We start from the raw sequence: 144179 nt of genomic DNA, 5'->3' as shown, positions 1-144179 counted from the left end.
CAAGACCTCATTGCACATGGTTTTGAGCCATTATGTGGTTGCCTGGAATTCAGTTCAGGAGGTTGGAAGAGCAGGCAATGTTCTTAAGCACTGAGCCATCTCTCCAACCCGTTTTTCAACTTCTTTAACTAAACCAGGTTTACTCAATGTGGTGTGTGGATCATATCTGCATTCTACTGACATGTGGAGTACAGGGGACTCCATGGACATATTGGCCGTTCGCGTACCTCATAAATGAAGTCTGGATACATTGTTTGTCTGGCTTTAAATTGGGAAACCTTTTGCTGGTGTTTGTAGTCCTTTGTATGTCTTGGATGTGAGTTCTTCTTAAGGAACATGAACATGCCTGTATTTTCTTCTTAAACCATCTTTTTTCATTCTGCTTGGTGGTGTCCCTGAAGCATGCAGGCTCATGGTGATAGAGCTGTGAGTCTTAATTATCCTAACAAAATGTTTTGCCTGATTCTGAGACAACAACGTGGGCCCTGGCTGTATGTGTCCACTTGGCCTCATCAACCTCAGCAGGCAATGCTCTTAACCACTAGGCCATCTCTCCTGCCTCTTCCTTCTGTTGCCAGTAGAGGGCACCAAACCTCATTTTGAGAGCAATTATGTGATTTCCAGGAATCGAACTTCTGAACTTTGGAAGAGCAGGCAATGCTCTTAACCACTGAGCCATCTCTCCTGCCTCTCCCCTCTGTTGCCAGTAGAGGGCACCAAACCTCATTTTCAGAGCAACTATGTGATTTCCAGGAATCGAACTTCTGAACTTTGAAAGAGCAGGCAAGCTCTTAACTACTAAGCCATCTCTCCAAAACGTTTTTCAACTTCTTTACCTAAACCAGGTTTCCTCAATGTGTTTTGTGGATCATATCTGCATTCCACTAACATGTGGAGTACAGGGGTCTCTGTACACATATTGGCCGTTCGTGTACCTCATAGAGGAGGTCTAGATAAATTGTTTCTCTGGCTTAAAATTGGTAAACCTTTTGCTGGAGTTTGTCGTTCTTTGGATGTCTTGGATGTGAGTTCTTCGGGAACATAAACATGCCTGTATTTTCTTCTTCTAGTCATCTTGCCTTACTCTCTTTGGTGCTGTCTCTGAAGCACACTGGCTCATGGTGATAGAAATGTGAGCCTTTAACATCCTAACAAAAGCTTTTGCCTCATTCAGTCACAACAACGCGGGCCCTGGCCCTTGGCCCTGACTCTATGTCTGTATGTGGTCTCATCAAACTCAGCAGGCAATGCTCTTTACCACAGAGCCATCTCTCTTGCCTCTTCCTTGTGGTGCCACTAGAGGTCGCCAAACCTCCTTTTCAGAGCAATTATTTGGTAGCCAGGAATCGAACATCTGACCTTTGGAAGGGCAGCCAATGTTCTTAACCACTGAACTATCTCTCCAGTTTTTCTTACTGTAGCCAAAAGAGGGCACAAGACCTCATTGCAGATGGTTGTGAATCATTATGTGGTTGCCTGGAATTGAATTCAGGAGGTTGGAAGAGCAGGCAATGATCTTAACCACGGAGCCATCTCTCATGCCTCTTCCTTATGTTGCCAGTAGAGGGCACCAAACCTCATTTTGAGAGCAATTATGTGATTTCCAGGAATCGAACTTCAGACCTTTGGAAGAGCAGGCAATGCTCTTAAACACTGAGCCATCTCTCCAACCCGTTTTTCAACTTCTTTTACTAAACCAGGTTTACTCAATGTGGTGTGGATCACATCTCCATTTCCCTAACATGTGGAGTACAGGGCCTCCATGAACCTCATAGAGGAGGTCTAGATAAATTGTTTCTCTGGCTTAAAATTGGTAAACCTTTTGCTGGTGTTTGTCGTCCTTTGGATGTCTTGGATGTGAGGTCTTCTTCAGGAACATGAACATGCCTGTATTTTCTTCTTCTAGTCATCTTGCCTTACTCCTCTTGGTGTTGTCTCTGAAGCACGCTGGCTCGTGGTGATAGAACTGTGAGCCTTTAACATCCTAACTAAAGCTTTTGTCTCATTCAGTCACAACAACGCGGGCCCTTGCCCTTGGCCCTGACTCTATGTCTCTTTGTGGTCTCATCAAACTCAGCAGGCAATGCTCTTTACCACAGAGCCATCTCTCTTGCCTCTTCCTTGTGGTGCCACTAGAGGGCGCCAAACCTCCTTTTGAGAGCAATTATTTGGTAGCCAGGAATCGAACTTCTGACCTTCGGAAGGGCAGCCAATGTTCTTAACCACTGACCTATCTCTCCAGCTTTTCTTACTGTAGCCAAAAGAGGGCACAAGACCTCATGGCAGATGGTTGTGAATCATTATGTGGTTGCCTGCAATTGATTTCAGGAGGTTCTAAGAGCAGGCAATGCTCTTAAGCACTGAACCATCTCTCATGCCTCTTCTTTTTTGCCAGTAAAGGGCACCAAATCTACCTTTTGAGAGCAATTATGGGATTGCCAGGAATGGAACTTCTGACCTTTGGAAGGGCAGCCAAAGCTCTTATCCACTAGGCTAACACCCCAGCTCTTATTTTTGTATCCAAAAGAGGGCACAAGACCTCATTGCAGATGGTTGTGAGCCGTTATGTGGTTGCCTGGAATAGAATTCGGGAGGTTGGAAGAGGAGGCAATGATCTTAACCACGGAGCCATCTCTCATGCCTCTTCCTTATGTTGCCAGTAGAGGGCACCAAACCTCCTTTTGAGAGCAATTATGTGATTTCCAGGAATCGAACTTCTGACCGTTGGAAGAGCAGGCAATGCTCTTAACCACTGAGCCATCTCTCCAACCCGTTTTTCAACTTCTTTTACTAAACCAGCTTTAGTCAATGTGGTGTGTGGATCACATCTCCATTTCCCTGACGTGTGGAGTACAGGGGTCTCCATGGACCTATTGGCCATTCATGTACCTCATAGAGGAGGTCTAGATAAATTGTTTCTCTGGCATTAGATAGGTTAACATTTTGCTGGTGTTTGTAGTCCTTTGATTGTCTTGGATATGAGTTCTTCTTTTGGCATATGAACATGCCAATATATTCTTCTTCTAGCCATCTTGCCTTACTCTCCTTGGTGTTGTCTCTGAAGCACGCTGGCTCATGGTGATAGAGCTGTGAGTCTTTAACATCCTAACAAGAGCTTTTGCCTCATTCAGTCACAACAACGCGGGCCCTGGCCCTGTGCCCCGACTCTATGTCTGTTCTTGGCCTCATCAAACTCAGCAGGCAAAGCTCTTTACCACAGCGCCATCTTTCCTGCCTCTTCCTTGTGGTGCCACTAGAGGGCGCCAAACCTCCTTTTGAGAGCAATTACGTGGTTCCCAGGAATCGAACTTCTGACCTTTGGAAGGGCAACCAATGCTCTTAACCACTGAGCTGTCTCTCCAGCTCTTCTTACTGTAGCCAAAAGAGGGCACAAGACCTCATGGCAGATGGTTGTGACCCATTATGTGGTCGCCTGGAATTGAATTCAGGAGGTTGGAAGAGCAGGCAATTCTCTTAACCATTGAGCCATCTCTCTTGCATCTTCCTTCTGTTGCCAGTAGAGGGCACCAAACCTCCTTTTGAGAGCAATTATGTGGTTGCCAGGAATCGAACTTCTGACCTTTGGAAGGGCAGGCAAAGCTCTTAACCACTGAGCTATCTCCCCAGCTCTTCTTTCTGTATCCAAAAGAGGGCACAAGACCTCATTGCAGATGGTTGTGAGCCATTATGTGGTTGCCTGGAATTCAGTTCAGGAGGTTGGAAGAGCAGGCAATGTTCTTAACCACTGAGCCATCTCTCCAACCCGTTTTTCAACTTCTTGAACTAAACCAGGTTTACTCAATGTGGTGTGTGGATCATATCTGCATTCCACTAACATGTGGAGTACAGGGGTCTCCATGGACATATTGGCCGTTCGCGTACCTCATAGATGAAGTCTAGATAAATTGTTTGTCTGGCTTTAAATTGGTAAACCTTTTGCTGGTGTTTGTCGTCCTTTGGATGTCTTGGATGTGAGTTCTTCTTAAGGAACATGAACATGCCTGTATTTTCTTCTTCTAACCATCTTTCCTCATTCTTCTTGGTGGTGTCCCTGAAGCATGCAGGCTCATGCTGATAGAGCTGTGAGTCTTTATTATCCTAACAAAATGTTTTGCCTGATTCTGAGACAACAACGTGGGCCCTGGCTGTATGTGTCCACTTGGCCTCATCAACCTCAGCAGGCAATGCTCTTAACCACTGAGCCATCTCTCCTGCCTCTTCCTTCTGTTGCCAGTAGAGGGCAACAAACCTCATTTTGAGAGCAATTATGTGATTTCCAGGAATCGAACTTCTGAACTTTGGAAGAGCAGGCAATGCTCTTAACCACTGAGCCATCTCTCCTGCCTCTCCCCTCTGTTGCCAGTAGAGGGCACCAAACCTCATTTTGAGAGCAACTATGTGATTCCCAGGAATCAAACTTCTGAACTTTGGAAGAGCACCCAATGCTCTTAACCACTGAGCCATCTCTCCGACCCGTTTTTCAACTTCTTTTACTAAACCAGGTTTACTCAATGTGGTGTGTGGATCACATCTCCATTTCCCTAACATGTGGAGTACAGGGGTCTCCGTGGACCTATTGGCCGTTCGTGTACCTCATAGAGGAGGTCTAGATAAATTGTTTCTCTGGCTTAAAATTGGTACACCTTTTGCTGGTGTTTGTCGTCCTTTGGATGTCTTGGATGTGAGTTCTTATTCAGGAACATGAACATGCCTGTATTTTCTTCTTCTAGTCATCTTGCCTTACTCTCCTTGGTGTTGTCTCTGAAGCACGCTGGCTCGTGGTGATAGAGCTGTAAGCCTTTAACATCCTAACAAAACCTTTTGCCTCATTCAGTCACAACAACGCGGGCCCTGGCCCTTGGCCCTGACTCTATGTCTGTATGTGGTCTCATCAAACTCAGCAGGCAATGCTCTTTACCACAGAGCCATCTCTCTTGCCTCTTCCTTGTGGTGCCACTAGAGGGCGCCAAACCTCCTTTTGAGAGCAATTATATGGTAGCCAGGAATCAAACTTCTGACCTTCGGAAGGGCAGCCAATGTTCTTAACCACTGACCTATCTCTCCAGCTTTTCTTACTGTAGCCAAAAGAGGGCACAAGACCTCATGGCAGATGGTTGTGAATCATTATGTGGTTGCCTGCAATTGATTTCAGGAGGTTCTAAGAGCAGGCAATGCTCTTAAGCACTGAACCATCTCTCATGCCTCTTCTTTTTTGCCAGTAAAGGGCACCAAATCTACCTTTTGAGAGCAATTATGGGATTGCCAGGAATGGAACTTCTGACCTTTGGAAGGGCAGCCAAAGCTCTTATCCACTGAGCTAACACCCCAGCTCTTATTTTTGTATCCAAAAGAGGGCATAAAACCTCATTGCAGATGGTTGTGAGCCATTATGTGGTTGCCTGGAATTGAATTCAGGAGGTTGGAAGAGGAGGCAATGATCTTAACCACGGAGCCATCTCTCATGCCTCTTCCTTATGTTGCCAGTAGAGGGCACCAAACCTCCTTTTGAGAGCAATTATGTGATTTCCAGGAATCGAACTTCTGACCGTTGGAAGAGCAGGCAATGCTCTTAACCACTGAGCCTACTCTCCAACCCGTTTTTCAACTTCTTTTACTAAACCAGCTTTAGTCAATGTGGTGTGTGGATCACATCTCCATTTCCCTGACGTGTGGAGTACAGGGGTCTGCATGGACCTATTGGCCATTCATGTACCTCATAGAGGAGGTCTAGATAAATTGTTTCTCTGGCTTTAAATAGGTTAACATTTTGCTGGTGTTTGTAGTCCTTTGATTGTCTTGGATATGAGTTCTTCTTCAGGCACATGAACATGCCAATATTTTCTTCTTCTAGCCATCTTGCCTTACTCTCCTTGGTGTTGTCTCTGAAGCACGCTGGCTCATGGTGATAGAGCTGTGAGTCTTTAACATCCTAACAAGAGCTTTTGCCTCATTCAGTCACAACAACGTGGGCCCTGGCCCTGTGCCCCGACTCTATGTCTGTTCTTGGCCTCATCAAACTCAGCAGGCAAAGCTCTTTACCACAGAGCCATCTCTATTGCCTCTTCCTTGTGGTGCCACTAGAGGGCGCCAAACCTCCTTTTGAGAGCAATTACGTGGTTCCCAGGAATCGAACTTCTGACCTTTGGAAGGGCAACCAATGCTCTTAACCACTGAGCTGTCTCTCCAGCTCTTCTTACTGTAGCCAAAAGAGGGCACAAGACCTCATGGCAGGTGGTTGTGACCCATTATGTGGTTGCCTGGAATTCAGTTCAGGAGGTTGGAAGAGCAGGCAATGTTCTTAACCACTGAGCCATCTCTCCAACCCGTTTTTCAACTTCTTGATCTAAACCAGGTTTACTCAATGTGGTGTGTGGATCATATCTGCATTCCACTAACATGTGGAGTACAGGGGTCTCCATGGACATATTGGCCGTTCGCGTACCTCATAGATGAAGTCTAGATAAATTGTTTGTCTGGCTTTAAATTGGTAAACCTTTTGCTGGTGTTTGTCGTCCTTTGGATGTCTTGGATGTGCGTTCTTCTTAAGGAACATGAACATGCCTGTATTTTCTTCTTCTAACCATCTTTCCTCATTCTGCTTGGTGGTGTCCCTGAAGCATGCAGGCTCATGCTGATAGAGCTGTGAGTCTTTATTATCCTAACAAAATGTGTTGCCTGATTCTGAGACAACAACGTGGGCCCTGGCTGTATGTGTCCACTTGGCCTCATCAACCTCAGCAGGCAATGCTCTTAACCACTGAGCCATCTCTCCTGCCTCTTCCTTCTGTTGCCAGTAGAGGGCACCAAACCTCATTTTGAGAGCAATTATGTGATTTCCAGGAATCGAACTTCTGAACTTTGGAAGAGCAGGCAATGCTCTTAACCACTGAGCCATCTCTCCTGCCTCTCCCCTCTGTTGCCAGTAGAGGGCACCAAACCTCATTTTGAGAGCAACTATGTGATTCCCAGGAATCAAACTTCTGAACTTTGGAAGAGCACCCAATGCTCTTAACCACTGAGCCATCTCTCCAACCCGTTTTTCAACTTCTTTTACTAAACCAGGTTTACTCAATGTGGTGTGTGGATCACATCTCCATTTCCCTAACATGTGGAGTACAGGGGTCTCCGTGGACCTATTGGCCGTTCGTGTACCTCATAGAGGAGGTCTAGATAAATTGTTTCTCTGGCTAAAAATTGGTACACCTTTTGCTGGTGTTTCTCGTCCTTTGGATGTCTTGGATGTGAGTTCTTTTTCAGGAACATGAACATGCCTGTATGTTCTTCTTCTAGTCATCTTGCCTTACTCTCCTTGGTGTTGTCTCTGAAGCACGCTGGCTCGTGGTGATAGAGCAGTGGGCCTTTAACATCCTAACAAAAGCTTTTGCCTCATTCAGTCACAACAACGCGGGCCCTGGCCCTTGGCCCTGACTCTATGTCTGTATGTGGTCTCATCAAACTCAGCAGGCAATGCTCTTTACCACAGAGCCATCTCTCTTGCCTCTTCCTTGTGGTGCCACTAGAGTGCGCCAAACCTCCTTTTGAGAGCAATTATTTGGTAGCCAGGAATCGAACTTCTGACCTTCGGAAGGGCAGCCAATGTTCTTAACCACTGACCTATCTCTCCAGCTTTTCTTACTGTAGCCAAAAGAGGGCACAAGACCTCATGGCAGATGGTTGTGAATCATTATGTGGTTGCCTGCAATTGATTTCAGGAGGTTCTAAGAGCAGGCAATGCTCTTAAGCACTGAACCATCTCTCATGCCTCTTCTTTTTTGCCAGTAAAGGGCACCAAATCTACCTTTTGAGAGCAATTATGGGATTGCCAGGAATGGAACTTCTGACCTTTGGAAGGGCAGCCAAAGCTCTTATCCACTGAGCTAACACCCCAGCTCTTATTTTTGTATCCAAAAGAGGGCATAAAACCTCATTGCAGATGGTTGTGAGCCATTATGTGGTTGCCTGGAATTGAATTCAGGAGGTTGGAAGAGGAGGCAATGATCTTAACCACGGAGCCATCTCTCATGCCTCTTCCTTATGTTGCCAGTAGAGGGCACCAAACCTCCTTTTGAGAGCAATTATGTGATTTCCAGGAATCGAACTTCTGACCGTTGGAAGAGCAGGCAATGCTCTTAACCACTGAGCCATCTCTCCAACCCGTTTTTCAACTTCTTTTACTAAACCAGCTTTAGTCAATGTGGTGTGTGGATCACATCTCCATTTCCCTGACGTGTGGAGTACAGGGGTCTGCATGGACCTATTGGCCATTCATGTACCTCATAGAGGAGGTCTAGATAAATTGTTTCTCTGGCTTAAAATTGGTACACCTTTTGCTGGTGTTTGTCGTACTTTGGATGTCTTGGATGTGAGTTCTTCTTCAGGAACATGAACATGCCTGTATTTTCTTCTTCTAGCCATCTTGCCTTACTCTCCTTGGTGTTGTCTCTGAAGCACGCTGGCTCGTGGTGATAGAGCTGTGGGCCTTTAACATCCTAAAAAAAGCTTTTGCCTCATTCAGTCACAACAACGTGGGCCCTGGCCCTGTGCCCCGACTCTATGTCTGTTCTTGGCCTCATCAAACTCAGCAGGCATAGCTCTTTACCACAGAGCCATCTTTCCTGCCTCTTCCTTGTGGTGCCACTAGAGGGCGCCAAACCTCCTTTTGAGAGCAATTACGTGGTTCCCAGGAATCGAACTTCTGACCTTTGGAAGGGCAACCAATGCTCTTAACCACTGAGCTGTCTCTCCAGCTCTTCTTACTGTAGCCAAAAGAGGGCACAAGACCTCATGGCAGATGGTTGTGAGCCATTATGTCGTCGCCTGGAATTGAATTCAGGAGGTTGGAAGAGCAGGCAATTCTCTTAACCATTGAGCCATCTCTCTTGCATCTTCCTTCTGTTGCCAGTAGAGGGCACCAAACCTCCTTTTGAGAGCAATTATGTGATTTCCAGGAATCGAACTTCTGACCTTTGGAAGAGCAGGCAATGTTCTTAACCACTGAGCCATCTCTCCAACCCGTTTTTCAACTTCTTTTACTAAACCAGCTTTAGTCAATGTGGTGTGTGGATCACATCTCCATTTCCCTGACGTGTGGAGTACAGGGGTCTGCATGGACCTATTGGCCATTCATGTACCTCATAGAGGAGGTCTAGATAAATTGTTTCTCTGGCTTTAAATAGGTTAACATTTTGCTGGTGTTTGTAGTCCTTTGATTGTCTTGGATATGAAGTTCTTCCTCAGGCACATGAACATGCCAATATTTTCTTCTTCTAGCCATCTTGCCTTACTCTCCTTGGTGTTGTCTCTGAAGCACGCTGGCTCATGGTGATAGAGCTGTGAGTCTGTAACATCCTAACAAGAGCTTTTGCCTCATTCAGTCACAACAACGTGGGCCCTGGCCCTGTGCCCCGACTCTATGTCTGTTCTTGGCCTCATCAAACTCAGCAGGCAAAGCTCTTTACCACAGAGCCATCTCTATTGCCTCTTCCTTGTGGTGCCACTTAGGGCGCCAAACCTCCTTTTGAGAGCAATTACGTGGTTCCCAGGAATCGAACTTCTGACCTTTGGAAGGGCAACCAATGCTCTTAACCACTGAGCTGTCTCTCCAGCTCTTCTTACTGTAGCCAAAAGAGGGCACAAGACCTCATGGCAGATGGTTGTGACCCATTATGTGGTCGCCTGGAATTGAATTCAGGAGGTGGGAAGAGCAGGCAATTCTCTTATCCATTGAGCCATCTCTCTTGCATCTTCCTTCTGTTGCCAGTAGAGGGCACCAAACCTCCTTTTGAGAGCAATTATGTGGTTGCCAGGAATCGAACTTCTGACCTTTGGAAGGGCAGGCAAAGCTCTTAACCACTGAGCTATCTCCCAGCTCTTCTTTCTGTATCCAAAAGAGGGCACAAGACCTCATTGCAGATGGTTGTGAGCCATTATGTGGTTGCCTGGAATTCAGTTCAGGAGGTTGGAAGAGCAGGCAATGTTCTTAACCACTGAGCCATCTCTCCAACCCGTTTTTCAACTTCTTGAACTAAACCAGGCTTTCTCAATGTGGTGTGTGGATCATATCTGCATTCCACTAACATGTGGAGTACAGGGGTCTCCATGGACATATTGGCCGTTCGCGTACCTCATAGATGAAGTCTAGATAAATTGTTTGTCTGGCTTTAAATTGGTAAACCTTTTGCTGGTGTTTGTCGTCCTTTGGATGTCTTGGATGTGAGTTCTCCTTAAGGAACATGAACATGCCTGTATTTTCTTCTTCTAACCCTCTTTCCTCATTCTGCTTGGTGGTGTCCCTGAAGCATGCAGGCTCATGCTGATAGAGCTGTGAGTCTTTATTATCCTAACAAAATGTGTTGCCTGATTCTGAGACAACAACGTGGGCCCTGGCTGTATGTGTCCACTTGGCCTCATCAACCTCAGCAGGCAATGCTCTTAACCACTGAGCCATCTCTCCTGCCTCTTCCTTCTGTTGCCAGTAGAGGGCACCAAACCTCATTTTGAGAGCAATTATGTGATTTCCAGGAATCGAACTTCTGAACTTTGGAAGAGCAGGCATTGCTCTTAACCACTGAGCCATCTCTCCTTCCTCTCCCCTCTGTTGCCAGTAGAGGGCACCAAACCTCATTTTGAGAGCAACTATGTGATTCCCAGGAATCGAACTTCTGAACTTTGGAAGAGCAGGCAATGCTCTTAACCACTGAGCCATCTCTCCAACCCGTTTTTCAACTTCTTTTACTAAACCAGGTTTGCTCAATGTGGTGTGTGGATCACATCTCCATTTCCCTAACATGTGGAGTACAGGGGTCTCCGTGGACCTATTGGCCGTTCGTGTACCTCATAGAGGAGGTCTAGATAAATTGTTTCTCTGGCTTAAAATTGGTACACCTTTTGCTGGTGTTTGTCGTCCTTTTGATGTCTTGGATGTGAGTTCTTCTTCAGGAACATGAACATGCCTGTATTTTCTTCTTCTAGTCATCTTGCCTTACTCTCCTTGGTGTTGTCTCTGAAGCACGCTGGCTCGTGGTGATAGAGCTGTGAGCCTTTAACATCCTAACAAAAGCTTTTGCCTCATTCAGTCACAACAACGCGGGCCCTGGCCCTTGGCCTTGACTCTATGTCTGTATGTGGTCTCATCAAACTCAGCAGGCAATGCTCTTTACCACAGAGCCATCTCTCTTGCCTCTTCCTTGTGGTGCCACTAGAGGGCGCCAAACCTCCTTTTGAGAGCAATTATGTGGTCGCCAGGAATCGAACTTCTGACCTTCGGAAGGGCAGCCAATGTTCTTAACCACTGACCTATCTCTCCAGCTTTTCTTACTGTAGCCAAAAGAGGGCACAAGACCTCATGGCAGATGGTTGTGAATCATTATGTGGTTGCCTGCAATTGATTTCAGGAGGTTCTAAGAGCAGGCAATGCCCTTAAGCACTGAACCATCTCTCATGCCTCTTCTTTTTTGCCAGTAAAGGGCAACAAATCTACCTTTTGAGAGCAATTATGGGATTGCCAGGAATGGAACTTCTGACCTTTGGAAGGGCAGCCAAAGCTCTTATCCACTGAGCTAACACCCCAGCTCTTATTTTTGTATCCAAAAGAGGGCACAAGACCTCATTGCAGATGGTTGTGAGCCATTATGTGGTTGCCTGGAATTGAATTCAGGAGGTGGAAGAGGAGGCAATGATCTTAACCACGGAGCCATCTCTCATGCCTCTTCCTTATGTTGCCAGTAGAGGGCACCAAACCTCCTTTTGAGAGCAATTATGTGATTTCCAGGAATCGAACTTCTGACCTTTGGAAGAGCAGGCAATGCTCTTAACCACTGAGCCATCTCTCCAACCCGTTTTTCAACTTCTTTTACTAAACCAGCTTTAGTCAATGTGGTGTGTGGATCACATCTCCATTTCCCTGACGTGTGGAGTACAGGGGTCTGCATGGACCTATTGGCCATTCATGTACCTCATAGAGGAGGTCTAGATAAATTGATTCTCTGGCTTAAAATTGGTACACCTTTTGCTGGTGTTTGTCGTACTTTGGATGTCTTGGATGTGAGTTCTTCTTCAGGAACATGAACATGCCTGTATTTTCTTCTTCTAGCCATCTTGCCTTACTCTCCTTGGTGTTGTCTCTGAAGCACGCTGGCTCGTGGTGATAGAGCTGTGGGCCTTTAACATCCTAAAAAAAGCTTTTGCCTCATTCAGTCACAACAACGTGGGCCCTGGCCCTGTGCCCCGACTCTATGTCTGTTCTTGGCCTCATCAAACTCAGCAGGCAAAGCTCTTTACCACAGAGCCATCTTTCCTGCCTCTTCCTTGTGGTGCCACTAGAGGGCGCAAAACCTCCTTTTGAGAGCAATTACGTGGTTCCCAGGAATCGAACTTCTGACCTTTGGAAGGGCAACCAATGCTCTTAACCACTGAGCCCTCTCTCCAACCCGTTTTTCAACTTCTTTTACTAAACCAGCTTTAGTCAATGTGGTGTGTGGATCACATCTCCATTTCCCTGACGTGTGGAGTACAGGGGTCTGCATGGACCTATTGGCCATTCATGTACCTCATAGAGGAGGTCTAGATAAATTGTTTCTCTGGCTTTAAATAGGTTAACATTTTGCTGGTGTTTGTAGTCCTTTGATTGTCTTGGATATGAGTTCTTCTTCAGGCACATGAACATGCCAATATTTTCTTCTTCTAGCCATCTTGCCTTACTCTCCTTGGTGTTGTCTCTGAAGCACGCTGGCTCATGGTGATAGAGCTGTGAGTCTTTAACATCCTAACAAGAGCTTTTGCCTCATTCAGTCACAACAACGTGGGCCCTGGCCCTGTGCCCCGACTCTATGTCTGTTCTTGGCCTCATCAAACTCAGCAGGCAAAGCTCTTTACCACAGAGCCATCTTTCCTGCCTCTTCCTTGTGGTGCCACTAGAGGGCGCCAAACCTCCTTTTGAGAGCAATTACGTGGTTCCCAGGAATCGAACTTCTGACCTTTGGAAGGGCAACCAATGCTCTTAACCACTGAGCTGTCTCTCCAGCTCTTCTTACTGTAGCCAAAAGAGGGCACAAGACCTCATGGCAGATGGTTGTGACCCATTATGTGGTCGCCTGGAATTGAATTCAGGAGGTTGGAAGAGCAGGCAATTCTCTTAACCATTGAGCCATCTCTCTTGCATCTTCCTTCTGTTGCCAGTAGAGGGCACCAAACCTCCTTTTGAGAGCAATTATGTGGTTGCCAGGAATCGAACTTCTGACCTTTGGAAGGGCAGGCAAAGCTCTTAACCACTGAGCTATCTCCCCAGCTCTTCTTTCTGTATCCAAAAGAGGGCACAAGACCTCATTGCAGATGGTTGTGAGCCATTATGTGGTTGCCTGGAATTCAGTTCAGGAGGTTGGAAGAGCAGGCAATGTTCTTAACCACTGAGCCATCTCTCCAACCCGTTTTTCAACTTCTTGAACTAAACCAGGCTTACTCAATGTGGTATGTGGATCATATGTGCATTCCACTAACATGTGGAGTACAGGGGTCTCCATGGACATATTGGCCGTTCGCGTACCTCATAGATGAAGTCTAGATAAATTGTTTGTCTGGCTTTAAATTGGTAAACCTTTTGCTGGTGTTTGTCGTCCTTTGGATGTCTTGGATGTGAGTTCTTCTTAAGGAACATGAACATGCCTGTATTTTCTTCTTCTAACCCTCTTTCCTCATTCTGCTTGGTGGTGTCCCTGAAGCATGCAGGCTCATGCTGATAGAGCTGTGAGTCTTTATTATCCTAACAAAATGTGTTGCCTGATTCTGAGACAACAACGTGGGCCCTGGCTGTATGTGTCCACTTGGCCTCATCAACCTCAGCAGGCAATGCTCTTAACCACTGAGCCATCTCTCCTGCCTCTTCCTTCTGTTGCCAGTAGAGGGAACCAAACCTCATTTTGAGAGCAATTATGTGATTTCCAGGAATCGATCTTCTGTACTTTGGAAGAGCAGGCAATGCTCTTAACCACTGAGCCATCTCTCCTGCCTCTCCCCTCTGTTGCCAGTAGAGGGCACCAAACCTCATTTTGAGAGCAACTATGTGATTCCCAGGAATCGAACTTCTGAACTTTGGAAGAGCAGGCAATGCTCTTAACCACTGAGCCATCTCTCCAACCCGTTTTTCAACTTCTTTTACTAAACCAGGTTTACTCAATGTGGTGTGTGGATCACATCTCCATTTCCCTAACATGTGGAGTACAGGGGTCTCCGTGGACCTATTGGCCGTTCGTGTACCTCATAGAGGAGGTCTAGATAAATTGTTTCTCTGGGTTAAAATTGGTACACCTTTTGCTGGTGTTTGTCGTCCTTTGGATGTCTTGGATGTGAGTTCTTCTTCAGGAACATGAACATGCCTGTATTTTCTTCTTCTAGTCATCTTGCCTTACTCTCCTTGGTGTTGTCTCTGAAGCACGCTGGCTCGTGGTGATAGAGCTGTGAGCCTTTAACATCCTAACAAAAGCTTTTGCCTCATTCAGTCACAACAACGTGGGCCCTGGCCCTTGGCCCTGACTCTATGTCTGTATGTGGTCTCATCAAACTCAGCAGGCAATGCTCTTTACCACAGAGCCATCTCTCTTGCCTCTTCCTTGTGGTGCCACTAGAGGGCGCCAAACCTCCTTTTGAGAGCAATTATTTGGTAGCCAGGAATCGAACTTCTGACCTTCGGAAGGGCAGCCAATGTTCTTAACCACTGACCTATCTCTCCAGCTTTTCTTACTGTAGCCAAAAGAGGGCACAAGACCTCAGGTCAGATGGTTGTGAATCATTATGTGGTTGCCTGCAATTGATTTCAGGAGGTTCTAAGAGCAGGCAATGCTCTTAAGCACTGAACCATCTCTCATGCCTCTTCTTTTTTGCCAGTAAAGGACACCAAATCTACCTTTTGAGAGCAATTATGGGATTGCCAGGAATGGAACTTCTGACCTTTGGAAGGGCAGCCAAAGCTCTTATCCACGGAGCTAACACCCCAGCTCTTATTTTTGTATCCAAAAGAGGGCACAAGACCTCATTGCAGATGGTTGTGAGCCATTATGTGGTTGCCTGGAATTGAATTCAGGAGGTTGGAAGAGGAGGCAATGATCTTAACCACGGAGCCATCTCTCATGCCTCTTCCTTATGTTGCCAGTAGAGGGCACCAAACCTCCTTTTGAGAGCAATTATGTGATTTCCAGGAATCGAACTTCTGACCTTTGGAAGAGCAGGCAATGCTCTTAACCACTGAGCCATCTCTCCAACCCGTTTTTCAACTTCTTTTACTAAACCAGCTTTAGTCAATGTGGTGTGTGGATCACATCTCCATTTCCCTGACGTGTGGAGTACAGGGGTCTGCATGGACCTATTGGCCATTCATGTACCTCATAGAGGAGGTCTAGATAAATTGTTTCTCTGGCTTTAGATAGGTTAACATTTTGCTGGTGTTTGTAGTCCTTTGATTGTCTTGGATATGAGTTCTTCTTCAGGCACATGAACATGCCAATATTTTCTTCTTCTAGCCATCTTCCTTACTCTCCTTGGTGTTGTCTCTGAAGCACGCTGGCTCATGGTGATAGAGCTGTGAGTCTTTAACATCCTAACAAGAGCTTTTGCCTCATTCAGTCACAACAACGTGGGCCCTGGCCCTGTGCCCCGACTCTATGTCTGTTCTTGGCCTCATCAAACTCAGCAGGCAAAGCTCTTTACCACAGAGCCATCTTTCCTGCCTCTTCCTTGTGGTGCCACTAGAGGGCGCCAAACCTCCTTTTGAGAGCAATTACGTGGTTCCCAGGAATCGAACTTCTGACCTTTGGAAGGGCAACCAATGCTCTTAACCACTGAGCTGTCTCTCCAGCTCTTCTTACTGTAGCCAAAAGAGGGCACAAGACCTCATGGCAGATGGTTGTGACCCATTATGTGGTCGCCTGGAATTGAATTCAGGAGGTTGGAAGAGCAGGCAATTCTCTTAACCATTGAGCCATCTCTCTTGCATCTTCCTTCTGTTGCCAGTAGAGGGCACCAAACCTCCTTTTGAGAGCAATTATGTGGTTGCCAGGAATCGAACTTCTGACCTTTGGAAGGGCAGGCAAAGCTCTTAACCACTGAGCTATCTCCCCAGCTCTTCTTTCTGTATCCAAAAGAGGGCACAAGACCTCATTGCAGATGGTTGTGAGCCATTATGTGGTTGCCTGGAATTCAGTTCAGGAGGTTGGAAGAGCAGGCAATGTTCTTAACCACTGAGCCATCTCTCCAACCCGTTTTTCAACTTCTTGAACTAAACCAGGCTTACTCAAGGTGGTGTGTGGATCATATCTGCATTCCACTAACATGTGGAGTACAGGGGTCTCCATGGACATATTGGCCGTTCGCGTACCTCATAGATGAAGTCTAGATAAATTGTTTGTCTGGCTTTAAATTGGTAAACCTTTTGCTGGTGTTTGTCGTCCTTTGGATGTCTTGGATGTGAGTTCTTCTTAAGGAACATGAACATGCCTGTATTTTCTTCTTCTAACCATCTTTCCTCATTCTGCTTGGTGGTGTCCCTGAAGCATGCAGGCTCATGCTGATAGAGCTGTGAGTCTTTATTATCCTAACAAAATGTTTTGCCTGATTCTGAGACAACAACGGGGGCCCTGGCTGTATGTGTCCACTTGGCTTCATCAACCCCAGCAGGCAATGCTCTTAACCACTGAGCCATCTCTCCTGCCTCTTCCTTCTGTTGCCAGTAGAGGGCACCAAACCTCCTTTTGAGAGCAATTATGTGATTTCCAGGAATCGAACTTCTGAACTTTGGAAGAGCAGGCAATGCTCTTAACCACTGAGCCATCTCTCCTGCCTCTCCCCTCTGTTGCCAGTAGAGGGCACCAAACCTCATTTTGAGAGCAACTATGTGATTCCCAGGAATCGAACTTCTGAACTTTGGAAGAGCAGGCGATGCTCTTAACCACTGAGCCATCTCTCCAACCCGTTTTTCAACTTCTTTTACTAAACCAGGTTTGCTCAATGTGGTGTGTGGATCACATCTCCATTTCCCTAACATGTGGAGTACAGGGGTCTCCGTGGACCTATTGGCCGTTCGTGTACCTCATAGAGGAGGTCTAGATAAATTGTTTCTCTGGCTTAAAATTGGTACACCTTTTGCTGGTGTTTGTCGTCCTTTGGATGTCTTGGATGTGAGTTCTTCTTCAGGAACATGAACATGCCTGTATTTTCTTCTTCTAGTCATCTTGCCTTACTCTCCTTGGTGTTGTCTCTGAAGCACGCTGGCTCGTGGTGATAGAGCTGTGAGCCTTTAACATCCTAACAAAAGCTTTTGCCTCATTCAGTCACAACAACGCGGGCCCTGGCCCTTGGCCCTGACTCTATGTCTGTATGTGGTCTCATCAAACTCAGCAGGCAATGCTCTTTACCACAGAGCCATCTCTCTTGCCTCTTCCTTGTGCTTCTTCAGGAACATGAACATGCCTGTATTTTCTTCTTCTAGTCATCTTGCCTTACTCTCCTTGGTGTTGTCTCTGAAGAACGCTGGCTCATGGTGATAGAGCTGTGAGCCTTTAACATACTAACAAAAGCTTTTGCCTCATTCAGTCACAACAACGCGGGCCCTGGCCCTTGGCCCTGACTCTATGTCTGTATGTGGTCTCATCAAACTCAGCAGGCAATGCTCTTTACCACAGAGCCATCTCTCTTGCCTCTTCCTTGTGGTGCCAATAGAGGGCACCAAACCTCCTTTTGAGAGCAATTATTTGGTAACCAGGAATCGAACTTCTGACCTTTGGAAGGGCAGCCAATGTTCTTAACCACTGACCTATCTCTCCAGCTTTTCTTACTGTAGCCAAAAGAGGGCACAAGACCTCATGGCAGATGGTTGTGAATCATTATGTGGTTGGCTGGAATTGAATTCAGGAGGTTGGAAGAGCAGGCAATGATCTTAACCACGGAGCCATCTCTCATGCCTCTTCCTTATGTTGCCAGTAGAGGGCACCAAACCTCATTTTGAGAGCAATTATGTGATTTCCAGGAATCGAACTTCTGACCTTTGGAAGAGCAGGCAATGCTCTTAACCACTGAGCCATCTCTCGAACCCATTTTTCAACCTCTTTTACTAAACCAGGTTTACTCAATGTGGTGTGTGGATCACATCTCCATTTCCCTGACGTGTGGAGTACAGGGGTCTCCATGGACCTATTGGCCATTCATGTACCTCATAGAGGAGGTCTAGATAAATTGTTTCTCTGGCATTAGATAGGTTAACATTTTGCTGGTGTTTGTAGTCCTTTGATTGTCTTGGATATGAGTTCTTCTTTTGGCATATGAACATGCCAATATATTCTTCTTCTAGCCATCTTGCCTTACTCTCCTTGGTGTTGTCTCTGAAGCACGCTGGCTCATGGTGATAGAGCTGTGAGTCTTTAACATCCTAACAAGAGCTTTTGCCTCATTCAGTCACAACAACGCGGGCCCTGGCCCTGTGCCCCGACTCTATGTCTGTTCTTGGCCTCATCAAACTCAGCAGGCAAAGCTCTTTACCACAGCGCCATCTTTCCTGCCTCTTCCTTGTGGTGCCACTAGAGGGCGCCAAACCTCCTTTTGAGAGCAATTACGTGGTTCCCAGGAATCGAACTTCTGACCTTTGGAAGGGCAACCAATGCTCTTAACCACTGAGCTGTCTCTCCAGCTCTTCTTACTGTAGCCAAAAGAGGGCACAAGACCTCATGGCAGATGGTTGTGAGCCATTATGTGGTCGCCTGGAATTGAATTCAGGAGGTTGGAAGAGCAGGCAATTCTCTTAACCATTGAGCCATCTCTCTTGCATCTTCCTTCTGTTGCCAGTAGAGGGCACCAAACCTCCTTTTGAGAGCAATTATGTGGTTGCCAGGAATCGAACTTCTGACCTTTGGAAGGGCAGGCAAAGCTCTTAACCACTGAGCTATCTCCCCAGCTCTTCTTTCTGTATCCAAAAGAGGGCACAAGACCTCATTGCAGATGGTTGTGAGCCATTATGTGGTTGCCTGGAATTCAGTTCAGGAGGTTGGAAGAGCAGGCAATGTTCTTAACCACTGAGCCATCTCTCCAACCCGTTTTTCAACTTCTTGAACTAAACCAGGTTTACTCAATGTGGTGTGTGGATCATATCTGCATTCCACTAACATGTGGAGTACAGGGGTCTCCATGGACATATTGGCCGTTCGCGTACCTCATAGATGAAGTCTAGATAAATTGTTTGTCTGGCTTTAAATTGGTAAACCTTTTGCTGGTGTTTGTCGTCCTTTGGATGTCTTGGATGTGAGTTCTTCTTAAGGAACATGAACATGCCTGTATTTTCTTCTTCTAACCATCTTTCCTCATTCTGCTTGGTGGTGTCCCTGAAGCATGCAGGCTCATGCTGATAGAGCTGTGAGTCTTTATTATCCTAACAAAATGTTTTGCCTGATTCTGAGACAACAACGTGGGCCCTGGCTGTATGTGTCCACTTGGCCTCATCAACCTCAGCAGGCAATGCTCTTAACCACTGAGCCATCTCTCCTGCCTCTTCCTTCTGTTGCCAGTAGAGGGCAACAAACCTCATTTTGAGAGCAATTATGTGATTTCCAGGAATCGAACTTCTGAACTTTGGAAGAGCAGGCAATGCTCTTAACCACTGAGCCATCTCTCCTGCCTCTCCCCTCTGTTGCCAGTAGAGGGCACCAAACCTCATTTTGAGAGCAACTATGTGATTCCCAGGAATCAAACTTCTGAACTTTGGAAGAGCACCCAATGCTCTTAACCACTGAGCCATCTCTCCAACCCGTTTTTCAACTTCTTTTACTAAACCAGGTTTACTCAATGTGGTGTGTGGATCACATCTCCATTTCCCTAACATGTGGAGTACAGGGGTCTCCGTGGACCTATTGGCCGTTCGTGTACCTCATAGAGGAGGTCTAGATAAATTGTTTCTCTGGCTTAAAATTGGTACACCTTTTGCTGGTGTTTGTCGTCCTTTGGATGTCTTGGATGTGAGTTCTTATTCAGGAACATGAACATGCCTGTATTTTCTTCTTCTAGTCATCTTGCCTTACTCTCCTTGGTGTTGTCTCTGAAGCACGCTGGCTCGTGGTGATAGAGCTGTGAGCCTTTAACATCCTAACAAAAGCTTTTGCCTCATTCAGTCACAACAACGCGGGCCCTGGCCCTTGGCCCTGACTCTATGTCTGTATGTGGTCTCATCAAACTCAGCAGGCAATGCTCTTTACCACAGAGCCATCTCTCTTGCCTCTTCCTTGTGGTGCCACTAGAGGGCGCCAAACCTCCTTTTGAGAGCAATTATATGGTAGCCAGGAATCAAACTTCTGACCTTCGGAAGGGCAGCCAATGTTCTTAACCACTGACCTATCTCTCCAGCTTTTCTTACTGTAGCCAAAAGAGGGCACAAGACCTCATGGCAGATGGTTGTGAATCATTATGTGGTTGCCTGCAATTGATTTCAGGAGGTTCTAAGAGCAGGCAATGCTCTTAAGCACTGAACCATCTCTCATGCCTCTTCTTTTTTGCCAGTAAAGGGCACCAAATCTACCTTTTGAGAGCAATTATGGGATTGCCAGGAATGGAACTTCTGACGTTTGGAAGGGCAGCCAAAGCTCTTATCCACTGAGCTAACACCCCAGCTCATATTTTTGTATCCAAAAGAGGGCACAAGACCTCATTGCAGATGGTTGTGAGCCATTATGTGGTTGCCTGGAATTGAATTCAGGAGGTTGGAAGAGGAGGCAATGATCTTAACCACGGAGCCATCTCTCATGCCTCTTCCTTATGTTGCCAGTAGAGGGCACCAAACCTCCTTTTGAGAGCAATTATGTGATTTCCAGGAATCGAACTTCTGACCTTTGGAAGAGCAGGCAATGCTCTTAACCACTGAGCCATCTCTCCAACCCGTTTTTCAACTTCTTTTACTAAACCAGCTTTAGTCAATGTGGTGTGTGGATCACATCTCCCTTTCTCTGACGTGTGGAGTACAGGGGTCTGCATGGACCTATTGGCCATTCATGTACCTCATAGAGGAGGTCTAGATAAATTGTTTCTCTGGCTTTAAATAGGTTAACATTTTGCTGGTGTTTGTAGTCCTTTGATTGTCTTGGATATGAGTTCTTCTTCAGGCACATGAACATGCCAATATTTTCTTCTTCTAGCCATCTTGCCTTACTCTCCTTGGTGTTGTCTCTGAAGCACGCTGGCTCATGGTGATAGAGCTGTGAGTCTTTAACATCCTAACAAGAGCTTTTGCCTCATTCAGTCACAACAACGTGGGCCCTGGCCCTGTGCCCCGACTCTATGTCTGTTCTTGGCCTCATCAAACTCAGCAGGCAAAGCTCTTTACCACAGAGCCATCTCTATTGCCTCTTCCTTGTGGTGCCACTAGAGGGCGCCAAACCTCCTTTTGAGAGCAATTACGTGGTTCCCAGGAATCGAACTTCTGACCTTTGGAAGGGCAACCAATGCTCTTAACCACTGAGCTGTCTCTCCAGCTCTTCTTACTGTAGCCAAAAGAGGGCACAAGACCTCATGGCAGGTGGTTGTGACCCATTATGTGGTTGCCTGGAATTCAGTTCAGGAGGTTGGAAGAGCAGGCAATGTTCTTAACCACTGAGCCATCTCTCCAACCCGTTTTTCAACTTCTTGATCTAAACCAGGTTTACTCAATGTGGTGTGTGGATCATATCTGCATTCCACTAACATGTGGAGTACAGGGGTCTCCATGGACATATTGGCCATTCGCGTACCTCATAGATGAAGTCTAGATAAATTGTTTGTCTGGCTTTAAATTGGTAAACCTTTTGCTGGTGTTTGTCGTCCTTTGGATGTCTTGGATGTGCGTTCTTCTTAAGGAACATGAACATGCCTGTATTTTCTTCTTCTAACCATCTTTCCTCATTCTGCTTTCTGGTGTCCCTGAAGCATGCAGGCTCATGCTGATAGAGCTGTGAGTCTTTATTATCCTAACAAAATGTGTTGCCTGATTCTGAGACAACAACGTGGGCCCTGGCTGTATGTGTCCACTTGGCCTCATCAACCTCAGCAGGCAATGCTCTTAACCACTGAGCCATCTCTCCTGCCTCTTCCTTCTGTTGCCAGTAGAGGGCACCAAACCTCATTTTGAGAGCAATTATGTGATTTCCAGGAATCGAACTTCTGAACTTTGGAAGAGCAGGCAATGCTCTTAACCACTGAGCCATCTCTCCTGCCTCTCCCCTCTGTTGCCAGTAGAGGGCACCAAACCTCATTTTGAGAGCAACTATGTGATTCCCAGGAATCAAACTTCTGAACTTTGGAAGAGCAGGCAATGCTCTTAACCACTGAGCCATCTCTCCAACCCGTTTTTCAACTTCTTTTACTAAACCAGGTTTACTCAATGTGGTGTGTGGATCACATCTCCATTTCCCTAACATGTGGAGTACAGGGGTCTCCGTGGACCTATTGGCCGTTCGTGTACCTCATAGAGGAGGTCTAGATAAATTGTTTCTCTGGCTAAAAATTGGTACACCTTTTGCTGGTGTTTCTCGTCCTTTGGATGTCTTGGATGTGAGTTCTTCTTCAGGAACATGAACATGCCTGTATTTTCTTCTTCTAGTCATCTTGCCTTACTCTCCTTGGTGTTGTCTCTGAAGCACGCTGGCTCGTGGTGATAGAGCAGTGGGCCTTTAACATCCTAACAAAAGCTTTTGCCTCATTCAGTCACAACAACGCGGGCCCTGGCCCTTGGCCCTGACTCTATGTCTGTATGTGGTCTCATCAAACTCAGCAGGCAATGCTCTTTACCACAGAGCCATCTCTCTTGCCTCTTCCTTGTGGTGCCACTAGAGTGCGCCAAACCTCCTTTTGAGAGCAATTATTTGGTAGCCAGGAATCGAACTTCTGACCTTCGGAAGGGCAGCCAATGTTCTTAACCACTGACCTATCTCTCCAGCTTTTCTTACTGTAGCCAAAAGAGGGCACAAGACCTCATGGCAGATGGTTGTGAATCATTATGTGGTTGCCTGCAATTGATTTCAGGAGGTTCTAAGAGCAGGCAATGCTCTTAAGCACTGAACCATCTCTCATGCCTCTTCTTTTTTGCCAGTAAAGGGCACCAAATCTACCTTTTGAGAGCAATTATGGGATTGCCAGGAATGGAACTTCTGACCTTTGGAAGGGCAGCCAAAGCTCTTATCCACTGAGCTAACACCCCAGCTCTTATTTTTGTATCCAAAAGAGGGAATAAAACCTCATTGCAGATGGTTGTGAGCCATTATGTGGTTGCCTGGAATTGAATTCAGGAGGTTGGAAGAGGAGGCAATGATCTTAACCACGGAGCCATCTCTCATGCCTCTTCCTTATGTTGCCAGTAGAGGGCACCAAACCTCCTTTTGAGAGCAATTATGTGATTTCCAGGAATCGAACTTCTGACCGTTGGAAGAGCAGGCAATGCTCTTAACCACTGAGCCATCTCTCCAACCCGTTTTTCAACTTCTTTTACTAAACCAGCTTTAGTCAATGTGGTGTGTGGATCACATCTCCATTTCCCTGACGTGTGGAGTACAGGGGTCTGCATGGACCTATTGGCCATTCATGTACCTCATAGAGGAGGTCTAGATAAATTGTTTCTCTGGCTTTAAATAGGTTAACATTTTGCTGGTGTTTGTAGTCCTTTGATTGTCTTGGATATGAATTATTCTTCAGGCACATGAACATGCCAATATTTTCTTCTTCTAGCCATCTTGCCTTACTCTCCTTGGTGTTGTCTCTGAAGCACGCTGGCTCATGGTGATAGAGCTGTGAGACTTTAACATCCTAACAAGAGCTTTTGCCTCATTCAGTCACAACAACGTGGGCCCTGGCCCTGTGCCCCGACTCTATGTCTGTTCTTGGCCTCATCAAACTCAGCAGGCAAAGCTCTTTACCACAGAGCCATCTTTCCTGCCTCTTCCTTGTGGTGCCACTAGAGGGCGCCAAACCTCCTTTTGAGAGCAATTACGTGGTTCCCAGGAATCGAACTTCTGACCTTTGGAAGGGCAACCAATGCTCTTAACCACTGAGCTGTCTCTCCAGCTCTTCTTACTGTAGCCAAAAGAGGGCACAAGACCTCATAGCAGATGGTTGTGAGCCATTATGTCGTCGCCTGGAATTGAATTCAGGAGGTTGGAAGAGCAGGCAATTCTCTTAACCATTGAGCCATCTCTCTTGCATCTTCCTTCTGTTGCCAGTAGAGGGCACCAAACCTCCTTTTGAGAGCAATTATGTGATTTCCAGGAATCGAACTTCTGACCTTTGGAAGAGCAGGCAATGTTCTTAACCACTGAGCCATCTCTCCAACCCGTTTTTCAACTTCTTTTACTAAACCAGCTTTAGTCAATGTGGTGTGTGGATCACATCTCCATTTCCCTGACGTGTGGAGTACAGGGGTCTGCATGGACCTATTGGCCATTCATGTACCTCATAGAGGAGGTCTAGATAAATTGTTTCTCTGGCTTTAAATAGGTTAACATTTTGCTGGTGTTTGTAGTCCTTTGATTGTCTTGGATATGAAGTTCTTCCTCAGGCACATGAACATGCCAATATTTTCTTCTTCTAGCCATCTTGCCTTACTCTCCTTGGTGTTGTCTCTGAAGCACGCTGGCTCATGGTGATAGAGCTGTGAGTCTGTAACATCCTAACAAGAGCTTTTGCCTCATTCAGTCACAACAACGTGGGCCCTGGCCCTGTGCCCCGACTCTATGTCTGTTCTTGGCCTCATCAAACTCAGCAGGCAAAGCTCTTTACCACAGAGCCATCTTTCCTGCCTCTTCCTTGTGGTGCCACTAGAGGGCGCCAAACCTCCTTTTGAGAGTAATTACGTTTTTCCCAGGAATCGAACTTCTGACCTTTGGAAGGGCAACCAATGCTCTTAACCACTGAGCTGTCTCTCCAGCTCTTCTTACTGTAGCCAAAAGAGGGCACAAGACCTCATGGCAGATGGTTGTGACCCATTATGTGGTCGCCTGGAATTGAATTCAGGAGGTGGGAAGAGCAGGCAATTCTCTTAACCATTGAGCCATCTCTCTTGCATCTTCCTTCTGTTGCCAGTAGAGGGCACCAAACCTCCTTTTGAGAGCAATTATGTGGTTGCCAGGAATCGAACTTCTGACCTTTGGAAGGGCAGGCAAAGCTCTTAACCACTGAGCTATCTCCCCAGCTCTTCTTTCTGTATCCAAAAGAGGGCACAAGACCTCATTGCAGATGGTTGTGAGCCATTATGTGGTTGCCTGGAATTCAGTTCAGGAGGTTGGAAGAGCAGGCAATGTTCTTAACCACTGAGCCATCTCTCCAACCCGTTTTTCAACTTCTTGAACTAAACCAGGCTTTCTCAATGTGGTGTGTGGATCATATCTGCATTCCACTAACATGTGGAGTACAGGGGTCTCCATGGACATATTGGCCGTTCGCGTACCTCATAGATGAAGTCTAGATAAATTGTTTGTCTGGCTTTAAATTGGTAAACCTTTTGCTGGTGTTTGTCGTCCTTTGGATGTCTTGGATGTGAGTTCTTCTTAAGGAACATGAACATGCCTGTATTTTCTTCTTCTAACCCTCTTTCCTCATTCTGCTTGGTGGTGTCCCTGAAGCATGCAGGCTCATGCTGATAGAGCTGTGAGTCTTTATTATCCTAACAAAATGTGTTGCCTGATTCTGAGACAACAACGTGGGCCCTGGCTGTATGTGTCCACTTGGCCTCATCAACCTCAGCAGGCAATGCTCTTAACCACTGAGCCATCTCTCCTGCCTCTTCCTTCTGTTGCCAGTAGAGGGCACCAAACCTCATTTTGAGAGCAATTATGTGATTTCCAGGAATCGAACTTCTGAACTTTGGAAGAGCAGGCATTGCTCTTAACCACTGAGCCATCTCTCCTGCCTCTCCCCTCTGTTGCCAGTAGAGGGCACCAAACCTCATTTTGAGAGCAACTATGTGATTCCCAGGAATCGAACTTCTGAACTTTGGAAGAGCAGGCAATGCTCTTAACCACTGAGCCATCTCTCCAACCCGTTTTTCAACTTCTTTTACTAAACCAGGTTTGCTCAATGTGGTGTGTGGATCACATCTCCATTTCCCTAACATGTGGAGTACAGGGGTCTGCGTGGACCTATTGGCCGTTCGTGTACCTCATAGAGGAGGTCTAGATAAATTGTTTCTCTGGCTTAAAATTGGTACACCTTTTGCTGGTGTTTGTCGTCCTTTTGATGTCTTGGATGTGAGTTCTTCTTCAGGAACATGAACATGCCTGTATTTTCTTCTTCTAGTCATCTTGCCTTACTCTCCTTGGTGTTGTCTCTGAAGCACGCTGGCTCGTGGTGATAGAGCTGTGAGCCTTTAACATCCTAACAAAAGCTTTTGCCTCATTCAGTCACAACAACGCGGGCCCTGGCCCTTGGCCTTGACTCTATGTCTGTATGTGGTCTCATCAAACTCAGCAGGCAATGCTCTTTACCACAGAGCCATCTCTCTTGCCTCTTCCTTGTGGTGCCACTAGAGGGCGCCAAACCTCCTTTTGAGAGCAATTATGTGGTCGCCAGGAATCGAACTTCTGACCTTCGGAAGGGCAGCCAATGTTCTTAACCACTGACCTATCTCTCCAGCTTTTCTTACTGTAGCCAAAAGAGGGCACAAGACCTCATGGCAGATGGTTGTGAATCATTATGTGGTTGCCTGCAATTGATTTCAGGAGGTTCTAAGTGCAGGCAATGCCCTTAAGCACTGAACCATCTCTCATGCCTCTTCTTTTTTGCCAGTAAAGGGCACCAAATCTACCTTTTGAGAGCAATTATGGGATTGCCAGGAATGGAACTTCTGACCTTTGGAAGGGCAGCCAAAGCTCTTATCCACTGAGCTAACACCCCAGCTCTTATTTTTGTATCCAAAAGAGGGCACAAGACCTCATTGCAGATGGTTGTGAGCCATTATGTGGTTGCCTGGAATTGAATTCAGGAGGTGGAAGAGGAGGCAATGATCTTAACCACGGAGCCATCTCTCATGCCTCTTCCTTATGTTGCCAGTAGAGGGCACCAAACCTCCTTTTGAGAGCAATTATGTGATTTCCAGGAATCGAACTTCTGACCTTTGGAAGAGCAGGCAATGCTCTTAACCACTGAGCCATCTCTCCAACCCGTTTTTCAACTTCTTTTACTAAACCAGCTTTAGTCAATGTGGTGTGTGGATCACATCTCCATTTCCCTGACGTGTGGAGTACAGGGGTCTGCATGGACCTATTGGCCATTCATGTACCTCATAGAGGAGGTCTAGATAAATTGTTTCTCTGGCTTAAAATTGGTACACCTTTTGCTGGTGTTTGTCGTACATTGGATGTCTTGGATGTGAGTTCTTCTTCAGGAACATGAACATGCCTGTATTTTCTTCTTCTAGCCATCTTGCCTTACTCTCCTTGGTGTTGTCTCTGAAGCACGCTGGCTCGTGGTGATAGACCTGTGGGCCTTTAACATCCTAAAAAAAGCTTTTGCCTCATTCAGTCACAACAACGTGGGCCCTGGCCCTGTGCCCCGACTCTATGTCTGTTCTTGGCCTCATCAAACTCAGCAGGCAAAGCTCTTTACCACAGAGCCATCTTTCCTGCCTCTTCCTTGTGGTGCCACTAGAGGGCGCCAAACCTCCTTTTGAGAGCAATTACGTGGTTCCCAGGAATCGAACTTCTGACCTTTGGAAGGGCAACCAATGCTCTTAACCACTGAGCCCTCTCTCCAACCCGTTTTTCAACTTCTTTTACTAAACCAGCTTTAGTCAATGTGGTGTGTGGATCACATCTCCATATCCCTGACGTGTGGAGTACAGGGGTCTGCATGGACCTATTGGCCATTCATGTACCTCATAGAGGAGGTCTAGATAAATTGTTTCTCTGGCTTTAAATAGGTTAACATTTTGCTGGTGTTTGTAGTCCTTTGATTGTCTTGGATATGAGTTCTTCTTCAGGCACATGAACATGCCAATATTTTCTTCTTCTAGCCATCTTGCCTTACTCTCCTTGGTGTTGTCTCTGAAGCACGCTGGCTCATGGTGATAGAGCTGTGAGTCTTTAACATCCTAACAAGAGCTTTTGCCTCATTCAGTCACAACAACGTGGGCCCTGGCCCTGTGCCCCGACTCTATGTCTGTTCTTGGCCTCATCAAACTCAGCAGGCAAAGCTCTTTACCACAGAGCCATCTTTCCTGCCTCTTCCTTGTGGTGCCACTAGAGGGCGCCAAACCTCCTTTTGAGAGCAATTACGTGGTTCCCAGGAATCGAACTTCTGACCTTTGGAAGGGCAACCAATGCTCTTAACCACTGAGCTGTCTCTCCAGCTCTTCTTACTGTAGCCAAAAGAGGGCACAAGACCTCATGGCAGATGGTTGTGACCCATTATGTGGTCGCCTGGAATTGAATTCAGGAGGTTGCAAGAGCAGGCAATTCTCTTAACCATTGAGCCATCTCTCTTGCATCTTCCTTCTGTTGCCAGTAGAGGGCACCAAACCTCCTTTTGAGAGCAATTATGTGGTTGCCAGGAATCGAACTTCTGACCTTTGGAAGGGCAGGCAAAGCTCTTAACCACTGAGCTATCTCCCCAGCTCTTCTTTCTGTATCCAAAAGAGGGCACAAGACCTCATTGCAGATGGTTGTGAGCCATTATGTGGTTGCCTGGAATTCAGTTCAGGAGGTTGGAAGAGCAGGCAATGTTCTTAACCACTGAGCCATCTCTCCAACCCGTTTTTCAACTTCTTGAACTAAACCAGGCTTTCTCAATGTGGTGTGTGGATCATATCTGCATTCCACTAACATGTGGAGTACAGGGGTCTCCATGGACATATTGGCCGTTCGCGTACCTCATAGATGAAGTCTAGATAAATTGTTTGTCTGGCTTTAAATTGGTAAACCTTTTGCTGGTGTTTGTCGTCCTTTGGATGTCTTGGATGTGAGTTCTTCTTAAGAAACATGAACATGCCTGTATTTTCTTCTTCTAACCCTCTTTCCTCATTCTGCTTGGTGGTGTCCCTGAAGCATGCAGGCTCATGCTGATAGAGCTGTGAGTCTTTATTATCCTAACAAAATGTGTTGCCTGATTCTGAGACAACAACGTGGGCCCTGGCTGTATGTGTCCACTTGGCCTCATCAACCTCAGCAGGCAATGCTCTTAACCACTGAGCCATCTCTCCTGCCTCTTCCTTCTGTTGCCAGTAGAGGGAACCAAACCTCATTTTGAGAGCAATTATGTGATTTCCAGGAATCGATCTTCTGTACTTTGGAAGAGCAGGCAATGCTCTTAACCACTGAGCCATCTCTCCTGCCTCTCCCCTCTGTTGCCAGTAGAGGGCACCAAACCTCATTTTGAGAGCAACTATGTGATTCCCAGGAATCGAACTTCTGAACTTTGGAAGAGCAGGCAATGCTCTTAACCACTGAGCCATCTCTCCAACCCGTTTTTCAACTTCTTTTACTAAACCAGGTTTGCTCAATGTGGTGTGTGGATCACATCTCCATTTCCCTAACATGTGGAGTACAGGGGTCTCCGTGGACCTATTGGCCGTTCGTGTACCTCATAGAGGAGGTCTAGATAAATTGTTTCTCTGGCTTAAAATTGGTACACCTTTTGCTGGTGTTTGTCGTCCTTTGGATGTCTTGGATGTGAGTTCTTCTTCAGGAACATGAACATGCCTGTATTTTCTTCTTCTAGTCATCTTGCCTTACTCTCCTTGGTGTTGTCTCTGAAGCACGCTGGCTCGTGGTGATAGAGCTGTGAGCCTTTAACATCCTAACAAAAGCTTTTGCCTCATTCAGTCACAACAACGCGGGCCCTGGCCCTTGGCCCTGACTCTATGTCTGTATGTGGTCTCATCAAACTCAGCAGGCAATGCTCTTTACCACAGAGCCATCTCTCTTGCCTCTTCCTTGTGGTGCCACTAGAGGGCGCCAAACCTCCTTTTGAGAGCAATTATTTGGTAGCCAGGAATCGAACTTCTGACCTTCGGAAGGGCAGCCAATGTTCTTAACCACTGACCTATCTCTCCAGCTTTTCTTACTGTAGCCAAAAGAGGGCACAAGACCTCAGGTCAGATGGTTGTGAATCATTATGTGGTTGCCTGCAATTGATTTCAGGAGGTTCTAAGAGCAGGCAATGCTCTTAAGCACTGAACCATCTCTCATGCCTCTTCTTTTTTGCCAGTAAAGGACACCAAATCTACCTTTTGAGAGCAATTATGGGATTGCCAGGAATGGAACTTCTGACCTTTGGAAGGGCAGCCAAAGCTCTTATCCACGGAGCTAACACCCCAGCTCTTATTTTTGTATCCAAAAGAGGGCACAAGACCTCATTGCAGATGGTTGTGAGCCATTATGTGGTTGCCTGGAATTGAATTCAGGAGGTTGGAAGAGGAGGCAATGATCTTAACCACGGAGCCATCTCTCATGCCTCTTCCTTATGTTGCCAGTAGAGGGCACCAAACCTCCTTTTGAGAGCAATTATGTGATTTCCAGGAATCGAACTTCTGACCTTTGGAAGAGCAGGCAATGCTCTTAACCACTGAGCCATCTCTCCAACCCGTTTTTCAACTTCTTTTACTAAACCAGCTTTAGTCAATGTGGTGTGTGGATCACATCTCCATTTCCCTGACGTGTGGAGTACAGGGGTCTGCATGGACCTATTGGCCATTCATGTACCTCATAGAGGAGGTCTAGATAAATTGTTTCTCTGGCTTTAGATAGGTTAACATTTTGCTGGTGTTTGTAGTCCTTTGATTGTCTTGGATATGAGTTCTTCTTCAGGCACATGAACATGCCAATATTTTCTTCTTCTAGCCATCTTCCTTACTCTCCTTGGTGTTGTCTCTGAAGCACGCTGGCTCATGGTGATAGAGCTGTGAGTCTTTAACATCCTAACAAGAGCTTTTGCCTCATTCAGTCACAACAACGTGGGCCCTGGCCCTGTGCCCCGACTCTATGTCTGTTCTTGGCCTCATCAAACTCAGCAGGCAAAGCTCTTTACCACAGAGCCATCTTTCCTGCCTCTTCCTTGTGGTGCCACTAGAGGGCGCCAAACCTCCTTTTGAGAGCAATTACGTGGTTCCCAGGAATCGAACTTCTGACCTTTGGAAGGGCAACCAATGCTCTTAACCACTGAGCTGTCTCTCCAGCTCTTCTTACTGTAGCCAAAAGAGGGCACAAGACCTCATGGCAGATGGTTGTGACCCATTATGTGGTCGCCTGGAATTGAATTCAGGAGGTTGGAAGAGCAGGCAATTCTCTTAACCATTGAGCCATCTCTCTTGCATCTTCCTTCTGTTGCCAGTAGAGGGCACCAAACCTCCTTTTGAGAGCAATTATGTGGTTGCCAGGAATCAAACTTCTGACCTTTGGAAGGGCAGGCAAAGCTCTTAACCACTGAGCTATCTCCCCAGCTCTTCTTTCTGTATCCAAAAGAGGGCACAAGACCTCATTGCAGATGGTTGTGAGCCATTATGTGGTTGCCTGGAATTCAGTTCAGGAGGTTGGAAGAGCAGGCAATGTTCTTAACCACTGAGCCATCTCTCCAACCCGTTTTTCAACTTCTTGAACTAAACCAGGCTTTCTCAATGTGGTGTGTGGATCATATCTGCATTCCACTAACATGTGGAGTACAGGGGTCTCCATGGACATATTGGCCGTTCGCGTACCTCATAGATGAAGTCTAGATAAATTGTTTGTCTGGCTTTAAATTGGTAAACCTTTTGCTGGTGTTTGTCGTCCTTTGGATGTCTTGGATGTGAGTTCTTCTTAAGGAACATGAACATGCCTGTATTTTCTTCTTCTAACCCTCTTTCCTCATTCTGCTTGGTGGTGTCCCTGAAGCATGCAGGCTCATGCTGATAGAGCTGTGAGTCTTTATTATCCTAACAAAATGTGTTGCCTGATTCTGAGACAACAACGTGGGCCCTGGCTGTATGTGTCCACTTGGCCTCATCAACCTCAGCAGGCAATGCTCTTAACCACTGAGCCATCTCTCCTGCCTCTTCCTTCTGTTGCCAGTAGAGGGCACCAAACCTCATTTTGAGAGCAATTATGTGATTTCCAGGAATCGAACTTCTGAACTTTGGAAGAGCAGGCATTGCTCTTAACCACTGAGCCATCTCTCCTGCCTCTCCCCTCTGTTGCCAGTAGAGGGCACCAAACCTCATTTTGAGAGCAACTATGTGATTCCCAGGAATCGAACTTCTGAACTTTGGAAGAGCAGGCAATGCTCTTAACCACTGAGCCATCTCTCCAACCCGTTTTTCAACTTCTTTTACTAAACCAGGTTTGCTCAATGTGGTGTGTGGATCACATCTCCATTTCCCTAACATGTGGAGTACAGGGGTCTGCGTGGACCTATTGGCCGTTCGTGTACCTCATAGAGGAGGTCTAGATAAATTGTTTCTCTGGCTTAAAATTGGTACACCTTTTGCTGGTGTTTGTCGTCCTTTTGATGTCTTGGATGTGAGTTCTTCTTCAGGAACATGAACATGCCTGTATTTTCTTCTTCTAGTCATCTTGCCTTACTCTCCTTGGTGTTGTCTCTGAAGCACGCTGGCTCGTGGTGATAGAGCTGTGAGCCTTTAACATCCTAACAAAAGCTTTTGCCTCATTCAGTCACAACAACGCGGGCCCTGGCCCTTGGCCTTGACTCTATGTCTGTATGTGGTCTCATCAAACTCAGCAGGCAATGCTCTTTACCACAGAGCCATCTCTCTTGCCTCTTCCTTGTGGTGCCACTAGAGGGCGCCAAACCTCCTTTTGAGAGCAATTATGTGGTCGCCAGGAATCGAACTTCTGACCTTCGGAAGGGCAGCCAATGTTCTTAACCACTGACCTATCTCTCCAGCTTTTCTTACTGTAGCCAAAAGAGGGCACAAGACCTCATGGCAGATGGTTGTGAATCATTATGTGGTTGCCTGCAATTGATTTCAGGAGGTTCTAAGTGCAGGCAATGCCCTTAAGCACTGAACCATCTCTCATGCCTCTTCTTTTTTGCCAGTAAAGGGCACCAAATCTACCTTTTGAGAGCAATTATGGGATTGCCAGGAATGGAACTTCTGACCTTTGGAAGGGCAGCCAAAGCTCTTATCCACTGAGCTAACACCCCAGCTCTTATTTTTGTATCCAAAAGAGGGCACAAGACCTCATTGCAGATGGTTGTGAGCCATTATGTGGTTGCCTGGAATTGAATTCAGGAGGTGGAAGAGGAGGCAATGATCTTAACCACGGAGCCATCTCTCATGCCTCTTCCTTATGTTGCCAGTAGAGGGCACCAAACCTCCTTTTGAGAGCAATTATGTGATTTCCAGGAATCGAACTTCTGACCTTTGGAAGAGCAGGCAATGCTCTTAACCACTGAGCCATCTCTCCAACCCGTTTTTCAACTTCTTTTACTAAACCAGCTTTAGTCAATGTGGTGTGTGGATCACATCTCCATTTCCCTGACGTGTGGAGTACAGGGGTCTGCATGGACCTATTGGCCATTCATGTACCTCATAGAGGAGGTCTAGATAAATTGTTTCTCTGGCTTAAAATTGGTACACCTTTTGCTGGTGTTTGTCGTACATTGGATGTCTTGGATGTGAGTTCTTCTTCAGGAACATGAACATGCCTGTATTTTCTTCTTCTAGCCATCTTGCCTTACTCTCCTTGGTGTTGTCTCTGAAGCACGCTGGCTCGTGGTGATAGACCTGTGGGCCTTTAACATCCTAAAAAAAGCTTTTGCCTCATTCAGTCACAACAACGTGGGCCCTGGCCCTGTGCCCCGACTCTATGTCTGTTCTTGGCCTCATCAAACTCAGCAGGCAAAGCTCTTTACCACAGAGCCATCTTTCCTGCCTCTTCCTTGTGGTGCCACTAGAGGGCGCCAAACCTCCTTTTGAGAGCAATTACGTGGTTCCCAGGAATCGAACTTCTGACCTTTGGAAGGGCAACCAATGCTCTTAACCACTGAGCCCTCTCTCCAACCCGTTTTTCAACTTCTTTTACTAAACCAGCTTTAGTCAATGTGGTGTGTGGATCACATCTCCATATCCCTGACGTGTGGAGTACAGGGGTCTGCATGGACCTATTGGCCATTCATGTACCTCATAGAGGAGGTCTAGATAAATTGTTTCTCTGGCTTTAAATAGGTTAACATTTTGCTGGTGTTTGTAGTCCTTTGATTGTCTTGGATATGAGTTCTTCTTCAGGCACATGAACATGCCAATATTTTCTTCTTCTAGCCATCTTGCCTTACTCTCCTTGGTGTTGTCTCTGAAGCACGCTGGCTCATGGTGATAGAGCTGTGAGTCTTTAACATCCTAACAAGAGCTTTTGCCTCATTCAGTCACAACAACGTGGGCCCTGGCCCTGTGCCCCGACTCTATGTCTGTTCTTGGCCTCATCAAACTCAGCAGGCAAAGCTCTTTACCACAGAGCCATCTTTCCTGCCTCTTCCTTGTGGTGCCACTAGAGGGCGCCAAACCTCCTTTTGAGAGCAATTACGTGGTTCCCAGGAATCGAACTTCTGACCTTTGGAAGGGCAACCAATGCTCTTAACCACTGAGCTGTCTCTCCAGCTCTTCTTACTGTAGCCAAAAGAGGGCACAAGACCTCATGGCAGATGGTTGTGACCCATTATGTGGTCGCCTGGAATTGAATTCAGGAGGTTGGAAGAGCAGGCAATTCTCTTAACCATTGAGCCATCTCTCTTGCATCTTCCTTCTGTTGCCAGTAGAGGGCACCAAACCTCCTTTTGAGAGCAATTATGTGGTTGCCAGGAATCGAACTTCTGACCTTTGGAAGGGCAGGCAAAGCTCTTAACCACTGAGCTATCTCCCCAGCTCTTCTTTCTGTATCCAAAAGAGGGCACAAGACCTCATTGCAGATGGTTGTGAGCCATTATGTGGTTGCCTGGAATTCAGTTCAGGAGGTTGGAAGAGCAGGCAATGTTCTTAACCACTGAGCCATCTCTCCAACCCGTTTTTCAACTTCTTGAACTAAACCAGGCTTTCTCAATGTGGTGTGTGGATCATATCTGCATTCCACTAACATGTGGAGTACAGGGGTCTCCATGGACATATTGGCCGTTCGCGTACCTCATAGATGAAGTCTAGATAAATTGTTTGTCTGGCTTTAAATTGGTAAACCTTTTGCTGGTGTTTGTCGTCCTTTGGATGTCTTGGATGTGAGTTCTTCTTAAGAAACATGAACATGCCTGTATTTTCTTCTTCTAACCCTCTTTCCTCATTCTGCTTGGTGGTGTCCCTGAAGCATGCAGGCTCATGCTGATAGAGCTGTGAGTCTTTATTATCCTAACAAAATGTGTTGCCTGATTCTGAGACAACAACGTGGGCCCTGGCTGTATGTGTCCACTTGGCCTCATCAACCTCAGCAGGCAATGCTCTTAACCACTGAGCCATCTCTCCTGCCTCTTCCTTCTGTTGCCAGTAGAGGGAACCAAACCTCATTTTGAGAGCAATTATGTGATTTCCAGGAATCGATCTTCTGTACTTTGGAAGAGCAGGCAATGCTCTTAACCACTGAGCCATCTCTCCTGCCTCTCCCCTCTGTTGCCAGTAGAGGGCACCAAACCTCATTTTGAGAGCAACTATGTGATTCCCAGGAATCGAACTTCTGAACTTTGGAAGAGCAGGCAATGCTCTTAACCACTGAGCCATCTCTCCAAACCGTTTTTCAACTTCTTTTACTAAACCAGGTTTGCTCAATGTGGTGTGTGGATCACATCTCCATTTCCCTAACATGTGGAGTACAGGGGTCTCCGTGGACCTATTGGCCGTTCGTGTACCTCATAGAGGAGGTCTAGATAAATTGTTTCTCTGGCTTAAAATTGGTACACCTTTTGCTGGTGTTTGTCGTCCTTTGGATGTCTTGGATGTGAGTTCTTCTTCAGGAACATGAACATGCCTGTATTTTCTTCTTCTAGTCATCTTGCCTTACTCTCCTTGGTGTTGTCTCTGAAGCACGCTGGCTCGTGGTGATAGAGCTGTGAGCCTTTAACATCCTAACAAAAGCTTTTGCCTCATTCAGTCACAACAACGCGGGCCCTGGCCCTTGGCCCTGACTCTATGTCTGTATGTGGTCTCATCAAACTCAGCAGGCAATGCTCTTTACCACAGAGCCATCTCTCTTGCCTCTTCCTTGTGGTGCCACTAGAGGGCGCCAAACCTCCTTTTGAGAGCAATTATTTGGTAGCCAGGAATCGAACTTCTGACCTTCGGAAGGGCAGCCAATGTTCTTAACCACTGACCTATCTCTCCAGCTTTTCTTACTGTAGCCAAAAGAGGGCACAAGACCTCAGGTCAGATGGTTGTGAATCATTATGTGGTTGCCTGCAATTGATTTCAGGAGGTTCTAAGAGCAGGCAATGCTCTTAAGCACTGAACCATCTCTCATGCCTCTTCTTTTTTGCCAGTAAAGGACACCAAATCTACCTTTTGAGAGCAATTATGGGATTGCCAGGAATGGAACTTCTGACCTTTGGAAGGGCAGCCAAAGCTCTTATCCACGGAGCTAACACCCCAGCTCTTATTTTTGTATCCAAAAGAGGGCACAAGACCTCATTGCAGATGGTTGTGAGCCATTATGTGGTTGCCTGGAATTGAATTCAGGAGGTTGGAAGAGGAGGCAATGATCTTAACCACGGAGCCATCTCTCATGCCTCTTCCTTATGTTGCCAGTAGAGGGCACCAAACCTCCTTTTGAGAGCAATTATGTGATTTCCAGGAATCGAACTTCTGACCTTTGGAAGAGCAGGCAATGCTCTTAACCACTGAGCCATCTCTCCAACCCGTTTTTCAACTTCTTTTACTAAACCAGCTTTAGTCAATGTGGTGTGTGGATCACATCTCCATTTCCCTGACGTGTGGAGTACAGGGGTCTGCATGGACCTATTGGCCATTCATGTACCTCATAGAGGAGGTCTAGATAAATTGTTTCTCTGGCTTTAGATAGGTTAACATTTTGCTGGTGTTTGTAGTCCTTTGATTGTCTTGGATATGAGTTCTTCTTCAGGCACATGAACATGCCAATATTTTCTTCTTCTAGCCATCTTCCTTACTCTCCTTGGTGTTGTCTCTGAAGCACGCTGGCTCATGGTGATAGAGCTGTGAGTCTTTAACATCCTAACAAGAGCTTTTGCCTCATTCAGTCACAACAACGTGGGCCCTGGCCCTGTGCCCCGACTCTATGTCTGTTCTTGGCCTCATCAAACTCAGCAGGCAAAGCTCTTTACCACAGAGCCATCTTTCCTGCCTCTTCCTTGTGGTGCCACTAGAGGGCGCCAAACCTCCTTTTGAGAGCAATTACGTGGTTCCCAGGAATCGAACTTCTGACCTTTGGAAGGGCAACCAATGCTCTTAACCACTGAGCTGTCTCTCCAGCTCTTCTTACTGTAGCCAAAAGAGGGCACAAGACCTCATGGCAGATGGTTGTGACCCATTATGTGGTCGCCTGGAATTGAATTCAGGAGGTTGGAAGAGCAGGCAATTCTCTTAACCATTGAGCCATCTCTCTTGCATCTTCCTTCTGTTGCCAGTAGAGGGCACCAAACCTCCTTTTGAGAGCAATTATGTGGTTGCCAGGAATCAAACTTCTGACCTTTGGAAGGGCAGGCAAAGCTCTTAACCACTGAGCTATCTCCCCAGCTCTTCTTTCTGTATCCAAAAGAGGGCACAAGACCTCATTGCAGATGGTTGTGAGCCATTATGTGGTTGCCTGGAATTCAGTTCAGGAGGTTGGAAGAGCAGGCAATGTTCTTAACCACTGAGCCATCTCTCCAACCCGTTTTTCAACTTCTTGAACTAAACCAGGTTTACTCAATGTGGTGTGTGGATCATATCTGCATTCCACTAACATGTGGAGTACAGGGGTCTCCATGGACATATTGGCCGTTCGCGTACCTCATAGATGAAGTCTAGATAAATTGTTTGTCTGGCTTTAAATTGGTAAACCTTTTGCTGGTGTTTGTCGTCCTTTGGATGTCTTGGATGTGAGTTCTTCTTAAGGAACATGAACATGCCTGTATTTTCTTCTTCTAACCATCTTTCCTCATTCTGCTTGGTGGTGTCCCTGAAGCATGCAGGCTCATGCTGATAGAGCTGTGAGTCTTTATTATCCTAACAAAATGTTTTGCCTGATTCTGAGACAACAACGGGGGCCCTGGCTGTATGTGTCCACTTGGCTTCATCAACCCCAGCAGGCAATGCTCTTAACCACTGAGCCATCTCTCCTGCCTCTTCCTTCTGTTGCCAGTAGAGGGCACCAAACCTCCTTTTGAGAGCAATTATGTGATTTCCAGGAATCGAACTTCTGAACTTTGGAAGAGCAGGCAATGCTCTTAACCACTGAGCCATCTCTCCTGCCTCTCCCCTCTGTTGCCAGTAGAGGGCACCAAACCTCATTTTGAGAGCAACTATGTGATTCCCAGGAATCGAACTTCTGAACTTTGGAAGAGCAGGCGATGCTCTTAACCACTGAGCCATCTCTCCAACCCGTTTTTCAACTTCTTTTACTAAACCAGGTTTGCTCAATGTGGTGTGTGGATCACATCTCCATTTCCCTAACATGTGGAGTACAGGGGTCTCCGTGGACCTATTGGCCGTTCGTGTACCTCATAGAGGAGGTCTAGATAAATTGTTTCTCTGGCTTAAAATTGGTACACCTTTTGCTGGTGTTTGTCGTCCTTTGGATGTCTTGGATGTGAGTTCTTCTTCAGGAACATGAACATGCCTGTATTTTCTTCTTCTAGTCATCTTGCCTTACTCTCCTTGGTGTTGTCTCTGAAGCACGCTGGCTCGTGGTGATAGAGCTGTGAGCCTTTAACATCCTAACAAAAGCTTTTGCCTCATTCAGTCACAACAACGCGGGCCCTGGCCCTTGGCCCTGACTCTATGTCTGTATGTGGTCTCATCAAACTCAGCAGGCAATGCTCTTTACCACAGAGCCATCTCTCTTGCCTCTTCCTTGTGGTGCCACTTAGGGCGCCAAACCTCCTTTTGAGAGCAATTATTTGGTAGCCAGGAATCGAAATTCTGACCTTCGGAAGGGCAGCCAATGTTCTTAACCACTGACCTATCTCTCCAGCTTTTCTTACTGGAGCCAAAAGAGGGCACAAGACCTCATGGCAGATGGTTGTGAATCATTATGTGGTTGCCTGCAATTGATTTCAGGAGGTTCTAAGAGCAGGCAATGCTCTTAAGCACTGAATCATCTCTCATGCCTCTTCTTTTTTGCCAGTAAAGGGCACCAAATCTACCTTTTGAGAGCAATTATGGGATTGCCAGGAATGGAACTTCTGACCTTTGGAAGGGCAGCCAAAGCTCTTATCCACGGAGCTAACACCCCAGCTCTTATTTTTGTATCCAAAAGAGGGCACAAGACCTCATTGCAGATGGTTGTGAGCCATTATGTGGTTGCCTGGAATTGAATTCAGGAGGTTGGAAGAGGAGGCAATGATCTTAACCACGGAGCCATCTCTCATGCCTCTTCCTTATGTTGCCAGTAGAGGGCACCAAACCTCCTTTTGAGAGCAATTATGTGATTTCCAGGAATCGAACTTCTGACCTTTGGAAGAGCAGGCAATGCTCTTAACCACTGAGCCATCTCTCCAACCCGTTTTTCAACTTCTTTTACTAAACCAGCTTTAGTCAATGTGGTGTGTGGATCACATCTCCATTTCCCTGACGTGTGGAGTACAGGGGTCTGCATGGACCTATGGGCCATTCATGTACCTCATAGAGGAGGTCTAGATAAATTGTTTCTCTGGCTTTAGATAGGTTAACATTTTGCTGGTGTTTGTAGTCCTTTGATTGTCTTGGATATGAGTTCTTCTTCAGGCACATGAACATGCCAATATTTTCTTCTTCTAGCCATCTTGCCTTACTCTCCTTGGTGTTGTCTCTGAAGCACGCTGGCTCATGGTGATAGAGCTGTGAGTCTTTAACATCCTAACAAGAGCTTTTGCCTCATTCAGTCACAACAACGTGGGCCCTGGCCCTGTGCCCCGACTCTATGTCTGTTCTTGGCCTCATCAAACTCAGCAGGCAAAGCTCTTTATCACAGAGCCATCTTTCCTGCCTCTTCCTTGTGGTGCCACTAGAGGGCGCCAAACCTCCTTTTGAGAGCAATTACGTGGTTCCCAGGAATCGAACTTCTGACCTTTGGAAGGGCAACCAATGCTCTTAACCACTGAGCTGTCTCTCCAGCTCTTCTTACTGTAGCCAAAAGAGGGCACAAGACCTCATGGCAGATGGTTGTGACCCATTATGTGGTCGCCTGGAATTGAATTCAGGAGGTTGGAAGAGCAGGCAATTCTCTTAACCATTGAGCCATCTCTCTTGCATCTTCCTTCTGTTGCCAGTAGAGGGCACCAAACCTCCTTTTGAGAGCAATTATGTGGTTGCCAGGAATCGAACTTCTGACCTTTGGAAGGGCAGGCAAAGCTCTTAACCACTGAGCTATCTCCCCAGCTCTTCTTTCTGTATCCAAAAGAGGGCACAAGACCTCATTGCAGATGGTTGTGAGCCATTATGTGGTTGCCTGGAATTCAGTTCAGGAGGTTGGAAGAGCAGGCAATGTTCTTAACCACTGAGCCATCTCTCCAACCCGTTTTTCAACTTCTTGAACTAAACCAGGTTTACTCAATGTGGTGTGTGGATCATATCTGCATTCCACTAACATGTGGAGTACAGGGGTCTCCATGGACATATTGGCCGTTCGCGTACCTCATAGATGAAGTCTAGATAAATTGTTTGTCTGGCTTTAAATTGGTAAACCTTTTGCTGGTGTTTGTCGTCCTTTGGATGTCTTGGATGTGAGTTCTTCTTAAGGAACATGAACATGCCTGTATTTTCTTCTTCTAACCATCTTTCCTCATTCTGCTTGGTGGTGTCCCTGAAGCATGCAGGCTCATGCTGATAGAGCTGTGAGTCTTTATTATCCTAACAAAATGTTTTGCCTGATTCTGAGACAACAACGGGGGCCCTGGCTGTATGTGTCCACTTGGCTTCATCAACCCCAGCAGGCAATGCTCTTAACCACTGAGCCATCTCTCCTGCCTCTTCCTTCTGTTGCCAGTAGAGGGCACCAAACCTCCTTTTGAGAGCAATTATGTGATTTCCAGGAATCGAACTTCTGAACTTTGGAAGAGCAGGCAATGCTCTTAACCACTGAGCCATCTCTCCTGCCTCTCCCCTCTGTTGCCAGTAGAGGGCACCAAACCTCATTTTGAGAGCAACTATGTGATTCCCAGGAATCGAACTTCTGAACTTTGGAAGAGCAGGCGATGCTCTTAACCACTGAGCCATCTCTCCAACCCGTTTTTCAACTTCTTTTACTAAACCAGGTTTGCTCAATGTGGTGTGTGGATCACATCTCCATTTCCCTAACATGTGGAGTACAGGGGTCTCCGTGGACCTATTGGCCGTTCGTGTACCTCATAGAGGAGGTCTAGATAAATTGTTTCTCTGGCTTAAAATTGGTACACCTTTTGCTGGTGTTTGTCGTCCTTTGGATGTCTTGGATGTGAGTTCTTCTTCAGGAACATGAACATGCCTGTATTTTCTTCTTCTAGTCATCTTGCCTTACTCTCCTTGGTGTTGTCTCTGAAGCACGCTGGCTCGTGGTGATAGAGCTGTGAGCCTTTAACATCCTAACAAAAGCTTTTGCCTCATTCAGTCACAACAACGCGGGCCCTGGCCCTTGGCCCTGACTCTATGTCTGTATGTGGTCTCATCAAACTCAGCAGGCAATGCTCTTTACCACAGAGCCATCTCTCTTGCCTCTTCCTTGTGGTGCCACTTAGGGCGCCAAACCTCCTTTTGAGAGCAATTATTTGGTAGCCAGGAATCGAACTTCTGACCTTCGGAAGGGCAGCCAATGTTCTTAACCACTGACCTATCTCTCCAGCTTTTCTTACTGTAGCCAAAAGAGGGCACAAGACCTCATGGCAGATGGTTGTGAATCATTATGTGGTTGCCTGCAATTGATTTCAGGAGGTTCTAAGAGCAGGCAATGCTCTTAAGCACTGAACCATCTCTCATGCCTCTTCTTTTTTGCCAGTAAAGGGCACCAAATCTACCTTTTGAGAGCAATTATGGGATTGCCAGGAATGGAACTTCTGACCTTTGGAAGGGCAGCCAAAGCTCTTATCCACGGAGCTAACACCCCAGCTCTTATTTTTGTATCCAAAAGAGGGCACAAGACCTCATTGCAGATGGTTGTGAGCCATTATGTGGTTGCCTGGAATTGAATTCAGGAGGTTGGAAGAGGAGGCAATGATCTTAACCACGGAGCCATCTCTCATGCCTCTTCCTTATGTTGCCAGTAGAGGGCACCAAACCTCCTTTTGAGAGCAATTATGTGATTTCCAGGAATCGAACTTCTGACCTTTGGAAGAGCAGGCAATGCTCTTAACCACTGAGCCATCTCTCCAACCCGTTTTTCAACTTCTTTTACTAAACCAGCTTTAGTCAATGTGGTGTGTGGATCACATCTCCATTTCCCTGACGTGTGGAGTACAGGGGTCTGCATGGACCTATGGGCCATTCATGTACCTCATAGAGGAGGTCTAGATAAATTGTTTCTCTGGCTTTACATAGGTTAACATTTTGCTGGTGTTTGTAGTCCTTTGATTGTCTTGGATATGAGTTCTTCTTCAGGCACATGAACATGCCAATATTTTCTTCTTCTAGCCATCTTGCCTTACTCTCCTTGGTGTTGTCTCTGAAGCACGCTGGCTCATGGTGATAGAGCTGTGAGTCTTTAACATCCTAACAAGAGCTTTTGCCTCATTCAGTCACAACAACGTGGGCCCTGGCCCTGTGCCCCGACTCTATGTCTGTTCTTGGCCTCATCAAACTCAGCAGGCAAAGCTCTTTACCACAGAGCCATCTTTCCTGCCTCTTCCTTGTGGTGCCACTAGAGGGCGCCAAACCTCCTTTTGAGAGCAATTACGTGGTTCCCAGGAATCGAACTTCTGACCTTTGGAAGGGCAACCAATGCTCTTAACCACTGAGCTGTCTCTCCAGCTCTTCTTACTGTAGCCAAAAGAGGGCACAAGACCTCATGGCAGATGGTTGTGACCCATTATGTGGTCGCCTGGAATTGAATTCAGGAGGTTGCAAGAGCAGGCAATTCTCTTAACCATTGAGCCATCTCTCTTGCATCTTCCTTCTGTTGCCAGTAGAGGGCACCAAACCTCCTTTTGAGAGCAATTATGTGGTTGCCAGGAATCGAACTTCTGACCTTTGGAAGGGCAGGCAAAGCTCTTAACCACTGAGCTATCTCCCCAGCTCTTCTTTCTGTATCCAAAAGAGGGCACAAGACCTCATTGCAGATGGTTGTGAGCCATTATGTGGTTGCCTGGAATTCAGTTCAGGAGGTTGGAAGAGCAGGCAATGTTCTTAACCACTGAGCCATCTCTCCAACCCGTTTTTCAACTTCTTGAACTAAACCAGGTTTACTCAAGGTGCTGTGTGGATCATATCTGCATTCCACTAACATGTGGAGTACAGGGGTCTCCATGGACATATTGGCCGTTCGCGTACCTCATAGATGAAGTCTAGATAAATTGTTTGTCTGGCTTTAAATTGGTAAACCTTTTGCTGGTGTTTGTCGTCCTTTGGATGTCTTGGATGTGAGTTCTCCTTAAGGAACATGAACATGCCTGTATTTTCTTCTTCTAACCATCTTTCCTCATTCTGCTTGGTGGTGTCCCTGAAGCATGCAGGCTCATGCTGATAGAGCTGTGAGTCTTTATTATCCTAACAAAATGTTTTGCCTGATTCTGAGACAACAACGGGGGCCCTGGCTGTATGTGTCCACTTGGCTTCATCAACCCCAGCAGGCAATGCTCTTAACCACTGAGCCATCTCTCCTGCCTCTTCCTTCTGTTGCCAGTAGAGGGCACCAAACCTCCTTTTGAGAGCAATTATGTGATTTCCAGGAATCGAACTTCTGACCTTTGGAAGAGCAGGCAATGCTCTTAACCACTGAGCCATCTCTCCTGCCTCTCCCCTCTGTTGCCAGTAGAGGGCACCAAACCTCATTTTGAGAGCAACTATGTGATTCCCAGGAATCGAACTTCTGAACTTTGGAAGAGCAGGCGATGCTCTTAACCACTGAGCCATCTCTCCAACCCGTTTTTCAACTTCTTTTACTAAACCAGGTTTGCTCAATGTGGTGTGTGGATCACATCTCCATTTCCCTAACATGTGGAGTACAGGGGTCTCCGTGGACCTATTGGCCGTTCGTGTACCTCATAGAGGAGGTCTAGATAAATTGTTTCTCTGGCTTAAAATTGGTACACCTTTTGCTGGTGTTTGTCGTCCTTTGGATGTCTTGGATGTGAGTTCTTCTTCAGGAACATGAACATGCCTGTATTTTCTTCTTCTAGTCATCTTGCCTTACTCTCCTTGGTGTTGTCTCTGAAGCACGCTGGCTCGTGGTGATAGAGCTGTGAGCCTTTAACATCCTAACAAAAGCTTTTGCCTCATTCAGTCACAACAACGCGGGCCCTGGCCCTAGGCCCTGACTCTATGTCTGTATGTGGTCTCATCAAACTCAGCAGGCAATGCTCTTTACCACAGAGCCATCTCTCTTGCCTCTTCCTTGTGGTGCCACTTAGGGCGCCAAACCTCCTTTTGAGAGCAATTATTTGGTAGCCAGGAATCGAACTTCTGACCTTCGGAAGGGCAGCCAATGTTCTTAACCACTGACCTATCTCTCCAGCTTTTCTTACTGTAGCCAAAAGAGGGCACAAGACCTCATGGCAGATGGTTGTGAATCATTATGTGGTTGCCTGCAATTGATTTCAGGAGGTTCTAAGAGCAGGCAATGCTCTTAAGCACTGAACCATCTCTCATGCCTCTTCTTTTTTGCCAGTAAAGGGCACCAAATCTACCTTTTGAGAGCAATTATGGGATTGCCAGGAATGGAACTTCTGACCTTTGGAAGGGCAGCCAAAGCTCTTATCCACGGAGCTAACACCCCAGGTCTTATTTTTGTATCCAAAAGAGGGCACAAGACCTCATTGCAGATGGTTGTGAGCCATTATGTGGTTGCCTGGAATTGAATTCAGGAGGTTGGAAGAGGAGGCAATGATCTTAACCACGGAGCCATCTCTCATGCCTCTTCCTTATGTTGCCAGTAGAGGGCACCAAACCTCCTTTTGAGAGCAATTATGTGATTTCCAGGAATCGAACTTCTGACCTTTGGAAGAGCAGGCAATGCTCTTAACCACTGAGCCATCTCTCCAACCCGTTTTTCAACTTCTTTTACTAAACCAGGTTTACTCAATGTGGTGTGTGGATCACATCTCCATTTCCCTAACATGTGGAGTACAGGGGTCTCCGTGGACCTATTGGCCGTTCGTGTACCTCATAGAGGAGGTCTAGATAAATTGTTTCTCTGGCTTAAAATTGGTACACCTTTTGCTGGTGTTTGTCGTCCTTTGGACGTCTTGGATGTGAGTTCTTCTTCAGGAACATGAACATGCCTGTATTTTCTTCTTCTAGTCATCTTGCCTTACTCTCCTTGGTGTTGTCTCTGAAGCACGCTGGCTCGTGGTGATAGAGCTGTGAGCCTTTAACATCCTAACAAAAGCTTTTGCCTCATTCAGTCACAACAACGCGGGCCCTGGCCCTTGGCCCTGACTCTATGTCTGTATGTGGTCTCATCAAACTCAGCAGGCAATGCTCTTTACCACAGAGCCATCTCTCTTGCCTCTTCCTTGTGGTGCCACTAGAGGGCGCCAAACCTACTTTTGAGAGCAATTATTTGGTAGCCAGGAATCGAACTTCTGACCTTCGGAAGGGCAGCCAATGTTCTTAACCACTGACCTATCTCTCCAGCTTTTCTTACTGTAGCCAAAGGAGGGCACAAGACCTCATGGCAGATGGTTGTGAATCATTATGTGGTTGCCTGCAATTGATTTCAGGAGGTTCTAAGAGCAGGCAATGCTCTTAAGCACTGAACAATCTCCATGCCTCTTCTTTTTTGCCAGTAAAGGGCACCAAATCTAATTTTGAGAGCAATTATGGGATTGCCAGGAATGGAACTTCTGACCTTTGGAAGGGCAGCCAAAGCTCTTATCCACAGAGCTAACACCCCAGCTCTTATTTTTGTATCCAACAGAGGGCACAAGACCTCATTGCACATGGTTGTGAGCCATTATGTGGTTGCCTGGAATTGAATTCAGGATTTTGGAAGAGGAGGCAATGATCTTAACCACGGAGCCATCTCTCATGCCTCTTCCTTATGTTGCCAGTAGAGGGCACCAAACCTCCTTTTGAGAGCAATTATGTGATTTCCAGGAATCGAACTTCTGACCTTTGGAAGAGCAGGCAATGCTCTTAACCACTGAGCCATCTCTCCAACCCGTTTTTCAACTTCTTTTACTAAACCAGCTTTAGTCAATGTGGTATGTGGATCACATCTCCATTTCCCAGACGTGTGGAGTACAGGGGTCTGCATGGACCTATTGGCCATTCATGTACCTCATAGAAGAGGTCTAGTAAAATTGTTTCTCTGGCTTTAAATAGGTTAACATTTTGCTGGTGTTTGTCGTCCTTTGGATGTCTTGGATGTGAGTTCTTCTTCAGGCACATGAACATGCCAATATTTTCTTCTTCTAGCCATCTTGCCTTACTCTCCTTGGTGTTGTCTCTGAAGCACGCTGGCTCATGGTGATAGAGCTGTGAGTCTTTAACATCCTAACAAGAGCTTTTGCCTCATTCAGTCACAACAACGTGGGCCCTGGCCCTGTGCCCCGACTCTATGTCTGTTCTTGGCCTCATCAAACTCAGCAGGCAAAGCTCTTTACCACAGAGCCATCTTTCCTGCCTCTTCCTTCTGTTGCCAATAGAGGGCGCCAAACCTCCTTTTGAGAGCAATTACGTGGTTCCCAGGAATCGAACTTCTGACCTTTGGAAGGGCAACCAATGCTCTTAACCACTGAGCTGTCTCTCCAGCTCTTCGTACTGTAGCCAAAAGAGGGCACAAGACCTCATGGCAGATGGTTGTGACCCATTATGTGGTCCCCTGTAATTGAATTCAGGAGGTTGGAAGAGCAGGCAATTCTCTTAACCATTGAGCCATCTCTCTTGCATCTTCCTTCTGTTGCCAGTAGAGGGCACCAAACCTCCTTTTGAGAGCAATTATGTGGTTGCCAGGAATCGAACTTCTGACCTTTGGAAGGGCAGGCAAAGCTCTTAACCACTGAGCTATCTCCCCAGCTCTTCTTTCTGTATCCAAAAGAGGGCACAAGACCTCATTGCAGATGGTTGTGAGCCATCATGTGGTTGCCTGAAATTCAGTTCAGGAGGTTGGAAGAGCAGGCAATGTTCTTAACCACTGAGCCATCTCTCCAACCCGTTTTTCAACTTCTTGAACTACACCAGGTTTACTCAATGTGGTGTGTGGATCATATCTGCATTTCACTAACATGTGGAGTACAGAGGTCTCCATGGACATATTGGCCGTTCGCGTACCTCATAGATGAAGTCTAGATAAATTGTTTGTCTGGCTTTAAATTGGTAAACCTTTTGTTGGTGTTTGTCGTCCTTTGGATGTCTTGGAAGTGCGTTCTTCTTAAGGAACATGAACATGCCTGTATTTTCTTCTTCTAACCATCTTTCCTCATTCTGCTTGGTGGTGTCCCTGAAGCAAGCAGGCTCATGCTGATAGAGCTGTGAGTCTTTATTATCCTAACAAAATGTTTTTCCTGATTCTGAGACAACAACGTAGGCCCTGGCTGTATGTTTCCACTTGGCCTCATCAACCTCAGCAGGCAATGCTCTTAACCACTAGCCATCTCTCCTGCCTCTTCCTTCTATTGCCAGTAGAGGGCACCAAACCTCATTTTGAGAGCAATTATGTGATTTCCAGGAATCGAACTTCTGAACTTTGGAAGAGCAGGCAATGCTCTTAACCACTGAGCCATCTCTCCAACCCGTTTTTCAACTTCTTTTACTAAACCAGGTTTACTCAATGTGGTGTGTGGATCACATCTCCATTTCCCTAACATGTGGAGTATAGGGGTCTCCGTGGACCTATTGGCCGTTCGTGTACCTCATAGAGGAGGTCTAGATAAATTGTTTCTCTGGCTTAAAATTGGTACACATTTGCTGGTGTTTGTCGTCCTTTGGATGTCTTGGATGTGAGTTCTTCTTCAGGAACATGAACATGCCTGTATTTTCTTCTTCTAGTCATCTTGCCTTACTCTCCTTGGTGTTGTCTCTGAAGCACGCTGGCTCGTGGTGATAGAGCTGTGAGCCTTTAACATCCTAACAAAAGCTTTTGCCTCATTCAGTCACAACAACGCGGGCCCTGGCCCTTGGCCCTGACTCTATGTCTGTATGTGGTCTCATCAAACTCAGCAGGCAATGCTCTTTACCACAGAGCCATCTCTCTTGCCTCTTCCTTGTGGTGCCACTAGAGGGCGCCAAACCTCCTTTTGAGAGCAATTATTTGGTAGCCAGGAATCGAACTTCTGACCTTCGGAAGGGCAGCCAATGTTCTTAACCACTGACCTATCTCTCCAGCTTTTCTTACTGTAGCCAAAAGAGGGCACAAGACCTCATGGCAGATGGTTGTGAATCATTATGTGGTTGCCTGCAATTGATTTCAGGAGGTTCTAAGAGCAGGCAATGCTCTTAAGCACTGAACCATCTCTCATGCCTCTTCTTTTTTGCCAGTAAAGGGCACCAAATCTACCTTTTGAGAGCAATTATGGGATTGCCAGGAATGGAACTTCTGACCTTTGGAAGGGCAGCCAAAGCTCTTATCCACTGAGCTAACACCCCAGCTCTTATTTTTGTATCCAACAGAGGGCACAAGACCTCATTGCACATGGTTGTGAGCCATTATGTGGTTGCCTGGAATTGAATTCAGTAGGTTGGAAGAGGAGGCAATGATCTTAACCACGGAGCCATCTCTCATGCCTCTCCCCTCTGTTGCCTGTAGAGGGCACCAAACCTCCTTTTGAGAGCAATTATGTGATTTCCAGGAATCGAACTTCTGACCTTTGGAAGAGCAGGCAATGCTCTTAACCACTGAGCCATCTCTCCAACCCGTTTTTCAACTTCTTTTACTAAACCAGCTTTAGTCAATGTGGTGTGTGGATCACATCTCCATTTCCCTAACGTGTGGAGTACAGGGGTCTGCATGGACCTATTGGCCATTCATGTACCTCATAGAGGAGTTCTAGTAAAATTGTTTCTCTGGCTTTAAATAGGTTAACATTTTGCTGGTGTTTGTAGTCCTTTGATTGTTTTGGATATGAGTTCTTCTTCAGGCACATGAACATGCCAATATTTTCTTCTTCTAGCCATCTTGCCTTACTCTCCTTGGTGTTGTCTCTGAAGCACGCTGGCTCATGGTGATAGAGCTGTGAGTCTTTAACATCCTAACAAGAGCTTTTGCCTCATTCAGTCACAACAACGTGGGCCCTGGCCCTGTGCCGCGACTCTATGTCTGTTCTTGGCCTCATCAAACTCAGCAGGCAAAGCTCTTTATCACAGAGCCATCTTTCCTGCCTCTTCATTCTGTTGCCAATAGAGGGCGCCAAACCTCCTTTTGAGAGCAATTTCGTGGTTCCCAGGAATCGAACTTCTGACCTTTGGAAGGGCAACCAATGCTCTTAACCACTGAGCTGTCTCTCCAGCTCTTCTTACTGTAGCCAAAAGAGGGCACAAGACCTCATGGCAGATGGTTGTGACCCATTATGTGGTCGCCTGGAATTGAATTCAGGAGGTTGGAAGAGCAAGCAATTCTCTTAACCATTGAGCCATCTCTCTTGCATCTTCCTTCTGTTGCCAGTAGAGGTCACCAAACCTCCTTTTGAGAGCAATGATGTGGTTGCCAGGAATCGAACTTCTGACCTTTGGAAGGGCAGGCAAAGCTCTTAACCACTGAGCTATCTCCCCAGCTCTTCTTTCTGTATCCAAAAGAGGGCACAAGACCTCATTGCAGATGGTTGTGAGCCATTATGTGGTTGCCTGGAATTCAGTTCAGGAGGTTGGAAGGTCCGGCAATGTTCTTAACCACTGAGCCCTCTCTCCAACCCGTTTTTCAACTTCTTGAACTAAACCAGGTTTACTCAATGTGGTGTGTGGATCATATCTGCATTCCACTAACATGTGGAGTACAGGGGTCTCCATGGACATATTGGCCGTTCGCGTACCTCATAGATGAAGTCTAGATAAATTGTTTGTCTGGCTTTAAATTGGTAAACCTTTTGCTGGTGTTTGTCGTCCTTTGGATGTCTTGGATGTGAGTTCTTCTTAAGGAACATGAACATGCCTGTATTTTCTTCTTCTAACCATCTTTCCTCATTCTGCTTGGTGGTGTCCCTGAAGCATGCAGGCTCATGCTGATAGAGCTGTGAGTCTTTATTATCCTAACAAAATGTTTTGGCTGATTCTGAGACAACAACGTGGGCCCTGGCTGTATGTGTCCACTTGGCCTCATCAACCTCAGCAGGCAATGCTCTTAACCACTGAGCCATCTCTCCTGCCTCTTCCTTCTGTTGCCAGTAGAGGGCACCAAACCTCATTTTGAGAGCAATTATGTGATTTCCAGGAATCGAACTTCTGAACTTTGGAAGAGCAGGCAATGCTCTTAACCACTGAGCCATCTCTCCTGCCTCTCCCCTCTGTTGCCAGTAGAGGGCACCAAACCTCATTTTGAGAGCAACTATGTGATTCCCAGGAATCGAACTTCTGAACTTTGGAAGAGCAGGCAATGCTCTTAACCACTGAGTCATCTCTCCAACCCGTTTTTCAACTTCTTTTACCAAACCAGGTTTAGTCAATGTGGTTTGTGGATCACATCTCCATTTCCCTAACATGTGGAGTACAGGGGTCTCCGTGGACCTATTGGCCGTTCGTGTACCTCATAGAGGAGGTCTAGATAAATTGTTTCTCTGGCTTAAAATTGGTACACCTTTTGCTGGTGTTTGTCGTCCTTTGGATGTCTTGGATGTGAGTTCTTCTTCAGGAACATGAACGTGCCTGTATTTTCTTCTTCTAGTCATCTTGCCTTACTCTCCTTGGTGTTGTCTCTGAAGCACGCTGGCTCGTGGTGATAGAGCTGTGAGCCTTTAACATCCTAACAAAAGCTTTTGCCTCATTCAGTCACAACAACGCGGGCCCTGGCCCTTGGCCCTGACTCTATGTCTGTATGTGGTCTCATCAAACTCAGCAGGCAATGCTCTTTACCACAGAGCCATCTCTCTTGTCTCTTCCTTATGGTGGCACTAGAGGGCGCCAAACCTCCTTTTGAGAGCAATTATTTGGTAGCCAGGAATCGAACTTCTGACCTTCGGAAGGGCAGCCAATGTTCTTAACCACTGACCTATCTCTCCAGCTTTTCTTACTGTAGCCAAAAGAGGGCACAAGACCTCATGGCAGATGGTTGTGAATCATTATGTGGTTGCCTGCAATTGATTTCAGGAGGTTCTAAGAGCAGGCAATGCTCTTAAGCACTGAACCATCTCTCATGCCTCTTCTTTTTTGCCAGTAAAGGGCACCAAATCTACCTTTTGAGAGCAATTATGGGATTGCCAGGAATGGAACTTCTGACCTTTGGAAGGGCAGCCAAAGCTCTTATTAACTAGCTAACACACCAGCTCTTATTTTTGTATTCAAAAGAGGTCACAAGACCTCATTGCAGATGGTTGTGAGCCATTATGTGGTTGCCTGGAATTGAATTCAGGAGGTTGGAAGAGGAGGCAATGATCTTAACCACGGAGCCATCTCTCATGCCTCTTAATTATGTTGCCAGTAGAGGGCACCAAACCTCATTTTGAGAGCAATTATGTGATTTCGAGGAATCGAACTTGGAAGAGCAGGCAATGCTCTTAACCACTGAGCCTTCTCTCCTGCCTCTCCCCTCTGTTGCCAGTAGAGGGCAAAAAACCTCCTTTTGAGAGCAATTATGTGATTTCCAGGAATCGAACTTCTGACCTTTGGAAGAGCAGGCAATGCTCTTAACCACTGAGCCATCTCTCCAACCCGTTTTTCAACTTCTTTTACTAAACCAGCTTTAGTCAATGTGGTGTGTGGATCACATCTCCATTTCCCTAACGTGTGGAGTACAGGGGTCTGCATGGACCTATTTGCCATTCATGTACCTCATAGAGGAGTTCTAGTAAAATTGTTTCTCTGGCTTTAAATAGGTTAACATTTTGCTGGTGTTTGTAGTCCTTTGATTGTTTTGGATATGAGTTCTTCTTCAGGCACATGAACATGCCAATATTTTCTTCTTCTAGCCATCTTGCCTTACTCTCCTTGGTGTTGTCTCTGAAGCACGCTGGCTCATGGTGATAGAGCTGTGAGTCTTTAACATCCTAACAAGAGCTTTTGCCTCATTCAGTCACAACAACGTGGGCCCTGGCCCTGTGCCCCGACTCTATGTCTGTTCTTGGCCTCATCAAACTCAGCAGGCAAAGCTCTTTATCACAGAGCCATCTTTCCTGCCTCTTCATTCTGTTGCCAATAGAGGGCGCCAAACCTCCTTTTGAGAGCAATTTCGTGGTTCCCAGGAATCGAACTTCTGACCTATGGAAGGGCAACCAATGCTCTTAACCACTGAGCTGTCTATCCAGCTCTTCTTACTGTAGCCAAAAGAGGGCACAAGACCTCATGGCAGATGGTTGTGACCCATTATGTGGTCGCCTGGAATTGAATTCAGGAGGTTGGAAGAGCAAGCAATTCTCTTAACCATTGAGCCATCTCTCTTGCATCTTCCTTCTGTTGCCAGTAGAGGTCACCAAACCTCCTTTTGAGAGCAATTATGTGGTTGCCAGGAATCGAACTTCTGACCTTTGGAAGGGCAGGCAAAGCTCTTAACCACTGAGCTATCTCCCCAGCTCTTCTTTCTGTATCCAAAAGAGGGCACAAGACCTCATTGCAGATGGTTGTGAGCCATTATGTGGTTGCCTGGAATTGATTTCAGGAGGTTGGAAGAGCCGGCAATGTTCTTAACCACTGAGCCATCTCTCCAACCCGTTTTTCAACTTCTTGAACTAAACCAGGTTTACTGAATGTGGTGTGTGGATCATATCTGCATTCCACTAACATGTGGAGTACAGGGGTCTCCATGGACATATTGGCCGTTCGCGTACCTCATAGATGAAGTCTAGATAAATTGTTTGTCTGGCTTTAAATTGGTAAACCTTTTGCTGGTGTTTGTCGTCCTTTGGATGTCTTGGATGTGAGTTCTTCTTAAGGAGCATGAACATGCCTGTATTTTCTTCTTCTAACCATCTTTCCTCATTCTGCTTGGTGGTGTCCCTGAAGCATGCAAGCTCATGCTGATAGAACTGTGAGTCTTTATTATCCTAACAAAATGTTTTGCCTGATTCTGAGACAACAACGTGGGCCCTGGCTGTAGGTGTCCACTTGGCCTCATCAACCTCAGAAGGCAATGCTCTTAACCACTGAGCCATCTCTCCTGCCTCTTCCTTCTGTTGCCAGTAGAGGGCACCAAACCTCATTTTGAGAGCAATTATGTGATTTCCAGGAATCGAACTTCTGAACTTTGGAAGAGCAGGCAATGCTCTTAACCACTGAGCCATCTCTCCTGCCTCTCCCCTCTGTTGCCAGTAGAGGGCACCAAACCTCATTTTGAGAGCAATTATGTGATTTTCAGGACTCGAACTTCTGAACTTTGGAAGAGCAGGCAATGCTCTTAACCACTGAGCCATCTCTCCAACCCGTTTTTAAACTTCTTTTACTAAACCAGGTTTACTCATTGTGGTGTGTGGATCACATCTCCATTTCCCTAACATGTGGAGTACAGGGGTCTCCGTGGACCTATTGGCCGTTCGTGTACCTCATAGAAGTGGTCTAGATAAATTGTTTCTCTGGCTTAAAATTGGTACACCTTTTGCTGGTGTTTGTCGTCCTTTGGATGTCTTGGATGTGAGTTCTTCTTCAGGAACATGAACATGCCTGTATTTTCTTCTTCTAGTCATCTTGCCTTACTCTCCTTGGTGTTGTCTCTGAAGCACGCTGGCTCGTGGTGATAGAGCTGTGAGCCTTTAACATCCTAACAAAAGCTTTTGCCTCATTCAGTCACAACAACGCGGGCCCTGGCCCTTGGCCCTGACTCTATGTCTGTATGTGGTCTCATCAAACTCAGCAGGCAATGCTCTTTACCACAGAGCCATCTCTCTTGCCTCTTCCTTGTGGTGCCACTAGAGGGCGCCAAACCTCCTTTTGAGAGCAATTATTTGGTAGCCAGGAATCGAACTTCTGACCTTCGGAAGGGCAGCCAATGTTCTTAACCACTGACCTATCTCTCCAGCTTTTCTTACTGTAGCCAAAAGAGAGCACAAGACCTCATGGCAGATGGTTGTGAATCATTATGTGGTTGCCTGCAATTGATTTCAGGAGGTTCTAAGAGCAGGCAATGCTCTTAAGCACTGAACCATCTCTCATGCCTCTTCTTTTTTGCCAGTAAAGGGCACCAAATCTACCTTTTGAGAGCAATTATGGGATTGCCAGGAATGGAACTTCTGACCTTTGGAAGGGCAGCCAAAGCTCTTATCCACTGAGCTAACACCCCAGCTCTTATTTTTGTATCCAAAAGAGGGCACAAGACCTCATTGCAGATGGTTGTGAGCCATTATGTGGTTGCCTGGAATTGAATTCAGGAGGTTGGAAGAGGAGGCAATGATCTTAACCACGGAGCCATCTCTCATGCCTCTTCCTTATGTTGCCAGTAGAGGGCACCAAACCTCCTTTTGAGAGCAATTATGTGATTTCCAGGAATCGAACTTCTGACCTTTGGAAGAGCAGGCAATGCTCTTAACCACTGAGCCATCTCTCCAACCCGTTTTTCAACTTCTTTTACTAAACCAGCTTTAGTCAATGTGGTGTGTGGATCACATCTCCATTTCCCTGACGTGTGGAGTACAGGGGTCTGCATGGACCTATTTGCCATTCATGTACCTCATAGAGGAGGTCTAGATAAATTGTTTCTCTGGCTTTACATAGGTTAACATTTTGCTGGTGTTTGTCGTCCTTTGGATGTCTTGGATGTGAGTTCTTCTTCAGGAACATGAACATGCCAATATTTTCTTCTTCTAGCCATCTTGCCTTACTCTCCTTGGTGTTGTCTCTGAAGCACGCTGGCTCATGGTGATAGAGCTTTGAGTCTTTAACATCCTAACAAGAGCTTTTGCCTCATTCAGTCACAACAATATGGGCCCTGGCCCTGTGCCCTGACTCTATGTCTTTTCTTGGCCTCATCAACTCAGCAGGCAAAGCTCTTTACCACAGAGCCTTCTTTCCTGCCTCTTCCTTCTGTTGCCAATAGAGGGCGCCAAACCTCCTTTTGAGAGCAATTACGTGGTTCCCAGGAATCGAACTTCTTACCTTTGGTAGGGTAAACAATGCTCTTAACCACTGAGCTGTCTCTCCAGCTCTTCTTACTGTAGCCAAAAGAGGGCACAAGACCTCATTGCAGATGGTTGTGAGCCATTATGTGGTTGCCTGGAATTCAGTTCAGGAGGTTGGAAGAGCAGGCAATGTTCTTAACCACTGAGCCATCTCTCCAACCCGTTTTTCAACTTCTTGAACTAAACCAGGTTTACTCAATGTGGTGTGTGGATCATATCTGCATTCCACTAACATGTGGAGTACAGGGGACTCCATGGACATATTGGCCGTTCACGTACCTCATAGATGAAGTCTAGATAAATTGTTTGTCTGGCTTTAAATTGGTAAACCTTTTGCTGGTGTTTGTCGTCCTTTGGATGTCTTGGGTGTGAGTTCTTCTTAAGGAACATGAACATGCCTGTATTTTCTTCTTCTAACCATCTTTCCTCATTCTGCTTGGTGGTGTCCCTGAAGCATGCAGGCTCATGCTGATAGAGCTGTGAGTCTTTATTATCCTAACAAAATGTGTTGCCTGATTCTGAGACAAAAACGTGGGCCCTGGCTGTATGTGTCCACTTGGCCTCATCAACCTCAGCAGGCAATGCTCTTAACCACTGAGCCATCTCTCCTGCCTCTTCCTTCTGTTGCCAGTAGAGGGCACCAAACCTCATTTTGAGAGCAATTATGTGATTTCCAGGAATCGAACTTCTGAACTTTGGAAGAGCAGGCAATGCTCTTAACCACTGAGCCATCTCTCCTGCCTCTCCCCTCTGTTGCCAGTAGAGGGCACCAAACCTCATTTTGAGAGCAACTATGTGATTTCCAGGAATCGAACTTCTGAATTTTGGAAGAGCAGGCAATGCTCTTAACCACTCAGCCATCTCTCCAACCCGTTTTTCAACTTCTTTTACTAAACCAGGTTTACTCAATGTGGTGTGTGGATCACATCTCCATTTCCCTAACATGTGGAGTACAGGGGTCTCCGTGGACCTATTGGCCGTTCGTGTACCTCATAGAGGAGGTCTAGATAAATTGTTTCTCTGGCTTAAAATTGGTACACCTTTTGCTGGTGTTTGTCGTCCTTTGGATGTCTTGGATGTGAGTTCTTCTTCAGGAACATGAACATGCCTGTATTTTCTTCTTCTAGTCATCTTGCCTTACTCTCCTTGGTGTTGTCTCTGAAGCACGCTGGCTCATGGTGATAGAGCTGTGAGCCTTTAACATCCTAACAAAAGCTTTTGCCTCATTCAGTCACAACAACGCGGGCCCTGGCCCTTGGCCCTGACTCTATGTCTGTATGTGGTCTCATCAAACTCAGCAGGCAATGCTCTTTACCACAGAGCCATCTCTCTTGCCTCTTCCTTGTGGTGCCACTAGAGGGCGCCAAACCTCCTTTTGAGAGCAATTATTTGGTAGCCAGGAATCGAACTTCTGACCTTCGGAAGGGCAGCCAATGTTCTTAACCACTGACCTATCTCTCCAGCTTTTCTTACTGTAGCCAAAAGAGGGCACAAGACCTCATGGCAGATGGTTGTGAATCATTATGTGGTTGCCTGCAATTGATTTCAGGAGGTTCTAAGAGCAGGCAATGCTCTTAAGCACTGAACCATCTCTCATGCCTCTTCTTTTTTGCCAGTAAAGGGCACCAAATCTACCTTTTGAGAGCAATTATGGGATTGCCAGGAATGGAACTTCTGACCTTTGGAAGGGCAGCCAAAGCTCTTATCCACTGAGCTAACACCCCAGCTCTTATTTTTGTATCCAAAAGAGGGCACAAGACCTCATTGCAGATGGTTGTGAGCCATTATGTGGTTGCATGGAATTGAATTCAGGAGGTTGGAAGAGGAGGCAATGATCTTAACCACGGAGCCATCTCTCATGCCTCTTCCTTATGTTGCCAGTAGAGGGCACCAAACCTCCTTTTGAGAGCAATTATGTGATTTCCAGGAATCGAACTTCTGACCTTTGGAAGAGCAGGCAATGCTCTTAACCACTGAGCCATCTCTCCAACCCGTTTTTCAACTTCTTTTACTAAACCAGCTTTAGTCAATGTGGTGTGTGGATCACATCTCCATTTCCCTGACGTGTGGAGTACAGGGGTCTGCATGGTCCTATTGGCCATTCATGTACCTCATAGAGGAGGTCTAGATAAATTGTTTCTCTAGCTTTAAATAGGTTAACATTTTGCTGATGTTTGTAGTCCTTTGATTGTCTTGGATGTGAGTTCTTCTTCAGGCACATGAACATGCCAATATTTTCTTCTTCTAGCCATCTTGCCTTACTCTCCTTGGTGTTGTCTCTGAAGCACGCTGGCTCATGGTGATAGAGCTGTGAGTCTTTAACATCCTAACAAGAGCTTTTGCCTCATTCAGTCACAACAACGTGGGCCCTGGCCCTGTGCCGCGAATCTATGTCTGTTCTTGGCCTCATCAAACTCAGCAGGCAAAGCTCTTTACCACAGAGCCATCTTTCCTGCCTCTTCCTTGTGGTGCCAATAGAGGGCGCCAAACCTCCTTTTGAGAGCAATTACGTGGTTCCCAGGAATCGAACTTCTGACCTTTGGAAGGGCAACCAATGCTCTTAACCACTGAGCTGTCTCTCCAGCTCTTCTTACTGTAGCCAAAAGAGCCCACAAGACCTCATGGCAGATGGTTGTTACCCATTATGTGGTCGCCTGGAATTGAATTCAGGAGGTTGGAAGAGCAGGCAATTCTCTTAACCATTGAGCCATCTCTCTTGCATCTTCCTTTTGTTGCCAGTAGAGGGCACCACACCTCCTTTGGAGAGCAATTATGTGGTTGCCAGGAATCGAACTTCTGACCTTTGGAAGGGCAGGCAAAGCTCTTAACCAATGAGCTATCTCCCCAGCTCTTCTTTCTGTATCCAAAAGAGGGCACAAGACCTCAATGCAGATGGTTGTGAGCCATTATGTGGTTGCCTGGAATTCAGTTCAGGAGGTTGGAAGAGCAGGCAATGTTCTTAACCACTGAGCCATCTCTCCAACCCGTTTTTCAACTTCTTGAACTAAACCAGGTTTACTCAATGTGGTGTGTGGATCATATCTGCATTCCACTAACATGTGGAGTACAGGGGTCTCCATGGACATATTGGCCGTTCGCGTACCTCATAGATGAAGTCTAGATAAATTGTTTGTCTGGCTTTAAATTGGTAAACCTTTTGCTGGTGTTTGTCGTCCTTTGGATGTCTTGGATGTGAGTTCTTCTTAAGGAACATGAACATGCCTGTATTTTCTTCTTCTAACCATCTTTCCTCATTCTGCTTGGTGGTGTCCCTGAAGCATGCAGGCTCATGCTGATAGAGCTGTGAGTCTTTATTATCCTAACAAAATGTTTTGCCTGATTCTGAGACAACAACGTGGGTCCTGGCTGTACGTGTCCACTTGGCCTCATCAACCTCAGCAGGCAATGCTCTTAACCACTGAGCCATCTCTCCTGCCTCTTCCTTCTGTTGCCAGTAGAGCTCACCAAACCTCATTTTGAGAGCAGTTATGTGATTTCCAGGAATCGAACTTCTGAACTTTGGAAGAGCAGGCAATGCTCTTAACCACTGAGCCATCTCTCCTGCCTCTCCCCTCTGTTGCCAGTAGAGGGCACCAAACCTCATTTTGAGAGCAACTATGTGATTCCCAGGAATCGAACTTCTGAACTTTGGAAGAGCAGGCAATGCTCTTAACCACTGAGCCATCTCTCCAACCCGCTTTTCAACTTCTTTTACTAAACGAGGTTTACTAAATGTGGTGTGTGGATCACATCTCCATTTCCCTAACATGTTGGGTACAGGGGTCTCCGTGGACCTATTGGCCGTTCGTGTACCTCATAGAGGAGGTCTAGATAAATTGTTTCTCTGGCTTAAAATTGGTACACCTTTTGCTGGTGTTTGTCGTCCTTTGGATGTCTTGCATGTGAGTTCTACTTCAGGCACATGAACATGCCAATATTTTCTTCTTCTAGCCATCTTCCCTTACTCTCCTTGGTGTTGTCTCTGAAGCACGCTGGCTCATGGTGATAGAGCTGTGAGTCTTTAACATCCTAACAAGAGCTTTTGCCTCATTCAGTCACAACAACGTGGGCCCTGGCCCTGTGCCCCGACTCTATGTCTGTTCTTGGCCTCATCAAACTCAGCAGGCAAAGCTCTTTACCACAGAGCCATCTTTCCTGCCTCTTCCTTGTGGTGCCAATAGAGGGCGCCAAACCTCCTTTTGAGAGCAATTACGTGGTTCCCAGGAATCGAACTTCTGACCTTTGGAAGGGCAACCAATGCTCTTAACCACTGAGCTGTCTCTCCAGCTCTTCTTACTGTAGCCAAAAGAGCCCACAAGACCTCATGGCAGATGGTTGTTACCCATTATGTGGTCGCCTGGAATTGAATTCAGGAGGTTGGAAGAGCAGGCAATTCTCTTAACCATTGAGCCATCTCTCTTGCATCTTCCTTCTGTTGCCAGTAGAGGGCACCACACCTCCTTTTGAGAGCAATTATGTGGTTGCCAGGAATCGAACTTCTGACCTTTGGAAGGGCAGGCAAAGCTCTTAACCAATGAGCTATCTCCCCAGCTCTTCTTTCTGTATCCAAAAGAGGGCACAAGACCTCAATGCAGATGGTTGTGAGCCATTATGTGGTTGCCTGGAATTCAGTTCAGGAGGTTGGAAGAGCAGGCAATGTTCTTAACCACTGAGCCATCTCTCCAACCCGTTTTTCAACTTCTTGAACTAAACCAGGTTTACTCAATGTGGTGTGTGGATCATATCTGCATTCCACTAACATGTGGAGTACAGGGGTCTCCATGGACATATTGGCCGTTCGCGTACCTCATAGATGAAGTCTAGATAAATTGTTTGTCTGGCTTTAAATTGGTAAACCTTTTGCTGGTGTTTGTCGTCCTTTGGATGTCTTGGGTGTGAGTTCTTCTTAAGGAACATGAACATGCCTGTATTTTCTTCTTCTAACCATCTTTCCTCATTCTGCTTGGTGGTGTCCCTGAAGCATGCAGGCTCATGCTGATAGAGCTGTGAGTCTTTATTATCCTAACAAAATGTTTTGCCTGATTCTGAGACAACAACGTGGGCCCTGGCTGTACGTGTCCACTTGGCCTCATCAACCTCAGCAGGCAATGCTCTTAACCACTGAGCCATCTCTCCTGCCTCTTCCTTCTGTTGCCAGTAGAGGGCACCAAACCTCATTTTGAGAGCAGTTATGTGATTTCCAGGAATCGAACTTCTGAACTTTGGAAGAGCAGGCAATGCTCTTAACCACTGAGCCATCTCTCCTGCCTCTCCCCTCTGTTGCCAGTAGAGGGCACCAAACCTCATTTTGAGAGCAACTATGTGATTCCCAGGAATCGAACTTCTGAACTTTGGAAGAGCAGGCAATGCTCTTAACCACTGAGCCATCTCTCCAACCCGTTTTTCAACTTCGTTTACTAAACCAGGTTTACTAAATGTGGTGTGTGGATCACATCTCCATTTCCCTAACATGTTGGGTACAGGGGTCTCCGTGGACCTATTGGCCGTTCGTGTACCTCATAGAGGAGGTCTAGATAAATTGTTTCTCTGGCTTAAAATTGGTACACCTTTTGCTGGTGTTTGTCGTCCTTTGGATGTCTTGCATGTGAGTTCTACTTCAGGCACATGAACATGCCAATATTTTCTTCTTCTAGCCATCTTGCCTTACTCTCCTTGGTGTTGTCTCTGAAGCACGCTGGCTCATGGTGATAGAGCTGTGAGTCTTTAACATCCTAACAAGAGCTTTTGCCTCATTCAGTCACAACAACGCGGGCCCTGGCCCTGTACCCCGACTCTATGTCTGTTCTTGGCCTCATCAAACTCAGCAGGCAATGCTCTTTACCACAGAGCCATCTCTCTTGCCTCTTCCTTGTGGTGCCACTAGAGGGCGCCAAACCTCCTTTTGTGAGCAATTATTTGGTAGCCAGGAATCGAACTTCTGACCTTCGGAAGGGCAGCCAATGTTCTTAACCACTGACCTATCTCTCCAGCTTTTCTTACTGGAGCCAAAAGAGGGCACAAGACCTCATGGCAGATGGTTGTGAATCATTATGTGGTTGCCTGCAATTGATTTCAGGAGGTTCTAAGAGCAGGCAATGCTCTTAAGCACTGAACCATCTCTCATGCCTCTTCTTTTTTGCCAGTAAAGGGCACCAAATCTACCTTTTGAGAGCAATTATGGGATTGCCAGGAATGGAACTTCTGACCTTTGGAAGGGCAGCCAAAGCTCTTATCCACTGAGCTAACACCCCAGCTCTTATTTTTGTATCCAAAAGAGGGCACAAGACCTCATTGCAGATGGTTGTGAGTCATTATGTGGTTGCCTGGAATTGAATTCAGGAGGTTGGAAGAGGAGGCAATGCTCTTTACCACAGAGCCATCTCTCTTGCCTCTTCCTTGTGGTGCCACTAGAGGGCGCCAAACCTCCTTTTGAGAGCAATTATTTGGTAGCCAGGAATCGAACTTCTGACCTTTGGAAGGGCAACCAATGCTCTTAACCACTGAGCTGTCTCTCCAGCTCTTCTTACTGTAGCCAAAAGAGGGCACAAGACCTCATGGCAGATGGTTGTGACCCATTATGTGGTCGCCTGGAATTGAATTCAGGAGGTTGGAAGAGCAGGCAATTCTCTTAACCATTGAGCCATCTCTCTTGCATCTTCCTTCTGTTGCCAGTAGAGGGCACCAAACCTCTTTTTGAGAGCAATTATGTGGTTGCCAGGAATCGAACTTCTGACCTTTGGAAGGGCAGGCAAAGCTCTTAACCACTGAGCTATCTCCCCAGCTCTTCTTTCTGTATCCAAAAGAGGGCACAAGACCTCATTGCAGATGGTTGTGAGCCATTATGTGGTTGCCTGGAATTCAGTTCAGGAGGTTGGAAGAGCAGGCAATGTTCTTAACCACTGAGCCATCTCTCCAACCCGTTTTTCAACTTCTTTATCTAAACCAGGTTTACTCAATGTGGTGTGTGGATCATATCTGCATTCCACTAACATGTGGAGTACAGGGGTCTCCATGGACATATTCGCCGTTCGCGTACCTCATAGATGAAGTCTAGATAAATTGTTTGTCTGGCTTTAAATTGGTAAACCTTTTGCTGGTGTTTGTCGTCCTTTGGATGTCTTGCATGTGAGTTCTTCTTAAGGAACATGAACATGCCTGTATTTTCTTCTTCTAACCGTCTTTCCTCATTCTGCTTGGTGGTGTCCCTGAAGCATGCAGGCTCACGCTGATAGAGCTGTGAGTCTTTATTATCCTAACAAAATGTTTTGCCTGATTCTGAGACAAAAACGGGGGCCCTGGCTGTATGTGTCCACTTGGCCTCATCAACCTCAGCAGGCAATGCTCTTAACCACTGAGCCATCTCTCCTGCCTCTTCCTTCTGTTGCCAGTAGAGCTCACCAAACCTCATTTTGAGAGCAATTATGTGATTTCCAGGAATCGAACTTGGAAGAGCAGGCAATGCTCTTAACCACTGAGCCATCTCTCCTGCCTCTCCCCTCTGTTGCCAGTAGAGGGCACCAAACCTCATTTTGAGAGCAACTATGTGATTCCCAGGAATCGAACTTCTGACCTTTGGAAGAGCAGGCAATGCTCTTAACCACTGAGCCATCTCTCCAACCCGTTTTTCAACTTCATTTAATAAACCAGGTTTACTCAATGTGGTGTGTGGATCACATCTCCATTTCCCTGACATGTGGAGTACACGGGTCTGCATGGACCTATTGGCCATTCATGTACCTCATAGAGGAGGTCTAGATAAATTGTTTCTCTGGCTTTAAATAGGTTAACATTTTGCTGGTGTTTGTAGTCCTTTGATTGTCTTGGATATGAGTTCTTCTTCAGGCACATGAACATGCCAATATTTTCTTCTTCTAGCCATCTTGCCTTACTCTCCTTTGTGTTGTCTCTGAAGTACGCAGGCTCATGGTGATAGAGCTGTGAGTCTTTAACATCCTAACAAGAGCTTTTGCCTCATTCAGTCACAACAACGTGGGCCCTGGCCCTGTGCGCCGACTCTATGTCTGTTCTTGGCCTCATCAAACTCAGCAGGCAGAGCTCTTTACCACAGAGCCATCTTTCTGCCTCTTCCTTGTGGTGCCACTAGAGGGCGCCAAACCTCCTTTTGAGAGCAATTACGTGGTTCCCAGGAATCGAACTTCTGACCTTTGGAAGGGCAACCAATGCTCTTAACCACTGAGCTGTCTCTCCAGCTCTTCTTACTGTAGCCAAAAGAGGGCACAAGACCTCATGGCAGATGGTTGTGACCCATTATGTGGTCGCCTGGAATTGAATTCAGGAGGTTGGAAGAGCAGGCAATTCTCTTAACCATTGAGCCATCTCTCTTGCATCTTCCTTCTGTTGCCAGTAGAGGGCACCAAACCTCCTTTTGAGAGCAATTATGTGGTTGCCAGGAATCGAACTTCTGACCTTGGGAAGGGCAGGCAAAGCTCTTAACCACTGAGCTATCTCCCCAGCTCTTCTTTCTGTATCCCAAAGAGGGCACAAGACCTCATTGCAGATGGTTGTGAGCCATTATGTGGTTGCCTGGAATTCAGTTCAGGAGGTTGGAAGAGCAGGCATAGTTCTTAACCACTGAGCCATCTCTCCAACCCGTTTTTCAACTTCTTGAACTAATCCAGGTTTACTCAATGTGGTGTGTGGATCATATCTGCATTCCACTAACATGTGGAGTACAGGGGTCTCCATGGACATATTGGCCGTTCGCGTACCTCATAGATGAAGTCTAGATAAATTGTTTGTCTGGCTTTAAATTGGTAAACATTTTGCTGGTGTTTGTCGTCCTTTGGATGTCTTGGATGTGAGTTCTTCTTAAGGAACATGAACATGCCTGTATTTTCTTCTTCTAACCATCTTTCCTCATTCTGCTTGGTGGTGTCCCTGAAGCATGCAGGCTCATGCTGATAGAGCTGTGAGTCTTCATTATCCTAACAAAATGTTTTGCCTGATTCTGAGACGACAACGGGGGCCCTGGCTGTATGTGTCCACTTGGCCTCATCAACCTCAGCAGGCAATGCTCTTAACCACTGAGCCATCTCGCCTGCCTCTTCCTTCTGTGGCCAGTAGAGGGCACCAAACCTTGTTTTGAGAGCAATTATGCGATTTCGAGGAATCGAACTTGGAAGAACAGGCAATGCTCTTAACCACTGAGCCATCTCTCCTGCCTCTCCCCTCTGTTACCAGTAGAGGGCACCAAACCTCATTTTGAGAGCAACTATGTGATTCCCAGGAATCGAACTTCTGTACTTTGGAAGAGCAGGCAATGCTCTTAACCACTCAGCCATCTCTCCAACCCGTTTTTCAACTTCTTTTACTAAACCAGGTTTACTCAATGTGGTGTGTGGATCACATCTCCATTTCCCTGACATGTGGAGTACACGGGTCTGCATGGACCTATTGGCCATTCATGTACCTCATAGAGGAGGTCTAGATAAATTGTTTCTCTGGCTTTAAATAGGTTAACATTTTGCTGGTGTTTGTAGTCCTTTGATTGTCTTTGATATGAGTTCTTCTTTAGGCACATGAACATGCCAATATTTTCTTCTTCTAGCCATCTTGCCTTACTGTCCTTGGTGTTGTCTCTGAAGCACGCTGGCTCATGGTGATAGAGCTGTGAGTCTTTAACATCCTAACAAGAGCTTTTGCCTCATTCAGTCACAACAACGTGGGCCCTGGCCCTGTGCCCCGACTCTATGTCTGTTCTTGGCCTCATCAAACTCAGCAGGCAAAGCTCTTTACCACAGAGCCATCTTTCCTGCCTCTTCCTTGTGGTGCCACTAGAGGGCGCCAAACCTCCTTTTGAGAGCAATTACGTGGTTCCCAGGAATCGAACTTCTGACCTTTGGAAGGGCATCCAATGCTCTTAACCACTGAGCTGTCTCTCCAGCTCTTCGTACTGTAGCCAAAAGAGGGCACAAGACCTCATGGCAGATGGTTGTGACCCATTATGTGGTCGCCTGGAATTGAATTCAGGAGGTTGGAAGAGCAGGCAATTCTCTTAACCATTGAGCCATCTCTCTTGCATCTTCCTTCTGTTGCCAGTAGAGGGCACCAAACCTCCTTTTGAGAGCAATTATGTGGTTGCCAGGAATGGAACTTCTGACCTTTGGAAGGGCAGGCAAAGCTCTTAACCACTGAGCTATCTCCCCAGCTCTTCTTTCTGTATCCAAAAGAGGGCACAAGACCGCATTGCAGATGGTTGTGAGCCATTATGTGGTTGCCTGGAATTCAGTTCAGGAGGTTGGAAGAGAAGGCAATGTTCTTAACCACTGAGCCATCTCTCCAACCCGTTTTTCAACTTCTTGAACTAAACCAGGTTTACTCAATGTGGTGTGTGGATCATATCTGCATTCCACTAACATGTGGAGTACAGGGGTCTCCATGGACATATTGGCCGTTCGCGTACCTCATAGATGAAGTCTAGATAAATTGTTTGTCTGGCTTTAAATTGGTAAACCTTTTGCTGGTGTTTGTCGTCCTTTGGATGTCTTGGATGTGAGTTCTCCTTAAGGAACATGAACATGCCTGTATTTTCTTCTTCTAACCATCTTTCCTCATTCTGCTTGGTGGTGTCCCTGAAGCATGCAGGCTCTTGCTCATAGAGCTGTGAGTCTTTATTATCCTAACAAAATGTTTTGCCTGATTCTGAGACAACAACGTGGGCCCTGGCGGTATGTGTCCACTTGGCCTCATCAACCTCAGCAGGCAATGCTCTTAACCACTGAGCCATCTCTCCTGCCTCTTCCTTCTGTTGCCAGTAGAGGGCACCAAACCTCATTTTGAGAGCAACTATGTGATTCCCAGGAATCGAACTTCTGTACTTTGGAAGAGCAGGCAATGCTCTTAACCACTCAGCCATCTCTCCAACCCGTTTTTCAACTTCTTTTACTAAACCAGGTTTACTCAATGTGGTGTGTGGATCACATCTCCATTTCCCTGACATGTGGAGTACACGGATCTGCATGGACCTATTGGCCATTCATGTACCTCATAGAGGAGGTCTAGATAAATTGTTTCTCTGGCTTTAAATAGGTTAACATTTTGCTGGTGTTTATAGTCCTTTGATGGTCTTGGATATGATTTCTTCTTCAGGCACATGAACATGCCAATATTTTCTTCTTCTAGCCATCTTGCCTTACTCTCCTTGGTGTTGTCTCTGAAGCACGCTGGCTCATGGTGATAGAGCTGTGAGTCTTTAACATCCTAACAAGAGCTTTTGCCTCATTCAGTCACAACAACGTGGGCCCTGGCCCTGTGCCCCGACTCTATGTCTGTTCTTGGCCTCATCAAACTCAGCAGGCAGAGCTCTTTACCACAGAGCCATCTTTCCTGCCTCTTCCTTGCGGTGCCACTAGAGGGCGCCAAACCTCCTTTTGAGAGCAATTACGTGGTTCCCTGGAATCGAACTTCTGACCTTTGGAAGGGCAACCAATGCTCTTAACCACTGAGCTGTCTCTCCAGCTCTTCGTACTGTAGCCAAAAGAGGGCACAAGACCTCATGGCAGATGGTTGTGACCCATTATGTGGTCGCCTGGAATTGAATTCAGGAGGTTGGAAGAGCAGGCAATTCTCTTAACCATTGAGCCATCTCTCTTGCATCTTCCTTCTGTTGCCAGTAGAGGGCACCAAACCTCCTTTTGAGAGCAATTATGTGGTTGCCAGGAATGGAACTTCTGACCTTTGGAAGGGCAGGCAAAGCTCTTAACCACTGAGCTATCTCCCCAGCTCTTCTTTCTGTATCCAAAAGAGGGCACAAGACCGCATTGCAGATGGTTGTGAGCCATTATGTGGTTGCCTGGAATTCAGTTCAGGAGGTTGGAAGAGCAGGCAATGTTCTTAACCACTGAGCCATCTCTCCAACCCGTTTTTCAACTTCTTGAACTAAACCAGGTTTACTCAATGTGGTCTGTGGATCATATCTGCATTCCACTAACATGTGGAGTACAGGGGTCTCCATGGACATATTGGCCGTTCGCGTACCTCATAGATGAAGTCTAGATAAATTGTTTGTCTGGCTTTAAATTGGTAAACCTTTTGCTGGTGTTTGTCGTCCTTTGGATGTCTTGGATGTGAGTTCTCCTTAAGGAACATGAACATGCCTGTATTTTCTTCTTCTAACCATCTTTCCTCATTCTGCTTGGTGGTGTCCCTGAAGCATGCAGGCTCTTGCTCATAGAGCTGTGAGTCTTTATTATCCTAACAAAATGTTTTGCCTGATTCTGAGACAACAACGTGGGCCCTGGCGGTATGTGTCCACTTGGCCTCATCAACCTCAGCAGGCAATGCTCTTAACCACTGAGCCATCTCTCCTGCCTCTTCCTTCTGTTGCCAGTAGAGGGCACCAAACCTCATTTTGAGAGCAACTATGTGATTCCCAGGAATCGAACTTCTGTACTTTGGAAGAGCAGGCAATGCTCTTAACCACTCAGCCATCTCTCCAACCCGTTTTTCAACTTCTTTTACTAAACCAGGTTTACTCAATGTGGTGTGTGGATCACATCTCCATTTCCCTGACATGTGGAGTACACGGATCTGCATGGACCTATTGGCCATTCATGTACCTCATAGAGGAGGTCTAGATAAATTGTTTCTCTGGCTTTAAATAGGTTAACATTTTGCTGGTGTTTATAGTCCTTTGATGGTCTTGGATATGATTTCTTCTTCAGGCACATGAACATGCCAATATTTTCTTCTTCTAGCCATCTTGCCTTACTCTCCTTGGTGTTGTCTCTGAAGCACGCTGGCTCATGGTGATAGAGCTGTGAGTCTTTAACATCCTAACAAGAGCTTTTGCCTCATTCAGTCACAACAACGTGGGCCCTGGCCCTGTGCCCCGACTCTATGTCTGTTCTTGGCCTCATCAAACTCAGCAGGCAGAGCTCTTTACCACAGAGCCATCTTTCCTGCCTCTTCCTTGCGGTGCCACTAGAGGGCGCCAAACCTCCTTTTGAGAGCAATTACGTGGTTCCCTGGAATCGAACTTCTGACCTTTGGAAGGGCAACCAATGCTCTTAACCACTGAGCTGTCTCTCCAGCTCTTCGTACTGTAGCCAAAAGAGGGCACAAGACCTCATGGCAGATGGTTGTGACCCATTATGTGGTCGCCTGGAATTGAATTCAGGAGGTTGGAAGAGCAGGCAATTCTCTTAACCATTGAGCCATCTCTCTTGCATCTTCCTTCTGTTGCCAGTAGAGGGCACCAAACCTCCTTTTGAGAGCAATTATGTGGTTGCCAGGAATGGAACTTCTGACCTTTGGAAGGGCAGGCAAAGCTCTTAACCACTGAGCTATCTCCCCAGCTCTTCTTTCTGTATCCAAAAGAGGGCACAAGACCGCATTGCAGATGGTTGTGAGCCATTATGTGGTTGCCTGGAATTCAGTTCAGGAGGTTGGAAGAGCAGGCAATGTTCTTAACCACTGAGCCATCTCTCCAACCCGTTTTTCAACTTCTTGAACTAAACCAGGTTTACTCAATGTGGTCTGTGGATCATATCTGCATTCCACTAACATGTGGAGTACAGGGGTCTCCATGGACATATTGGCCGTTCGCGTACCTCATAGATGAAGTCTAGATAAATTGTTTGTCTGGCTTTAAATTGGTAAACCTTTTGCTGGTGTTTGTCGTCCTTTGGATGTCTTGGATGTGAGTTCTCCTTAAGGAACATGAACATGCCTGTATTTTCTTCTTCTAACCATCTTTCCTCATTCTGCTTGGTGGTGTCCCTGAAGCATGCAGGCTCATGCTGATAGAGCTGTGAGTCTTTATTATCCTAACAAAATGTTTTGCCTGATTCTGAGACAACAACGTGGGCCCTGGCGGTATGTGTCCACTTGGCCTCATCAACCTCAGCAGGCAATGCTCTTAACCACTGAGCCATCTCTCCTGCCTCTTCCTTCTGTTGCCAGTAGAGGGCATCAAACCTCATTTTGAGAGCAATTATGTGATTTCCAGGAATCGAACTTCTGAACTTTGGAAGAGCAGGCAATGCTCTTAACCACTGAGCCATCTCTCCTGCCTCTCCCCTCTGTTGCCATTAGAGGGCACCAAACCTCATTTTGAGAGCAACTATGTGATTTCCAGGAATCGAACTTCTGAACTTTGGAAGAGCAGGCAATGCTCTTAACCACTGAGCCAACTCTCCAACCCGTTTTTCAACTTCTTTTACTAAACCAGGTTTACTCAATGTGGTGTGTGGATCACATCTCCATTTCCCTAACATGTGGAGTACAGGGGTCTCCGTGGACCTATTGGCCGTTTGTGTACCTCATAGAGGAGGTCTAGATAAATTGTTTCTCTGGCTTAAAATTGGTACACCTTTTGCTGGTGTTTGTCGTCCTTTGGATGTCTTGGATGTGAGTTCTTCTTCAGGAACATGAACATGCCTGTATTTTCTTCTTCTAGTCATCTTGCCTTACTCTCCTTGGTGTTGTCTCTGAAGCACGCTGGCTCGTGGTGATAGAGCTGTGAGCCTTTAACATCCTAACAAAAGCTTTTGACTCATTCAGTCACAACAACGCGGGCCCTGGCCCTTGGCCCTGACTCTATGTCTGTATGTGGTCTCATCAAACTCAGCAGGCAATGCTCTTTACCACAGAGCCATCTCTCTTGCCTCTTCCTTATGGTGCCACTAGAGGGCGCCAAACCTCCTTTTGAGAGCAATTATTTGGTAGCCAGGAATCGAACTTCTGACCTTCGGAAGGGCAGCCAATGTTCTTAACCACTGACCTATGTCTCCAGCTTTTCTTACTGTAGCCAAAAGAGGGCACAAGACCTCATGGCAGATGGTTGTGAATCATTATGTGGTTGCCTGCAATTGATTTCAGGAGGTTCTAAGAGCAGGCAATGCTCTTAAGCACTGAACCATCTCTCATGCCTCTTCTTTTTTGCCAGTAAAGGGCACCAAATCTACCTTTTGAGAGCAATTATGGGATTGCCAGGAATGGAACTTCTGACCTTTGGAAGGGCAGCCAAAGCTCTTATCCACTGAGCTAACACCCCAGCTCTTATTTTTGTATCCAAAAGAGGGCACAAGACCTCATTGCAGATGGTTGTGAGCCATTATGTGGTTGCCTGGAATTGAATTCAGGAGGTTGGAAGAGGAGGCAATGATCTTAACCACGGAGCCATCTCTCATGCCTCTTCCTTATGTTGCCAGTAGAGGGCACCAAACCTCCTTTTGAGAGCAATTATGTGATTTCCAGGAATCGAACTTCTGACCTTTGGAAGAGCAGGCAATGCTCTTAACCACTGAGCCATCTCTCCAGCCCGTTTTTCAACTTCTTTTACTAAACCAGCTTTAGTCAATGTGGTGTGTGGATCACAGCTCCATTTCCCTGACATGTGGAGTACAGGGGTCTGCATGGACCTATTGGCCATTCATGTACCTCATAGAGGAGGTCTAGATAAATTGTTTCTCTGGCTTTAAATAGGTTAACATTTTGCTGGTGTTTGTAGTCCTTTGATTGTCTTGGATATGAGTTCTTCTTCAGGCACATGAACATGCCAATATTTTCTTCTTCTAGCCATCTTGCCTTACTCTCCTTGGTGTTGTCTCTGAAGCACGCTGGCTCATGGTGATAGAGCTGTGAATCTTTAACATCCTAACAAGAGCTTTTGCCTCATTCAGTCACAACAACGTGGGCCCTGGCCCTGTGCCCCGACTCTATGTCTGTTCTTGGCCTCATCAAACTGAGCAGGCAAAGCTCTTTACCACAGAGCCATCTTTCTGCCTCTTCCTTGTGGTGCCACTAGAGGGCGCCAAACCTCCTTTTGAGAGCAATTACGTGGTTCCCAGGAATCGAACTTCTGCCCTGTGGAAGGGCACCCAATGCTCTTTACCACTGAGCTGTCTCTCCAGCTCTTCCTACTGTAGCCAAAAGAGGGCACAAGACCTCATGGCAGATGGTTGTGACCCATTATGTGGTCGCCTGGAATTGAATTCAGGAGGTTGGAAGAGCAGGCAATTCTCTTAACCATTGAGCCATCTCTCTTGCAACTTCCTTCTGTTGACAGTAGAGGGCACCAAACCTCCTTTTGAGAGCAATTATGTGGTTGCCAGGAATCGAACTTCTGACCTTTGGAAGGGCAGGCAAAGCTCTTAACCACTGAGCTATCTCCACAGCTCTTCTTTCTGTATCCAAAAGAGGGCACAAGACCTCATTGCAGATGGTTGTGAGCCATTATGTGGTTGCCTGGAATTCAGTTCAGGAGGTTGGAAGAGCAGGCAATGTTCTTAACCACTGAGCCATCTCTCCAACCCGTTTTTCAACTTCTTGAATTAAACCAGGTTTACTCAATGTGGTGTGTGGATCATATCTGCATTCCACTAACATGTGGAGTACAGGGGTCTCCATGGACATATTGGCCGTTCGAGTACCTCATAGATGAAGTCTAGATAAATTGTTTGTCTGGCTTTAAATTGGTAAACCTTTTGCTGGTGTTTGTCGTCCTTTGGATGTCTTGGATGTGAGTTCTCCTTAAGGAACATGAACATGCCTGTATTTTCTTCTTCTAACCATCTTTCCTCATTCTGCTTGGTGGTGTCCCTGAAGCATGCAGGCTCATGCTGATAGAGCTGTGAGTCTTTATTATCCTAACAAAATGTTTTGCCTGATTCTGAGACAAAAACGTGGGCCCTGGCTGTACGTGTCCACTTGGCATCATCAACCTCAGCAGGCAATGCTCTTAACCACTGAGCCATCTCTCCTGCCTCTTCCTTCTGTTGCCAGTAGAGGGCACCAAACCTCATTTTGAGAGCAGTTATGTGATTTCCAGGAATCGAACTTCTGAACTTTGGAAGAGCAGGCAATGCTCTTAACCACTGAGCCATCTCTCCTGCCTCTCCCCTCTGTTGCCAGTAGAGGGCACCAAACCTCATTTTGAGAGCAACTATGTAATTCCCAGGAATCGAACTTCTGAACTTTGGACGAGCAGGCAATGCTCTTAACCACTGAGCCAACTCTCCAACCCGTTTTTCAACTTCTTTTACTAAACCAGGTTTACTCAATGTGGTGTGTGGATCACATCTCCATTTCCCTAACATGTGGAGTACAGGGGTCTCCGTGGACCTATTGGCCGTTCGTGTACCTCATAGAGGAGGTCTAGATAAATTGTTTCTCTGGCTTAAAATTGGTACACCTTTTGCTGGTGTTTGTCGTCCTTTGGATGTCTTGGATGTGAGTTCTTCTTCAGGTACATGAACATGCCTGTATTTTCTTCTTCTAGTCATCTTGCCTTACTCTCCTTGGTGTTGTCTCTGAAGCACGCTGGCTCGTGGTGATAGAGCTGTGAGCCTTTAACATCCTAACAAAAGCTTTTGCCTCATTCAGTCACAACAACGCGGGCCCTGGCCCTTGGCCCTGTCTCTATGTCTGTATGTGGTCTCATCAAACTCAGCAGGCAATGCTCTTTACCACAGAGCCATCTCTCTTGCCTCTTCCTTGTGGTGCCACTAGAGGGCGCCAAACCTCCTTTTGAGAGCAATTATTTGGTAGCCAGGAATCGAACTTCTGACCTTCGGAAGGGCAGCCAATGTTCTTAACCACTGACCTATCTCTCCAGCTTTTCTTACTGTAGCCAAAAGAGGGCACAAGACCTCATGGCAGATGGTTGTGAATCATGATGTGGTTGCCTGCAATTGATTTCAGGAGGTTCTAAGAACAGGCAATGCTCTTAAGCACTGAACCATCTCTCATGCCTCTTCTTTTTTGCCAGTAAAGGGCACCAAATCTACCTTTTGAGAGCAATTATGGGATTGCCAGGAATGGAACTTCTGACCTTTGGAAGGGCAGCCAAAGCTCTTATCCACTGAGCTAACACCCCAGCTCTTATTTTTGTATCCAAAAGAGGGCACAAGACCTCATTGCAGATGGTTGTGAGCCATTATGTGGTTGGCTGGAATTGAATTCAGGAGGTTGGAAGAGGAGGCAATGATCTTAACCACGGAGCCATCTCTCATGCCTCTTCCTTATGTTGCCAGTAGAGGGCACCAAACCTCCTTTTGACAGCAATTATGTGATTTCGAGGAATCGAACTTGGAAGAGCAGGCAAAGCTCTTAACCACTGAGCCATCTCTCCTGCCTCTCCCCTCTGTTGCCAGTAGAGGGCACCAAACCTCATTTTGAGAGCAACTATGTGATTCCCAGGAATCGAACTTCTGTACTTTGGAAGAGCAGGCAATGCTCTTAACCACTGAGCCATCTCTCCAACCCGTTTTTCAACTTCTTTTACTAAACCAGCTCTAGTCAATGTGGTGTGTGGATCACATCTCCATTTCCCTGACATGTGGAGTACACGGGTCTGCATGGACCTATTGGCCATTCATGTACCTCATAGAGGAGGTCTAGATAAATTGTTTCTCTGGCTTTAAATAGGTTAACATTTTGCTGGTGTTTGTAGTCCTTTGATTGTCCTGGATATGAGTTCTTCTTCAGGCACATGAACATGCCAATATTTTCTTCTTCTAGCCATCTTGCCTTACTCTCCTTGGTGTTGTCTCTGAAGCACGCTGGCTCATGGTGATAGAGCTGTGAGTCTTTAACATCCTAACAAGAGCTTTTGCCTCATTCAGTCACAACAACGTGGGCCCTGGCCCTGTGCCCCGACTCTATGTCTGTTCTTGGCCTCATCAAACTCAGCAGGCAGAGCTCTTTACCACAGAGCCATCTTTCTGCCTCTTCCTTGTGGTGCCACTAGAGGGCGCCAAACCTCCTTTTGAGAGCAATTACGTGGTTCCCAGGAATCGAACTTCTGACCTTTGGAAGGGCAACCAATGCTCTTAACCACTGAGCTGTCTCTCCAGCTCTTCTTACTGTAGCCAAAAGAGGGCACAAGACCTCATGGCAGATGGTTGTGACCCATTATGTGGTCGCCTGGAATTGAATTCAGGAGGTTGGAAGAGCAGGCAATTCTCTTAACCATTGAGCCATCTCTCTTGCATCTTCCTTCTGTTGCCAGTAGAGGGCACCAAACCTCCTTTTGAGAGCAATTATGTGGTTGCCAGGAATCGAACTTCTGATCTTGGGAAGGGCAGGCAAAGCTCTTAACCACTGAGCTATCTCCCCAGCTCTTCTTTCTGTATCCCAAAGAGGGCACAAGACCTCATTGCAGATGGTTGTGAGCCATTATGTGGTTGCCTGGAATTCAGTTCAGGAGGTTGGAAGAGCAGGCAATGTTCTTAACCACTGAGCCATCTCTCCAACCCGTTTTTCAACTTCTTGAACTAAACCAGGTTTACTCAATGTGGTGTGTGGATCATATCTGCATTCCACTAACATGTGGAGTACAGGGGTCTCCATGGACATATTGGCCGTTCGCGTACCTCATAGATGAAGTCTAGATAAATTGTTTGTCTGGCTTTAAATTGGTAAACCTTTTGCTCGTGTTTGTCGTCCTTTGGATGTCTTGGATGTGAGTTCTTCTTAAGGAACATGAACATGCCTGTATTTTCTTCTTCTAACCATCTTTCCTCATTCTGCTTGGTGGTGTCCCTGAAGCATGCAGGCTCATGCTGATAGAGCTGTGAGTCTTTATTATCCTAACAAAATGTTTTGCCTGATTCTGAGACAACAACGTGGGCCCTGGCTGTATGTGTCCACTTGGCCTCATCAACCTCAGCAGGCAATGCTTTAAACCACTGGGCCATCTCTCCTGCCTCTCCCCTCAGTTGCCAGTAGAGGACACCAAACCTCATTTTGAGAGCAATTATGTGATTTCCAGGAATCGAACTTCTGAACTTTGGAAGAGCAGGCAATGCTCTTAACCACTGAGCCATCTCTCCTGCCTCTCCCCTCTGTTGCCAGTAGAGGGCACCAAACCTCATTTTGAGAGCAACTATGTGATTTCCAGGAATCGAACTTCTGAACTTTGGAAGAGCAGGCAATGCTCTTAACCACTGAGCCATCTCTCCAACCCGTTTTTCAACTTCTTTTACTAAACCAGGTTTACTCAATGTGGTGTGTGGATCACATCTCCATTTCCCTAACATGTGGAGTACAGGGGTCTCCGTGGACCTATTGGCCGTTAGTGTACCTCATAGAGGAGGTCTAGATAAATTGTTTCTCTGGCTTAAAATTGGTACACCTTTTGCTGGTGTTTGTCGTCCTTTGGATGTCTTGGATGTGAGTTCTTCTTCAGGAACATGAACATGCCTGTATTTTCTTCTTCTAGTCATCTTGCCTTACTCTCCTTGGTGTTGTCTCTGAAGCACGCTGGCTCGTGGTGATAGAGCTGTGAGCCTTTAACATCCTAACAAAAGCTTTTGCCTCATTCAGTCACAACAACGCGGGCCCTGGCCCTTGGCCCTGACTCTATGTCTGTATGTGGTCTCATCAAACTCAGCAGGCAATGCTCTTTACCACAGAGCCATCTCTCTTGCCTCTTCCTTGTGGTGCCACTAGAGGGCGCCAAACCTCCTTTTGAGAGCAATTATTTGGTAGCCAGGAATCGAACTTCTGACCTTCGGAAGGGCAGCCAATGTTCTTAACCACTGACCTATCTCTCCAGCTTTTCTTACTGTAGCCAAAAGAGGGCACAAGACCTCATGGCAGATGGTTGTGAATCATTATGTGGTTGCCTGCAATTGATTTCAGGAGGTTCTAAGAGCAGGCAATGCTCTTAAGCACTGAACCATCTCTCACGCCTCTTCTTTTTTGCCAGTAAAGGGCACCAAATCTACCTTTTGAGAGCAATTATGGGATTGCCAGGAATGGAACTTCTGACCTTTGGAAGGGCAGCCAAAGCTCTTATCCACTGAGCTAACACCCCAGCTCTTATTTTTGTATCCAAAAGAGGGCACAAGACCTCATTGCAGATGGTTGTGAGCCATTATGTGGTTGCCTGGAATTGAATTCGGGAGGTTGGAAGAGGAGGCAATGATCTTAACCACGGAGCCATCTCTCATGCCTCTTCCTTATGTTGCCAGTAGAGGGCACCAAACCTCCTTGTGAGAGCAATTATGTGATTTCCAGGAATCGAACTTCTGAGCTTTGGAAGAGCAGGCAATGCTGTTAACCACTGAGCCATCTCTCCAACCCGTTTTTCAACTTCTTTTACTAAACCAGCTTTAGTCAATGTGGTGTGTGGATCACAGCTCCATTTCCCTGACATGTGGAGTACAGGGGTCTGCATGGACCTATTGGCCATTCATGTACCTCATAGAGGAGGTCTAGATAAAGTGTTTCTCTGGCTTTAAATAGGTTAACATTTTGCTGGTGTTTGTAGTCCTTTGATTGTCTTGGATATGAGTTCTTCTTCAGGCACATGAACATGCCAATATTTTCTTCTTCTAGCCATCTTGCCTTACTCTCCTTGGTTTTGTCTCTGAAGCACGCTGGCTCATGGTGATAGAGCTGTGAGTCTTTAACATCCTAACAAGAGCTTTTGCCTCATTCAGTCACAACAACGTGGGCCCTGGCCCTGTGCCCCGACTCTATGTCTGTTCTTGGCCTCATCAAACTCAGCAGGCAAAGCTCTTTACCACAGAGCCTTCTTTCTGCCTCTTCCTTGTGGTGCCACTAGAGGGCGCCAAACCTCCTTTTGAGAGCAATTACGTGGTTCCCAGGAATCGAACTTCTGACCTTTGGAAGGGCAACCAATGCTCTTAACCACTGAGCTGTCTCTCCAGCTCTTCTTACTGTAGCCAAAAGAGGGCACAAGACCTCATGGCAGATGGTTGTGACCCATTATGTGGTCGCCTGGAATTGAATTCAGGAGGTTGGAAGAGCAGGCACTTCTCTTAACCATTGAGCCATCTCTCTTGCCTCTTCCTTCTGTTGCCAGTAGAGGGCACCAAACCTCCTTTTGAGAGCAATTATATGGTTGCCAGGAATCGAACTTCTGACCTTTGGAAGGGCAGGCAGAGCTCTTAACCACTGAGCTATCTACCCAGCTCTTCTTTCTGTATCCAAAAGAGGGCACAAGACCTCATTGCAGATGGTTGTGAGCCAATATGTGGTTGCCTGGAATTCAGTTCAGGAGGTTGGAAGAGCACGCAATGTTCTTAACCACTGAGCCATCTCTCCAACCCGTTTTTCAGCTTCTTGAACTAAACCAGGTTTACTCAATGTGGTGTGTGGATCATATCTGCATTCCACTAACATGTGGAGTACAGGGGTCTCCATGGACATATTGGCCGTTCGCGTACCTCATAGATGAAGTCTAGATAAATTGTTTGTCTGGCTTTAAATTGGTAAACCTTTTGCTGGTGTTTGTCATCCTTTGGATGTCTTGGATGTGAGTTCTTCTTAAGGAACATGAACATGCTTGTATTTTCTTCTTCTAACCATCTTTCCTCATTCTGCTTGGTTGTGTCACTGAAGCATGCAGGCTCATGCTGATAGAGCTGTGAGTCTTTATTATCCTAACAAAATGTTTTGCCTGATTCTGAGACAACAACGTGGGCCCTGGCTGTATATGTCCACTTGGCCTCATCAACCTCAGCAGGCAATGCTCTTAACCACTGAGCCATCTCTCCTGCCTCTTCCTTCTGTTGCCAGTAGAGGGCACCAAACCTCCTTTTGAGAGCAATTATGTGATTTCCAGGAATCGAACTTGGAAGAGCAGGCAATGCTCTTAACCACTGAGCCATCTCTCCTGCCTCTCCCCTCTGTTGCCAGTAGAGGGCACCAAACCTCATTTTGAGAGAAATTATGTGATTCCCAGGAATCGAACTTCTGATCTTTGGAAGAGCAGGCAATGCTCTTAACCACTGAGCCATCTCTCCAACCCGTTTTTCAACTTCTTTTACTAAACCAGCTTTAGTCAATGTGGTGTGTGGATCACATCTCCATTTCCCTAACGTGTGGAGTACAGGGGTCTGCATGGACCTATTGGCCATTCATGTACCTCATAGAGGAGGTCTAGATAAATTGTTTCTCTGGCTTTAAATAGGTTAACATTTTGCTGGTGTTTGTAGTCCCTTGATTGTCTTGGATATGAGTTCTTCTTCAGGCACATGAACATGCCAATATTTTCTTCTTCTAGCCATCTTGCCTTACTCTCCTTGGTGTTGTCTCTGAAGCACGCTGGCTCATGGTGATAGATCTGTGAATCTTTAACATCCTAACAAGAGCTTTTGCCTCATTCAGTCACAACAACGTGGGCCCTGGCCCTGTGCCCCGACCCTGTGTCTGTTCTTGGCCTCATCAAACTCAGTAGGCAAAGCTCTTTACCACAGAGCCATCTTTCCTGCCTCTTCCTTGTGGTGCCACTAGAGGGCGCCAAACCTCCTTTTGAGAGCAATTACGTGGTTCCCAGGAATCGAACTTCTGACCTTTGGAAGGGCAACCAATGCTCTTAACCACTGAGCTGTCTCTCCAGCTCTTCTTACTGTAGCCAAAAGAGGGCACAAGACCTCATGGCAGATGGTTGTGACCCATTATGTGGTCGCCTGGAATTGAATTCAGGAGGTTGGAAGAGCAGGCAATTCTCTTAACCATTGAGCCATCTCTCTTGCATCTTCCTTCTGTTGCCAGTAGAGGGCACCAAACCTCCATTTGAGAGCAATTATGTGGTTGCCAGGAATCGAACTTCTGACCTTTGGAAGGGCAGGCAAAGCTCTTAACCACTGAGCTATCTCCCCAGCTCTTCTTTCTGTATCCCAAAGAGGGCACAAGACCTCATTGCAGATGGTTGTGAGCCATTATGTGGTTGCCTGGAATTCAGTTCAGGAGGTTGGAAGAGCAGGCAATGTTCTTAACCACTGAGCCATCTCTCCAACCCGTTTTTCAACTTCTTGAACTAAACCAGGTTTACTGAATGTGGTGTGTGGATCATATCTGCATTCCACTAACATGTGGAGTACAGGGGTCTCCATGGACATATTGGCCATTCGCGTACCTCATAGATGAAGTCTAGATAAATTGTTTGTCTGGCTTTAAATTGGTAAACCTTTTGCTGGTGTTTGTCGTCCTTTGGATGTCTTGCATGTGAGTTCTTCTTAAGGAACATGAACATGCCTGTATTTTCTTCTTCTAACCATCTTTCCTCATTCTGCTTGGTGGTGTCCCTGAAGCATGCAGGCTCATGCTGATAGAGCTGTGAGTTTTTATTATCCTAACAAAATGTTTTGCCTGATTCTGAGACAACAACGGGGGCCCTGGCTGTATGTGTCCACTTGGCCTCATCAACCTCAGCAGGCAATGCTCTTAACCACTGAGCCATCTCTCCTGCCTCTTCCTTCTGTTGCCAGTAGAGGGCACCAAACCTCCTTTTGAGAGCAATTATGTGATTTCCAGGAATCGAACTTCTGAACTTTGGAAGAGCAGGCAATGCTCTTAACCACTGAGCCATCTCTCCTGCCTCTCCCCTCTGTTGCCAGTAGAGGGCACCAAACCTCATTTTGAGAGCAACTATGTGATTCCCAGGAATCGAACTTCTGAACTTTGGAAGAGCAGGCAATGCTCTTAACCACTGAGCCATCTCTCCAACCCGTTTTTCAACTTCTTTTACTAAACCAGGTTTACTCAATGTGGTCTGTGGATCACATCTCCATTTCCCTAACATGTGGAGTACAGGGGTATCCGTGGACCTATTGGCCGTTCGTGTACCTCATAGAGGAGGTCTAGATAAATTGTTTCTCTGGCTTAAAATTGGTACACCTTTTGCTGGTGTTTGTCGTTTTTTGGATATCTTGGATGTGAGTTCTTCTTCAGGAACATGAACATGCCTGTATTTTCTTCTTCTAGTCATCTTGCCTTACTCTCCTTGGTGTTGTCTCTGAAGCACGCTGGCTCGTGGTGATAGAGCTGTGAGCCTTTAATATCCTAACAAAAGCTTTTGCCTCATTCAGTCACAACAACGCGGGCCCTGGCCCTTGGCCCTGACTCTATGTCTGTATGTGGTCTCATCAAACTCAGCAGGCAATGCTCTTTACCACAGAGCCATCTCTCTTGCCTCTTCCTTGTGGTGCCACTAGAGGGCGCCAAACCTCCTTTTGGGAGCAATTATTTGGTAGCCAGGAATCGAACTTCTGACCTTCGGAAGGGCAGCCAATGTTCTTAACCACTGACCTATCTCTCCAGCTTTTCTTACTGTAGCCAAAAGAGGGCACAAGACCTCATGGCAGATGGTTGTGAATCATTATGTCGTTGCCTGCAATTGATTTCAGGAGGTTCTAAGAGCAGGCAATGCTCTTAAGCACTGCACCATCTCTCACGCCTCTTCTTTTTTGCCAGTAAAGGGCACCAAATCTACCTTTTGAGAGCAATTATGGGATTGCCAGGAATGGAACTTCTGACCTTTGGAAGGGCAGCCAAAGCTCTTATCCACTGAGCTAACACCCCAGCTCTTATTTTTGTATCCAAAAGAGGGCACAAGACCTCATTGCAGATGGTTGTGAGCCATTATGTGGTTGTCTGGTGTTGAATTCAGGAGGTTGGAAGAGGAGGCAATGATCTTAACCACGGAGCCATCTCTCATGCCTCTTCCTTATGTTGCCAGTAGAGGGCACCAAACCTCCTTTTGAGAGCAATTACGTGGTTCCCAGGAATCGAACTTCTGACCTTTGGAAGGGCAACCAATGCTCTTAACCACTGAGCTATCTCTCCAGCTCTTCTTACTGTAGCCAAAAGAGGGCACAAGACCTCATGGCAGATGGTTGTGACCCATTATGTGGTCGCCTGGAATTGAATTCAGGAGGTTGGAAGAGCAGGCAATTCTCTTAACCATTGAGCCATCTCTCTTGCATCTTCCTTCTGTTGCCAGTAGAGGGCACCAAACCTCCTTTAGAGAGCAATTAGGTGGTTGCCAGGAATCGAACTTCTGACCTTTGGAAGGGCAAGCAAAGCTCTTAACCACTGAGCTATCTCCCCAGCTCTTCTTTCTGTATCCCAAAGAGGGCACAAGACCTCATTGCAGATGGTTGTGAGCCATTATGTGGTTGCCCGGAATAGAATTCAGGAGGTTGGAAGAGGAGGCAATGATCTTAACCACGGAGCCATCTCTCATGCCTCTTCCTTATGTTGCCAGTAGAGGGCACCAAACCTCCTTTTGAGAGCAATTATGTGGTTGCCAGGAATCGAACTTCTGACCTTTGGAAGGGCAGGCAAAGCTCTTAACCACTGAGCTATCTCCCCAGCTCTTCTTTCTGTATCCAAAAGAGGGCACAAGACCTCATTGCAGATGGTTGTGAGCCATTATGTGGTTGCCTGGAATTCAGTTCAGGAGGTTGGAAGAGCAGGCAATGTTCTTAACCACTGAGCCATCTCTCCAACCCGTTTTTCAACTTCTTGAACTAAACCAGGTTTACTCAATGTGGTGTGTGGGTCATATCTGCATTCCACTAACATGTGGAGTACAGGGGTCTCCATGGACATATTGGCCGTTCGCGTACCTCATAGATGAAGTCTAGATAAATTGTTTGTCTGGCTTTAAATGGGTAAACCTTTTGCTGGTGTTTGTCGTCCTTTGGCTGTCTTCGATGTGAGTTCTTCTTAAGGAACATGAACATGCCTGTGTTTTCTTCTTCTAACCATCTTTCCTCATTCTGCTTGGTGGTGTCCCTGAAGCATGCAGGCTCATGCTGATAGAGCTGTGAGTCTTTATTATCCTAACAAAATGTTTTGCCTGATTCTGAGACAACAACGGGGGCCCTGGCTGTATGTGTCCACTTGGCCTCATCAACCTCAGCAGGCAATGCTCTTAACCACTGAGCCATCTCTCATGCCTCTTCCTTCTGTTGCCAGTAGAGGGCACCAAACCTCCTTTTGAGAGCAATTATGTGATTTACAGGAATCGAACTTCTGAACTTTGGAAGAGCAGGCAATGCTCTTAACCACTGAGCCATCTCTCCTGCCTCTCCCCTCTGTTGCCAGTAGAGGGCACCAAACCTCATTTTGAGAGCAACTATGTGATTCCCAGGAATCGAACTTCTGAACTTTGGAAGAGCAGGCAATGCTCTTAACCACTGAGCCATCTCTCCAACCCGTTTTTCAACTTCTTTTACTAAACCAGGTTTACTCAATGTGGTGTGTGGATCACATCTCCATTTCCCTAACTTGTGGAGTACAGGAGTCTCCGTGGACCTATTGGCCGTTCGTGTACCTCATAGAGGAGGTCTAGATAAATTGTTTCTCTGGCTTAAAATTGGTACACCTTTTGCTGGTGTTTGTCGTCCTTTGGATGTCTTGGATGTGAGTTCTTCTTCAGGAACATGAACATGCCTGTATTTTCTTCTTCTAGTCATCTTGCCTTACTCTCCTTGGTGTTGTCTCTGAAGCACGCTGGCTCGTGGTGATAGAGCTGTGAGCCTTTAACATCCTAAGAAATGCTTTTGCCTCATTCAGTCACAACAACGCGGGCCCTGGCCCTTGGCCCTGACTCTATGTCTGTATGTGGTCTCATCAAACTCAGCAGGCAATGCTCTTTACCACAGAGCCATCTCTCTTGCCTCTTCCTTGTGGTGCCACTAGAGGGCGCCAAACCTCCTTTTGAGAGCAATTATTTGGTAGCCAGGAATCGAACTTCTGACCTTCGGAAGGGCAGCCAATGTTCTTAACCACTGACCTATCTCTCCAGCTTTTCTTACTGTAGCCAAAAGAGGGCACAAGACCTCATGGCAGATGGTTGTGAATCATTATGTGGTTGCCTGCAATTGATTTCAGGAGGTTCTAAGAGCAGGCAATGCTCTTATGCACTGAACCATCTCTCATGCCTCTTTTTTTTTGCCAGTAAAGGGCACCAAATCTACCTTTTGAGAGCAATTATGGGATTACCTGGAATGGAACTTCTGACCTTTGGAAGGGCAGCCAAAGCTCTTATCCACTGAGCTAACACCCCAGCTCTTATTTTTGTATACAAAAGAGGGCACAAGACCTCATTGCAGATGGTTATGAGCCATTATGTGGTTGCCTGGAATTGAATTCAGGAGGTTGGAAGAGGAGGCAATGCTCTTAACCACTGAGCCATCTCTCCTGCCTCTCCCCTCTGTTGCCAGTAGAGGGCACCAAACCTCATTTTGAGAGCAACTATGTGATTCCCAGGAATCGAACTTCTGATCTTTGGAAGAGCAGGCAATGCTCTTAACCACTGAGCCATCTCTCCAACCCATTTTCAACTTCTTTTACTAAACCAGCTTTAGTCAATGTGTTGTGTGGATCACATCTCCAGTTCCCTAACGTGTGGAGTACAGGGGTCTGCATGGACCTATTGGCCATTCATGTACCTCATAGAGGAGGTCTAGATAAATTGTTTCTCTGGCTTTAAATAGGTTAACATTTTGCTGGTGTTTGTAGTCCCTTGATTGTCTTGGATATGAGTTCTTCTTCAGGCACATGAACATGCCAATATTTTCTTCTTCTAGCCATCTTGCCTTACTCTCCTTGGTGTTGTCTCTGAAGCACGCTGGCTCATGGTGATAGAGCTGTGAGTCTTTAACATCCTAACAAGAGCTTTTGCCTCATTCAGTCACAACAACGTGGGCCCTGGCCCTGTGCCCCGACTCTATGTCTGTTCTTGGCCTCATCAAACTCAGCAGGCAAAGCTCTTTACCACAGAGCCATCTTTCCTGCCTCTTCCTTGTGGTGCCACTAGAGGGCGCCAAACCTCCTTTTGAGAGCAATTACGTGGTTCCCAGGAATCGAACTTCTGACCTTTGGAAGGGCAACCAATGCTCTTAACCACTGAGCTGTCTCTCCAGCTCTTCTTACTGTAGCCAAAAGAGGGCACAAGACCTCATGGCAGATGGTTGTGACCCATTATGTGGTCGCCTGGAATTGAATTCAGGAGGTTGGAAGAGCAGGCAATTCTCTTAACCATTGAGCCATCTCTCTTGCATCTTCCTTCTGTTGCCAGTAGAGGGCACCAAACCTCCTTTTGAGAGCAATTATGTGGTTGCCAGGAATCGAACTTCTGACCTTTGGAAGGGCAGGCAAAGCTCTTAACCACTGAGCTATCTCCCCAGCTCTTCTTTCTGTATCCAAAAGAGGGCACAAGACCTCATTGCAGATGGTTGTGAGCCATTATGTGGTTGCCTGGAATTCAGTTCAGGAGGTTGGAAGAGCAGGCAATGTTCTTAACCACTGAGCCATCTCTCCAACCCGTTTTTCAACTTCTTGAACTAAACCAGGTTTACTCAATGTGGTGTGTGGGTCATTTCTGCATTCCACTAACATGTGGAGTACAGGGGTCTCCATGGACATATTGGCCGTTCGCGTACCTCATAGATGAAGTCTAGATAAATTGTTTGTCTGGCTTTAAATTGGTAAACCTTTTGCTGTTGTTTGTCGTCCTTTGGATGTCTTGCATGTGAGTTCTTCTTAAGGAACATGAACATGCCTGTATTTTCTTCTTCTAACCATCTTTCCTCATTCTGCTTGGTGGTGTCCCTGAAGCATGCAAGCTCATGCTGATAGAGCTGTGAGTCTTTATTATCCTAACAAAATGTTTTGCCTGATTCTGAGACAACAACGGGGGCCCTGGCTGTATGTGTCCACTTGGCCTCATCAACCTCAGCAGGCAATGCTCTTAACCACTGAGCCATCTCTCCTGCCTCTTCCTTCTGTTGCCAGTAGAGGGCACCAAACCTCCTTTTGAGAGCAATTATGTGATTTCGAGGAATCGAACTTGGAAGAGCAGGCAATGCTCTTAACCACTGAGCCATCTCTCCTGCCTCTCCCCTCTGTTGCCAGTAGAGGGCACCAAACCTCATTTTGAGAGCAACTATGTGATTCCCAGGAATCGAACTTCTGAACTTTGGAAGAGCAGGCAATGCTCTTAACCACTGAGCCATCTCTCCAACCCGTTTTTCAACTTCTTTTACTAAACCAGGTTTACTCAATGTGGTGTGTGGATCACATCTCCATTTCCCTAACATGTTGAGTACAGGAGTCTCCGTGGACCTATTGGCCGTTCGTGTACCTCATAGAGGAGGTCTAGATAAATTGTTTCTCTGGCTTAAAATTGGTACACCTTTTGCTGGTGTTTGTCGTCCTTTGGATGTCTTGGATGTGAGTTCTTCTTCAGGAACATGAACATGCCTGTATTTTCTTCTTCTAGTCATCTTGCCTTACTCTCCTTGGTGTTGTCTCTGAAGCACGCTGGCTCGTGGTGATAGAGCTGTGAGCCTTTAACATCCTAAGAAATGCTTTTGCCTCATTCAGTCACAACAACGCGGGCCCTGGCCCTTGGCCCTGACTCTATGTCTGTATGTGGTCTCATCAAACTCAGCAGGCAATGCTCTTTACCACAGAGCCATCTCTCTTGCCTCTTCCTTGTGGTGCCACTAGAGGGCGCCAAACCTCCTTTTGAGAGCAATTATTTGGTAGCCAGGAATCGAACTTCTGACCTTCGGAAGGGCAGCCAATGTTCTTAACCACTGACCTATCTCTCCAGCTTTTCTTACTGTAGCCAAAAGAGGGCACAAGACCTCATGGCAGATGGTTGTGAATCATTATGTGGTTGCCTGCAATTGATTTCAGGAGGTTCTAAGAGCAGGCAATGCTCTTATGCACTGAACCATCTCTCATGCCTCTTTTTTTTTGCCAGTAAAGGGCACCAAATCTACCTTTTGAGAGCAATTATGGGATTGCCAGGAATGGAACTTCTGACCTTTGGAAGGGCAGCCAAAGCTCTTATCCACTGAGCTAACACCCCAGCTCTTATTTTTGTATACAAAAGAGGGCACAAGACCTCATTGCAGATGGTTGTGAGCCATTATGTGGTTGCCTGGAATTGAATTCAGGAGGTTGGAAGAGGAGGCAATGATCTTAACCACGGAGCCATCTCTCATGCCTCTTTCTTATGTTGCCAGTAGAGGGCACCAAACCTCCTTGTAAGAGCAATTATGTGATTTCCAGGAATCGAACTTCTGACCTTTGGAAGAGCAGGCAATGCTCTTAACCACTGAGCCATTTCTCCAACCCATTTTTCAACTTCTTTTACTAAACCAGCTTTAGTCAATGTGGTGTGTGGATCACATCTCCATTTCCCTGACGTGTGGAGTACATGGGTCTGCATGGACCTATTGGCCATTCATGTACCTCATAGAGGAGGTCTAGATAAATTGTTTCTCTGGCTTTAAATAGGTTAACATTTGGTGGTGTTTGTAGTCCCTTGATTGTCTTGGGTATGAGTTCTTCTTCAGGCACATGAACATGCCAATATTTTCTTCTTCTAGCCATCTTGCCTTACTCTCCTTGGTGTTGTCTCTGAAGCACGCTGGCTCATGGTGATAGAGCTGTGAGTCCTTAACATCCTAACAAGAGCTTTTGCCTCATTCAGTCACAACAACGTGGGCCCTGGCCCTGTGCCCCGACTCTATGTCTGTTCTTGGCCTCATCAAACTCAGCAGGCAAAGCTCTTTACCACAGAGCCATCTTTCCTGCCTCTTCCTTGTGGTGCCACTAGAGGGCGCCAAACCTCCTTTTGAGAGCAATTACGTGGTTCCCAGGAATCGAACTTCTGACCTTTGGAAGGGCAACCAATGCTCTTAACCACTGAGCTGTCTCTCCAGCTCTTCTTACTGTAGCCAAAAGAGGGCACAAGACCTCATGGCAGATGGTTGTGACCCATTATGTGGTCGCCTGGAATTGAATTCAGGAGGTTGGAAGAGCAGGCAATTCTCTTAACCATTGAGCCATCTCTCTTGCATCTTCCTTCTGTTGCCAGTAGAGGGCACCAAACCTCCTTTTGAGAGCAATTATGTGGTTGCCAGGAATCGAACTTCTGACCTTTGGAAGGGCAGGCAAAGCTCTTAACCACTGAGCTATCTCCCCAGCTCTTCTTTCTGTATCCCAAAGAGGGCACAAGACCTCATTGCAGATGGTTGTGAGCCATTATGTGGTTGCCTGGAATTCAGTTCAGGAGGTTGGAAGAGCAGGCAATGTTCTTAACCACTGAGCCATCTCTCCAACCCGTTTTTCAACTTCTTGAACTAAACCAGGTTTACTCAATGTGGTGTGTGGATCATATCTGCATTCCACTAACATGTGGAGTACAGGGGTCTCCATGGACATATTGGCCGTTCGCGTACCTCATAGATGAAGTCTAGATAAATTGTTTTTTCTGGATTTAAATTGGTAAACCTTTTGCTGGTGTTTGTCGTCCTTTGGATGTCTTGGATGTGAGTTCTTCTTAAGGAACATGAACATGCCTGTATTTTCTTCTTCTAATCATCTTTCCTCATTCTGCTTGGTGGTGTCCCTGAAGCATGCAGGCTCATGCTGATAGAGCTGTGAGTCTTTATTATCCTAACAAAATGTTTTGCCTGATTCTGAGACAACAACGGGGGCCCTGGCTGTATGTGTCCACTTGGCCTCATCAACCTCAGCAGGCAATGCTCTTAACCACTGAGCCATCTCTCCTGCCTCTTCCTTCTGTTGCCAGCAGAGGGCACCAAACCTCCTTTTGAGAGAAATTATGTGATTTCCAGGAATCGAACTTGGAAGAGCAGGCAATGCTCTTAACCACTGAGCCATCTCTCCTGCCTCTCCCCTCTGTTGCCAGTAGAAGGCACCAAACCTCATTTTGAGAGCAACTATGTGATTCCCAGGAATCGAACTTCTGATCTTTGGAAGAGCAGGCAATGCTCTTAACCACTGAGCCATCTCTCCAACCCATTTCCAACTTCTTTTACTAAACCAGCTTTAGTCAATGTGTTGTGTGGATCACATCTCCAGTTCCCTAACGTGTGGAGTACAGGGGTCTGCATGGACCTATTGGCCATTCATGTACCTCATAGAGGAGGTCTAGATAAATTGTTTCTCTGGCTTTAAATAGGTTAACATTTTGCTGGTGTTTGTAGTCCCTTGATTGTCTTGGATATGAGTTCTTCTTCAGGCACATGAACATGCCAATATTTTCTTCTTCTAGCCATCTTGCCTTACTCTCCTTGGTGTTGTCTCTGAAGCACGCTGGCTCATGGTGATAGAGCTGTGAGTCTTTAACATCCTAACAAGAGCTTTTGCCTCATTCAGTCACAACAACGTGGGCCCTGGCCCTGTGCCCCGACTCTATGTCTGTTCTTGGCCTCATCAAACTCAGCAGGCAAAGCTCTTTACCACAGAGCCATCTTTCCTGCCTCTTCCTTGTGGTGCCACTAGAGGGCGCCAAACCTCCTTTTGAGAGCAATTATTTGGTAGCCAGGAATCGAACTTCTGACCTTTGGAAGGGCAACCAATGCTCTTAACCACTGAGCTGTCTCTCCAGCTCTTCTTACTGTAGCCAAAAGAGGGCACAAGACCTCATGGCAGATGGTTGTGACCCATTATGTGGTCGCCTGGAATTGAATTCAGGAGGTTGGAAGAGCAGGCAATTCTCTTAACCATTGAGCCATCTCTCTTGCATCTTCCTTCTGTTGCCAGTAGAGGGCACCAAACCTCCTTTTGAGAGCAATTATGTGGTTGCCAGGAATCGAACTTCTGACCTTTGGAAGGGCAGGCAAAGCTCTTAACCACTGAGCTATCTCCCCAGCTCTTCTTTCTGTATCCAAAAGAGGGCACAAGACCTCATTGCAGATGGTTGTGAGCCATTATGTGGTTGCCTGGAATTCAGTTCAGGAGGTTGGAAGAGCAGGCAATGTTCTTAACCACTGAGCCATCTCTCCAACCCGTTTTTCAACTTCTTGAACTAAACCAGGTTTACTCAATGTGGTGTGTGGGTCATTTCTGCATTCCACTAACATGTGGAGTACAGGGGTCTCCATGGACATATTGGCCGTTCGCGTACCTCATAGATGAAGTCTAGATAAATTGTTTGTCTGGCTTTAAATTGGTAAACCTTTTGCTGTTGTTTGTCGTCCTTTGGATGTCTTGCATGTGAGTTCTTCTTAAGGAACATGAACATGCCTGTATTTTCTTCTTCTAACCATCTTTCCTCATTCTGCTTGGTGGTGTCCCTGAAGCATGCAAGCTCATGCTGATAGAGCTGTGAGTCTTTATTATCCTAACAAAATGTTTTGCCTGATTCTGAGACAACAACGGGGGCCCTGGCTGTATGTGTCCACTTGGCCTCATCAACCTCAGCAGGCAATGCTCTTAACCACTGAGCCATCTCTCCTGCCTCTTCCTTCTGTTGCCAGTAGAGGGCACCAAACCTCCTTTTGAGAGCAATTATGTGATTTCGAGGAATCGAACTTGGAAGAGCAGGCAATGCTCTTAACCACTGAGCCATCTCTCCTGCCTCTCCCCTCTGTTGCCAGTAGAGGGCACCAAACCTCATTTTGAGAGCAACTATGTGATTCCCAGGAATCGAACTTCTGAACTTTGGAAGAGCAGGCAATGCTCTTAACCACTGAGCCATCTCTCCAACCCGTTTTTCAACTTCTTTTACTAAACCAGGTTTACTCAATGTGGTGTGTGGATCACATCTCCATTTCCCTAACATGTTGAGTACAGGAGTCTCCGTGGACCTATTGGCCATTCGTGTACCTCATAGAGGAGGTCTAGATAAATTGTTTCTCTGGCTTAAAATTGGTACACCTTTTGCTGGTGTTTGTCGTCCTTTGGATGTCTTGGATGTGAGTTCTTCTTCAGGAACATGAACATGCCTGTATTTTCTTCTTCTAGTCATCTTGCCTTACTCTCCTTGGTGTTGTCTCTGAAGCACGCTGGCTCGTGGTGATAGAGCTGTGAGCCTTTAACATCCTAAGAAATGCTTTTGCCTCATTCAGTCACAACAACGCGGGCCCTGGCCCTTGGCCCTGACTCTATGTCTGTATGTGGTCTCATCAAACTCAGCAGGCAATGCTCTTTACCACAGAGCCATCTCTCTTGCCTCTTCCTTGTGGTGCCACTAGAGGGCGCCAAACCTCCTTTTGAGAGCAATTATTTGGTAGCCAGGAATCGAACTTCTGACCTTCGGAAGGGCAGCCAATGTTCTTAACCACTGACCTATCTCTCCAGCTTTTCTTACTGTAGCCAAAAGAGGGCACAAGACCTCATGGCAGATGGTTGTGAATCATTATGTGGTTGCCTGCAATTGATTTCAGGAGGTTCTAAGAGCAGGCAATGCTCTTATGCACTGAACCATCTCTCATGCCTCTTTTTTTTTGCCAGTAAAGGGCACCAAATCTACCTTTTGAGAGCAATTATGGGATTACCTGGAATGGAACTTCTGACCTTTGGAAGGGCAGCCAAAGCTCTTATCCACTGAGCTAACACCCCAGCTCTTATTTTTGTATACAAAAGAGGGCACAAGACCACATTGCAGATGGTTATGAGCCATTATGTGGTTGCCTGGAATTGAATTCAGGAGGTTGGAAGAGGAGGCAATGATCTTAACCACTGAGCCATCTCTCATGCCTCTTTCTTATGTTGCCAGTAGAGGGCACCAAACCTCCTTGTAAGAGCAATTATGTGATTTCCAGGTATCGAACTTCTGACCTTTGGAAGAGCAGGCAATGCTCTTAACCACTGAGCCATTTCTCCAACCCATTTTTCAACTTCTTTTACTAAACCAGCTTTAGTCAATGTGGTGTGTGGATCACATCTCCATTTCCCTGACGTGTGGAGTACAGGGGTCTGCATGGACCTATTGGCCATTCATGTAACTCATAGAGGAGGTCTAGATAAATTGTTTCTCTGGCTTTAAATAGGTTAACATTTGGTGGTGTTTGTAGTCCCTTGATTATCTTGGGTATGAGTTCTTCTTCAGGCACATGAACATGCCAATATTTTCTTCTTCTAGCCATCTTGCCTTACTCTCCTTGGTGTTGTCTCTGAAGCACGCTGGCTCATGGTGATAGAGCTGTGAGTCCTTAACATCCTAACAAGAGCTTTTGCCTCATTCAGTCACAACAACGTGGGCCCTGGCCCTGTGCCCCGACTCTATGTCTGTTCTAGGCCTCATCAAACTCAGCAGGCAAAGCTCTTTACCACAGAGCCATCTTTCCTGCCTCTTCCTTGTGGTGCCACTAGAGGGCGCCAAACCTCCTTTTGAGAGCAATTACATGGTTCCCAGGAATCGAACTTCTGACCTTTGGAAGGGCAACCAATGCTCTTAACCACTGAGCTGTCTCTCCAGCTCTTCTTACTGTAGCCAAAAGAGGGCACAAGACCTCATCGCAGATGGTTGTGACGCATTATGTGGTCGCCTGGAATTGAATTCAGGAGGTTGGAAGAGCAGGCAATTCTCTTAACCATTGAGCCATCTCTCTTGCATCTTCCTTCTGTTGCCAGTAGAGGGCACCAAACCTCCTTTTGAGAGCAATTATGTGGTTGCCAGGAATCGAACTTCTGACCTTTGGAAGGGCAGGCAAAGCTCTTAACCACTGAGCTATCTCCCCAGCTCTTCTTTCTGTATCCCAAAGAGGGCACAAGACCTCATTGCAGATGGTTGTGAGCCATTATGTGGTTGCCTGGAATTCAGTTCAGGAGGTTGGAAGAGCAGGCAATGTTCTTAACCACTGAGCCATCTCTCCAACCCGTTTTTCAACTTCTTGAACTAAACCAGGTTTACTCAATGTGGTGTGTGGATCATATCTGCATTCCACTAACATGTGGAGTACAGGGGTCTCCATGGACATATTGGCCGTTCGCGTACCTCATAGATGAAGTCTAGATAAATTGTTTTTTCTGGATTTAAATTGGTAAACCTTTTGCTGGTGTTTGTCGTCCTTTGGATGTCTTGGATGTGAGTTCTTCTTAAGGAACATGAACATGCCTGTATTTTCTTCTTCTAATCATCTTTCCTCATTCTGCTTGGTGGTGTCCCTGAAGCATGCAGGCTCATGCTGATAGAGCTGTGAGTCTTTATTATCCTAACAAAATGATTTGCCTGATTCTGAGACAACAACGGGGGCCCTGGCTGTATGTGTCCACTTGGCCTCATCAACCTCAGCAGGCAATGCTCTTAACCACTGAGCCATCTCTCCTGCCTCTTCCTTCTGTTGCCAGCAGAGGGCACCAAACCTCCTTTTGAGAGAAATTATGTGATTTCCAGGAATCGAACTTGGAAGAGCAGGCAATGCTCTTAACCACTGAGCCATCTCTCCTGCCTCTCCCCTCTGTTGCCAGTAGAGGGCACCAAACCTCATTTTGAGAGCAACTATGTGATTCCCAGGAATCGAACTTCTGATCTTTGGAAGAGCAGGCAATGCTCTTAACCACTGAGCCATCTCTCCAACCCATTTTCAACTTCTTTTACTAAACCAGCTTTAGTCAATGTGTTGTGTGGATCACATCTCCAGTTCCCTAACGTGTGGAGTACAGGGGTCTGCATGGACCTATTGGCCATTCATGTACCTCATAGAGGAGGTCTAGATAAATTGTTTCTCTGGCTTTAAATAGGTTAACATTTTGCTGATGTTTGTAGTCCCTTGATTGTCTTGGATATGAGTTCTTCTTCAGGCACATGAACATGCCAATATTTTCTTCTTCTAGCCATCTTGCCTTACTCTCCTTGGTGTTGTCTCTGAAGCACGCTGGCTCATGGTGATAGAGCTGTGAGTCTTTAACATCCTAACAAGAGCTTTTGCCTCATTCAGTCACAACAACGTGGGCCCTGGCCCTGTGCCCCGACTCTATGTCTGTTCTTGGCCTCATCAAACTCAGCAGGCAAAGCTCTTTACCACAGAGCCATCTTTCCTGCCTCTTCCTTGTGGTGCCACTAGAGGGCGCCAAACCTCCTTTTGCGAGCAATTATTTGGTAGCCAGGAATCGAACTTCTGACCTTTGGAAGGGCAACCAATGCTCTTAACCACTGAGCTGTCTCTCCAGCTCTTCTTACTGTAGCCAAAAGAGGGCACAAGACCTCATGGCAGATGGTTGTGACCCATTATGTGGTCGCCTGGAATTGAATTCAGGAGGTTGGAAGAGCAGGCAATTCTCTTAACCATTGAGCCATCTCTCTTGCATCTTCCTTCTGTTGCCAGTAGAGGGCACCAAACCTCCTTTTGAGAGCAATTATGTGGTTGCCAGGAATCGAACTTCTGACCTTTGGAAGGGCAGGCAAAGCTCTTAACCACTGAGCTATCTCCCCAGCTCTTCTTTCTGTATCCAAAAGAGGGCACAAGACCTCATTGCAGATGGTTGTGAGCCATTATGTGGTTGCCTGGAATTCAGTTCAGGAGGTTGGAAGAGCAGGCAATGTTCTTAACCACTGAGCCATCTCTCCAACCCGTTTTTCAACTTCTTGAACTAAACCAGGTTTACTCAATGTGGTGTGTGGGTCATTTCTGCATTCCACTAACATGTGGAGTACAGGGGTCTCCATGGACATATTGGCCGTTCGCGTACCTCATAGATGAAGTCTAGATAAATTGTTTGTCTGGCTTTAAATTGGTAAACCTTTTGCTGTTGTTTGTCGTCCTTTGGATGTCTTGCATGTGAGTTCTTCTTAAGGAACATGAACATGCCTGTATTTTCTTCTTCTAACCATCTTTCCTCATTCTGCTTGGTGGTGTCCCTGAAGCATGCAAGCTCATGCTGATAGAGCTGTGAGTCTTTATTATCCTAACAAAATGTTTTGCCTGATTCTGAGACAACAACGGGGGCCCTGGCTGTATGTGTCCACTTGGCCTCATCAACCTCAGCAGGCAATGCTCTTAACCACTGAGCCATCTCTCCTGCCTCTTCCTTCTGTTGCCAGTAGAGGGCACCAAACCTCCTTTTGAGAGCAATTATGTGATTTCGAGGAATCGAACTTGGAAGAGCAGGCAATGCTCTTAACCACTGAGCCATCTCTCCTGCCTCTCCCCTCTGTTGCCAGTAGAGGGCACCAAACCTCATTTTGAGAGCAACTATGTGATTCCCAGGAATCGAACTTCTGATCTTTGGAAGAGCAGGCAATGCTCTTAACCACTGAGCCATCTCTCCAACCCGTTTTTCAACTTCTTTTACTAAACCAGGTTTACTCAATGTGGTGTGTGGATCACATCTCCATTTCCCTAACGTGTGGAGTACAGAGGTCTGCATGGACCTATTGGCCATTCATGTACCTCATAGAGGAGGTCTAGATAAATTGTTTCTCTGGCTTTAAATAGGTTAACATTTTGCTGGTGTTTGTAGTCCCTTGATTGTCTTGGATAGGAGTACTTCTTCAGGCACATGAACATGCCAATATTTTCTTCTTCTAGCCATCTTGCCTTACTCTCCTTGGTGTTGTCTCTGAAGCACGCTGGCTCATGGTGATAGAGCTGTGAGTCCTTAACATCCTAACAAGAGCTTTTGCCTCATTCAGTCACAACAACGTGGGCCCTGGCCCTGTGCCCCGACTCTGTGTCTGTTCTTGGCCTCATCAAACTCAGCAGGCAAAGCTCTTTACCACAGAGCCATCTTTCCTGCCTCTTCCTTGTGGTGCCACTATAGGGCGCCAAACCTCCTTTTGAGAGCAATTACGTGGTTCCCAGGAATCGAACTTCTGACCTTTGGAAGGGCAACCAATGCTCTTAACCACTGAGCTGTCTCTCCAGCTCTTCTTACTGTAGCCAAAAGAGGGCACAAGACCTCATGGCAGATGGTTGTGACCCATTATGTGGTCGCCTGGAATTGAATTCAGGAGGTTGGAAGAGCAGGCAATTCTCTTAACCATTGAGCCATCTCTCTTGCATCTTCCTTCTGTTGCCAGTAGAGGGCACCAAACCTCCTTTTGAGAGCAATTATGTGGTTGCCAGGAATCGAACTTCTGACCTTGGGAAGGGCAGGCAAAGCTCTTAACCACTGAGCTATCTCCCCAGCTCTTCTTTCTGTATCCCAAAGAGGGCACAAGACCTCATTGCAGATGGTTGTGAGCCATTATGTGGTTGCCTGGAATTCAGTTCAGGAGGTTGGAAGAGCAGGCAATGTTCTTAACCACTGAGCCATCTCTCCAACCCGTTTTTCAACTTCTTGAACTAAACCAGGTTTACTCAATGTGGTGTGTGGATCATATCTGCATTCCACTAACATGTGGAGTACAGGGGTCTCCATGGACATATTGGCCGTTCGCGTACCTCATAGATGAAGTCTAGATAAATTGTTTGTCTGGCTCTAAATTGGTAAACCTTTTGCTGGTGTTTGTCGTCCTTTGGATGTCTTGGATGTGAGTTGTTCTTAAGGAACATGAACATGCCTGTATTTTCTTCTTCTAACCATCTTTCCTCATTCTGCTTGGTGGTGTCCCTGAAGCATGCAGGCTCATGCTGATAGAGCTGTGAGTCTTTATTATCCTAACAAAATGTTTTGCCTGATTCTGAGACAACAACGTGGGCCCTGGCTGTATGTGTCCACTTGGCCTCATCAACCTCAGCAGGCAATGCTCTTAACCACTGAGCCATCTCTCCTGCCTCTTCCTTCTGTTGCCAGTAGAGGGCACCAAACCTCATTTTGAGAGCAATTATGTGATTTCGAGGAATCGAACTTGGAAGAGCAGGCAATGCTCTTAACCACTGAGCCATCTCTCCTGCCTCTCCCCTCTGTTGCCAGTAGAGGGCACCAAACCTCATTTTGAGAGCAACTATGTGATTCCCAGGAATCGAACTTCTGTACTTTGGAAGAGCAGGCAATGCTCTTCACCACTGAGCCATCTCTCCAACCCGTTTTAAACTTCTTTTACTAAACCAGGTTTACTCACTGTGGTGTGTGGATCACATCTCCATTTCCCTAACATGTGGAGTACACGGGTCTGCATGGACCTATTGGCCATTCATGTACCTCATAGAGGAGGTCTAGATAAATTGTTTCTCTGGCTTTAAATAGGTTAACATTTTGCTGGTGTTTGTAGTCCTTTGATTGTCTTGGATATGAGTTCTTCTTCAGGCACAGGAACATGCCAATATTTTCTTCTTCTAGCCATCTTGCCTTACTCTCCTTGGTGTTGTCTCTGAAGCATCTGGCTCATGGTGATAGAGCTGTGAGTCCTTAACATCCTAACAAGAGCTTTTGCCTCATTCAGTCACAACAACGTGGGCCCTGGCCCTGTGCCCCGACTCTATGTCTGTTCTTGGCCTCATCAAACTCAGCAGGCAAAGCTCTTTACCACAGAGCCATCTTTCCTGCCTCTTCCTTGTGGTGCCACTAGAGGGCGCCAAACCTCCTTTTGAGAGCAATTACGTGGTTCCCAGGAATCGAACTTCTGACCTTTGGAAGGGCAACCAATGCTCTTAACCACTGAGCTGTCTCTCCAGCTCTTCTTACTGTAGCCAAAAGAGGGCACAAGACCTCATGGCAGATGGTTGTGACCCATTATGTGGTCGCCTGGAATTGAATTCAGGAGGTTGGAAGAGCAGGCAATTCTCTTAACCATTGAGCCATCTCTCTTGCATCTTCCTTCTGTTGCCAGTAGAGGGCACCAAACCTCCTTTTGAGAGCAATTATGTGGTTGCCAGGAATCGAACTTCTGACCTTTGGAAGGGCAGGCAAAGCTCTTAACCACTGAGCTATCTCCCCAGCTCTTCTTTCTGTATCCAAAAGAGGGCACAAGACCTCATTGCAGATGGTTGTGAGCCATTATGTGGTTGCCTGGAATTCAGTTCAGGAGGTTGGAAGAGCAGGCAATGTTCTTAACCACTGAGCCATCTCTCCAACCCGTTTTTCAACTTCTTGAACTAAACCAGGTTTACTCAATGTGGTGTGTGGATCATATCTGCATTCCACTAACATGTGGAGTACAGGGGTCTCCATGGACATATTGGCCGTTCGCGTACCTCATAGATGAAGTCTAGATAAATTGTTTTTCTGGCTTTTAATTGATAACATTTTGCTGGTGTTTTTCGTCCTTTGGATGTCTTGGATGTGAGTTCTTCTTAAGGAACATGAACATGCCTGTATTTTCTTCTTCTAACCATCTTTCCTCATTCTGCTTGGTGGTGTCCCTGAAGCATGCAGGCTCATGCTGATAGAGCTGTGAGTCTTTATTATCCTAACAAAATGTTTTGCCTGATTCTGAGACAACAACGTGGGCCCTGGCTGTATGTGTCCACTTGGTCTCATCAACCTCAGCAGGAAATGCTCTTAACCACTGAGCCATCTCTCCTGCCTCTCCCCTCTGTTGCCAGTAGAGGGCACCAAACCTCATTTTGAGAGCAATTATGTGATTTCCAGGAATCGAACTTCTGAACTTTGGAAGAGCAGGCAATGCTCTTAACCACTGAGCCAACTCTCCTGCCTCTCCCCTCTTTTGCCAGTAGAGGGCACCAAACCTCATTTTGAGAGCAACTATGTGATTCCCAGGAATCGAACTTCTGAACTTTGGAAGAGCAGGCAATGCTCTTAACCACTGAGCCATCTCTCCAACCCGTTTTTCAACTTCTTTTACTAAACCAGGTTTACTCAATGTGGTGTGTGGATCACATCTCCATTTCCCTAACATGTGGAGTACAGGGGTCTCCGTGGACCTATTGGCCGTTCGTGTACCTCATAGAGGAGGTCTAGATAAATTGTTTCTCTGGCTTAAAATTGGTACACCTTTTGCTGGTGTTTGTCGTCCTTTGGATGTCTTGGATGTGAGTTCTTCTTCAGGAACATGAACATGCCTGTATTTTCTTCTTCTAGTCATCTTGCCTTACTCTCCTTGGTGTTGTCTCTGAAGCACGCTGGCTCGTGGTGATAGAGCTGTGAGCCTTTAACATCCTAACAAAAGCTTTTGCCTCATTCAGTCACAACAACGCGGGCCCTGGCCCTTGGCCCTGACTCTATGTCTGTATGTGGTCTCATCAAACTCAGCAGGCAATGCTCTTTACCACAGAGCCATCTCTCTTGCCTCTTCCTTGTGGTGCCACTAGAGGGCGCCAAACCTCCTTTTGAGAGCAATTATTTGGTAGCCAGGAATCGAACTTCTGACCTTCGGAAGGGCAGCCAATGTTCTTAACCACTGACCTATCTCTCGAGCTTTTCTTACTGTAGCCGAAAGAGGGTACAAGACCTCATGGCAGATGGTTGTGAATCATTATGTGGTTGCCTGCAATTGATTTCAGGAGGTTCTAAGAGCAGGCAATGCTCTTAAGCACTGAACCATCTCTCATGCCTCTTCTTTTTTGCCAGTAAAGGGCACCAAATCTACCTTTTGAGAGCAATTATGGGATTGCCAGGAAAGGAACTTCTGACCTTTGGAAGGGCAGCCAAAGCTCTTATCCACTGAGCTAACACCCCAGCTCTTATTTTTGTATCCAAAAGAGGGCACAAGACCTCATTGCAGATGGTTGTGAGCCATTATGTTGTTGCCTGGAATTGAATTCAGGAGGTTGGAAGAGGAGGCAATGATCTTAACCACGGAGCCATCTCTCATGCCTCTTTCTTATGTTGCCAGTAGAGGGCACCAAACCTCCTTGTGAGAGCAATTATGTGATTTCCAGGAATCGAACTTCTGACCTTTGGAAGAGCAGGCAATGCTCTTAACCACTGAGCCATTTCTCCAACCCATTTTTCAACTTCTTTTACTAAACCAGCTTTAGTCAATGTGGTGTGTGGATCACATCTCCATTTCCCTGACGTGTGGAGTACAGGGGTCTGCATGGACCTATTGGCCATTCATGTACCTCATAGAGGAGGTCTAGATAAATTGTTTCTCTGGCTTTAAATAGGTTAACATTTGGTGGTGTTTGTAGTCCCTTGATTGTCTTGGGTATGAGTTCTTCTTCAGGCACATGAACATGCCAATATTTTCTTCTTCTAGCCATCTTGCCTTACTCTCCTTGGTGTTGTCTCTGAAGCACGCTGGCTCATGGTGATAGAGCTGTGAGTCCTTAACATCCTAACAAGAGCTTTTGCCTCATTCAGTCACAACAACGTGGGCCCTGGCCCTGTGCCCCGACTCTATGTCTGTTCTTGGCCTCATCAAACTCAGCAGGCAAAGCTCTTTACCACAGAGCCATCTTTCCTGCCTCTTCCTTGTGGTGCCACTAGAGGGCGCCAAACCTCCTTTTGAGAGCAATTACGTGGTTCCCAGGAATCGAACTTCTGACCTTTGGAAGGGCAACCAATGCTCTTAACCACTGAGCTGTCTCTCCAGCTCTTCTTACTGTAGCCAAAAGAGGGCACAAGACCTCATGGCAGATGGTTGTGACGCATTATGTGGTCGCCTGGAATTGAATTCAGGAGGTTGGAAGAGCAGGCAATTCTCTTAACCATTGAGCCATCTCTCTTGCATCTTCCTTCTGTTGCCAGTAGAGGGCACCAAACCTCCTTTTGAGAGCAATTATGTGGTTGCCAGGAATCGAACTTCTGACCTTTGGAAGGGCAGGCAAAGCTCTTAACCACTGAGCTATCTCCCCAGCTCTTCTTTCTGTATCCCAAAGAGGGCACAAGACCTCATTGCAGATGGTTGTGAGCCATTATGTGGTTGCCTGGAATTCAGTTCAGGAGGTTGGAAGAGCAGGCAATGTTCTTAACCACTGAGCCATCTCTCCAACCCGTTTTTCAACTTCTTGAACTAAACCAGGTTTACTCAATGTGGTGTGTGGATCATATCTGCATTCCACTAACATGTGGAGTACAGGGGTCTCCATGGACATATTGGCCGTTCGCGTACCTCATAGATGAAGTCTAGATAAATTGTTTTTTCTGGATTTAAATTGGTAAACCTTTTGCTGGTGTTTGTCGTCCTTTGGATGTCTTGGATGTGAGTTCTTCTTAAGGAACATGAACATGCCTGTATTTTCTTCTTCTAATCATCTTTCCTCATTCTGCTTGGTGGTGTCCCTGAAGCATGCAGGCTCATGCTGATAGAGCTGTGAGTCTTTATTATCCTAACAAAATGATTTGCCTGATTCTGAGACAACAACGGGGGCCCTGGCTGTATGTGTCCACTTGGCCTCATCAACCTCAGCAGGCAATGCTCTTAACCACTGAGCCATCTCTCCTGCCTCTTCCTTCTGTTGCCAGCAGAGGGCACCAAACCTCCTTTTGAGAGAAATTATGTGATTTCCAGGAATCGAACTTGGAAGAGCAGGCAATGCTCTTAACCACTGAGCCATCTCTCCTGCCTCTCCCCTCTGTTGCCAGTAGAGGGCACCAAACCTCATTTTGAGAGCAACTATGTGATTCCCAGGAATCGAACTTCTGATCTTTGGAAGAGCAGGCAATGCTCTTAACCACTGAGCCATCTCTCCAACCCATTTTCAACTTCTTTTACTAAACCAGCTTTAGTCAATGTGTTGTGTGGATCACATCTCCAGTTCCCTAACGTGTGGAGTACAGGGGTCTGCATGGACCTATTGGCCATTCATGTACCTCATAGAGGAGGTCTAGATAAATTGTTTCTCTGGCTTTAAATAGGTTAACATTTTGCTGGTGTTTGTAGTCCCTTGATTGTCTTGGATATGAGTTCTTCTTCAGGCACATGAACATGCCAATATTTTCTTCTTCTAGCCATCTTGCCTTACTCTCCTTGGTGTTGTCTCTGAAGCACGCTGGCTCATGGTGATAGAGCTGTGAGTCTTTAACATCCTAACAAGAGCTTTTGCCTCATTCAGTCACAACAACGTGGGCCCTGGCCCTGTGCCCCGACTCTATGTCTGTTCTTGGCCTCATCAAACTCAGCAGGCAAAGCTCTTTACCACAGAGCCATCTTTCCTGCCTCTTCCTTGTGGTGCCACTAGAGGGCGCCAAACCTCCTTTTGCGAGCAATTATTTGGTAGCCAGGAATCGAACTTCTGACCTTTGGAAGGGCAACCAATGCTCTTAACCACTGAGCTGTCTCTCCAGCTCTTCTTACTGTAGCCAAAAGAGGGCACAAGACCTCATGGCAGATGGTTGTGACCCATTATGTGGTCGCCTGGAATTGAATTCAGGAGGTTGGAAGAGCAGGCAATTCTCTTAACCATTGAGCCATCTCTCTTGCATCTTCCTTCTGTTGCCAGTAGAGGGCACCAAACCTCCTTTTGAGAGCAATTATGTGGTTGCCAGGAATCGAAATTCTGACCTTTGGAAGGGCAGGCAAAGCTCTTAACCACTGAGCTATCTCCCCAGCTCTTCTTTCTGTATCCAAAAGAGGGCACAAGACCTCATTGCAGATGGTTGTGAGCCATTATGTGGTTGCCTGGAATTCAGTTCAGGAGGTTGGAAGAGCAGGCAATGTTCTTAACCACTGAGCCATCTCTCCAACCCGTTTTTCAACTTCTTGAACTAAACCAGGTTTACTCAATGTGGTGTGTGGGTCATTTCTGCATTCCACTAACATGTGGAGTACAGGGGTCTCCATGGACATATTGGCCGTTCGCGTACCTCATAGATGAAGTCTAGATAAATTGTTTGTCTGGCTTTAAATTGGTAAACCTTTTGCTGTTGTTTGTCGTCCTTTGGATGTCTTGCATGTGAGTTCTTCTTAAGGAACATGAACATGCCTGTATTTTCTTCTTCTAACCATCTTTCCTCATTCTGCTTGGTGGTGTCCCTGAAGCATGCAAGCTCATGCTGATAGAGCTGTGAGTCTTTATTATCCTAACAAAATGTTTTGCCTGATTCTGAGACAACAACGGGGGCCCTGGCTGTATGTGTCCACTTGGCCTCATCAACCTCAGCAGGCAATGCTCTTAACCACTGAGCCATCTCTCCTGCCTCTTCCTTCTGTTGCCAGTAGAGGGCACCAAACCTCCTTTTGAGAGCAATTATGTGATTTCGAGGAATCGAACTTGGAAGAGCAGGCAATGCTCTTAACCACTGAGCCATCTCTCCTGCCTCTCCCCTCTGTTGCCAGTAGAGGGCACCAAACCTCATTTTGAGAGCAACTATGTGATTCCCAGGAATCGAACTTCTGATCTTTGGAAGAGCAGGCAATGCTCTTAACCACTGAGCCATCTCTCCAACCCGTTTTTCAACTTCTTTTACTAAACCAGGTTTACTCAATGTGGTGTGTGGATCACATCTCCATTTCCCTAACGTGTGGAGTACAGAGGTCTGCATGGACCTATTGGCCATTCATGTACCTCATAGAGGAGGTCTAGATAAATTGTTTCTCTGGCTTTAAATAGGTTAACATTTTGCTGGTGTTTGTAGTCCCTTGATTGTCTTGGATAGGAGTACTTCTTCAGGCACATGAACATGCCAATATTTTCTTCTTCTAGCCATCTTGCCTTACTCTCCTTGGTGTTGTCTCTGAAGCACGCTGGCTCATGGTGATAGAGCTGTGAGTCCTTAACATCCTAACAAGAGCTTTTGCCTCATTCAGTCACAACAACGTGGGCCCTGGCCCTGTGCCCCGACTCTGTGTCTGTTCTTGGCCTCATCAAACTCAGCAGGCAAAGCTCTTTACCACAGAGCCATCTTTCCTGCCTCTTCCTTGTGGTGCCACTATAGGGCGCCAAACCTCCTTTTGAGAGCAATTACGTGGTTCCCAGGAATCGAACTTCTGACCTTTGGAAGGGCAACCAATGCTCTTAACCACTGAGCTGTCTCTCCAGCTCTTCTTACTGTAGCCAAAAGAGGGCACAAGACCTCATGGCAGATGGTTGTGACCCATTATGTGGTCGCCTGGAATTGAATTCAGGAGGTTGGAAGAGCAGGCAATTCTCTTAACCATTGAGCCATCTCTCTTGCATCTTCCTTCTGTTGCCAGTAGAGGGCACCAAACCTCCTTTTGAGAGCAATTATGTGGTTGCCAGGAATCGAACTTCTGACCTTGGGAAGGGCAGGCAAAGCTCTTAACCACTGAGCTATCTCCCCAGCTCTTCTTTCTGTATCCCAAAGAGGGCACAAGACCTCATTGCAGATGGTTGTGAGCCATTATGTGGTTGCCTGGAATTCAGTTCAGGAGGTTGGAAGAGCAGGCAATGTTCTTAACCACTGAGCCATCTCTCCAACCCGTTTTTCAACTTCTTGAACTAAACCAGGTTTACTCAATGTGGTGTGTGGATCATATCTGCATTCCACTAACATGTGGAGTACAGGGGTCTCCATGGACATATTGGCCGTTCGCGTACCTCATAGATGAAGTCTAGATAAATTGTTTGTCTGGCTTTAAATTGGTAAACCTTTTGCTGGTGTTTGTCGTCCTTTGGATGTCTTGCATGTGAGTTGTTCTTAAGGAACATGAACATGCCTGTATTTTCTTCTTCTAACCATCTTTCCTCATTCTGCTTGGTGGTGTCCCTGAAGCATGCAGGCTCATGCTGATAGAGCTGTGAGTCTTTATTATCCTAACAAAATGTTTTGCCTGATTCTGAGACAACAACGTGGGCCCTGGCTGTATGTGTCCACTTGGCCTCATCAACCTCAGCAGGCAATGCTCTTAACCACTGAGCCATCTCTCCTGCCTCTTCCTTCTGTTGCCAGTAGAGGGCACCAAACCTCATTTTGAGAGCAATTATGTGATTTCGAGGAATCGAACTTGGAAGAGCAGGCAATGCTCTTAACCACTGAGCCATCTCTCCTGCCTCTCCCCTCTGTTGCCAGTAGAGGGCACCAAACCTCATTTTGAGAGCAACTATGTGATTCCCAGGAATCGAACTTCTGTACTTTGGAAGAGCAGGCAATGCTCTTCACCACTGAGCCATCTCTCCAACCCGTTTTAAACTTCTTTTACTAAACCAGGTTTACTCACTGTGGTGTGTGGATCACATCTCCATTTCCCTAACATGTGGAGTACACGGGTCTGCATGGACCAATTGGCCATTCATGTACCTCATAGAGGAGGTCTAGATAAATTGTTTCTCTGGCTTTAAATAGGTTAACATTTTGCTGGTGTTTGTAGTCCTTTGATTGTCTTGGATATGAGTTCTTCTTCAGGCACAGGAACATGCCAATATTTTCTTCTTCTAGCCATCTTGCCTTACTCTCCTTGGTGTTGTCTCTGAAGCATCTGGCTCATGGTGATAGAGCTGTGAGTCCTTAACATCCTAACAAGAGCTTTTGCCTCATTCAGTCACAACAACGTGGGCCCTGGCCCTGTGCCCCGACTCTATGTCTGTTCTTGGCCTCATCAAACTCAGCAGGCAAAGCTCTTTACCACAGAGCCATCTTTCCTGCCTCTTCCTTGTGGTGCCACTAGAGGGCGCCAAACCTCCTTTTGAGAGCAATTACGTGGTTCCCAGGAATCGAACTTCTGACCTTTGGAAGGGCAACCAATGCTCTTAACCACTGAGCTGTCTCTCCAGCTCTTCTTACTGTAGCCAAAAGAGGGCACAAGACCTCATGGCAGATGGTTGTGACCCATTATGTGGTCGCCTGGAATTGAATTCAGGAGGTTGGAAGAGCAGGCAATTCTCTTAACCATTGAGCCATCTCTCTTGCATCTTCCTTCTGTTGCCAGTAGAGGGCACCAAACCTCCTTTTGAGAGCAATTATGTGGTTGCCAGGAATCGAACTTCTGACCTTTGGAAGGGCAGGCAAAGCTCTTAACCACTGAGCTATCTCCCCAGCTCTTCTTTCTGTATCCCAAAGAGGGCACAAGACCTCATTGCAGATGGTTGTGAGCCATTATGTGGTTGCCTGGAATTCAGTTCAGGAGGTTGGAAGAGCAGGCAATGTTCTTAACCACTGAGCCATCTCTCCAACCCGTTTTTCAACTTCTTGAACTAAACCAGGTTTACTCAATGTGGTGTGTGGATCATATCTGCATTCCACTAACATGTGGAGTACAGGGGTCTCCATGGACATATTGGCCGTTCGCGTACCTCATAGATGAAGTCTAGATAAATTGTTTTTCTGGCTTTTAATTGATAACATTTTGCTGGTGTTTTTCGTCCTTTGGATGTCTTGGATGTGAGTTCTTCTTAAGGAACATGAACATGCCTGTATTTTCTTCTTCTAACCATCTTTCCTCATTCTGCTTGGTGGTGTCCCTGAAGCATGCAGGCTCATGCTGATAGAGCTGTGAGTCTTTATTATCCTAACAAAATGTTTTGCCTGATTCTGAGACAACAACGTGGGCCCTGGCTGTATGTGTCCACTTGGTCTCATCAACCTCAGCAGGAAATGCTCTTAACCACTGAGCCATCTCTCCTGCCTCTCCCCTCTGTTGCCAGTAGAGGGCACCAAACCTCATTTTGAGAGCAATTATGTGATTTCCAGGAATCGAACTTCTGAACTTTGGAAGAGCAGGCAATGCTCTTAACCACTGAGCCAACTCTCCTGCCTCTCCCCTCTTTTGCCAGTAGAGGGCACCAAACCTCATTTTGAGAGCAACTATGTGATTCCCAGGAATCGAACTTCTGAACTTTGGAAGAGCAGGCAATGCTCTTAACCACTGAGCCATCTCTCCAACCCGTTTTTCAACTTCTTTTACTAAACCAGGTTTACTCAATGTGGTGTGTGGATCACATCTCCATTTCCCTAACATGTGGAGTACAGGGGTCTCCGTGGACCTATTGGCCGTTCGTGTACCTCATAGAGGAGGTCTAGATAAATTGTTTCTCTGGCTTAAAATTGGTACACCTTTTGCTGGTGTTTGTCGTCCTTTGGATGTCTTGGATGTGAGTTCTTCTTCAGGAACATGAACATGCCTGTATTTTCTTCTTCTAGTCATCTTGCCTTACTCTCCTTGGTGTTGTCTCTGAAGCACGCTGGCTCGTGGTGATAGAGCTGTGAGCCTTTAACATCCTAACAAAAGCTTTTGCCTCATTCAGTCACAACAACGCGGGCCCTGGCCCTTGGCCCTGTCTCTATGTCTGTATGTGGTCTCATCAAACTCAGCAGGCAATGCTCTTTACCACAGAGCCATCTCTCTTGCCTCTTCCTTGTGGTGCCACTAGAGGGCGCCAAACCTCCTTTTGAGAGCAATTATTTGGTAGCCAGGAATCGAACTTCTGACCTTCGGAAGGGCAGCCAATGTTCTTAACCACTGACCTATCTCTCGAGCTTTTCTTACTGTAGCCGAAAGAGGGTACAAGACCTCATGGCAGATGGTTGTGAATCATTATGTGGTTGCCTGCAATTGATTTCAGGAGGTTCTAAGAGCAGGCAATGCTCTTAAGCACTGAACCATCTCTCATGCCTCTTCTTTTTTGCCAGTAAAGGGCACCAAATCTACCTTTTGAGAGCAATTATGGGATTGCCAGGAAAGGAACTTCTGACCTTTGGAAGGGCAGCCAAAGCTCTTATCCACTGAGCTAACACCCCAGCTCTTATTTTTGTATCCAAAAGAGGGCACAAGACCTCATTGCAGATGGTTGTGAGCCATTATGTTGTTGCCTGGAATTGAATTCAGGAGGTTGGAAGAGGAGGCAATGATCTTAACCACGGAGCCATCTCTCATGCCTCTTTCTTATGTTGCCAGTAGAGGGCACCAAACCTCCTTGTGAGAGCAATTATGTGATTTCCAGGAATCGAACTTCTGACCTTTGGAAGAGCAGGCAATGCTCTTAACCACTGAGCCATTTCTCCAACCCATTTTTCAACTTCTTTTACTAAACCAGCTTTAGTCAATGTGGTGTGTGGATCACATCTCCATTTCCCTGACGTGTGGAGTACAGGGGTCTGCATGGACCTATTGGCCATTCATGTACCTCATAGAGGAGGTCTAGATAAATTGTTTCTCTGGCTTTAAATAGGTTAACATTTGGTGGTGTTTGTAGTCCCTTGATTGTCTTGGGTATGAGTTCTTCTTCAGGCACATGAACATGCCAATATTTTCTTCTTCTAGCCATCTTGCCTTACTCTCCTTGGTGTTGTCTCTGAAGCACGCTGGCTCATGGTGATAGAGCTGTGAGTCCTTAACATCCTAACAAGAGCTTTTGCCTCATTCAGTCACAACAACGTGGGCCCTGGCCCTGTGCCCCGACTCTATGTCTGTTCTTGGCCTCATCAAACTCAGCAGGCAAAGCTCTTTACCACAGAGCCATCTTTCCTGCCTCTTCCTTGTGGTGCCACTAGAGGGCGCCAAACCTCCTTTTGAGAGCAATTACGTGGTTCCCAGGAATCGAACTTCTGACCTTTGGAAGGGCAACCAATGCTCTTAACCACTGAGCTGTCTCTCCAGCTCTTCTTACTGTAGCCAAAAGAGGGCACAAGACCTCATGGCAGATGGTTGTGACGCATTATGTGGTCGCCTGGAATTGAATTCAGGAGGTTGGAAGAGCAGGCAATTCTCTTAACCATTGAGCCATCTCTCTTGCATCTTCCTTCTGTTGCCAGTAGAGGGCACCAAACCTCCTTTTGAGAGCAATTATGTGGTTGCCAGGAATCGAACTTCTGACCTTTGGAAGGGCAGGCAAAGCTCTTAACCACTGAGCTATCTCCCCAGCTCTTCTTTCTGTATCCCAAAGAGGGCACAAGACCTCATTGCAGATGGTTGTGAGCCATTATGTGGTTGCCTGGAATTCAGTTCAGGAGGTTGGAAGAGCAGGCAATGTTCTTAACCACTGAGCCATCTCTCCAACCCGTTTTTCAACTTCTTGAACTAAACCAGGTTTACTCAATGTGGTGTGTGGATCATATCTGCATTCCACTAACATGTGGAGTACAGGGGTCTCCATGGACATATTGGCCGTTCGCGTACCTCATAGATGAAGTCTAGATAAATTGTTTTTTCTGGATTTAAATTGGTAAACCTTTTGCTGGTGTTTGTCGTCCTTTGGATGTCTTGGATGTGAGTTCTTCTTAAGGAACATGAACATGCCTGTATTTTCTTCTTCTAATCATCTTTCCTCATTCTGCTTGGTGGTGTCCCTGAAGCATGCAGGCTCATGCTGATAGAGCTGTGAGTCTTTATTATCCTAACAAAATGTTTTGCCTGATTCTGAGACAACAACGGGGGCCCTGGCTGTATGTGTCCACTTGGCCTCATCAACCTCAGCAGGCAATGCTCTTAACCACTGAGCCATCTCTCCTGCCTCTTCCTTCTGTTGCCAGCAGAGGGCACCAAACCTCCTTTTGAGAGAAATTATGTGATTTCCAGGAATCGAACTTGGAAGAGCAGGCAATGCTCTTAACCACTGAGCCATCTCTCCTGCCTCTCCCCTCTGTTGCCAGTAGAGGGCACCAAACCTCATTTTGAGAGCAACTATGTGATTCCCAGGAATCGAACTTCTGATCTTTGGAAGAGCAGGCAATGCTCTTAACCACTGAGCCATCTCTCCAACCCATTTTCAACTTCTTTTACTAAACCAGCTTTAGTCAATGTGTTGTGTGGATCACATCTCCAGTTCCCTAACGTGTGGAGTACAGGGGTCTGCATGGACCTATTGGCCATTCATGTACCTCATAGAGGAGGTCTAGATAAATTGTTTCTCTGGCTTTAAATAGGTTAACATTTGGTGGTGTTTGTAGTCCCTTGATTGTCTTGGGTATGAGTTCTTCTTCAGGCACATGAACATGCCAATATTTTCTTCTTCTAGCCATCTTGCCTTACTCTCCTTGGTGTTGTCTCTGAAGCACGCTGGCTCATGGTGATAGAGCTGTGAGTCCTTAACATCCTAACAAGAGCTTTTGCCTCATTCAGTCACAACAACGTGGGCCCTGGCCCTGTGCCCCGACTCTATGTCTGTTCTTGGCCTCATCAAACTCAGCAGGCAAAGCTCTTTACCACAGAGCCATCTTTCCTGCCTCTTCCTTGTGGTGCCACTAGAGGGCGCCAAACCTCCTTTTGAGAGCAATTACGTGGTTCCCAGGAATCGAACTTCTGACCTTTGGAAGGGCAACCAATGCTCTTAACCACTGAGCTGTCTCTCCAGCTCTTCTTACTGTAGCCAAAAGAGGGCACAAGACCTCATGGCAGATGGTTGTGACGCATTATGTGGTCGCCTGGAATTGAATTCAGGAGGTTGGAAGAGCAGGCAATTCTCTTAACCATTGAGCCATCTCTCTTGCATCTTCCTTCTGTTGCCAGTAGAGGGCACCAAACCTCCTTTTGAGAGCAATTATGTGGTTGCCAGGAATCGAACTTCTGACCTTTGGAAGGGCAGGCAAAGCTCTTAACCACTGAGCTATCTCCCCAGCTCTTCTTTCTGTATCCCAAAGAGGGCACAAGACCTCATTGCAGATGGTTGTGAGCCATTATGTGGTTGCCTGGAATTCAGTTCAGGAGGTTGGAAGAGCAGGCAATGTTCTTAACCACTGAGCCATCTCTCCAACCCGTTTTTCAACTTCTTGAACTAAACCAGGTTTACTCAATGTGGTGTGTGGATCATATCTGCATTCCACTAACATGTGGAGTACAGGGGTCTCCATGGACATATTGGCCGTTCGCGTACCTCATAGATGAAGTCTAGATAAATTGTTTTTTCTGGATTTAAATTGGTAAACCTTTTGCTGGTGTTTGTCGTCCTTTGGATGTCTTGGATGTGAGTTCTTCTTAAGGAACATGAACATGCCTGTATTTTCTTCTTCTAATCATCTTTCCTCATTCTGCTTGGTGGTGTCCCTGAAGCATGCAGGCTCATGCTGATAGAGCTGTGAGTCTTTATTATCCTAACAAAATGTTTTGCCTGATTCTGAGACAACAACGGGGGCCCTGGCTGTATGTGTCCACTTGGCCTCATCAACCTCAGCAGGCAATGCTCTTAACCACTGAGCCATCTCTCCTGCCTCTTCCTTCTGTTGCCAGCAGAGGGCACCAAACCTCCTTTTGAGAGAAATTATGTGATTTCCAGGAATCGAACTTGGAAGAGCAGGCAATGCTCTTAACCACTGAGCCATCTCTCCTGCCTCTCCCCTCTGTTGCCAGTAGAGGGCACCAAACCTCATTTTGAGAGCAACTATGTGATTCCCAGGAATCGAACTTCTGATCTTTGGAAGAGCAGGCAATGCTCTTAACCACTGAGCCATCTCTCCAACCCATTTTCAACTTCTTTTACTAAACCAGCTTTAGTCAATGTGTTGTGTGGATCACATCTCCAGTTCCCTAACGTGTGGAGTACAGGGGTCTGCATGGACCTATTGGCCATTCATGTACCTCATAGAGGAGGTCTAGATAAATTGTTTCTCTGGCTTTAAATAGGTTAACATTTTGCTGGTGTTTGTAGTCCCTTGATTGTCTTGGATATGAGTTCTTCTTCAGGCACATGAACATGCCAATATTTTCTTCTTCTAGCCATCTTGCCTTACTCTCCTTGGTGTTGTCTCTGAAGCACGCTGGCTCATGGTGATAGAGCTGTGAGTCTTTAACATCCTAACAAGAGCTTTTGCCTCATTCAGTCACAACAACGTGGGCCCTGGCCCTGTGCCCCGACTCTATGTCTGTTCTTGGCCTCATCAAACTCAGCAGGCAAAGCTCTTTACCACAGAGCCATCTTTCCTGCCTCTTCCTTGTGGTGCCACTAGAGGGCGCCAAACCTCCTTTTGAGAGCAATTACTTGGTAGCCAGGAATCGAACTTCTGACCTTTGGAAGGGCAACCAATGCTCTTAACCACTGAGCTGTCTCTCCAGCTCTTCTTACTGTAGCCAAAAGAGGGCACAAGACCTCATGGCAGATGGTTGTGACCCATTATGTGGTCGCCTGGAATTGAATTCAGGAGGTTGGAAGAGCAGGCAATTCTCTTAACCATTGAGCCATCTCTCTTGCATCTTCCTTCTGTTGCCAGTAGAGGGCACCAAACCTCCTTTTGAGAGCAATTATGTGGTTGCCAGGAATCGAACTTCTGACCTTTGGAAGGGCAGGCAAAGCTCTTAACCACTGAGCTATCTCCCCAGCTCTTCTTTCTGTATCCAAAAGAGGGCACAAGACCTCATTGCAGATGGTTGTGAGCCATTATGTGGTTGCCTGGAATTCAGTTCAGGAGGTTGGAAGAGCAGGCAATGTTCTTAACCACTGAGCCATCTCTCCAACCCGTTTTTCAACTTCTTGAACTAAACCAGGTTTACTCAATGTGGTGTGTGGATCATATCTGCATTCCACTAACATGTGGAGTACAGGGGTCTCCATGGACATATTGGCCGTTCGCGTACCTCATAGATGAAGTCTAGATAAATTGTTTTTTCTGGATTTAAATTGGTAAACCTTTTGCTGGTGTTTGTCGTCCTTTGGATGTCTTGGATGTGAGTTCTTCTTAAGGAACATGAACATGCCTGTATTTTCTTCTTCTAATCATCTTTCCTCATTCTGCTTGGTGGTGTCCCTGAAGCATGCAGGCTCATGCTGATAGAGCTGTGAGTCTTTATTATCCTAACAAAATGTTTTGCCTGATTCTGAGACAACAACGGGGGCCCTGGCTGTATGTGTCCACTTGGCCTCATCAACCTCAGCAGGCAATGCTCTTAACCACTGAGCCATCTCTCCTGCCTCTTCCTTCTGTTGCCAGCAGAGGGCACCAAACCTCCTTTTGAGAGAAATTATGTGATTTCCAGGAATCGAACTTGGAAGAGCAGGCAATGCTCTTAACCACTGAGCCATCTCTCCTGCCTCTCCCCTCTGTTGCCAGTAGAGGGCACCAAACCTCATTTTGAGAGCAACTATGTGATTCCCAGGAATCGAACTTCTGATCTTTGGAAGAGCAGGCAATGCTCTTAACCACTGAGCCATCTCTCCAACCCATTTTCAACTTCTTTTACTAAACCAGCTTTAGTCAATGTGTTGTGTGGATCACATCTCCAGTTCCCTAACGTGTGGAGTACAGGGGTCTGCATGGACCTATTGGCCATTCATGTACCTCATAGAGGAGGTCTAGATAAATTGTTTCTCTGGCTTTAAATAGGTTAACATTTGGTGGTGTTTGTAGTCCCTTGATTGTCTTGGGTATGAGTTCTTCTTCAGGCACATGAACATGCCAATATTTTCTTCTTCTAGCCATCTTGCCTTACTCTCCTTGGTGTTGTCTCTGAAGCACGCTGGCTCATGGTGATAGAGCTGTGAGTCCTTAACATCCTAACAAGAGCTTTTGCCTCATTCAGTCACAACAACGTGGGCCCTGGCCCTGTGCCCCGACTCTATGTCTGTTCTTGGCCTCATCAAACTCAGCAGGCAAAGCTCTTTACCACAGAGCCATCTTTCCTGCCTCTTCCTTGTGGTGCCACTAGAGGGCGCCAAACCTCCTTTTGAGAGCAATTACGTGGTTCCCAGGAATCGAACTTCTGACCTTTGGAAGGGCAACCAATGCTCTTAACCACTGAGCTGTCTCTCCAGCTCTTCTTACTGTAGCCAAAAGAGGGCACAAGACCTCATGGCAGATGGTTGTGACGCATTATGTGGTCGCCTGGAATTGAATTCAGGAGGTTGGAAGAGCAGGCAATTCTCTTAACCATTGAGCCATCTCTCTTGCATCTTCCTTCTGTTGCCAGTAGAGGGCACCAAACCTCCTTTTGAGAGCAATTATGTGGTTGCCAGGAATCGAACTTCTGACCTTTGGAAGGGCAGGCAAAGCTCTTAACCACTGAGCTATCTCCCCAGCTCTTCTTTCTGTATCCCAAAGAGGGCACAAGACCTCATTGCAGATGGTTGTGAGCCATTATGTGGTTGCCTGGAATTCAGTTCAGGAGGTTGGAAGAGCAGGCAATGTTCTTAACCACTGAGCCATCTCTCCAACCCGTTTTTCAACTTCTTGAACTAAACCAGGTTTACTCAATGTGGTGTGTGGATCATATCTGCATTCCACTAACATGTGGAGTACAGGGGTCTCCATGGACATATTGGCCGTTCGCGTACCTCATAGATGAAGTCTAGATAAATTGTTTTTTCTGGATTTAAATTGGTAAACCTTTTGCTGGTGTTTGTCGTCCTTTGGATGTCTTGGATGTGAGTTCTTCTTAAGGAACATGAACATGCCTGTATTTTCTTCTTCTAATCATCTTTCCTCATTCTGCTTGGTGGTGTCCCTGAAGCATGCAGGCTCATGCTGATAGAGCTGTGAGTCTTTATTATCCTAACAAAATGTTTTGCCTGATTCTGAGACAACAACGGGGGCCCTGGCTGTATGTGTCCACTTGGCCTCATCAACCTCAGCAGGCAATGCTCTTAACCACTGAGCCATCTCTCCTGCCTCTTCCTTCTGTTGCCAGCAGAGGGCACCAAACCTCCTTTTGAGAGAAATTATGTGATTTCCAGGAATCGAACTTGGAAGAGCAGGCAATGCTCTTAACCACTGAGCCATCTCTCCTGCCTCTCCCCTCTGTTGCCAGTAGAGGGCACCAAACCTCATTTTGAGAGCAACTATGTGATTCCCAGGAATCGAACTTCTGATCTTTGGAAGAGCAGGCAATGCTCTTAACCACTGAGCCATCTCTCCAACCCATTTTCAACTTCTTTTACTAAACCAGCTTTAGTCAATGTGTTGTGTGGATCACATCTCCAGTTCCCTAACGTGTGGAGTACAGGGGTCTGCATGGACCTATTGGCCATTCATGTACCTCATAGAGGAGGTCTAGATAAATTGTTTCTCTGGCTTTAAATAGGTTAACATTTTGCTGGTGTTTGTAGTCCCTTGATTGTCTTGGATATGAGTTCTTCTTCAGGCACATGAACATGCCAATATTTTCTTCTTCTAGCCATCTTGCCTTACTCTCCTTGGTGTTGTCTTTGAAGCACGCTGGCTCATGGTGATAGAGCTGTGAGTCTTTAACATCCTAACAAGAGCTTTTGCCTCATTCAGTCACAACAACGTGGGCCCTGGCCCTGTGCCCCGACTCTATGTCTGTTCTTGGCCTCATCAAACTCAGCAGGCAAAGCTCTTTACCACAGAGCCATCTTTCCTGCCTCTTCCTTGTGGTGCCACTAGAGGGCGCCAAACCTCCTTTTGAGAGCAATTATTTGGTAGCCAGGAATCGAACTTCTGACCTTTGGAAGGGCAACCAATGCTCTTAACCACTGAGCTGTCTCTCCAGCTCTTCTTACTGTAGCCAAAAGAGGGCACAAGACCTCATGGCAGATGGTTGTGACCCATTATGTGGTCGCCTGGAATTGAATTCAGGAGGTTGGAAGAGCAGGCAATTCTCTTAACCATTGAGCCATCTCTCTTGCATCTTCCTTCTGTTGCCAGTAGAGGGCACCAAACCTCCTTTTGAGAGCAATTATGTGGTTGCCAGGAATCGAAATTCTGACCTTTGGAAGGGCAGGCAAAGCTCTTAACCACTGAGCTATCTCCCCAGCTCTTCTTTCTGTATCCAAAAGAGGGCACAAGACCTCATTGCAGATGGTTGTGAGCCATTATGTGGTTGCCTGGAATTCAGTTCAGGAGGTTGGAAGAGCAGGCAATGTTCTTAACCACTGAGCCATCTCTCCAACCCGTTTTTCAACTTCTTGAACTAAACCAGGTTTACTCAATGTGGTGTGTGGGTCATTTCTGCATTCCACTAACATGTGGAGTACAGGGGTCTCCATGGACATATTGGCCGTTCGCGTACCTCATAGATGAAGTCTAGATAAATTGTTTGTCTGGCTTTAAATTGGTAAACCTTTTGCTGTTGTTTGTCGTCCTTTGGATGTCTTGCATGTGAGTTCTTCTTAAGAACATGAACATGCCTGTATTTTCTTCTTCTAACCATCTTTCCTCATTCTGCTTGGTGGTGTCCCTGAAGCATGCAAGCTCATGCTGATAGAGCTGTGAGTCTTTATTATCCTAACAAAATGTTTTGCCTGATTCTGAGACAACAACGGGGGCCCTGGCTGTATGTGTCCACTTGGCCTCATCAACCTCAGCAGGCAATGCTCTTAACCACTGAGCCATCTCTCCTGCCTCTTCCTTCTGTTGCCAGTAGAGGGCACCAAACCTCCTTTTGAGAGCAATTATGTGATTTCGAGGAATCGAACTTGGAAGAGCAGGCAATGCTCTTAACCACTGAGCCATCTCTCCTGCCTCTCCCCTCTGTTGCCAGTAGAGGGCACCAAACCTCATTTTGAGAGCAACTATGTGATTCCCAGGAATCGAACTTCTGATCTTTGGAAGAGCAGGCAATGCTCTTAACCACTGAGCCATCTCTCCAACCCGTTTTTCAACTTCTTTTACTAAACCAGGTTTACTCAATGTGGTGTGTGGATCACATCTCCATTTCCCTAACGTGTGGAGTACAGAGGTCTGCATGGACCTATTGGCCATTCATGTACCTCATAGAGGAGGTCTAGATAAATTGTTTCTCTGGCTTTAAATAGGTTAACATTTTGCTGGTGTTTGTAGTCCCTTGATTGTCTTGGATAGGAGTACTTCTTCAGGCACATGAACATGCCAATATTTTCTTCTTCTAGCCATCTTGCCTTACTCTCCTTGGTGTTGTCTCTGAAGCACGCTGGCTCATGGTGATAGAGCTGTGAGTCCTTAACATCCTAACAAGAGCTTTTGCCTCATTCAGTCACAACAACGTGGGCCCTGGCCCTGTGCCCCGACTCTGTGTCTGTTCTTGGCCTCATCAAACTCAGCAGGCAAAGCTCTTTACCACAGAGCCATCTTTCCTGCCTCTTCCTTGTGGTGCCACTATAGGGCGCCAAACCTCCTTTTGAGAGCAATTACGTGGTTCCCAGGAATCGAACTTCTGACCTTTGGAAGGGCAACCAATGCTCTTAACCACTGAGCTGTCTCTCCAGCTCTTCTTACTGTAGCCAAAAGAGGGCACAAGACCTCATGGCAGATGGTTGTGACCCATTATGTGGTCGCCTGGAATTGAATTCAGGAGGTTGGAAGAGCAGGCAATTCTCTTAACCATTGAGCCATCTCTCTTGCATCTTCCTTCTGTTGCCAGTAGAGGGCACCAAACCTCCTTTTGAGAGCAATTATGTGGTTGCCAGGAATCGAACTTCTGACCTTGGGAAGGGCAGGCAAAGCTCTTTACCACTGAGCTATCTACCCAGCTCTTCTTTCTGTATCCCAAAGAGGGCACAAGACCTCATTGCAGATGGTTGTGAGCCATTATGTGGTTGCCTGGAATTCAGTTCAGGAGGTTGGAAGAGCAGGCAATGTTCTTAACCACTGAGCCATCTCTCCAACCCGTTTTTCAACTTCTTGAACTAAACCAGGTTTACTCAATGTGGTGTGTGGATCATATCTGCATTCCACTAACATGTGGAGTACAGGGGTCTCCATGGACATATTGGCCGTTCGCGTACCTCATAGATGAAGTCTAGATAAATTGCTTGTCTGGCTTTAAATTGGTAAACCTTTTGCTGGTGTTTGTCGTCCTTTGGATGTCTTGGATGTGAGTTGTTCTTAAGGAACATGAACATGCCTGTATTTTCTTCTTCTAACCATCTTTCCTCATTCTGCTTGGTGGTGTCCCTGAAGCATGCAGGCTCATGCTGATAGAGCTGTGAGTCTTTATTATCCTAACAAAATGTTTTGCCTGATTCTGAGACAACAACGTGGGCCCTGGCTGTATGTGTCCACTTGGCCTCATCAACCTCAGCAGGCAATGCTCTTAACCACTGAGCCATCTCTCCTGCCTCTTCCTTCTGTTGCCAGTAGAGGGCACCAAACCTCATTTTGAGAGCAATTATGTGATTTCGAGGAATCGAACTTGGAAGAGCAGGCAATGCTCTTAACCACTGAGCCATCTCTCCTGCCTCTCCCCTCTGTTGCCAGTAGAGGGCACCAAACCTCATTTTGAGAGCAACTATGTGATTCCCAGGAATCGAACTTCTGTACTTTGGAAGAGCAGGCAATGCTCTTCACCACTGAGCCATCTCTCCAACCCGTTTTAAACTTCTTTTACTAAACCAGGTTTACTCACTGTGGTGTGTGGATCACATCTCCATTTCCCTAACATGTGGAGTACACGGGTCTGCATGGACCTATTGGCCATTCATGTACCTCATAGAGGAGGTCTAGATAAATTGTTTCTCTGGCTTTAAATAGGTTAACATTTTGCTGGTGTTTGTAGTCCTTTGATTGTCTTGGATATGAGTTCTTCTTCAGGCACAGGAACATGCCAATATTTTCTTCTTCTAGCCATCTTGCCTTACTCTCCTTGGTGTTGTCTCTGAAGCATCTGGCTCATGGTGATAGAGCTGTGAGTCCTTAACATCCTAACAAGAGCTTTTGCCTCATTCAGTCACAACAACGTGGGCCCTGGCCCTGTGCCCCGACTCTATGTCTGTTCTTGGCCTCATCAAACTCAGCAGGCAAAGCTCTTTACCACAGAGCCATCTTTCCTGCCTCTTCCTTGTGGTGCCACTAGAGGGCGCCAAACCTCCTTTTGAGAGCAATTACGTGGTTCCCAGGAATCGAACTTCTGACCTTTGGAAGGGCAACCAATGCTCTTAACCACTGAGCTGTCTCTCCAGCTCTTCTTACTGTAGCCAAAAGAGGGCACAAGACCTCATGGCAGATGGTTGTGACCCATTATGTGGTCGCCTGGAATTGAATTCAGGAGGTTGGAAGAGCAGGCAATTCTCTTAACCATTGAGCCATCTCTCTTGCATCTTCCTTCTGTTGCCAGTAGAGGGCACCAAACCTCCTTTTGAGAGCAATTATGTGGTTGCCAGGAATCGAACTTCTGACCTTTGGAAGGGCAGGCAAAGCTCTTAACCACTGAGCTATCTCCCCAGCTCTTCTTTCTGTATCCAAAAGAGGGCACAAGACCTCATTGCAGATGGTTGTGAGCCATTATGTGGTTGCCTGGAATTCAGTTCAGGAGGTTGGAAGAGCAGGCAATGTTCTTAACCACTGAGCCATCTCTCCAACCCGTTTTTCAACTTCTTGAACTAAACCAGGTTTACTCAATGTGGTGTGTGGATCATATCTGCATTCCACTAACATGTGGAGTACAGGGGTCTCCATGGACATATTGGCCGTTCGCGTACCTCATAGATGAAGTCTAGATAAATTGTTTTTCTGGCTTTTAATTGATAACATTTTGCTGGTGTTTTTCGTCCTTTGGATGTCTTGGATGTGAGTTCTTCTTAAGGAACATGAACATGCCTGTATTTTCTTCTTCTAACCATCTTTCCTCATTCTGCTTGGTGGTGTCCCTGAAGCATGCAGGCTCATGCTGATAGAGCTGTGAGTCTTTATTATCCTAACAAAATGTTTTGCCTGATTCTGAGACAACAACGTGGGCCCTGGCTGTATGTGTCCACTTGGTCTCATCAACCTCAGCAGGAAATGCTCTTAACCACTGAGCCATCTCTCCTGCCTCTCCCCTCTGTTGCCAGTAGAGGGCACCAAACCTCATTTTGAGAGCAATTATGTGATTTCCAGGAATCGAACTTCTGAACTTTGGAAGAGCAGGCAATGCTCTTAACCACTGAGCCATCTCTCCAACCCGTTTTTCAACTTCTTTTACTAAACCAGGTTTACTCAATGTGGTGTGTGGATCACATCTCCATTTCCCTAACATGTGGAGTACAGGGGTCTCCGTGGACCTATTGGCCGTTCGTGTACCTCATAGAGGAGGTCTAGATAAATTGTTTCTCTGGCTTAAAATTGGTACACCTTTTGCTGGTGTTTGTCGTCCTTTGGATGTCTTGGATGTGAGTTCTTCTTCAGGAACATGAACATGCCTGTATTTTCTTCTTCTAGTCATCTTGCCTTACTCTCCTTGGTGTTGTCTCTGAAGCACGCTGGCTCGTGGTGATAGAGCTGTGAGCCTTTAACATCCTAACAAAAGCTTTTGCCTCATTCAGTCACAACAACGCGGGCCCTGGCCCTTGGCCATGACTCTATGTCTCTATGTGGTCTCATCAAACTCAGCAGGCAATGCTCTTTACCACAGAGCCATCTCTCTTGCCTCTTCCTTGTGGTGCCACTAGAGGGCGCCAAACCTCCTTTTGAGAGCAATTATTTGGTAGCCAGGAATCGAACTTCTGACCTTCGGAAGGGCAGCCAATGTTCTTAACCACTGACCTATCTCTCGAGCTTTTCTTACTGTAGCCGAAAGAGGGTACAAGACCTCATGGCAGATGGTTGTGAATCATTATGTGGTTGCCTGCAATTGATTTCAGGAGGTTCTAAGAGCAGGCAATGCTCTTAAGCACTGAACCATCTCTCATGCCTCTTCTTTTTTGCCAGTAAAGGGCACCAAATCTACCTTTTGAGAGCAATTATGGGATTGCCAGGAAAGGAACTTCTGACCTTTGGAAGGGCAGCCAAAGCTCTTATCCACTGAGCTAACACCCCAGCTCTTATTTTTGTATCCAAAAGAGGGCACAAGACCTCATTGCAGATGGTTGTGAGCCATTATGTTGTTGCCTGGAATTGAATTCAGGAGGTTGGAAGAGGAGGCAATGATCTTAACCACGGAGCCATCTCTCATGCCTCTTTCTTATGTTGCCAGTAGAGGGCACCAAACCTCCTTGTGAGAGCAATTATGTGATTTCCAGGAATCGAACTTCTGACCTTTGGAAGAGCAGGCAATGCTCTTAACCACTGAGCCATTTCTCCAACCCATTTTTCAACTTCTTTTACTAAACCAGCTTTAGTCAATGTGGTGTGTGGATCACATCTCCATTTCCCTGACGTGTGGAGTACAGGGGTCTGCATGGACCTATTGGCCATTCATGTACCTCATAGAGGAGGTCTAGATAAATTGTTTCTCTGGCTTTAAATAGGCTAACATTTGGTGGTGTTTGTAGTCCCTTGATTGTCTTGGGTATGAGTTCTTCTTCAGGCACATGAACATGCCAATATTTTCTTCTTCTAGCCATCTTGCCTTACTCTCCTTGGTGTTGTCTCTGAAGCACGCTGGCTCATGGTGATAGAGCTGTGAGTCCTTAACATCCTAACAAGAGCTTTTGCCTCATTCAGTCACAACAACGTGGGCCCTGGCCCTGTGCCCCGACTCTATGTCTGTTCTTGGCCTCATCAAACTCAGCAGGCAAAGCTCTTTACCACAGAGCCATCTTTCCTGCCTCTTCCTTGTGGTGCCACTAGAGGGCGCCAAACCTCCTTTTGAGAGCAATTACGTGGTTCCCAGGAATCGAACTTCTGACCTTTGGAAGGGCAACCAATGCTCTTAACCACTGAGCTGTCTCTCCAGCTCTTCTTACTGTAGCCAAAAGAGGGCACAAGACCTCATGGCAGATGGTTGTGACCCATTATGTGGTCGCCTGGAATTGAATTCAGGAGGTTGGAAGAGCAGGCAATTCTCTTAACCATTGAGCCATCTCTCTTGCATCTTCCTTCTGTTGCCAGTAGAGGGCACCAAACCTCCTTTTGAGAGCAATTATGTGGTTGCCAGGAATCGAACTTCTGACCTTTGGAAGGGCAGGCAAAGCTCTTAACCACTGAGCTATCTCCCCAGCTCTTCTTTCTGTATCCCAAAGAGGGCACAAGACCTCATTGCAGATGGTTGTGAGCCATTATGTGGTTGCCTGGAATTCAGTTCAGGAGGTTGGAAGAGCAGGCAATGTTCTTAACCACTGAGCCATCTCTCCAACCCGTTTTTCAACTTCTTGAACTAAACCAGGTTTACTCAATGTGGTGTGTGGATCATATCTGCATTCCACTAACATGTGGAGTACAGGGGTCTCCATGGACATATTGGCCGTTCGCGTACCTCATAGATGAAGTCTAGATAAATTGTTTTTTCTGGATTTAAATTGGTAAACCTTTTGCTGGTGTTTGTCGTCCTTTGGATGTCTTGGATGTGAGTTCTTCTTAAGGAACATGAACATGCCTGTATTTTCTTCTTCTAATCATCTTTCCTCATTCTGCTTGGTGGTGTCCCTGAAGCATGCAGGCTCATGCTGATAGAGCTGTGAGTCTTTATTATCCTAACAAAATGTTTTGCCTGATTCTGAGACAACAACGGGCGCCCTGGCTGTATGTGTCCACTTGGCCTCATCAACCTCAGCAGGCAATGCTCTTAACCACTGAGCCATCTCTCCTGCCTCTTCCTTCTGTTGCCAGCAGAGGGCACCAAACCTCCTTTTGAGAGAAATTATGTGATTTCCAGGAATCGAACTTGGAAGAGCAGGCAATGCTCTTAACCACTGAGCCATCTCTCCTGCCTCTCCCCTCTGTTGCCAGTAGAGGGCACCAAACCTCATTTTGAGAGCAACTATGTGATTCCCAGGAATCGAACTTCTGATCTTTGGAAGAGCAGGCAATGCTCTTAACCACTGAGCCATCTCTCCAACCCATTTTCAACTTCTTTTACTAAACCAGCTTTAGTCAATGTGTTGTGTGGATCACATCTCCATTTCCCTAACATGTGGAGTACAGGGGTCTGCATGGACCTATTGGCCATTCATGTACCTCATAGAGGAGGTCTAGATAAATTGTTTCTCTGGCTTTAAATAGGTTAACATTTTGCTGGTGTTTGTAGTCCCTTGATTGTCTTGGATATGAGTTCTTCTTCAGGCACATGAACATGCCAATATTTTCTTCTTCTAGCCATCTTGCCTTACTCTCCTTGGTGTTGTCTCTGAAGCACGCTGGCTCATGGTGATAGAGCTGTGAGTCTTTAACATCCTAACAAGAGCTTTTGCCTCATTCAGTCACAACAACGTGGGCCCTGGCCCTGTGCCCCGACTCTATGTCTGTTCTTGGCCTCATCAAACTCAGCAGGCAAAGCTCTTTACCACAGAGCCATCTTTCCTGCCTCTTCCTTGTGGTGCCACTAGAGGGCGCCAAACCTCCTTTTGAGAGCAATTACGTGGTTCCCAGGAATCGAACTTCTGACCTTTGGAAGGGCAACCAATGCTCTTAACCACTGAGCTGTCTCTACAGCTCTTCTTACTGTAGCCAAAAGAGGGCACAAGACCTCATGGCAGATGGTTGTGACCCATTATGTGGTCGCCTGGAATTGAATTCAGGAGGTTGGAAGAGCAGGCAATTCTCTTAACCATTGAGCCATCTCTCTTGCATCTTCCTTCTGTTGCCAGTAGAGGGCACCAAACCTCCTTTTGAGAGCAATTATGTGGTTGCCAGGAATCGAACTTCTGACCTTTGGAAGGGCAGGCAAAGCTCTTAACCACTGAGCTATCTCCCCAGCTCTTCTTTCTGTATCCAAAAGAGCGCACAAGAACTCATTGCAGATGGTTGTGAGCCAATATGTGGTTGCCTGGAATTCAGTTCAGGAGGTTGGAAGAGCAGGCAATGTTCTTAACCACTGAGCCATCTCTCCAACCCGTTTTTCAACTTCTTGAACTAAACCAGGTTTACTCAATGTGGTGTGTGGATCATATCTGCATTCCACTAACATGTGGAGTACAGGGGTCTCCATGGACATATTGGCCGTTCGCGTACCTCATAGATGAAGTCTAGATAAATTGTTTGTCTGGCTTTAAATTGGTAAACCTTTTGCTGGTGTTTGTCTTCCTTTGGATGTCTTGGATGTGAGTTCTTCTTAAGTAACATGAACATGCCTGTATTTTCTTCTTCTAACCATCTTTCCTCATTCTGCTTGGTGGTGTCCCTGAAGCATGCAGGCTCATGGTGATAGAGCTGTGAGTCTTTATTATCCTAACAAAATGTTTTGCCTGATTCTGAGACAACAACGTGGGCCCTGGCTGTATGTGTCCACTTGGCCTCATCAACCTCAGCAGGCAATGCTCTTAACCACTGAGCCATCTCTCCTGCCTCTTCCTTCTGTTGCCAGTAGAGGGCACCAAACCTCATTTTGAGAGCAATTATGTGATTTCGAGGAATCGAACTTGGAAGAGCAGCCAATGCTCTTAACAACTGAGCCATCTCTCCTGCCTCTCCCCTCTGTTGCCAGTAGAGGGCACCAAACCTCATTTTGAGAGCAACTATGTGATTCCCAGGAATCGAACTTCTGTACTTTGGAAGAGCAGGCAATGCTCTTAACCACTGAGCCATCTCTCCAACCCGTATTTCAACTTCTTTTACTAAACCAGCTTTAGTCAATGTGGTGTGTGGATCACATCTCCATTTCCCTAACATGTGGAGTACACGGGTCTGCATGGACCTATTGGCCATTCATGTACCTCATAGAGGAGGTCTAGATAAATTGTTTCTCTGGCTTTAAATAGGTTAACATTTTGCTGGTGTTTGTAGTCCTTTGATTGTCTTGGATATGAGTTCTTCTTCAGGCACAGGAACATGCCAAAATTTTCTTCTTCTTGCCATCTTGCCTTACTCTCCTTGGTGTTGTCTCTGAAGCATCTGGCTCATGGTGATAGAGCTGTGAGTCCTTAACATCCTAACAAGAGCTTTTGCCTCATTCAGTCACAACAACGTGGGCCCTGGCCCTGTGCCCCGACTCTATGTCTGTTCTTGGCCTCATCAAACTCAGCAGGCAAAGCTCTTTACCACAGAGCCATCTTTCCTGCCTCTTCCTTGTGGTGCCACTAGAGGGCGCCAAACCTCCTTTTGAGAGCAATTATTTGGTAGCCAGGAATCGAACTTCTGACCTTTGGAAGGGCAACCAATGATCTTAACCACTGAGCTGTCTCTCCAGCTCTTCTTACTGTAGCCAAAAGAGGGCACAAGACCTCATGGCAGATGGTTGTGACCCATTATTTGGTCGCCTGGAATTGAATTCAGGAGGTTGGAAGAGCAGGCAATTCTCTTAACCATTGAGCCATCTCTCTTGCATCTTCCTTCTGTTGCCAGTAGAGGGCACCAAACCTCCTTTTGAGAGCAATTATGTGGTTGCCAGGAATCGAACTTCTGACCTTTGGAAGGGCAGGCAAAGCTCTTAACCACTGAGCTATCTCCCCAGCTCTTCTTTCTGTATCCAAAAGAGGGCACAAGACCTCATTGCAGATGGTTGTGAGCCATTATGTGGTTGCCTGGAATTCAGTTCACGAGGTTGGAAGAGCAGGCAATGTTCTTAACCACTGAGCCATCTCTCCAACCCGTTTTTCAACTTCTTGAACTAAACCAGGTTTACTCAATGTGGTGTGTGGATCATATCTGCATTCCACTAACATGTGGAGTACAGGGGTCTCCATGGACATATTGGCCGTTCGCGTACCTCATAGATGAAGTCTAGATAAATTGTTTGTCTGGCTTTAAATTGGTAAACCTTTTGCTGGTGTTTGTCGTCCTTTGGATGTCTTGCATGTGAGTTCTTCTTAAGTAACATGAACATGCCTGTATTTTCTTCTTCTAACCATCTTTCCTCATTCTGCTTGGTGGTGTCCCTGAAGAACGCAAGCTCATGCTGATAGAGCTGTGAGTCTTTATTATCCTAACAAAATGTTTTGCCTGATTCTGAGACAACAACGGGGGCCCTGGCTGTATGTGTCCACTTGGCCTCATCAACCTCAGCAGGCAATGCTCTTAACCACTGAGCCATCTCTCCTGCCTCTTCCTTCTGTTGCCAGTAGAGGGCACCAAACCTCCTTTTGAGAGCAATTATGTGATTTCGAGGAATCGAACTTGGAAGAGCAGGCAATGCTCTTAACCACTGAGCCATCTCTCCTGCCTCTCCCCTCTGTTGCCAGTAGAGGGCACCAAACCTCATTTTGAGAGCAACTATGTGATTCCCAGGAATCGAACTTCTGATCTTTGGAAGAGCAGGCAATGCTCTTAACCACTGAGCCATCTCTCCAACCCGTTTTTCAACTTCTTTTACTAAACCAGCTTTAGTCAATGTGGTGTGTGGATCACATCTCCATTTCCCTAACGTGTGGAGTACAGGGGTCTGCATGGACCTATTGGCCATTCATGTACCTCATAGAGGAGGTCTAGATAAATTGTTTCTCTGGCTTTAAATAGGTTAACATTTTGCTGGTGTTTGTAGTCCTTTGATTGTCTTGGATATGAGTTCTTCTTCAGGCACAGGAACATGCCAATATTTTCTTCTTCTAGCCATCTTGCCTTACTCTCCTTGGTGTTGTCTCTGAAACATCTGGCTCATGGTGATAGAGCTGTGAGTCCTTAACATCCTAACAAGAGCTTTTGCCTCATTCAGTCACAACAACGTGGGCCCTGGCCCTGTGCCCCGACTCTATGTCTGTTCTTGGCCTCATCAAACTCAGCAGGCAAAGCTCTTTACCACAGAGCCATCTTTCCTGCCTCTTCCTTGTGGTGCCACTAGAGGGCGCCAAACCTCCTTTTGAGAGCAATTACGTGGTTCCCAGGAATCGAACTTCTGACCTTTGGAAGGGCAACCAATGCTCTTAACCACTGAGCTGTCTCTCCAGCTCTTCTTACTGTAGCCAAAAGAGGGCACAAGACCTCATGGCAGATGGTTGTGACCCATTATGTGGTCGCCTGGAATTGAATTCAGGAGGTTGGAAGAGCAGGCAATTCTCTTAACCATTGAGCCATCTCTCTTGCATCTTCCTTCTGTTGCCAGTAGAGGGCACCAAACCTCCTTTTGAGAGCAATTATGTGGTTGCCAGGAATCGAACTTCTGACCTTTGGAAGGGTAGGCAAAGCTCTTAACCACTGAGCTATCTCCCCAGCTCTTCTTTCTGTATCCAAAAGAGGGCACAAGACCTCATTGCAGATGGTTGTGAGCCATTATGTGGTTGCCTGGAATTCAGTTCAGGAGGTTGGAAGAGCAGGCAATGTTCTTAACCACTGAGCCATCTCTCCAACCCGTTTTTCAACTTCTTGAACTAAACCAGGTTTACTCAATGTGGTGTGTGGATCATATCTGCATTCCACTAACATGTGGAGTACAGGGGTCTCCATGGACATATTGGCCGTTCGCGTACCTCATAGATGAAGTCTAGATAAATTGTTTGTCTGGCTTTAAATTGGTAAACCTTTTGCTGGTGTTTGTCGTCCTTTGGATGTCTTGGATGTGAGTTCTTCTTAAGGAACATGAACATGCCTGTATTTTCTTCTTCTAACCATCTTTCCTCATTCTGCTTGGTGGTGTCCCTGAAGCATGCAGGCTCATGGTGATAGAGCTGTGAGTCTTTATTATCCTAACAAAATGTTTTGCCTGATTCTGAGACAACAACGGGGGCCCTGGCTGTATGTGTCCACTTGGCCTCATCAACCTCAGCAGGCAATGCTCTTAACCACTGAGCCATCTCTCCTGCCTCTTCCTTCTGTTGCCAGTAGAGGGCACCAAACCTCATTTTGAGAGCAATTATATGATTTCGAGGAATCGAACTTGGAAGAGCAGGCAATGCTCTTAACCACTGAGCCATCTCTCCTGCCTCTCCCCTCTGTTGCCAGTAGAGGGCACCAAACCTCATTTTGAGAGCAACTATATGATTCCCAGGAATCGAACTTCTGTACTTTGGAAGAGCAGGCAATGCTCTTCACCACTGAGCCATCTCTCCAACCCGTTTTTCAACTTCTTTTACTAAACCAGGTTTACTCAATGTGGTGTGTGGATCACATCTCCATTTCCCTAACATGTGGAGTACACGGGTCTGCATGGACCTATTGGCCATTCATGTACCTCATAGAGGAGGTCTAGATAAATTGTTTCTCTGGCTTTAAATAGGTTAACATTTTGATGGTGTTTGTAGTCCTTTGATTGTCTTGGATATGAGTTCTTCTTCAGGCACAGGAACATGCCAATATTTTCTTCTTCTAGCCATCTTGCCTTACTCTCCTTGGTGTTGTCTCTGAAGCATCTGGCTCATGGTGATAGAGCTGTGAGTCCTTAACATCCTAACAAGAGCTTGTACCTCATTCAGTCACAACAACGTGGGCCCTGGCCCTGTGCCCCGACTCTATGTCTGTTCTTGGCCTCATCAAACTCAGCAGGCAAAGCTCTTTACCACAGAGCCATCTTTCCTGCCTCTTCCTTGTGGTGCCACTAGAGGGCGCCAAACCTCCTTTTGAGAGCAATTACGTGGTTCCCAGGAATCGAACTTCTGACCTTTGGAAGATCAACCAATGCTCTTAACCACTGAGCTGTCTCTCCAGCTCTTCTTACTGTAGCCAAAAGAGGGCACAAGACCTCATGGCAGATGGTTGTGACCCATTATGTGGTCGCCTGGAATTGAATTCAGGAGGTTGGAAGAGCAGGCAATTCTCTTAACCATTGAGCCATCTCTCTTGCATCTTCCTTCTGTTGCCAGTAGAGGGCACCAAACCTCCTTTTGAGAGCAATTATGTGGTTGCCAGGAATCGAACTTCTGACCTTTGGAAGGGCAGGCAAAGCTCTTAACCACTGAGCTATCTCCCCAGCTCTTCTTTCTGTATCCAAAAGAGTGCACAAGACCTCATTGCAGATGGTTGTGAGCCATTATGTGGTTGCCTGGAATTCAGTTCAGGAGGTTGGAAGAGCAGGCAATGTTCTTAACCACTGAGCCATCTCTCCAACCCGTTTTTCAACTTCTTGAACTAAACCAGGTTTACTCAATGTGGTGTGTGGATCATATCTGCATTCCACTAACATGTGGAGTACAGGGGTCTCCATGGACATATTGGCCGTTCGCGTACCTCATAGATGAAGTCTAGATAAATTGTTTGTCTGGCTTTAAATTGGTAAACCTTTTGCTGGTGTTTGTCGTCCTTTGGATGTCTTGGATGTGAGTTCTTCTTAAGGAACATGAACATGCCTGTATTTTCTTCTTCTAACCATCTTTCCTCATTCTGCTTGGTCGTGTAACTGAAGCATGCGAGCTCATGCTGATAGAGCTGTGAATCTTTATTATCCTAACAAAATGTTTTGCCTGATTCTGAGACAACAACGGGGGCCCTGGCTGTATGTGTCCACTTGGCCTCATCAACCTCAGCAGGCAATGCTCTTAACCACTGAGCCATCTCTCCTGCCTCTTCCTTCTGTTGCCAGTAGAGGGCACCAAACCTCCTTTTGAGAGAAATTATGTGATTTCCAGGAATCGAACTTGGAAGAGCAGGCAATGCTCTTAACCACTGAGCCATCTCTCCTGCCTCTCCCCTCTGTTGCCAGTAGAGGGCACCAAAGCTCATTTTGAGAGCAACTATGTGATTCCCAGGAATCGAACTTCTGTACTTTGGAAGAGCAGGCAATGCTCTTAACCACTGAGCCATCTCTCCAACGCGTTTTTCAACTTCTTTTACTAAACCAGGTTTACTCAATGTGGTGTGTGGATCACATCTCCATTTCCCTAACGTGTGGAGTACAGGGGTCTGCATGGACCTATTGGCCATTCATGTACCTCATAGAGGCGGTCTAGATAAATTGTTTCTCTGGCTTTAAATAGGTTAACATTTTGCTGGTGTTTGTAGTCTCTTGATTGTCTTGGATATGAGTTCTTCTTCAGGCACATGAACATGCCAATATTTTCTTCTTCTAGCCATCTTGCCTTACTCTCCTTGGTGTTGTCTCTGAAGCACGCTGGCTCATGGTGATAGAGCTGTGAGTCTTTAACATCCTAACAAGAGCTTTTGCCTCATTCAGTCACAACAACGTGGGCCCTGGCCCTGTGCCCCGACTCTGTGTCTGTTCTTGGCCTCATCAAACTCAGCAGGCAAAGCTCTTTACCACAGAGCCATCTTTCCTGCCTCTTCCTTGTGGTGCCACTAGAGGGCGCCAAACCTCCTTTTGAGAGCAATTACGTGGTTCCCAGGAATTGAACTTCTGACCTTTGGAAGGGCAACCAGTGCTCTTAACCACTGAGCTGTCTCTACAGCTCTTCTTACTGTAGCCAAAAGAGGGCACAAGACCTCATGGCAGATGGTTGTGACCCATTATGTGGTCGCCTGGAATTGAATTCAGGAGGTTGGAAGAGCAGGCAATTCTCTTAACCATTGAGCCATCTCTCTTGCATCTTCCTTCTGTTGCCAGTAGAGGGCACCAAACCTCCTTTTGAGAACAATTATGTGGTTGCCAGGAATCGAACTTCTGACCTTTGGAAGGGCAGGCAAAGCTCTTAACCACTGAGCTATCTCCCCAGCTCTTCTTTCTGTATCCAAAAGAGGGCACAAGACCTCATTGCAGATGGTTGTGAGCCATTATGTGGTTGCCTGGAATTCAGTTCAGGAGGTTGGAAGAGCAGGCAATGTTCTTAACCACTGAGCCATCTCTCCAACCCGTTTTTCAACTTCTTGAACTAAACCAGGTTTACTCAATGTGGTGTGTGGATCATATCTGCATTCCACTAACATGTGGAGTACAGGGGTCTCCATGGACATATTGGCCGTTCGCGTACCTCATAGATGAAGTCTAGATAAATTGTTTGTCTGGCTTTAAATTGGTAAACCTTTTGCTGGTGTTTGTCGTCCTTTGGATGTCTTGGATGTGAGTTCTTCTTAAGGAACATGAACATGCCTGTATTTTCTTCTTCTAACCATCTTTCCTCATTCTGCTTGGTGGTGTCCCTGAAGCATGCAGGCTCATGGTGATAGAGCTGTGAGTCTTTATTATCCTAACAAAATGTTTTGCCTGATTCTGAGACAACAACGGGGGCCCTGGCTGTATGTGTCCACTTGGCCTCATCAACCTCAGCAGGCAATGCTCTTAACCACTGAGCCATCTCTCCTGCCTCTTCCTTCTGTTGCCAGTAGAGGGCACCAAACCTCATTTTGAGAGCAATTATGTGATTTCCAGGAATCGAACTTGGAAGAGCAGGCAATGCTCTTAACCACTGAGCCATCTCTCCTGCCTCTCCCCTCTGTTGCCAGTAGAGGGCACCAAACCTCATTTTGAGAGCAACTATGTGATTCCCAGGAATCGAACTTCTGTACTTTGGAAGAGCAGGCAATGCTCTTCACCACTGAGCCATCTCTCCAACCCGTTTTCAACTTCTTTTACTAAACCAGGTTTACTCAATGTGGTGTGTGGATCACATCTCCATTTCCCTAACATGTGGAGTACACGGGTCTGCATGGACCTATTGGCCATTCATGTACCTCATAGAGGAGGTCTAGATAAATTGTTTCTCTGGCTTTAAATAGGTTAACATTTTGCTGGTGTTTGTAGTCCTTTGATTGTCTTGGATATGAGTTCTTCTTCAGGCACAAGAACATGCCAATATTTTCTTCTTCTAGCCATCTTGCCTTACTCTCCTTGTTGTTGTCTCTGAAGCATCTGGCTCATGGTGATAGAGCTGTGAGTCCTTAACATCCTAACAAGAGCTTTTGCCTCATTCAGTCACAACAACGTGGGCCCTGGCCCTGTGCCCCGACTCTATGTCTGTTCTTGGCCTCATCAAACTCAGCAGGCAAAGCTCTTTACCACAGAGCCATCTTTCCTGACTCTTCCTTGTGGTGCCACTAGAGGGCGCCAAACCTCCTTTTGAGAGCAATTACGTGGTTCCCAGGAAAAGATCTTCTGACCTTTGGAAGGGCAACCAATGCTGTTAACCACTGAGCTGTCTCTCCAGCTCTTCTTACTGTAGCCAAAAGAGGGCACAAGACCTCATGGCAGATGGTTGTGACCCATTATGTGGTCGCCTGGAATTGAATTCAGGAGGTTGGAAGAGCAGGCAATTCTCTTAACCATTCAGCCATCTCTCTTGCATATTCCTTCTGTTGCCAGTAGAGGGCACCAAACCTCCTTTTGAGAGCAATTATGTGGTTGCCAGGAATCGAACTTCTGACCTTTGGAAGGGCAGGCAAAGCTCTTAACCACTGAGCTATCTCCCCAGCTCTTCTTTCTGTATCCAAAAGAGGGCACAAGACCTCATTGCAGATGGTTGTGAGCCATTATGTGGTTGCCTGAAATTCAGTTCAGGAGGTTGGAAGAGCAGGCAATGTTCTTAACCACTGAGCCATTTCTCCAACCCGTTTTTCAACTTCTTGAACTAAACCAGGTTTACTCAATGTGGTGTGTGGATCATATCTGCATTCCACTAACATGTGGAGTACAGGGGTCTCCATGGACATATTGGCCGTTCGCGTACCTCATAGATGAAGTCTAGATAAATTGTTTGTCTGGCTTTAAATTGGTAAACCTTTTGCTGGTGTTTGTCGTCCTTTGGATGTCTTGGATGTGAGTTCTTCTTAAGGAACATGAACATGCCTGTATTTTCTTCTTCTAACCATCTTTCCTCATTCTGCTTGGTGGTGTCCCTGAAGCATGCAAGCTCATGCTGATAGAGCTGTGAGTCTTTATTATCCTAACAAAATGTTTTGCCTGATTCTGAGACAACAACGGGGGCCCTGGCTGTATGTGTCCACTTGGCCTCATCAACCTCAGCAGGCAATGCTCTTAACCACTGAGCCATCTCTCCTGCCTCTTCCTTCTGTTGCCAGTAGAGGGCAGCAAACCTCATTTTGAGAGCAATTATGTGATTTCCAGGAATCGAACTTGGAAGAGCATGCAATGCTCTTAACCACTGAGCCATCTCTCCTGCCTCTCCCCTCTGTTGCCAGTAGAGGGCACCAAACCTCATTTTGAGAGCAACTATGTTATTCCCAGGAATAGAACTTCTGACCTTTGGAAGAGCAGGCAATGCTCTTAACCACTGAGCCATCTCTCCAACCGGTTTTTCAACTTCTTTTACTAAACCAGCTTTAGTCAATGTGGTGTGTGGATCACATCTCCATTTCCCTAACGTGTGGAGTACAGGGGTCTGCATGGACCTATTGGCCATTCATGTACCTCATAGAGGAGGTCTAGATAAATTGTTTCTCTGGCTTTAAATAGGTTAACATTTTGCTGGTGTTTGTAGTCCCTTGATTGTCTTGGATATGAGTTCTTCTTCAGGCACATGAACATGCCAATATTTTCTTCTTCTAGCCATCTTGCCTTACTCTCCTTGGTGTTGTCTCTGAAGCACGCTGGCTCATGGTGATAGAGCTGTGAGTCTTTAACATCCTAACAAGAGCTTTTGCCTCATTCAGTCACAACAACGTGGGCCCTGGCCCTGTGCCCCGACTCTGTGTCTGTTCTTGGCCTCATCAAACTCAGCAGGCAAAGCTCTTTACCACAGAGCCATCTTTCCTGCCTCTTCCTTGTGGTGCCACTAGAGGGCGCCAAACCTCCTTTTGAGAGCAATTACGTGGTTCCCAGGAATCGAACTTCTGACCTTTGGAAGGGCAACCAATGCTCTTAACCACTGAGCTGTCTCTCCAGCTCTTCTTACTGTAGCCAAAAGAGGGCACAAGACCTCATGGCAGATGGTTGTGACCCATTATGTGGTCGCCTGGAATTGAATTCAGGAGGTTGGAAGAGCAGGCAATTCTCTTAACCATTGAGCCATCTCTCTTGCATCTTCCTTCTGTTGCCAGTAGAGGGCACCAAACCTCCTTTTGAGAGCAATTATGTGGTTGCCAGGAATCGAACTTCTGACCTTTGGAAGGGCAGGCAAAGCTCTTAACCACTGAGCTTTCTCCCCAGCTCTTCTTTCTGTATCCAAAAGAGGGCACAAGACCTCATTGCAGATGGTTGTGAGCCATTATGTGGTTGCCTGGAATTCAGTTCAGGAGGTTGGAAGAGCAGGCAATGTTCTTAAACACTGAGCCATCTCTCCAACCCGTTTTTCAACTTCTTGAACTAAACCAGGTTTACTCAATGTGGTGTGTGGATCATATCTGCATTCCACTAACATGTGGAGTACAGGGGTCTCCATGGACATATTGGCCGTTCGCGTACCTCATAGATGAAGTCTAGATAAATTGTTTGTCTGGCTTTAAATTGGTAAACCTTTTGCTGGTGTTTGTCGTCCTTTGGATGTCTTGGATGTGAGTTCTTCTTAAGGAACATGAACATGCCTGTATTTTCTTCTTCTAACCATCTTTCCTCATTCTGCTTGGTGGTGTCCCTGAAGCATGCAGGCTCATGGTGATAGAGCTGTGAGTCTTTATTATCCTAACAAAATGTTTTGCCTGATTCTGAGACAACAACGTGGTCCCTGGCTGTATGTGTCCACTTGGCCTCATCAACCTCAGCAGGCAATGCTCTTAACCACTGAGCCATCTCTCCTGCCTCTTCCTTCTGTTGCCAGTAGAGGGCACCAAACCTCATTTTGAGAGCAATTATGTGATTTCCAGGAATCGGACTTGGAAGAGCAGGCAATGCTCTTAACCACTGAGCCATCTCTCCTGCCTCTCCCCTCTGTTGCCAGTAGAGGGCACCAAACCTCATTTTGAGAGCAACTATGTGATTCCCAGGAATCGAACTTCTGTACTTTGGAAGAGCAGGAAATGCTCTTCACCACTGAGCCATCTCTCCAACCCGTTTTTCAACTTCTTTTACTAAACCAGGTTTACTCAATGTGGTGTGTGGGTCACATCTCCATTTCCCTAACATGTGGAGTACACGGGTCTGCATGGACCTATTGGCCATTCATGTACCTCATAGAGGAGGTCTAGATAAATTGTTTCTCTGGCTTTAAATAGGTTAACATTTTGCTGGTGTTTGTAGTCCTTTGATTGTCTTGGATATGAGTTCTTCTTCAGGCACAGGAACATGCCAATATTTTCTTCTTCTAGCCATCTTGCCTTACTCTCCTTGGTGTTGTCTCTGAAGCATCTGGCTCATGGTGATAGAGCTGTGAGTCCTTAACATCCTAACAAGAGCTTTTGCCTCATTCAGTCACAACAACGTGGGCCCTGGCCCTGTGCCCCGACTCTATGTCTGTTCTTGGCCTCATCAAACTCAGCAGGCAAAGCTCTTTACCACAGAGCCATCTTTCCTGCCTCTTCCTTGTGGTGCCACTAGAGGGCGCCAAACCTCCTTTTGAGAGCAATTATTTGGTAGCCAGGAATCGAACTTCTGACCTTTGGAAGGGCAACCAATGCTCTTAACCACTGAGCTGTCTCTACAGCTCTTCTTACTGTAGCCAAAAGAGGGCACAAGACCTCATGGCAGATGGTTGTGACCCATTATGTGGTCGCCTGGAATTGAATTCAGGAGGTTGGAAGAGCAGGCAATTCTCTTAACCATTGAGCCATCTCTCTTGCATCTTCCTTCTGTTGCCAGTAGAGGGCACCAAACCGCCTTTTGAGAGCAATTATGTGGTTGCCAGGAATCGAACTTCTGACCTTTGGAAGGGCAGGCAAAGCTCTTAACCACTGAGCTATCTCCCCAGCTCTTCGTTCTGTATCCAAAAGAGGGCACAAGACCTCATTGCAGATGGTTGTGAGCCAATATGTGGTTGCCTGGAATTCAGTTCAGGAGGTTGGAAGAGCACGCAATGTTCTTAACCACTGAGCCATCTCTCCAACCCGTTTTTCAACTTCTTGAACTAAACCAGGTTTACTCAATGTGGTGTGTGAATCATATCTGCATTCCACTAACATGTGGAGTACAGGGGTCTCCATGGACATATTGGCCGTTCGCGTACCTCATAGATGAAGTCTAGATAAATTGTTTGTCTGGCTTTAAATTGGTAAACCTTTTGCTGGTGTTTGTCGTCCTTTGGATGTCTTGGATGTGAGTTCTTCTTAAGGAACATGAACATGCCTGTATTTTCTTCTTCTAACCATCTTTCCTCATTCTGCTTGGTGGTGTCCCTGAAGCATGCAGGCTCATGGTGATAGAGCTGTGAGTCTTTATTATCCTAACAAAATGTTTTGCCTGATTCTGAGACAACAACGTGGGCCCTGGCTGTATGTGTCCACTTGGCCTCATCAACCTCAGCAGGCAATGCTCTTAACCACTGAGCCATCTCTCCTGCCTCTTCCTTCTGTTGCCAGTAGAGGGCACCAAACCTCATTTTGAGAGCAATTATGTGATTTCCAGGAATCGAACTTGGAAGAGCAGGCAATGCTCTTAACCACTGAGCCATCTCTCCTGCCTCTCCCCTCTGTTGCCAGTAGAGGGCACCAAACCTCATTTTGAGAGCAACTATGTGATTCCCAGGAATCGAACTTCTGATCTTTGGAAGAGCAGGCAATGCTCTTAACCACTGAGCCATCTCTCCAACCCGTTTTTCAACTTCTTTTACTAAACCAGCTTTTGTCAATGTGGTGTGTGGATCACATCTCCATTTCCCTAACGTGTGGAGTACAGGGGTCTGCATGGACCTATTGGCCATTCATGTACCTCATAGAGGAGGTCTAGATAAATTGTTTCTCTGGCTTTAAATAGGTTAACATTTTGCTGGTGTTTGTAGTCCCTTGATTGTCTTGGATATGAGTTCTTCTTCAGGCACATGAACATGCCAATATTTTCTTCTTCTAGCCATCTTGCCTTACTCTCCTTGGTGTTGTCTCTGAAGCACGCTGGCTCATGGTGATAGAGCTGTGAGTCTTTAACATCCTAACAAGAGCTTTTGCCTCATTCAGTCACAACAACGTGGGCCCTGGCCCTGTGCCCCGACTCTGTGTCTGTTCTTGGCCTCATCAAACTCAGCAGGCAAAGCTCTTTACCACAGAGCCATCTTTCCTGCCTCTTCCTTGTGGTGCCACTAGAGGGCGCCAAACCTCCTTTTGAGAGCAATTACGTGGTTCCCAGGAATCGAACTTCTGACCTTTGGAAGGGCAACCAATGCTCTTAACCACTGAGCTGTCTCTCCAGCTCTTCTTACTGTAGCCAAAAGAGGGCACAAGACCTCATGGCAGATGGTTGTGACCCATTATGTGGTCGCCTGGAATTGAATTCAGGAGGTTGGAAGAGCAGGCAATTCTCTTAACCATTGAGCCATCTCTCTTGCATCTTCCTTCTGTTGCCAGTAGAGGGCACCAAACCTCCTTTTGAGAGCAATTATGTGGTTGCCAGGAATCGAACTTCTGACCTTTGGAAGGGCAGGCAAAGCTCTTAACCACTGAGCTATCTCCCCAGCTCTTCTTTCTGTATCCAAAAGAGGGCACAAGACCTCATTGCAGATGGTTGTGAGCCATTATGTGGTTGCCTGGAATTCAGTTCAGGAGGTTGGAAGAGCAGGCAATGTTCTTAACCACTGAGCCATCTCTCCAACCCGTTTTTCAACTTCTTGAACTAAACCAGGTTTACTCAATGTGGTGTGTGGATCATATCTGCATTCCACTAACATGTGGAGTACAGGGGTCTCCATGGACATATTGGCCGTTCGCGTACCTCATAGATGAAGTCTAGATAAATTGTTTGTCTGGCTTTAAATTGGTAAACCTTTTGCTGGTGTTTGTCGTCCTTTGGATGTCTTGGATGTGAGTTCTTCTTAAGGAACATGAACATGCCTGTATTTTCTTCTTCTAACCATCTTTCCTCATTCTGCTTGGTGGTGTCCCTGAAGCATGCAGGCTCATGGTGATAGAGCTGTGAGTCTTTATTATCCTAACAAAATGTTTTGCCTGATTCTGAGACAACAACGGGGGCCCTGGCTGTATGTGTCCACTTGGCCTCATCAACCTCAGCAGGCAATGCTCTTAACCACTGAGCCATCTCTCCTGCCTCTTCCTTCTGTTGCCAGTAGAGGGCACCAAACCTCATTTTGAGAGCAATTATTTGATTTCCAGGAATGGAATTTCTGAACTTTGGAAGAGCAGGCAATGCTCTTCACCACTGAGCCATCTCTCCAACCCGTTTTTCAACTTCTTTTACTAAACCAGGTTTACTCAATGTGGTGTGTGGATCACATCTCCATTTCCCTAACATGTGGACTACAGGGGTCTCCGTGGACCTATTGGCCGTTCGTGAACCTCATAGAGGATGTCTAGATAAATTGTTTCTCTGGCTTAAAATTGGTACACCTTTTGCTGGTGTTTGTCGTCCTTTGGATATCTTGGATGTGAGTTCTTCTTCAGGAACATGAACATGCCTGTATTTTCTTCTTCTAGTCATCTTGCCTTACTCTCCTTGGTGTTGTCTCTGAAGCACGCTGGCTCGTGGTGATAGAGCTGTGAGCCTTTAACATCCTAACAAAAGCTTTTGCCTCATTCAGTCACAACAACGTGGGCCCTGGCCCTGTGCCCCGACTCTGTGTCTGTTCTTGGCCTCATCAAACTCAGCAGGCAAAGCTCTTTACCACAGAGCCTTCTTTCCTGCCTCTTCCTTGTGGTGCCACTAGAGGGCGCCAAACCTCCTTTTGAGAGCAATTACGTGGTTCCCAGGAATCGAACTTCTGACCTTTGGAAGGGCAACCAATGCTCTTAACCACTGAGCTGTCTCTCCAACTCTTCTTACTGTAGCCAAAAGAGGGCACAAGACCTCATGGCAGATGGTTGTGACCCATTATGTGGTCGCCTGGAATTGAATTCAGGAGGTTGGAAGAGCAGGCAATTCTCTTAACCATTGAGCCATCTCTCTTGCATCTTCCTTCTGTTGCCAGTAGAGGGCACCAAACCTCCTTTTGAGAGCAATTATGTGGTTGCCAGGAATCGAACTTCTGACCTTTGGAAGGGCAGGCAAAGCTCTTAACCACTGAGCTATCTCCCCAGCTCTTCTTTCTGTATCCAAAAGAGTGCACAAGACCTCATTGCAGATGGTTGTGAGCCATTATGTGGTTGCCTGGAATTCAGTTCAGGAGGTTGGAAGAGCAGGCAATGTTCTTAACCACTGAGCCATCTCTCCAACCCGTTTTTCAACTTCTTGAACTAAACCAGGTTTACTCAATGTGGTGTGTGGATCATATCTGCATTCCACTAACATGTGGAGTACAGGGGTCTCCATGGACATATTGGCCGTTCGCGTACCTCATAGATGAAGTCTAGATAAATTGTTTTTTCTGGATTTAAATTGGTAAACCTTTTGCTGGTGTTTGTCGTCCTTTGGATGTCTTGGATGTGAGTTCTTCTTAAGGAACATGAACATGCCTGTATTTTCTTCTTCTAATCATCTTTCCTCATTCTGCTTGGTGGTGTCCCTGAAGCATGCAGGCTCATGGTGATAGAGCTGTGAGTCTTTATTATCCTAACAAAATGTTTTGCCTGATTCTGAGACAACGGGGGCCCTGGCTGTATGTGTCCACTTGGCCTCATCAACCTCAGCAGGCAATGCTCTTAACCACTGAGCCATCTCTCCTGCCTCTTCCTTCTGTTGCCAGTAGAGGGCACCAAACCTCCTTTTGAGAGCAATTATGTGATTTCCAGGAATCGAACTTGGAAGAGCAGGCAATGCTCTTAACCACTGAGCCATCTCTCCTGCCTCTCCCCTCTGTTGCCAGTAGAGGGCACCAAACCTCATTTTGAGAGCAACTATGTGATTCCCAGGAATCGAACTTCTGATCTTTGGAAGAGCAGGCAATGCTCTTAACCACTGAGCCATCTCTCCAACCCGTTTTTCAACTTCTTTTACTAAACCAGCTTTTGTCAATGTGGTGTGTGGATCACATCTCCATTTCCCTAACATGTGGAGTACAGGGGTCTGCATGGACCTATTGGCCATTCATGTACCTCATAGAGGAGGTCTAGATAAATTGTTTCTCTGGCTTTAAATAGGTTAACATTTTGCTGGTGTTTGTAGTCCCTTGATTGTCTTGGATATGAGTTCTTCTTCAGGCACATGAACATGCCAATATTTTCTTCTTCTAGCCATCTTGCCTTACTCTCCTTGGTGTTGTCTCTGAAGCACGCTGGCTCATGGTGATAGAGCTGTGAGTCTTTAACATCCTAACAAGAGCTTTTGCCTCATTCAGTCACAACAACGTGGGCCCTGGCCCTGTGCCCCGACTCTGTGTCTGTTCTTGGCCTCATCAAACTCAGCAGGCAAAGCTCTTTACCACAGCGCCATCTTTCCTGCCTCTTCCTTGTGGTGCCACTAGAGGGCGCCAAACCTCCTTTTGAGAGCAATTACGTGGTTCCCAGGAATCGAACTTCTGACCTTTGGAAGGGCAACCAATGCTCTTAACCACTGAGCTGTCTCTCCAGCTCTTCTTACTGTAGCCAAAAGAGGGCACAAGACCTCATGGCAGATGGTTGTGACCCATTATGTGGTCGCCTGGAATTGAATTCAGGAGGTTGGAAGAGCAGGCAATTCTCTTAACCATTGAGCCATCTCTCTTGCATCTTCCTTCTGTTGCCAGTAGAGGGCACCAAACCTCCTTTTGAGAGCAATTATGTGGTTGCCAGGAATCGAACTTCTGACCTTTGGAAGGGCAGGCAAAGCTCTTAACCACTGAGCTATCTCCCCAGCTCTTCTTTCTGTATCCAAAAGAGGGCACAAGACCTCATTGCAGATGGTTGTGAGCCATTATGTGGTTGCCTGGAATTCAGTTCAGGAGGTTGGAAGAGCAGGCAATGTTCTTAACCACTGAGCCATCTCTCCAACCCGTTTTTCAACTTCTTGAACTAAACCAGGTTTACTCAATGTGGTGTGTGGATCATATCTGCATTCCACTAACATGTGGAGTACAGGGGTCTCCATGGACATATTGGCCGTTCGCGTACCTCATAGATGAAGTCTAGATAAATTGTTTGTCTGGCTTTAAATTGGTAAACCTTTTGCTGGTGTTTGTCGTCCTTTGGATGTCTTGGATGTGAGTTCTTCTTAAGGAACATGAACATGCCTGTATTTTCTTCTTCTAACCATCTTTCCTCATTCTGCTTGGTGGTGTCCCTGAAGCATGCAGGCTCATGGTGATAGAGCTGTGAGTCTTTATTATCCTAACAAAATGTTTTGCCTGATTCTGAGACAACAACGGGGGCCCTGGCTGTATGTGTCCACTTGGCCTCATCAACCTCAGCAGGCAATGCTCTTAACCACTGAGCCATCTCTCCTGCCTCTTCCTTCTGTTGCCAGTAGAGGGCACCAAACCTCATTTTGAGAGCAATTATTTGATTTCCAGGAATGGAATTTCTGAACTTTGGAAGAGCAGGCAATGCTCTTCACCACTGAGCCATCTCTCCAACCCGTTTTTCAACTTCTTTTACTAAACCAGGTTTACTCAATGTGGTGTGTGGATCACATCTCCATTTCCCTAACATGTGGACTACAGGGGTCTCCGTGGACCTATTGGCCGTTCGTGAACCTCATAGAGGATGTCTAGATAAATTGTTTCTCTGGCTTAAAATTGGTACACCTTTTGCTGGTGTTTGTCGTCCTTTGGATATCTTGGATGTGAGTTCTTCTTCAGGAACATGAACATGCCTGTATTTTCTTCTTCTAGTCATCTTGCCTTACTCTCCTTGGTGTTGTCTCTGAAGCACGCTGGCTCGTGGTGATAGAGCTGTGAGCCTTTAACATCCTAACAAAAGCTTTTGCCTCATTCAGTCACAACAACGTGGGCCCTGGCCCTGTGCCCCGACTCTGTGTCTGTTCTTGGCCTCATCAAACTCAGCAGGCAAAGCTCTTTACCACAGAGAATTCTTTCCTGCCTCTTCCTTGTGGTGCCACTAGAGGGCGCCAAACCTCCTTTTGAGAGCAATTACGTGGTTCCCAGGAATCGAACTTCTGACCTTTGGAAGGGCAACCAATGCTCTTAACCACTGAGCTGTCTCTCCAACTCTTCTTACTGTAGCCAAAAGAGGGCACAAGACCTCATGGCAGATGGTTGTGACCCATTATGTGGTCGCCTGGAATTGAATTCAGGAGGTTGGAAGAGCAGGCAATTCTCTTAACCATTGAGCCATCTCTCTTGCATCTTCCTTCTGTTGCCAGTAGAGGGCACCAAACCTCCTTTTGAGAGCAATTATGTGGTTGCCAGGAATCGAACTTCTGACCTTTGGAAGGGCAGGCAAAGCTCTTAACCACTGAGCTATCTCCCCAGCTCTTCTTTCTGTATCCAAAAGAGTGCACAAGACCTCATTGCAGATGGTTGTGAGCCATTATGTGGTTGCCTGGAATTCAGTTCAGGAGGTTGGAAGAGCAGGCAATGTTCTTAACCACTGAGCCATCTCTCCAACCCGTTTTTCAACTTCTTGAACTAAACCAGGTTTACTCAATGTGGTGTGTGGATCATATCTGCATTCCACTAACATGTGGAGTACAGGGGTCTCCATGGACATATTGGCCGTTCGCGTACCTCATAGATGAAGTCTAGATAAATTGTTTTTTCTGGATTTAAATTGGTAAACCTTTTGCTGGTGTTTGTCGTCCTTTGGATGTCTTGGATGTGAGTTCTTCTTAAGGAACATGAACATGCCTGTATTTTCTTCTTCTAATCATCTTTCCTCATTCTGCTTGGTGGTGTCCCTGAAGCATGCAGGCTCATAGTGATAGAGCTGTGAGTCTTTATTATCCTAACAAAATGTTTTGCCTGATTCTGAGACAACGGGGGCCCTGGCTGTATGTGTCCACTTGGCCTCATCAACCTCAGCAGGCAATGCTCTTAACCACTGAGCCATCTCTCCTGCCTCTTCCTTCTGTTGCCAGTAGAGGGCACCAAACCTCCTTTTGAGAGCAATTATGTGATTTCCAGGAATCGAACTTGGAAGAGCAGGCAATGCTCTTAACCACTGAGCCATCTCTCCTGCCTCTCCCCTCTGTTGCCAGTAGAGGGCACCAAACCTCATTTTGAGAGCAACTATGTGATTCCCAGGAATCGAACTTCTGATCTTTGGAAGAGCAGGCAATGCTCTTAACCACTGAGCCATCTCTCCAACCCGTTTTTCAACTTCTTTTACTAAACCAGCTTTTGTCAATGTGGTGTGTGGATCACATCTCCATTTCCCTAACGTGTGGAGTACAGGGGTCTGCATGGACCTATTGGCCATTCATGTACCTCATAGAGGAGGTCTAGATAAATTGTTTCTCTGGCTTTAAATAGGTTAACATTTTGCTGGTGTTTGTAGTCCCTTGATTGTCTTGGATATGAGTTCTTCTTCAGGCACATGAACATGCCAATATTTTCTTCTTCTAGCCATCTTGCCTTACTCTCCTTGGTGTTGTCTCTGAAGCACGCTGGCTCATGGTGATAGAGCTGTGAGTCTTTAACATCCTAACAAGAGCTTTTGCCTCATTCAGTCACAACAACGTGGGCCCTGGCCCTGTGCCCCGACTCTGTGTCTGTTCTTGGCCTCATCAAACTCAGCAGGCAAAGCTCTTTACCACAGAGCCATCTTTCCTGCCTCTTCCTTGTGGTGCCACTAGAGGGCGCCAAACCTCCTTTTGAGAGCAATTACGTGGTTCCCAGGAATCGAACTTCTGACCTTTGGAAGGGCAACCAATGCTCTTAACCACTGAGCTGTCTCTCCAGCTCTTCTTACTGTAGCCAAAAGAGGGCACAAGACCTCATGGCAGATGGTTGTGACCCATTATGTGGTCGCCTGGAATTGAATTCAGGAGGTTGGAAGAGCAGGCAATTCTCTTAACCATTGAGCCATCTCTCTTGCATCTTCCTTCTGTTGCCAGTAGAGGGCACCAAACCTCCTTTTGAGAGCAATTATGTGGTTGCCAGGAATCGAACTTCTGACCTTTGGAAGGGCAGGCAAAGCTCTTAACCACTGAGCTATCTCCCCAGCTCTTCTTTCTGTATCCAAAAGAGGGCACAAGACCTCATTGCAGATGGTTGTGAGCCATTATGTGGTTGCCTGGAATTCAGTTCAGGAGGTTGGAAGAGCAGGCAATGTTCTTAACCACTGAGCCATCTCTCCAACCCGTTTTTCAACTTCTTGAACTAAACCAGGTTTACTCAATGTGGTGTGTGGATCATATCTGCATTCCACTAACATGTGGAGTACAGGGGTCTCCATGGACATATTGGCCGTTCGCGTACCTCATAGATGAAGTCTAGATAAATTGTTTGTCTGGCTTTAAATTGGTAAACCTTTTGCTGGTGTTTGTCGTCCTTTGGATGTCTTGGATGTGAGTTCTTCTTAAGGAACATGAACATGCCTGTATTTTCTTCTTCTAACCATCTTTCCTCATTCTGCTTGGTGGTGTCCCTGAAGCATGCAGGCTCATGGTGATAGAGCTGTGAGTCTTTATTATCCTAACAAAATGTTTTGCCTGATTCTGAGACAACAACGTGGGCCCTGGCTGTATGTGTCCACTTGGCCTCATCAACCTCAGCAGGCAATGCTCTTAACCACTGAGCCATCTCTCCTGCCTCTTCCTTCTGTTGCCAGTAGAGGGCACCAAACCTCCTTTTGAGAGCAATTATGTGATTTCCAGGAATCGAACTTGGAAGAGCAGGCAATGCTCTTAACCACTGAGCCATCTCTCCTGCCTCTCCCCTCTGTTGCCAGTAGAGGGCACCAAACCTCATTTTGAGAGCAACTATGTGATTCCCAGGAATCGAACTTCTGATCTTTGGAAGAGCAGGCAATGATCTTAACCACTGAGCCAACTCTCCAACCCGTTTTTCAACTTCTTTTACTAAACCAGCTTTTGTCAATGTGGTGTGTGGATCACATCTCCATTTCCCTAACATGTGGAGTACAGGGGTCTGCATGGACCTATTGGCCATTCATGTACCTCATAGAGGAGGTCTAGATAAATTGTTTCTCTGGCTTTAAATAGGTTAACATTTTGCTGGTGTTTGTAGTCCCTTGATTGTCTTGGATATGAGTTCTTCTTCAGGCACATGAACATGCCAATATTTTCTTCTTCTAGCCATCTTGCCTTACTCTCCTTGGTGTTGTCTCTGAAGCACGCTGGCTCATGGTGATAGAGCTGTGAGTCTTTAACATCCTAACAAGAGCTTTTGCCTCATTCAGTCACAACAACGTGGGCCCTGGCCCTGTGCCCCGACTCTGTGTCTGTTCTTGGCCTCATCAAACTCAGCAGGCAAAGCTCTTTACCACAGAGCCATCTTTCCTGCCTCTTCCTTGTGGTGCCACTAGAGGGCACCAAACCTCCTTTTGAGAGCAATTACGTGGTTCCCAGGAATCGAACTTCTGACCTTTGGAAGGGCAACCAATGCTCTTAACCACTGAGCTGTCTCTCCAGCTCTTCTTACTGTAGCCAAAAGAGGGCACAAGACCTCATGGCAGATGGTTGTGACCCATTATGTGGTCGCCTGGAATTGAATTCAGGAGGTTGGAAGAGCAGGCAATTCTCTTAACCATTGAGCCATCTCTCTTGCATCTTCCTTCTGTTGCCAGTAGAGGGCACCAAACCTCCTTTTGAGAGCAATTATGTGGTTGCCAGGAATCGAACTTCTGACCTTTGGAAGGGCAGGCAAAGCTCTTAACCACTGAGCTATCTCCCCAGCTCTTCTTTCTGTATCCAAAAGAGGGCACAAGACCTCATTGCAGATGGTTGTGAGCCATTATGTGGTTGCCTGGAATTCAGTTCAGGAGGTTGGAAGAGCAGGCAATGTTCTTAACCACTGAGCCATCTCTCCAACCCGTTTTTCAACTTCTTGAACTAAACCAGGTTTACTCAATGTGGTGTGTGGATCATATCTGCATTCCACTAACATGTGGAGTACAGGGGTCTCCATGGACATATTGGCCGTTCGCGTACCTCATAGATGAAGTCTAGATAAATTGTTTGTCTGGCTTTAAATTGGTAAACCTTTTGCTGGTGTTTGTCGTCCTTTGGATGTCTTGGATGTGAGTTCTTCTTAAGGAACATGAACATGCCTGTATTTTCTTCTTCTAACCATCTTTCCTCA

Source organism: Chionomys nivalis, chromosome 1 (assembly GCF_950005125.1).
Source record: "Chionomys nivalis chromosome 1, mChiNiv1.1, whole genome shotgun sequence".
NCBI classification, from domain to species: domain Eukaryota; kingdom Metazoa; phylum Chordata; class Mammalia; order Rodentia; family Cricetidae; genus Chionomys; species Chionomys nivalis.
Note: the sequence above shows the minus strand (reverse complement) of the source record.